Raw genomic sequence first — 144,179 nt, forward strand, 5'->3', positions numbered from 1 at the left:
CACCGGAGTTTGCAGCATCTGTTCAAATAGTAAGATCTTAACTTGCATCAACGGAGGTGGTTGGAGCTTCTTAAGGACTATGATATCACCATTTTGTACCATCCTAGGAATTCTAATGTGGTGGCCGATGCCTTGAGTCGTCGGGCAGAAAGTTTGGAGAGCTTAGCATATCTTCCAGCAGTAGAGAGGCCATTGGCTTTGGATGTTCAGTCCTTAGCCAACTAGTTTGTTAGGTTGGATGTTTCTGAGTTGAGTCGAGTATTGGCTTGTGTGGTCTCTCGGTCTACTCTTTATGATCGTATCAGGGAGCGTCACTATGATGACCCCCATCAGCTTGTCCTTAAGGACACGGTCCAGCACAGTGATGCTAAGGAGGTCACTATTGGGGATGACAGTACATCGAGGATGCAAGGCAGGTTATGTGTACCCAATGTAGATGGTTTGCGAGAGTTAATTCTTTAGGAGGCTCATAGCTCACGGTATTCCATTCATCAGGGTGCCGCGAAGATATATCAAGACATGAGGCAGCATTAATGCTAGAGGAGGATGAAGAAGGACATAGTGGAGTATGTAGCTCGGTGTCTAAATTGCCAGTAGGTGAAGTATGAGCATCAGCGGCCAGGTGAGATGCTTCAGAAGTTAGAGATTCCGGAGTGGAAATGGGAGCGGATCACTATGGATTTTATTGTTGGGCTTCCACAAACTCAACAGAAGTTGGATGCAGCTTAGGTGATTGTGGATAGGCTGACCAAGTCAGCTCATTTCATTCCTGTGATGACTACTTATTCTTCTGAGCAGTTGGCTCGAATTTATATCCGCCAGATTGTCAGGCTTCATGGTGTACCAGTATCTATCATTCTGACCGGGGTACACAGTTTACATCACGGTTCTGGAGGGCCGTACAACATGAGTCGGTTACTCGAGTGGAGCTGAGCACAACATTTCACCCTCATACGGACGGACAGTCCAAGCACACAATTCAGATATTAGAGAATATGCTCTGTGCATGTGTGATAGATTTTGGAGGTTTTTGGGATCAGTTCTTGCCACTTGCGGAGTTTGCCTATAACAACAGTTATCAGTCGAGCATCCAGATGGCACCGTATGAGGCTCTGTATGGTAGGCGGTGTCAGTCTCCAGTGGGTTGCTTCGAGCCGGGCGAGGTTAGATTATTGGGTATAAACTTGGTCCAGGATGCTCCGGAGAAGTTTAAGGTGATTCAGGATAGAGTGCATACACCCCTGTCCAGATAGAAGAGTTATGCAGATCGGAGGTTCGTGATGTTGCATTCATGATTTGATAGCGGGTCCTACTCCGGGTGACACCCATGAAGGGTGTTATGAGGTTCGGAAAGAAGGGCAAGCTGAGCCCGAGGTTTATCGGCCCATTTGAGGTGTTGCGACGCATTGGGAAGGTTGCTTATGATCTTGCCTTGCCTCCCAGTCTAGCAGGAGTTCATCCAGTATTCCATGTTTCTATGCTCCGAAAGTATCATGGCGATCCGTCTCACGTGTTGGATTTCAGCTCAGTCTAATTGGACATATATTTATCTTATGTTGAAGAGCCGGTGGCGATCTTGGATAGGCAGATTCGAAAGCTCAGGTCGAAGAATATTGCCTCTGTGAAGGTTCAGTGGAGGGGTCAGTTGGTCGAGAAAGCGATTTGGGAGACCGAGCAAGATATGCACAGTAGTTATCCTCACCTTTTCACCACTTCAGGTATATTTCTATACTTGTTCGAGGATGAATGTTTGTTTAAGAGAGGGATGAAGTAACGACCTGGCCGGTAGTTTCGAGAGTTATAGCCTCATTCCCTTTGTCTGCTCATTTTTGTGCTTCACTCTTGTTTTATGACTTATCGGGTTGGTTGGTTCGGGCCAAGGGAGATTTCAGAGTGAATTGAGACACTTAGTCTCATAATTGAAAGTTTAAGTTAGAAAAGTCGACAGGATGTCGACTTATGTGTAAACGAAAGTTGAGTTTTTGGGAAATTTGACCGAGAGTGGACTTTTTGATATCAGGGTCGGATTGGAATTTCGAAAGTTGGAGTGGGTTCGTGGTGTCATTTGTGACTTGTGTGCAAAATTTGAGGTCAATCGGACGTGGTTTGATAGGTTATGACGTCGTTTATATAATTTGGAAATTGCAAATTTCATTAGGCTTGAATCCATGTGTAATTCACTTTTTTGACGTTATTTGAGATGAAATTTTGGATTCAACTAAGTTCGCATGATGTTTTAAGACGTGTTGCTATACTTGGTTGAGGTCCCGGGGGCTTTGGGTTGATTTTGGGTGATTAACGGATGAAGTTTTGAAGTTGTAAGCTTGCTGAAGGCTTTTCACTGCTGGTGTAATCGCACCTGCGGAGTGGGAACTACAGGTGCGTGCCCGCAGAAGCAGGAGGTAAGCTGCAGAAGCGGCCAAGGAGTGATGCAGCAGAAGGTTGCAGGTGTGAGCATTTTCGCGCATATGCGTGACCGCAGATGCGACAGAAGAGCCACAGAAACGGATTTGGCCTTGAAGCTTGACTCCGCAGAAGCGGAGATATGTCTCGCAGAAGCGAGTCTGCTGGAGCATAAAAAGGGATGCAGTTGCGGAGTTAGATGCAGAAGCGGACTCTGGGGCGCACCTGCGAGACCGCAGAAGCGATTAAGTTACAGCAGGTGCGGAGGATATGGGCAGAATGTATAATGCGAGACTTCGAGATTTTTCACCATTTTCATCATTTTGAGCTCGGACTTTGGAGGGTTTTGAGAGGTTTTTGAAGAGATTACTGAGGTAAGCTCCTTGTGTTCATTTTTCTCCAATAATGATGTTTCCCCACCGATTTCCCACCTAGTTGGTGTGTTGTTTAGGTAAAATTTGGGGGTTTGAGGCTAGGGATTTGGAGAGTTAATTTTGGGGAATTGAATGGCCATTTGATGTCGGATTTTGATAAATTTTGTATGGTTAGACTCATGAGTGAATGCTCTTTCGGATTTTGTGACTTTTTTCGGATTTCGAGACATGGGCCGGCTTTTGGCCAATTTTGGATTTTGGCTTATAATTTTATATTTTACTTATGGAGTTGATTCCTTTAGTTTGTATTGATTGTATTGTACTGCTTGTGACTAGATTCGAGACATTTGGAGGTCGATTCATGAGGCAAAGGCATATTGGAGAAGAGTTTTGCTCGGATTGAGGTAAGTAACAGTTTTAAATCTGGTCCTGAGGGTATGAAAACCCAAATTTTGGTGTTATATGATTGTTTTGGAGGTGATGGGTGTGTGGGAGTGCACCATGGCAATTGTGACTTAGTCCATTCCGTGAAACTGAGAAGTTGAATAAACTTGTTATTAGCTATATTCTCTTTATGTGTTATTGAAATTTGATTGTGAATCATATTAGAGACCATAATTAGGCTATGTGTTGGTACTGTTGGGACCCACAAAGGTCGTGTTACATATTGAATTACCTGCTAAATGCTATTTGTACTCAGTCTCAGTTTTATTCGCATATCATATCTTAGTCTATATAATTCTTGTTGATACATCATATTATTGCTGTTTGGACTGATTTTCCTGATTTTTGAGAGCTTGAGAGACTGGAGAGATTGTTGACTGAGTGAGGCCGAGGGCCTGATTGTGAGGATATTTATAGGATCGGGTTGCACGCCGCAACATATTTTCATTGATTTATGCTTTTGGCTCGATATAGCACTTGGGCTGAAGGAGCCCCTCCGGAGTCTGTACACACCCCCCAGTGAACGCAGGTACCTACTGAGTGCGAGTGCCAAATACTGAGTGACTGTGAGGAATGAGTAATTGTGAGGTTGGAGTGAATGGGAGGACTGAGTATTTGTTGCCCCTGAGAGGTTGTATATAATTTCATTGTTGTTGCACATAGTTGCCATATATCACTGAATTTGTAAAACTTTTGAAGGATACTTTTATCTGGCTTTTACTTGAATTTGGCACGAATAAACGAATTTGACTTAATTTACCGGATTTGAAAGCATGTCTACTTTTCTTGTTGAGACTACTGAAAATGAATTATAACTGTGTAGCTCGTCACTATCTTTCAGTTCCTTATTTATTATTGTTATTTACTGAGTTGGTTGTACTCACGCTACACCCTGCACTTCGTGTGCAGATCCAGGAGTTTTTGGATGCGAAAAGTGTTGATATTTCGCGTAGCTGATCGTTGGAGATACCGAGGTAGCTGTCTGACATTCGCAGTCCTTGTTTCTCCTTCCTTATCCTTTCTTTTGTTGTATTTGGATCCAAACTGTTACAATCATTTCATTTCTAGACTGATTATGTATATATGCTCATGAGTCATGGCTTATTGACACCCCGATATTGGGAGCTATTTTCGCACTTGTGTTTTGGGTTTTACCCCCTGTTAAATATTTGGAGTATTTGGAAATGACGGCTAGCCTAGTACCATCGATAGGCGCCATCACGCCAGGTTAGGATTTGGGTCGTTACACTTTTACAATTGCACAAAATATTAGGCAAGTGTATTATGCTCCATATCCATAGCGTAGGGATAAGTCCGATTGGTTGCAGTGTTTTAAAAGGCGTGTACATAAGACGCGGTGTTTTACATATGCCTCAGTTGTAATCCCCGAGGCACGGGGCGTAAGCTCCATAAGTATTTAATTTTTAATATTTTATAAAATAATATAATTACAGTAAATATTTATAAACAGGTAAAATTATATATATATATATATATATATATATATATATATATATATATATATATATATATATATATATATATATATATATATATATATATATATATATGTGTGTGTGTGCTCCATGGAGGAACAAAAAGGATGACTAACCTGCAATTTGAACTTTGCACTTGCTGCTATAAAGGAGAATGGAGTTCTATTTGTATTTGTAAAAAAATAAATTGAACATTCGTTGCTTTGGGAGATATTAGCAGACTAGCGAACAAGATAAAGAATTGGGAAAGACCATGAATTAGGGCTTCAATCAATCAAAAAAGTCTTGACTTTTAAATTAAATACATTTCAGTTCCTTTTTAAAACTTTTGAGTAATTACCAAGCTAACTTTGAGAATTTGGGTATTATATGAAGGACATATTCAACAAATTTTGTTTTAATTTGAAAAAGTTTGGGCTTACGCCTTACTAAAAAAAATACACCTCAAACACTCCGGCGTACACCGCGAACGCTCGGGCATACGCCTCGAATTGCTGGGTGTACGCCTCGGGGAGTTTTTGCTGCGCCTTGCCTAGGGCTCGCCCCGAAAATGCCTTTTAAAACATTGTGGTTGTAATCAAAACTAAGCACGTTGGTAGGGTGGAAGTTGAGAATGTGTTAGACGTTGCTTACCAAAATGATACCTCAAGTATTAACCAAATGGTGGACGATCAGTTAGAAAATGACTTGGAGCATCCTCAATGCATATTAGAAAAAGTTGATTTGGAGGAAATAAAAACCAAAGAAAATGAGGACGAAGAATCACCTGATGAAAACGAAATAAGTGAAGAGGAAGAATTTTCGGGCGAGGAAGGATATTTCGACTACGACTAGCAGCGCTCTCAACTTATATAGATTTATATTCTCAATTCTAATATTTTTTTTAATTTACGCAGATGGCCGGTAGGGGCCGAGGTAGGTCCAGGAAGGATAAGAGGCCTATTGATCATGAGAATAGTGCTACACCTTCGCTTTCTTCCACTCCACACTTGTATCCCTCCGCTACTGATGGCCGGAAGCAATCTTCTAAGCACACATCTTTTCCACCACAGACTACCTACCATTCGCCCTCCCAGTAGTATTCTTACCATTCTCCACCACAAGGCTATACCCCGCTTCCTCCATATAATCCTGCATATAGTTACATGGCTACATCGAGTCAGCAGTCGCAGGGTCATGTAGTGATACGCCCGTCACCTACTCCATTTGCTTCACCACCAGCTGGATCACATCCATCTAGATTACAACCACCCGGATCGCAGCAGGGGTTTGGATCGCAACAAAGGTCTAGATCGCATCCATCTTCATCAATGACCTATCTCCCTCTCCACGGAGTTCGTCTCCTAGAATTTCTAGACTTCGCCTTCGGGATAGTAGCGTTGGGCAAGATGCCTCCCCTTCTACGCATGTTTCAAATACACCAGAGGATGTTGATCATCAAGCCTGAGGGCAGTGGGTTAGATTTATTTATTACTTTTTTGTTTTTGCTAAATTATTATAGCTAGTCTTATTTATTTAATATAATTTCTATCTTGTAGGTTCAAATCTCGTCATCAGATTACAAATATAATCACTGAAACTCTTGGCCGGTTGTATGATGCACGTTATGCGATTTGGAGTGATTTTCCACCGGAGCTCGTGGAGAAAATTTTCAACCAATTTAAGTTTTTAATACAAATCTTTTCTATTTAAGTATTATACTAATAATATTTTCATCTAACGTTACACACTTCATTTGTAGACTAAGTGTTCCCGGGAGGACAGGCATAACAATGCCATTCTTATAAATTTTGAGTTCAAATGCCGTAAGAGACTATTTAATTCCTTCTGTTTTGCTCGAAAAAAGAACAAGAAGCCTTCGTGGGTTCTACCGAATTTATGAGAGGATCTGCTGAGGCAGTGGGCCACAGAGGATTTCAAAAAGAGGAGTGAACAGGGAAGAAGGCCCGAACATCTGAGAAGGGTAGCTCCTTGCACTGTGTGGGTGCAAGGAGCATGGGGACCGTGAGGAGACCACTGGTAATTTCTTAAAGTATTTAAATCTATTTTTATCGAACTATTTTTATATATTTTAATTTATTTAACATGTTTTATTATATTTGTAGGAAAAAAAATATGGGAGGAAGATGACTCATGATGAGTTCTTCATGGAGACTCACATCCGGAAGAAGAAGGCACCGACAGATCTAAGTAGATGGGTCGAGAACCGGACGGAGACTACATATGTAAGCTTCATAATAATGTATAACTTAAAAATAATTTTTATAATATATATAATTAATAATTTTTTATCTTCTTAATAAAAGGTTGCTACAAGACTATTGCGGAGGAGTACTGTCAGAGATTGCACCCGAATGAGCCACCTTCCATTTCAGACGAATAAGTGCAAAAGATATGGTTGGATATTGTCGGTGGTCCTAAAGTGGGGGATAGTATACGGCCTTCCAGAGAGATCATTTTGGCGCTACAGGTGTGGATTGCAAGGTAGAGGGACTTCCGCCAAGGGCGAGGCACTTGATAGGTCGACTCTCTCGGCTATGAAGAAGAAAATCGCAAAGCTGTCAGTAGTGCTTGAAGAGGCAAAGGTTGGAGAAGAAATGAGAGATAAACAATTTGAAAGCCTTCAAGGTCAGCTAGAAAAGAGGGACAAACAATTTAATGTCCTTCAAGGTCAAGTGGCCAATCTTCTTGAGAGTGGTGCTTTCCCGATTCCCCGGTCTCGTGAGTCTTCCCCATATGCTAATCCTTCTCGTCGTGATCCTTCGAACCATGCCGACGATGAAGCTTCTAGTAGTGAAGATGGAGATGATGTAGTTTAAAACACTCGTTGAATGATGTTTGAAGTTTTAACTTGTGAAACGTTTAGTTGTTGGAATTTTTGAAACTCTATAAATATTGCTAATATAGTTTTGATAGTTATTATTGTTGTTATTGTTGTTGTTATTGGTTGAATGGTAGATATGTAATGCTGCCATTATAGCTTGTTATTGGTTGATGGCAGGTGGTGTAGCTGTAAAATAGATGTATTCTGCTAAATTTTTACCCAGAAAATCGACCGCATACCGATCGAAGTCGGTCGAAAATATATTAATTAAATTCCTAGAAATTTAAAATTACCGACCGATTTCGGTCGGTATTAGCAATAAATATTTTTCAAGTTTTGAAATTTTCAACCGAAATCAGTCAGAATTTTTGATTTTAAATTTCATATATACCGACCGATTTTGGTCGGAAAGGTAATTTTTTTAAAAAAATAAATAATTACAATATCGACCATTATCGATCACTACTTTAAAAATTAAATAAAAATTAGTTTCTAAAATACCGACCGAATTCAGTCGGTATTTTTAGTTTTTGTGTCAGATTATTTGGTCGAAGGTGCGTTGAAATTACCGACCGTCTTCGGTCGGAAGTTTCGACTGTCTACGGTCGCCAAACGTTAGCGACCATTATTTTTTGATGATTCAAAGTCGGTCAAAAATCAGTCATTTTTCCTTGTATTTTGACCGATTTCGGTCGGAATTCCTAGACGTTTTTGGCAGTTTTCTAGTAGTGTAACTTAAAATATATTTACCATGATTTTCATCTTAATCGGTAGAAGCTGATGTAGCATAATACCGACGGGTTTAATTGAGCCCATAACTTTTAACGCAAAATATAAATCTATGTGTAAAAATTTACTAAAATTGTAATAAGAAGTAGATATGAATCCATAATTTTAGAAATTTAATGAATTCACTACTAAGAATCTTAAAGGCTGAACCCGTTAAGCCTCCCTTTGGCCATAGATTTTGGCAAGTTTTTTTAAATTGTTTTTTGTCAAAACCTGTTTGTTTATAGATTTTATCCATATTTTGGCAGATTTTAAAAATAAAATTTTCAAATCTCAAAACTAGCTCTAGACATGTTTTTGGCTCAAAATATTACCATCGGATTTCTTTTAACAATTTCAAAGATTACTCCAAATTTTTGTATTTTATAAAAAATCCCACCACCTATTATGACCCACCTAATCCACCAGCTAGTTACTATTATTTTTTTGGACGGAAGGATCTTGTAATATTATTGTAATTTGACGAATTGTGGTAGCTAGTAATTGTGTTATTAGTAGCAAGGACGGCTCAAGCACGTGTGTGGCCTAAAGCCAAAATTTAATGTGAGACCTATAATTTTAAAAGTACAGTTGAACACTTGAACTAATGAAATTTTAGAGAAAAAAGGTCAGTAATAAATTGAATCATAGAAAGAAGGTAAATAAGAATATCAAGAGAAAGACAGATAATATATAGGGATTTCTGAAATATAAAGAGATTAGGGAAAAGAAAAAAATTGACTTGGACAATTAAGATAATTAAAACTTTTACATGTTATCTAATAAAAGAATAAAAAGTTAAATTGTCAAATCAGTTTAAATTGAAACGTTGAAAAAACTTCATCTACCCCTTTCGAAGTAAGTCAAATGGTTACTTTATTTATATATCTAAAAAGTCTCATTTCCTTTTATATGAAAAAATCTACTTTTAGTATTGAAAGTATCATATTTTTTTAAAATATCTATAAACCTATTAATTCTAAAAATGGGCCCCCCAAATTTGGGGGCCTAAGGCACAAGCCTTACTTGTGATAACAATAGAGCAGACCCTGATTAGCAGTTGATATTAAAATATCATGTTATGATTTTAGGATAGTATATTATGTAATTCATTATAAAAATAATAATTTTGTACCAAACTTATGTATGTTCAGGGCTATGGTTTGTGATAATGATAATGAATGTCATCGATGAAGGTTCTACATATATAGGATTAGTAAGTTTATTTGTTTGGTATTGTTGGGTATTTTTGATAGTTTTTAGAACTTATGAGTATAAGTAGTGGTGGCAAAATGGTTAAAAGAAAATAATTATCTACCCATATTATCCATTAAAAATGGGTTGGATAATGAATTTTTTAAAAACGGGTCAAATATGGATGAGAACCATATTATCCACTTAGAAAATGGCTAACAAATGGATAACCAAGAAGTTCCTCAAGTTTGAGAGACTAGGAATTCTGCAAAAATGATCATATCAAGAAGTCATGGATAATATGGACAACCATATTATCCGCCGACTAACCCATTTTTTTTATCCATATTAAATATGTGTTGGGTCGGATAATTTATCCGTCTTTGCACTACCCATTTTAACCCGCTCATATTCGATCTGACCCGACCATTTGCCACCCCTAGGTATAAGTCACGTTTTAAAGTGAAATATGTTTTGAGAAATGGTCCAAACAGATTTTCATCTTCAAACTAAATTTCACTCAAATCAGCTTTTTAAAAATAAATATGGGAATTAGTGGCCAAACACTAGCTAAGTTTAAATCCTAGATCCGTCCATGTTAACCGAAGGATTTAGAATTGAATGAAGAACCTTTCACTATGGAGTGCATTACTTCTTTTTGTGGGTTTATACCACTCTAATCTAAATTAATTAATTAATTGCGCCAGTGAAAATCAGGCATTGGATGATTAAATTGAAAAAATTAAATAAAAGAGGGAGAACCTCATGCATCTTTTGCAAGGGAGTGTTTTTAAACGGGAACAGAACCATGAATGGAAGGGCGTGTTTCTCGCGGAAAGGAAAAAGCCATTTGATTGGGCAATGCTTCTTTTTTACTTTCGACTCATATTTCTGGAATCTAAATGCTAGCCTCCATTAGACTAATTTTCAAACTCGGCAAGACTTTATAACGGCATTATTTGACATTTGGCAAATGTGGAAAATCGATTGAACTACTTCGGAAAAATCAGTATTCACAAATGTAACTCCTCTCTTTCTTCACGTTATTTCTCAATTCCTATTTATAACGGCTTAAATTTGAATACTTTGACTGCATATAGTCATGTATACTGCTTTCCCTATGAGTTGATCTTTTTTAGGGGGAGGGGTAGGGGAATACACACGGTAACATGTCCACATTGAAAAGAGAATTATGGAGAGATTAACGCAACTACATAAGGTAGAGGGTGAGGAAATTTTCAAACAGTGGGTCTCACTAAAGGACAATTGTTTGTTAATTTAAACTTCATAACTTTTATAATAACGAAATGAGGTAAAAATAGTACGCGCTAGTCAGTTTTTGCACTGGTAATTGAAAAATAGTCAGTGTTTGCAAAGTCATTGAAAAATAGTCACCATTTTACTGCAGCACGGAAAGTTCCAGCCTAATATACTAGAGATTGATGCACATATGTATGAACTTCCAGCATATTATGCTGGAACTCCAGCACACGGAAAGTTCCAGCATAATATACTGAAGATTGGAGCATTTGTGTATGAACTTCCAGCATATTATACTGGACCAGTATATTATGCTGGAACTCCAGTATATTATACTGGAAGTTCACATGTAAAAAATCGAACTCCAGTATATTATACTGGAATATTTTTCGGATTTTGAACAGTATTTTCGTTCAGGTTTATTTTTACATGAAAAATGGCTAAATTTTGATTACTTTTGAAACTGTGACTATTTTTCAATTACCACTTGTAAATCTGGTAATTTTGTAATTTCACCCCGAAATGGCTTGCAGAGTTTAGCCCAATTGATAACTAGTTGCTTGCAAAGTAGATAGACCCAACATCAACCGAACAATTGCATCAGTCCTCTCTCTTCTAATGACAACAGAAGGTAGCTTGAAAAGGCGCAATACATCAATAATACTTTGGCCAATCCTCAATTTTGCTATAAATTAGACAAAATGGACTTGAGCCCATTAGCAGGTGGTCCCATATTCTATTGCAGTTTAATAGCCGTTTGGACATAAGAAAAATTTTACTTTTTTTGAATTTTTTTTGTTTTTTTTTTTCGAAATCAGTGTTTGACCATAGATTTTCAAAGTTTCACTTGAACATGGATTTTGAAATTTTTTAAAAAACTCCAAAAAGCTATTTTTTAAAATTTTCACTCAGATTACTCACAAAACTTCAAAAACAACCCAAAATTATATTTATGTCCAAACACAACTCTAATTTTCAAATACCATTTTCACTTGGAATTTTTTTCCACTTTTTTCCGAAATTTTACAATTCTTATGTCCAAACGCCCACTAAGTGATGCCCCTCTAATTCGTAAAAATTTCACCGGGGCATCATATTTGGTCGCCCCATTTAATTTGTACCCTTTTTTCCAAAATGTGTAATTGGTACCTAAAGTATAGGTGATTTCAGAAAAACAAAAGTTGCTTCTTCTTACCTTTTTTCCTTCTCCTCCTCCTTATTCTTAGTTGTTATACAATAGTATTTTTGAATTTATAGCATTTGATGTATAATGCTTCAAGGAAGTGGGTCTTGAATTTCAAATATGAAAAATAAGTTTTAAACGAAATGGGTGCTGTTGGAAAAACTTGAAAATATTTAAATCACCATTAATTATTGTAAAATGAGTTTGTTAGATATGTTGTTATTTTGATAAATTAATGATTGTGATTTATTCTTTATAATATTTAACATTTTTGTTTCGAATTTAAGCTTATTTGGAGTGGATTTGAGTTTAAATCGTATATTGAATTATTGAAATTCAAATAACAAATTTTTACTTTCGGGCAAAAAAAAAATTCAACTGAACATCTGCACTTCATACGCACATAAGACGTGCGACTGAAGTCTATTCATGTATGTGACTTCCCAATTTCAAATAAAATTTATAACTTCATATGTGTACCGATATTACTACTTCATTCAAGTGCCCGAAGCGGTCCCAAAATCGGGTATTAGTGCACTTCCTTTTTCTAATTCTTGTTTTCAACAGTTAACTACTCAACAAAACCAACATAGAGGCGTGCTTTCTAACTTTTGCCAACTGAGGTAGTTAGCAAATTTTTTTGTAGTAGAAAGCAAGCTAAGGGCATTTTAAGATGATGTTGGTGAATCTTCACATGTATTATGGTTAAAATGTTTAAGTTAACTTGTTTGACTTTACTTCTATCAGAAAAAATAAGAGATCCAAATACTAAGAAGTATTTTTGATCAACAAAGACACAATATCTAATAATATAAGATAAGATAGAGGTTAGATGTGAAAGATCAATTCGAGACACGCTATCGAAAGGCGAAAAAACTTACTCGCATCGGGTGTTTACACCAAGTATAGCTGAATTAACTATAGAAAATAAACTCACGTCTTCTAGAAATTTTACTTTTTAATAAATAAATAAATTTAGAAAAAGACTAGTCGAATTATATGATAACTAATGTTATATACTTCCCGTCATTCTCTTTGGTTTATTTCCCCGCAATCATCCTCTTTGCATTCTTGCTGCATCTTGTATTATGTACTGAAGTGGCTCTAGAGATTCATAGTCCTCACCCTCCCCCTAACTTAATCTGAGTTCTAATCCTGTTTCTTTGTGAAATACATGGGCAAAATCTTGTCTTCTTCTACAATAATTATAGGAATAAATATTAGGGGTGTACATAGTACGGATTGATTCGGATTTTTCAATTATCAAACCAAACCAATTGTCTCGAATTTTTATATCTATAAACCAAACCAAACCAATAAAAGTCGGATTTTTCAATCTCGTTTTTTTCCGAATTTTTCATTTTTTTTGGGTTTTTTCCGATAAAATCTTCATGGCATAAAATATATAATGTGTGCTGTAATATTTCTTAGGTCCTAATAGGATAAAACTATATAAGATGTTTTTCAAAAAAATAATATAAAATAATGTGAGATGAGTCATGATTATACTAAAATACTCAACAAGTCGCATAAAATAAATATTGTTAATTAATAAGACATAATGAAAATAAACATAATCTAAAATTACTAACTCATGCTAAAATAAATACTAAGTATTAATTACATTACTAAATAATGATAAAAATAAGTTATGCACTTTCACTATCTAAACCAATGCAAAACTAAAAGAATAAATATACAATATTATTGTCATTCCTACTTTCTAGTATTGATTGATTTTTTTTAGCATTAGTATTGATTTATTTTGCTTTGGGCTTTATTTGAGTTACTAACTTTTATGGGTTATAAAACATATTTGACCATTCAAAAATTCTAAGTCCTAATTTGAAATAATACATTAAAAGAGTGAATTATAAAAATGTTTAAAAATTATTTATAAATTACATTACAATAATAATTTTTATGTATAAAATATTTTTAAAACTTGTGTACATGTAATGTCGGGTTAGTTTGGTTTCGGTTTGACTTTTTCTAGTTAAAACCAAACCAAACCAATTATGGTCGGATTTTTTCTTCTAACACCCAACCAAATCAAACCAAATCATGGTCGGATTTTTTTCTCGTTTGACTCGGATTATCGGTTTGGTGCGGTTTATTGATTTTCTTTCTACACCCTAATAAATACAAGATTAAAAAAATAATTAACTTTGTCACACCCCTTTTTACCCCCAAAAAAGACAAGTATCTGTTATGGATTGTGGGTTAAAGAATTTTTCCAATTAAAGTGACAATTTTGAAATAGGGATTATTTTATTTACAGAGTCGCCACTTGGAATTGAGTTTTTGGGTGTTCCAAGTCACCTTTTATTTGAATCCCTAGTCAAAGGAAGGTTTGACTCTATTATTATTGTTCTGCGAAAACAAAGTCTGGGTAAGAAATTTTGTTGACCGAGGAGAAGGTGTAAGGCATTCCCCGAGTCCCATGGTTCTAGCACAGTCGCTTTATTGGCTACATTTGGGTTGAATTAATTTTGGATAAACCGTGAATTATAAGATTCTCATGCTTTTACCTAACCGCTTTTATTTCTTGATCATTAATTTATTAAAGAATATTTTTGGATAATATTACCTTGTTATAACCATGCTACGCAAGCGAATGCATGATTGAAAATAAAATTTATTAATTTATCATAATCGCACTTTGCAAGCGAACCCGAAATCATAACAATCAATTATTTGTAGTGCTTTTACTTTTGAGAAAATTACTACATTTGTACTTGAGAAATTAATTTGAAAAATTTATTAAATGTCATTACCGCGCTACGCAAGCGAGTCGGTGGTTATGACAAAAATAATTAAACCTAAAAGAGAAGGCATGATATTTGTTTGCAAAGCTAATTATTGAATGTAAGAATCACGCTACGCAAGCGAATCCGTGATCGTGTTAAAATTATTAACACACGTGATGAAGAATTCACTGGCCTTCTATTTTAAAAGTGCTTTAAGTCATACAACTATTTAAAGAGAATATAGATCTTTGAAATTAATTGATAAAACCCTTTATGTTTGAAAATTGGGCTAGCTTTTTATCAACTTAAGAATGGAATGATTTGGAGATTTTGGCGGTTAAAATAGTATTTGGCCCACTATGATTTTAAAACACCATTTTTTTAATTCTAAGTGCAAGAAACCAACTGTCGCAAATCACTTTCTTTCTTCCCATTCTCTTTTTTATTTATTTATGAAAAATGTAGAATATATATATATATATATATATATATATATATATATATATATATATATATATATATATAATTTATTTTTTGTTATTTATTTTTTGAAAATAACTTAATGATCTCATACCTATTTGGCCTAATAGATTTATATTTGTTTAAATAAAATGTTATTCTTACATAGAAATAAAATTTAGCCAAAGTTCACCAAGAATCTTTACACCAATATAATCTCAAAGACAAACCCCTATCCCAAGTAGAAAAGAAATAATGTATTGATACCGTAATCTTATCAAACCTGCATACATATTCTACTTTATGAAGAGATTTAGATTTCGATATCCATGAGAAATAAGCTTAAACTAACATGAGAGTCAGGATAGTTACATGAATCTGACAAGGTATTTGAACCCAAATGATAGAAAATATTCTTGGTTAATTTCATATTATACTACCACTAACATGAGTAAAACAAAATTATACAGAATTTTGTAAAGAAGACTGATCTAGAAGAAAGTGAGAAAAAATCATTCACTAGTCGAACTTGGATGGTACTCTAACAACAACAGATATCTAAGCATCAAACAATAATTTTTAATTACAAACACAGAACAATCAAGAAAATAATCTTGTTCATCGCAATAAATATTCAACTAAAAAAGAAGATTCAAGTGTTACCTTTTTGCGAAGATTTCACAATAAAGAAAAAGCTGCAATCTATTTGCAGAGACTTAAGAAGAGCAAGGTGGCCTAGGCCGCGGATTCAAAGGCAAACAAAAGTGATGGACTTTATCCAAACTCACAGCTATCAAACACAGATCAAAACCAACAGCAACATCAGTGTAGCAACCCAGAAGACACCTTGAAACTCGACAGTTTTTTTAAATAAGAAAGAACTACACAGTAACTTCAAACTTTTTATATTTTTCTGGAAGATTTTTGCTCTTAGTTTCAGCCTTCTTTAGATTTTTCTGCCCACTTTCGTATGTGTTTGTGAGTGTATGTTAGTGAAGTCAAAATTTGTGGGTGGAGAAGAAAGAAGGTGAGATAGGCGGCTAGGTTGAAGAAGGTTGCTCCCCCTCTTTGTTTTGGTGTAGAAGAGAGATCCTCCGTTCTTGGAGGAAGTTTGGTGTGCTTTAATTTGGGGTATGGGGTTTGTGAGTGGGGGACAAAGTGTGGGGGACAAAGCATATGGGACAAGCATGGGGGACAAGTATGGGGGAACAAGCATGGGGGACAAAGAAAAGTTGAGTGGGGATACGCCTGGGAAGCGGAAAATATTCAAACACGGTCAAAAATTAGGTACCCACAGCATGCCCTCTTTGCTTGAAAATATTAAAAGTTTTCAGGCAAAGATAAAGTGAGCCGTGTGACTAAGTTTTGACCATATCGTTATTCAAAAGAGGAAGAAAATAAAAGAAAAAGGTGCAATCGAGTCCTGATTTTGGATAGCCTACATATCCCTGGTTATAAGGGAATCAGGTCGCGTGTAGTTCAAGGAAAGTGACGGAATGATGAGTTAGAGAGTCGAGTGAGATTCCGTCGAGGCTCCGGTCCGTGGTCTTGCTATTACATCAAAATTGAAAGAAACTAAAGAAGCCTATCAACTATGAGTTACAAGATTCCTATCTATAAGTCTTTTGAAGCTTGATCTTGAATCTTGACTGGTTGTTCATGCAAGCTCTGATCTGAACCTTGATGCTTGCTAGCTGTAAGTGCTAGTTCATTCTTCTACGGCTTCTTCTGAGCAAAACAGAAAATGTGAAGCTCGTGACTTCAGTCATGTCTTGAGTAGTCCATATCCTTTCCATCTGCTTCTGTATTTGGATTCACTTCTTTTCCTTTTCTTTTCTTTATTCTGGATTGAGACTTTTTCTTTTGTTCATCTCGAACACTGTGCCTCACGGTAAAACCTGCTAAGACATTACAACAAACAAACGAATAAAATTTTTCTGTCCCAATTTTCACTAGAAAAATTTCGTGAGTTATTGTAACAAAAATTCTAAACTACTTCTTTATTGAAAGAAATAAAAGAACAGGAATGGTGTACCCTAAAAAAGTTCATGATCCCAAAAGAATGTCTCAACTAAGTATTGGTGTTCCTTATGTCGGGAAAATGTAGTAAGGGAATGGGATACCCTATATTGGCAATGATATCAGGGAGTAGTGTACCATGCATTTAAACTCAAATCAACTAGGGAAAGAAGTATCCTATATTGGAGAACACAGCTAGGGATTGGTGTAACCTATACTGGTAAGGAGATCGGGGATTGGTGTACCCTATACTGAAAAGGAAACGTAACCAGGGGTTGGTGCCATGTATTACTGAAAAGGAAATGTAACCAGGGGTTGGTGCCCTGTATTACTGGAAAAAATAATGTTGAATCCCCTTGGTGAAAAAGTTCTACCTGGGTTAAACTATGAAAAACAAAACTGGACAAAGAGTACTTCCACCCGAAAATATGAGCTGGATCCCCCTAGGCGAAACGATTCTACCTGAGTTAAGCTACGTAAAACATTATGAGCGAATAGTACTTTTATCCGGAACTATGAGTTGGATCCCCCTAGGCGAAAAAGTTCTACCTGGGTTAAGCGACGAAAAGCAAGCCTGGGCAAAGAGTACTTCTACCTGGAAATATAAGCTGGATCCCCTTAGGCGAAAAGGTTCTACCTAGGTTAAGCTACGAAAAGCAACCTGAGCGAATAGTACTTCTACTCGGAACTATGAGCTGGATCCCCCTGGGCAAAAAGGTTCTACATAGGTTAAGCTATGAAAAGCAAGCTTAGGCGAAGAGTACTTCTACCCGAAAATATGAGTTGGATCCCCCTAAGCGAAAATGTTCTACCTGGGTTAAGCTACAAAAAAAAGCCTGAGCGAAGAGTACTTCTACCCGGAAATATGAGCTAGATCCCCCTAAGCGAAAATGTTCTACCTGGGTTAAGCTACAAAAAACAGCCTGAGCGAAGAGTACTTCTACCCGGAACTATGTGCTGGATCCCCCTAGGCGAAAAAGTTCTACCTGGGTTAAGCGACGAAAAGCAAGCATGGGCAAAGAGTACTTCTACCCGAAAATATAAGCTGGATCCCCTTAGGCGAAAAGGTTCTACCTAGGTTAAGCTACATAAAACATCCTGAGCGAAGAGTACTTCTACCCGGAACTGTGAGCTGGATCCCCCTAGGCAAAAAGGTTCTACCTGGGTTAAACTACGTAAAACATCCTGAGCGAAGAGTACTTCTACCCGGACCTATGAGCTGGATCCCCCTAGGCGAAAAAGTTCTACCTGGGTTAAGCTACGTAAAACAACTTGAGCGAAGAGTACTTCTACCCGGAACCATGAGCTGGATCCCCCTAGGCGAAAAAGGTTCTACCTGGGTTAAGCTATGAAAGACAACCTGGGCGAAGAGTACTTCTACCCAGAACTATGAGCTGGATCCCCCAATGCGAAAAGATCTACCTGGGTTAAGCTACGTAAAACAACCTGAGCGAAAAGTACTTCTACCCGGAACTATGAGCTGGATCCCCCTAGGCGGAAAGGTTCTACATGGGTTAAGCTACGAAAATGAGAAGTGAGGACAGTAGTGATGCATGCTGAAGATTTTGAGGAGCTTACATTTGGTGACATTCGTCCTTTGAGAACCGCCATTCTGCACTGCTTTGTTCCTGCTTCAAACAAAGAAAATTTGTGAGTTTTTAAAGTGGTGGTCGGTTTGTGGCCTTGATGCACTGAGGAGTTTGAGTTCACGGACACCCTGTTGTCGAAGAACTGATTCTATCAGAGTGGTACCGAGATGCTCGGATACTTTGTATCATTTTCTGGAGACTTTGTCTTTCTGACGTCTCCCCTAGCTGTTTTATACCCGGATGTCCACGGTACCGTTAACCCTTGTATCTAAGGCAAAGCAATTTTTCTTTAAAATCAAACTTAGTTGTCTTGCACTCAGAACCAATTTGTGTATGTAGCGCTTATCAACTTTTCCCATGAAGCAAGTCTTGCTTAGGCGACCTTTTCAGTTTCTTTGAGACACTTTGTCCGCCTTATCAAAAGAGATCACAGATGGATTCCTGCCTTCGTCAATGCTGTATATGCTCCAAATTGTGCTCGGTATTAAGGAAAAACTCTAGACAGTTTTGTAGCCATTTTTGCTTTGCTTTTGATGCAAGATTAGACCGAAAGGAAATCTAAGAAAAATTATGGAAAAGAATAGAAGAGAAATTGGAAATAAAAGGTGTCCCTTTCAGGGAGAGAAATAAGGAGACTTATCTGGGGATATGTGTCGACTTCAATGAATCATGACATGCATTTTGGACTGGACGCCTGATCTGTCTGAGCCGTCTAATTCTCAAAATACGTCGCAAATGTTCATCTTGAAACTGTCTTAGTTGTGCTCATTCCGGAGCATCGAAGACCCTCATTCGACTAGTAGCGCCCTTTGCGGGTTTTCGCTAACTGACCTCTCTTATTTCTCTAATCACTGTCGCCTTACAGTGCACATATGGGTTTTCACCGATAAGACTCTCTCATTTCTTACTAAGATACGACACCCGGAAGGTTGGCCAATGCCCCTGGCATGAGGACTTCAAGTATTCTCAAAGATCGATCAGAAGTTCTAAACAGGAAAAGGCAAAAGGAAACTTGAACTAAATTACAACTTTTGGAACTGTTTCTACAGGAAAAGAAACCGTAAGATAAGAACAAACTTCTGCCCCAGTTTTGGAGTATTGGGAATATGGATTTTTGTTGCAATGGGACCGAACCCAGGGTAAGGCTGCCCACGTATCCTTTCGAAATCAGGTCGGACGTAGTTCAATGACTCAAAAAAAATTATTGTTTGACTTCTTCTTCTTTTCTTTTCTTTTCCTTACACGGGTTCCAAAAATGGAAAACAAGGAAGAAAAATACAGATTAAAAGGGGTAACAAAAGGGTGACACTTGCTTGGAATAGCGAGCAATGGTAACCTTCGTCATCTCGATCTAAGAAAATCATGTGTGGAAGTTCCACAGTGGGTATATATCAGACATAATATCTTTTGACTGCATCTGCATTAATAGTCATGTCTGGTACACGTCCTTCTTCATCTACCAAGTGCAAGGCCCCTTTTGGTAACACTTTCTTGATGATGTAGGGTCCTTTCTAGTTTGGGGAGAACTTTCCTTTAGCTTCTACTTGGTGTGGAAGAACGCATTTCAGAACGAGTTGGCCTACCTCGAAATGCCTTGGATGCACTTTCTTGTTGTAAGCGCGTGCCATTCTTTGCTGGTATAACTGGCCAAAGCACACTGCTGCTAGCCGTTTTTCATCAATCAGCATTAGTTGTTCTAATCGGGTCTTTACCCATTCTGCATCTTCAATCTCCGACTCCATAATGATCCGAAGAGAGGGAATCTTGACTTCAGCTGGTATTACAGCTTCCGTCCCATATACCAACAAATAAGGAGTTGCACCAACAGATGTGCGAGCAGTCGTGCGGTATCCCAAAAGAGCAAAAGGTAACTTTTCATGCCATTGTCTCGAACCTTGGATCATTTTCCTAAGAATCTTCTTGATGTTCTTGTTCGCTGCTTCAACGGCTCCATTGGCTTTTGGCCGATAAGGGGTAGAATGGCGATGCATAATTTTAAATTGCTCGCATACCTCCTTCATCAAATGACTATTGAGATTGGCTGCATTGTCAGTGATAATGGTATTTGGGATACCAAAGCGGCAGATGATGTTGGAATGAACAAAGTCTACCACAGCTTTCTTGGTGACTGCCCTGAAAGTGACGGCCTCCACCCACTTGGTGAAGTAATCAATGGCAACCAAAATGAATCTATGCCCATTTGAAGCCTTTGGCTCAATTGGCCCAATAACATCCATTCCCCATGCAATGAAAGGCCAAGGAGAGGACATGGGATGCAACTCCGAAGGTGGCGAGTGAATCAGGTCACCATGAATCTGGCATTGGTGACACTTGCGAACAAAACTGAAGCAATCTCGCTCCATTGTAAGCCAATAATACCCTGCCCGCAGAATCTTCTTCGCCAAAACATATCCATTCATGTGAGGTCTGCATACCCCCGAATGCACTTCACTCATGATCCGCTCAGCTTCTGTGTCATCTACGCATCTCAACAAGTTCAAATCTGGGGTCCTTTTGTACAAAATTTCCCCATTTAGGAAGAAACCGCTAACGAGCCTCTTTATAGTTCTTTTTTGATCTCCCTTGGCGTGCTCTGGGTATTCTCTCGTTTTCAGGAATCGTTTTATGTCATGATACCATGGTTCACCATCTGGTTCTGTCTCAATTGTATTGCAGTAACCGTGTTGATTCCGAACTTGGATTTCTAGTGGATCGATATGGGTGTTTCCCGGATACGGGAGCATCGAGGCTAAAGTAGCCAAAGCATCGGCTAGCTCGTTGTGAAACCTGGAAATGTACCTGAACTCGATGGATTTGAATATTTTGCTCAAATCTTGTACACATTGTCTGTATGGAATAAGCTTGATGTCTCGAGTCTCCCATTCACCTTGGGCTTGCCGGATAAGCAAGTCAAAATCTCCCATAACCAATAGTTCATGCACATCCAGATCGAGGGCCATTTTTAAACCCATGATATAGGCTTCGTATTCTGCCGTATTATTGGTAAAGAAGAACCGAAGTCGGGCTGTTGCAGGGTAATACTGTCCAATAGGTAAGATGAGGATTGCCCCGATCCCAACTCCTTTGATATTGACAGCTCCATCAAAATACATTTTCCATAGAGGGTTGTCGTATGGAACTACTTCCTCTATTGAGTTGACCTCTTCGTCTGGGAAGTATGTGGTAAGTGGCTTGTACTCATCATTAACTGGATTCTCTGCCAAATGATCAGCCAGAGCCTGTGCTTTCATAGCGGTGCGAGTGACATAGACGATGTCGAACTCTGTGAGCAAGATTTGCCATTTTGCGAGCCTGCCGGTGGGCATTGGCTTTTGGAAGATATACTTCAGAGGATCCATTCTGGATATGAGGTAAGTAGTATAGGCCAAAAGATAATGTCTCAACTTCTGAGCGACCCAAGTCAAGGCACAACATGTCCTTTCTAAAAGGGTGTACTTAACCTCATAATTGGTGAACTTCTTGCTCAAATAATATATCGCTTGTTCTTTTTTGTCTGTCATATCATGTTGCCCCAGAACGCATCCAAAGGAATTATCCATCACCGATACATATAAAAACAAAGGCCTACCAGGTTCAGGTAGGACCAGTACAGGGGGTTTTGATAGATAATCTTTGATCCTGTCAAAAGCATTTTGGCAATCGTCTGTCCACTTGATTGCAACATCCTTTTTCAGCAACTTAAAGATGGGCTCGCACGTGGTTGTGAGCTGAGCAATGAACCTACTGATGTTGTTCAACCTTCCGAGCAAACTCATGACCTCCTTTTTGTTCTTCGGGGGTGGCAGATCTCGAATGGACTTTATCTTAGATGGATCCAATTCGATGCCTCTCCGACTGACTATAAAACCGAGGAGTTTCCCAAATGGAACTCCAAACGCACATTTGGCTGGATTGAGCTTAAGGTCATACCTTCGAAGCCGTTCGAAGAACCTTTTCAAATCATTCACGTGGTCAGCCTGTGTCTTTGATTTTATGATGACATCATCGACATATACTTCAATCTCTTTGTGCATCATGTCGTGAGAAATGGTGGTCATGGCCCTCATGTAAGTTGCCCCTGCATTCTTTAAACCGAATGGCATGACCCTGTAACAATAGGTACCCCACGGAGTGGTGAAAGTGGTCTTTTCTGCATCACCCTCATCCATTAGAATCTGGTGGTACCCAGCATAGCAATCCACGAACGACTGTATCTCATGCTTTGTGCAATTATCTACAAGAATATGGATGTTCGGCAAAGGAAAATTATCCTTCGGACTTGCTTTGTTCAGGTCTCTGTAGTCAACACAGACTCTAGTTTTTCCATCTTTCTTTGGCACGGGCACAACATTTGCCACCCAGGTGGTGTATCGTACGGCTCTGACAACATTGGCACTCAATTGCTTCATTATTTCCTCTTTGATTTTATCACTCATGTCCATTTTAAATTTTCGCTGCTTTTGTTGGACTGGTGGAAAATCAGGATACGTGGGAAGCTTATGAACCACTAAATCGACGCTTAAACCAAGCATATCATCATAAGACCAGGCAAACACATCTTTATACTCAAATAAAAGTTGAATCAAGGCATCTCTGGTTTTTTGTTCAGTGTGAATGCTTATCTTTGTTTCTCTGACTTCTTCATGACCTTCGATATTAATTGGCTCAGTTTCATTGAGGTTGGGCCTAGGCTTGTTTTCAAATTGTTCCAACTCTCTTTTTATTTCATCAAAAACCTTATCTTCATCATATTCGACCTCTTGATGCATTATTTCGAAATTAGACAGCTTTTTGAGATCTGGCGTGAATTCCGCATGCATGTCATGTTATTAAAGCCGGCATTAAAAAAACTGAAATGGAAATAAAATGGCAGGAATTAGGAAAAGGAAAAGATATAAAATATGAAACTGAACTGCATTTCATTGAATTTGAAAGGATAGGAGGGTTAACGTCAAAATAAAACAATCATACTAAGATATTTGGATTACAACCCTGAAAGTAACCCAAAGTACAAAAGAAATAAGCTGCAAAAGTCAACTACCAAGACTCCTTCCTTGTGGGGAGAGGAGTTGCTTCCCAGTTAATGAGCATGGTTTCTGGGCCAATTAGTTGCATATCGGCACGACTAGTGCCTTCACCAGCCTGGATTATATTCACTTCAGAAAACATCTGGCTGAGGCCATGGAAAATTTCATTAATGTTTGCATGCGCCGAGGAATTTTGACCATGTTTGAATCGTGGCTCGACAAAAGTGTAGAAAATGTGAGGGATAGGTTGCTGCAAGACCCAACCGTGCTTTTTGCGGTGCTTGGCTTTGTCTTCGTCTGCTTGTGTTGGCCTGAATCCTAAACCAAAAGTACCCATGTTACTGAACGGAGAAATGGGTTCTGAAATTCCTTACAATGATGCCCCTAAACCTTTTCCTGGCTCATAACCTTGTCTCATCATAAGTGCAGCCACCATTACAGATGTGGCGGAGAGATGCGAATGTAGAATGGGTTTTCCTTCCTCAACATGGTCCAAAGCAACCACTTCGAAAGCCTGATAGACAATAGACTCATATCCTTCCTTGGCCTCAATACATGGGATTAACGGGTCTTTATAAATGGATGACTCGTCTTCTCCGTGAACAATAATTTCTTGCATGTCGTGCTCGAATTTGAGCATCTGATACAAGGTAGATGGCACAGCTCGGGCCGTATGGATCCATGGCCTTCCAAGAAGAAAGTTATAAGAAGTTTCCATGTCCACTACTTGGAAGACAATTTCAAAATCAACAGGCCCAATCGTCATGGTGAGGTTGATCTCCCCAATGGTATCTCTCGCCGAGCCATCAAAAGCCCGGATGCGAACATTGCTTGGTCGGATCCTGTTTGTATTGATTTTTATACTTTGCAAGGTAGAGAGGGGGCATACATCTACACTCGAGCCTCCATCAACCATGACTCGCTTCACATAATTCCCCTCATATTTGACAATCAAGTGCAAAGCCCTATTGTGACCGGACCCCTCCTCAGGAAGTTCATTATCAGTAAAGGAAATTTTGTTCACCTTAAAAAATCTATTGGCCATCTTCTCTAACTGATTCACGGTGGTATTCTCTGAGACATGTGCCTCGTTCAGGATTTTGATTAGTATACGGGCATGCTCTCCTGAGTGTATGAGCAGAGATAACAGAGAGATTTGGGCAGGAGTCTTTCTCAGCTGGTCAATGATTGAGTAATCCTGAACTTTCATCTTTTTCAAAAACTCCTCCGCCTCTTCTTCAGTGATCGATTTCTTTATTGGCATTTGACCTTCTCTGATTTGCTTAGCCTCCCTCAACTCTTCTGGAGAGTAACACCTCCCTGATCGAGTCAAACCTCCAGTTTCCCCCACTTCTTCTATAATTTTCTTGCCTTTGTAGGTTACTACAGTTTTGTTGTAGTTCCAAGGGATGGTTTTCGTATTTGTTACACGGGGTTGTGTGGCAGGCTTGATTATGATCGGTTCTATTATACCCGTCGTATCGCCCTGATTCCGCTTTGTGATGGGGTGACCTCCAAGGATGTATAACTTTGGGTTTGGAACATTGGAGCAAACTTCCAATCTCGAGATTTTTGGAACAAATAAAGTTGCCCTCTCTGAGCTCTGGGCGCCTTTCACAATCAACGGTGCATCTAGGCTTGGACTTACTTCTAGTTTGGTTCCCTCTTGAATCGTTACCACTGTCATTTCTGCTCAACCAACCGGCTTGTATTCATGATCTCGGCCAATCATTCCCACAAAATGAACATCATTGTGTACTGGCAACGGGTTATTGGTCACATTAGGAGGGTCCTCGCTGTTCGTGACTACAATCAATTTTTCAATAATGAGTCTTTCTATGGCTCTTTTCAAGGTCCAACAGTCATCAGTGCAATGCCCCGGAGCACCTGAATGGTATTCACATCTAGCATTTGCTTGAAATCCGTGTGAATCAGGATGCATATGATGGGGAGCGATGGGTCCAATCACGCCCATTTGCTTCAACTTCTGGAGCAGACTAGAGTATGATTCAGCCAATGGAGTAAATTTTTCCACCGGCCTCTGCTCTCGACCATAATCCTGCCTAGGACGAGCATTGTAGGGTGCCCAAAAATTTTGCTGCTGAGATCAGGGGAATCTTGGAGCCGGTGCCTGTACCTGTTGATTAGGAGGACGAGCATATGATTGAGCATTAAACATTGTATATTGTGGCGTTCCCACGGAGTACTGAGGAATTGGCGGTTGATAGTAATGTTGAGGGTAGCTAGATTGCCCCTGCTGAACTTGCACATAAGGGTGCGATGCCCCTCTTTGAACTTCCCTGGATCCCGAAGTCATCATGGACCCTTCATCTCTCTTCTTTCTATTTGCCAAACTTCTCGACCCATTTTGGATATTTTGGGTGGTGGCTTTGAGAGCAGCTTGACTTACAATTCTGCCAGTCTTGAGGCCATTTTCGACCATTTTTCCTATTTTGATCGCTTCCGCAAAAGGTCTACCCATTGCGGACATCATGTTCTGAAAGTAATCAGGCTCTTGGGCCTCCAGAAAAACAGTGATCAACTCGTGGTTATCCATGGGTGGCTTAACTCTAGATGCTTGCTCCCTCCACTTGATTGCATACTCCCTAAAGCTTTCAGTCGGCTTTTTCTTCATATTGGACAGGGAATTGCGATCCGGCGCAATATCTATGTTGTATTGAAATTGTTTGACGAAGGCTTGGGCCATGTCATCCCAGACATGCCAGTGAGAGATATCTTGGTCAATGAACCATTAGGAGGCTCCCCCCACAAGACTTTCCCCAAAATAAGCCATCAGTAATTCTTCTTTTCCACCTGCACCCCTCAGCTGGTTGCAATACCTTTTCAAATGGGCGATAGGGTCGCCGTGTCCATCATACTTCTCGAATTTTGGGGTCTTGAACCCTGGTGGCAAATGGATGTGAGGGAACATGCATAGATCACTGAACGAAACACTTTTGTGACCCCTAGTCCCTGTATGTTATTTATGTTTTGTTCTAGACTTTTCATTTTCCTGGCCATCTCATCCGGCTCAACCGTCTTGGCAAGCTTTTCATTTTCCACTGGTGACTTGTACTGAGGAGTCTGATTATATGGAGTCGAGACCCCGAAAGACATATTTGGAGAGTAATATTGGCCATCATAAGCATGAGATGACGGCTCGTTGATTGGCCTCATCACAGGAGGTGGAGGCGGGATTGTGTATGCCGGTGCGCCAGACACGACTAGAGGAGTGTTCCTGACCGGTGCGACTGGAGGTCGCACATTAGAGGTACCAGGAGCAACGTGGAGGCGGTAGTTTGGAACATACCCTGGTGGTAGGATGTGGTCGCTCGTTGTATGGAGCGGTGGTTGAGTAGCCATAGGTACGGTGGAAGTTCCCTCTGAGGGACCACGGGGTGGAGGCAGACCAGACACCCAAGCTTGATATACATCAGACAATTGCTGTCTCAATTTTCTTATTTCCTCCGACTCTTGTTCAACTGATTGACCTTGGGGGTCGTCAGTGATCGGCTCGATCTCATCATCATTGGCCATTACTACTGCTCCCTTAGATCTAGTGAAGTAATGGTGTGTTGCCAGTTTCACCACAAACCAACCACCTTAAGCTTTTCTACGTAAGAGACAACAAACGTGTTAGGGTTAAGCATTTTATAAATATGAATCACACATAATGTGCCATGCTCCTATCATTGTCACTATTTCTAGCATGCTTTTGGAGGCTTCATGTTTCATTCCGGCTTATGAGGTTGCTTCTTATTGACGCACTTATTTTCTTCTCATTTTTATTTTTATTTTTATTTTTTTTACTCACGCCTCATTTTGATCCCTCATTTTAGAATCATTTAAAAATATTTTGATCGAACCTTTTGTGGGTTGCCTACGTATTATGTCGCCGCATAAATCAGATCATTACGTAGTTCAGGGGGAAATAATAATAATTTTGATTTTTTTTTTCAAATTGACTCTAAAGACATAAATATGACTGAAAATGCGACAAATATAAAATTAAAAATACGACAAATGCAAAATGAAACTAAAAACTAATTGACTGCACTAAAACTTTAATCTTCAATGGCATTCTTTCTTAAACTGATATCATCAATGGTCTGCATCCCTTGGCCTCCACTCTCCCCCCAACATCTCGTACAAATTCTGAAACACTCCCGGCAATTGTGGAACGAGGGCACGTGCCTGTTGACCAACTTTTTCATTGTTTAGATGACGATGATCGTCATGAATATATGCTGCTTTCTCTGCCAATTGAGGTACTTGCTCTCTAGCTTGCCCCATATTCACGTGACAATTCTCCAACCATATCTGGGTAGTGTTGAGGGCGTTACCCATCTCAGTCTCGCGTCCCTCGTATTCTTCAATACGGCGGTTTAGCACAGCTCTCTCAATCATCCACTGATGCCGCTCTACCTCAAAATCTGCATGTTGATGACCTCCCTTATGCCTTTTTATTTCTTCCAATTGTGCAAGAAACTGACCCTTTGAGCGTATCCAATTGGCCCTTTCTCTTTCAAACTGCTCTCTCTACTGATCAAAGTCCAATTGTTGCTGGTGCGCATCCTCTTCAATGATACTCAAGTCTTCTTGCAGCTTATGCATTTCAACATTGTTATTTGCCTCAACTCTTCTAACTAAACCAATAGCGCTTGCCAATTCTTCTTCTAAGTGGGCCGCCTCATTTTTAGCATGCTTTAGATCTTTATCCATGCCCCGTAAGGCCGATTGATAATCTTTCTCAATATTTAAACGAATCTGAGCGACCCCGGCTTGCAGTTGGGTTTGTCGTTTAGATATGGTCATCCGGGAATGCTCCAATTCCTCTTTTAACCTTTCTATAGCTCTTTGATCATTTCTCCTCCTGTTGGATCCTTCAGTCCTATCTCTAAGCGATGAAGGGTCATGAAACCAGGTAATATATTCGGGGCTCACATCTTCATGATCTCGGTCTTCTACCATATCATTCAACTCTGAGACTTTACTTGCATACCAAATATTTATAATTTCTTCTTCGTCATGAGGTTGATCTTTACCAAAATCATAACAGAACTTGCTCATATCTCGTGTTGGTGGCACCTCATGTAGTCGTGCAAATTGGCGCATTACCCGAAGTGGAGCATAAGACTGAACACCATCCAATCCTATGAGTACCAAAAAAGAATGGTATGCAGACTCACAAATGACCTCTTTAGAGGAGAACCAATCGTAGTTCCAAGTGATCCATTTGGCAGACAGAGTAAGAAGTAGTTCTTTCCAGGCGCCAATCCCCTATGGTAAGTCATATTCGTCAATTCTTTTCTGATGATCATAAGTATGATTGGACCATAGCTCACTAAAATTAGTGATCGTAGGATTACGATAGAAATGCTCCAAAAACCATATCTGTAACAAAATGTTGCAGCCATCAAAGTTTCACGCGCCCATTTTACATCTAGTTAAAGCACGAAAAATGCAAGAAAGAATCATAGGGACCAAAGTATAATCACCCCCTTCTGAGGTCAGAGCCTCAATTACACCTGCCAAGCGGATGTCAATGCGTCCCTCTCTTTCCGGGAAAACTACACGCCCCAAAAAATTGACCATAAATGCAAACCTTCTATGTACCTTCCATGTTTCCTTATCTTCCTTTGATTTCAATTTTCCCATATTCCTTTCGAAATTGCATTCTAGGCCATACAACTGAAACAAAAAGCCCAACTTAACCCATTTGCCTCCTAGACCTTCATATTGTCCGTAGTTTATGTTCAAAAGCTTCAGAAACCTACCCTCGTTCACATTTTTTGGTACTATGGGCCTTTGGCGGTGAAGATTACGGCCCCACCCCTGGAAATGGGCGATTTCCTCCAAGGTCGGAGTCATTTCACAGTCGGTAAAACGGAACACATTGTTTTCAGGATCCCAGTGCGGAATCAAAGCTTCAATCACATCCCTCCTGGGCTTTATCGTAATCATGTGAACCAAATGTCCCAAGTATTTCTTTATCTGGTTTCGTTCATATTTCTTAAAGTCTCTCCACCAATCCCACAACAACTGTGGTATCTGATCGACAATGAGAAAATCTGGTATCCCTTCTGATCTGGGCCTCTTTTCAGACTTACCTCTTTCCCCACTCATGGTATACCTGTCTACCCAGATACGGGGTTAGGCTTTGATCAAACATATTATTGACACACAAAAATTCTGATTTGTCGGGTTTTGACTCTATAAAAGAATATAAATAAATAAATAAATAAAAGCTAAACTGTGGGACTATATATAAAAAAATATTTTTGGATTTAGTATTTTTTTTTAATTTTCTAAGGAAAGAATTGTAAATAGGGAATTAAGGAAAAGAAAAATATTTTTGAATTTTTTTTTTTAAAAAAAATTAGGGCCGGAACCGATGAGATTTGCCTACGTATCTCACATCCGGTGAGAATCAGATCCGCGTAGTTCGGTAAAAACCGACTATGTTCTTTTTTTTGATTTTTTTGAAAAATTAATCTTTAAAAAACCGTATGCACTAGACCACATTATTTTTTCTATGTTTGTTCAACTGATTTATGCTAAAGTCGGTCGACATGCCAGCCTCCCAAATAATGCAACAAGTAGCACATAACATGACATAATGGTCTCAACAAGGTACCTGTCCTAAAACAGAACTCGACCCTTGTGTCGAACGCTGCTAAGTCAAATGCACATAATGCAAATAAAGCGTAGCCTACTAGGGATATTCGTTGCTTGTGGCTTGTTCTTCTAAGTTTCTAAATCCTAAAGGAGATAGTATCTAGACCTGGCTTACCCGGGCGGACAACCCGAGCCGAGGAGCGTCAAGCGTCACCAGTAGTAGAACAGCACTGGCTAGCTAATGGCTCTTCCGCCTAAGCATGTGTGACTAAATCCTTCACCAGAAGCTGGTAGGCTAACTGGCTTTATCTCAAGACAGAAATTTTATGATGCTGGTAGGCAAACACAACATAACTAACTATATGAAGACTCAGAGGGGTGCGAGAGGATACAATTTATATGTACAGTTCAACAATATCAAAATGAAAAAAAGCGGACAAGTAACACATTAGGCCCAAATAAATCACAATATATACAAAAATTAATAAAGTCAAACAAAGTCAATATACATGCTCGAATTCTTGAGAATCCCCAGCAGAGTCGCCAGAGCTGTCACACCCCTTTTTACCCCAAAAACGACATGTATCTGTTATGGATTGTGGGTTAAAGAGTTTTTCCAATTAAAGTGACAATTTTGAAATAGGGATTATTTTATTTACAGAGTCGCCACTTGGAATTGAGTTTTTGGGTGTTCCAAGTCACCTTTTATTTGAATCCCTAGTCAAAGGAAGGTTTGACTCTATTATTATTGTTCTGTGAAAACAAAGTCTGGGTAAGAAATTCTGTTGACCGAGAAGAAGGTGTAAGGCATTCTCCGAGTCCCATGGTTCTAGCACGGTCGCTTTATTGACTACATTTGGCTTGAATTAATTTTGGATAAACCGTGAATTATAAGATTCTCATGCTTTTACCTAATCGCTTTTATTTCTTGATCATTAGATTTATTAAAGAATATTTTTGGATAATATTACATTGTTATAACCATGCTACGCAAGTGAATGCATGATTGAAAACAAAATTTATTAATTTATCATAATCGTACTTTGCAAGCGAACCCGAAATCATGACAATCAATTATTTGTAGTGCTTTTACTTTTGAGAAAATTACAACATTTGTACTTGAGAAATTAATTTGAAAAATTTATTAAATGTCATTACCGCGCTACGCAAGCGAGTCGATGGTTATGAAAAAAATAATTAAACCTAAAAGAGAAGGCATGATATTTGTTTGCAAAGCTAATTATTGAATGTAAGAATCACGCTACGCAAGCGAATCCGTGATCGTGTTAAAATTATTAAGGCAAGTGATGAAGAATTCACTGGCCTTCTATTTTAAAAGTACTTTAAGTCATATAACTATTTAAAGAGAATATAGATCTTTGAAATTAATTGATAAAACCCTTTATGTTTGAAAATTGGACTAGCTTTTTATCGACTTAAGAATGGAATGATTTGGAGATTTTGGCGGTTAAAATAGCATTTGGCCCACTATGATTTTAAAACACCATTTTTTTCAATTCTAACGGCAAGAAACCAACTGCCGCAAATCACTTTCTTTCTTCCCATTCTCTTTTTTATTTATTTATGAAAAATATAGAATATATATATATATATATATATATATATATATATATATAAATTATTTTTTGTTATTTATTTTTTGAAAATAACTTAATGATCTCATACCTATTTGGTCTAATAGATTTATATTTGTTTAAATAAAATGTTATTCTTACATAGAACTAAAATTTAGCCAAAGTTCACCAAGAATCTTTACATCAATATAATCTCAAAGACAAACCCCTATCCCAAGTAGAAAAGAAATAATGTATTGATACCGTAATCTTATCAAACCTGCATACATATTCTACTTTATGAAGAGATTTAGATTTCGATATCCATGAGAAATAAGCTTAAACTAACATGAGAGTCAGGATAGTTACATGAATCTGACAAGGTATTTGAATCCAAATGATAGAAAATATTCTTGGTTAATTTCATATTATACTACCACTAACATGAGTAAAACAAAATTATACAGAATTTTGTAAAGAAGACTGATCTAGAAGAAAGTGAGAAAAAATCATTCACTAGTCGAACTTGGATGGTACTCTAACAACAACAGATATCTAAGCATCAAACAATAATTTTTAATTACAAACACAGAACAATCAAGAAAATAATCTTGTTCATCGCAATAAATATTCAACTAAAAAAGAAGATTCAAGTGTTACCTTTTTGCGAAGATTTCACAATAAAGTAAAAGTTGCAATCTATTTGCAGAGACTTAAGAAGAGCAAGGTGGCCTAGGCCGCGGATTCGAAGGCAAACAAAAGTGATGGACTTTATCCAAACTCACAGCTATCAAACACAGATCAAAACCAACAGCAACATCAGTGTAGCAACCCAGAAGACACCTTGAAACTCGACAGTTTTTTTAAATAAGAAAGAACTACACAGTAACTTCAAACTTTTTATATTTTTCTGGAAGATTTTTGCTCTTAGTTTCAGCCTACTTTAGATTTTTCTGCCCCCTTTCGTGTGTGTTTGTGAGTGTATGTGAGTGAGGTCAAAATTTGTGGGTGGAGGAGAAAGAAGGTGAGATAGGCGGCTAGGTTGAAGAAGGTTGCTCTCCCTCTTTGTTTTGGTGTAGAAGAGAGATCCTCCGTTCTTGGAGGAAGTTTGGTGTGCTTTAATTTGGGGTATGGGGTTTGTGAGTGGGGGACAAAGTGTGGGGGACAAAGCATGGGGGACAAAGCATGTGAGACAAGTATGGGAGATAAGCATGGGGGACAAAGAAAAGTTAAGTGGGGACACGCCTGGAAAACGGGAAATATTCGAGCACGATCAAAAATTAGGTGCTCACGAAAGATCTTAATCCTTAGAAATAGAGATCTTATTAATATTGACTAACCATTATTACACATAAAACACCATTTGACCGGCCATTGTAAGGTCAGGGGTATATTCGTTTAATTTAATTTACTTTAGCTAATTGCTTAAGTTCGGTGGGAAGAGAAACAAAAAAGAGATGATCAATTTAAGTGTTTATGCAAATAATTTTTATAATTTACTATTCTAGAATTTCAAAAGCATTGTCCAGTTAAAGAATAAAGAAACACCATCGGAATAACTAGCTAGATTATTAGGTATATTTAGTTATTAATTTAGATTATGTGCAAAACAAATGAAAGTTAACTATGATTAGACACTAATAATTGTAGTTAGATTAAGTAACAAGTATCATTTAGTTATTGGATTGGTGTAAACACCCTGTGAGGGTAAGTTTTTCCCCTGCTATTTTCAGAGTAGATTTTCGTTATTATGCAAGTGCATTTAGTAAACTGCCCTACTCCCAAGATATAATACACCACTCAAAAATCTTCTAATGCGTATTCAAATAGAAGTTCCAGAAAGGTCTTAAACCTCTCAGCTGTTTTAATAGGAACTAGATTGAAGTAAAGAAACTCGTAAAAGTGAAAAGATGAAGAGCCAAAAGATGAAGTTTTGGAAACTCAACATATATGGAACTCAAATTATGATTTCTTGGGCTGTTGGGTAGGTATTTATAGATAGTGAACTATTCTCTCCGTTTCAATTTATGTGAACCTATTTGATTAGGCACGGAGTTTAAGAAAAAATGAAGACTTTTGAGATTTGTGGTCCTAAACAAGTCAAAAAGGGTCCAGAGTATTTGTGTGGTTATAAAAGCTTCTCATTAAGGGTAAAATTACATATTTAAGCTAAATTATTTCCAAATTTAGAAAGTGATCATTCTTTTTTAAACGAACAAAAAAAAATAGGTTCACGTAAACTGGAATAGATGGATTATAACTAATGTACCTTCTCGTGAATTGATATGGCATTCTACAAAAATTGGATACATCTCTTCAGATGTATACAAAAATTGTACACATCTTCTGGAAAATGTTGTGCCTTTTCAACAATAGGTACATACAATATTAAGCATATTAAAATTTGATACTCACAATGAAACTAATAACTTTCATATACTTATGATTATTTCCATTTGGGATAAATATATACACTTGAACTGGAAGTAGCCATCGGCAGGTCATGAATGCTGAATAATTGTTGGTCTTACCACTTGTAACAATAGACAAACTTTAATTAATGTTGAGGTTTTTTGCTTATAAAGTCCGTCAAATTGCTAAATCTTTCCTTATTTCTCTGTAACACTTATCTTTTATCTTTTTAATACACTATTCTACTTGCTACGAGTTTGTATTGAAAGTTTGCATTGCAACAACATACAAGCATAAATTTTAATTGGGATTAGGGGTGACAAATGGGCAACTTGTTAGTTTAAATTTAAACAAGGGCTTAAAATTGCTAACGTTGTTATACGACTCGTACTGCTCATGAAGTGTATTATTCGTATAAAATAAAATAAGACCGAATAACCTAATAAACACGTCTACTTGTCCCAGACATCCCATCCCCTCTACTAGAGGTGTCTAGTTTCTACTAGGCTATTTGGCTAAAAAGCCCGGCAAAATAGGCAACATAAGCAAGTAGAGTTTACAAATAAGTTTCACTAAGTTAAGTGAAATTAAAAAAGGGTAGTCATCCTCAACGGAAACAACCTAGTATGATTATAACATCCCTATCCTTTGTCACCCTTTAACTATAAGAGCAAAACTTAAAGCAACACACAACAATAGAACAAAAGTGAAAAAGAGACAGTTCAGACAAACAGAGAAATAATACGAGAAGAATAATAGAATCCCATGCTGTATTTTGTAGTGGCAAATAAAATTACATGAAACGATGCACTAAATAATCACAAAATCATTACATTACATAAAAAGGCACAAAATACCATAATCAGCTTACAAATCATACACTTGTTTGCCAGTGAACTTGACCTCAATTGGACTCTTGTTCTTACCAATGGATCTGAAGTTTTGTCCAACTCCTTGACGGCCAGCGTTCACCTTTTCTGGATACACACCATCCTTAGGATGCAAGTATTGAACCTCACCATTAGGAAACACCCTGTAAAACCTGTAGTTAATCTTGTACTTAGACCTCAGCCTAGTACCAAGTGCTAAACACTGCTCTTTCCTCGCCAATTTCAGCAAATTAGCACCTTCCCTCATAATAGCAGCACCACCAGTTGGCATTTCAAAGATCTGCTCTTTAGGTGATTCCCAAGTGATTACGTAGAATTCCTCAACTTGGGCCTTGCGAAGAAGCCCACCGGTGCTGCCACCGAAGATCGGGGAAGGTGTATTTGGGTCCAATTGTGGTGGGGTGAAGCCCACTGGAGCCTCTGCTTCTTTTGTGGCGGCGGCGGCGGCTTCTTCGGCCATGGCTCTAATGGGACGGGGAGCGGAAACAGTGGATTTGAGTTGCTTAGGAGAGAAGGAAGCAAGGGATTGTTTCCATGGGGAAGAGGATTTTGGGGCAGAGAGAGCTGGAGTGAAGAGAGAAGCTTGAGTTGCCATGGCCATTGAAGAATTATTGGCTTAGGAAAGTTAGGGAAATGGAGATGTATTTGTGCAGAATGAGAATGAGAGAAGAGAGTTCATTTTTTGTTATTCGGATATATGTGGTGGAGATAAGGATATTGGATAGGGTTATTCAGATACAGACCAATTAGAAGGTGTGATTTTGATACGCATTCTAACCAAGTCAGTAAAGTCCTCAGCCTTTAGTTTTCTTTTGACATGTGTCGTTTGGATCTTGGTTAATGCTCGGGTGTAATATCTCAGGTAAACTATAGATTTTGTTAAGTGGAGTATAAAAATGGAAAAGTGACCCTTATAACTATCCAGGTTGAAATTCTTTATTACAGTTACTATCCATACACTCAATTTACATTCTGGATCGGAAATATTTAAACATGCTATAAATGTTACTCCATTTAAACTAGTAGCACTACTTTATAATATACCAGCAGGGGCGAAGCCAACTATGGTTAGGGTGGTCAATTGACCGCCCTTTATCGAAAAATTACACTGTATATATAAGAAAAATATTACGTTTTAGATGTACATAACATATATTGAACACCCTTTATCGAATTTTTATTTATTTACTTCAAGTTTGAATATCCTTGAGGAAAATCCTGGCTTCGCCCACTGTATATCAGAAGTTGTGTAATCTATGTTAATAGTAATTCTTAAAAAGAACATACAATGTAGAAGTTCCTAATAATTTTATCTTATCGGCTTTTCTTATTTCATCTTAAGTACAATGATAAGATATAATTCTTTTTTTTGGTAAATAAGTTTTCTATTTATCTGAATACTATGTACAAGTATGTCATCCTTCTAAAGTTGGACATGCAGTCCCAACTTTAGCGTGCATCTCTAGTCTCTTCTACTAACTCTGACCTTCAGAAATCTTTACTACTGAGTATCATTTATCTTATTGCACCTGGTTAGACCTTCTCCTTATTGCTTCATGGATAGAAGTTTAGGCTTGCCATCTGCTTTGCTAGTCTTGGTACTTTGCTTCCTCTGCAATGTATATCTTGTATAATCATCTTTACAATCACATCCTCTGATTTACGTTTGTTCTGGAATAGTTTTAGGTTCCTTTCCTGCCAGATATAGTAAATGCTCCCAGCTAAAGTCATTCTATATATTTTAACTTTCCCACATTTCCCTCGTGCATTCTTTATTGCCCATGTTATCTCCTCAGACCATCCCATTGCAGCTCTGCTGACACCTTGCCAGGTGAGTAGTTTTTGCCAGATTCCAACTGCTATGTTGCATTCGAAAAATAAGTGTTGCGTGGTTTCCTGTTCTTGCTCGCATTAAATACATATCGGGCTACTCTGCATCCCCCATTTGATGAGCCTATCTCTGGTATATAGCCTATTCTGTACAACCATATATAAAATGAAGGACCACCTTGGACTGCTTTGATTATTACATATCAGCCTCCTCCAATGAACTCTGGAATAATCACCTCGTATGTTGTTATACATTTGCCTTATGGAGAACTTGTCCCTGCTCATAGTCTCATCTACTGTTAGCCCAATCTCTTCAATATTTTCCTGCATTGAAGATCTTTTGCATAACCCAGGATGCCTGCTTTGGTTTTACTTCATTCATCATATTCCCCTTTATATAATATGTGTGGACCCATTTGATCCACAGTCTATCTTTTTTGCCCAAGACTTCAGTGGTGCTTTAGTATAGCTGCTTTGTTTCATAAGCCAATGTTTGTTATGTTCAATCCACCAACAACCTTAGGCAAGCATAACTTTTTTTAGGCAATGAGAGCTTTTTTGGAACATTCTGCAGCTCCTGTCCAGAGGTAGCTTCTGCAAATTGCTTCAATCACCTGAATGATCTTTTTAGGCAATATGAATATTTGAGACCAGAAATTTTGTATAGCTGTAAGTACACTCTTAATCATATGCAACCTACTTGCATAAGACATTAGTTTTACTTTCCAGGTAGTGATTCTTCCTGTCATCTTGTCTAATAGTGGTTGACATTACCCAACTGATAGCCTCTTAGAGCTCAGAGGTACACCTAAGTATCTAAAGGGCAATGTGCTAGTTTGGAAGCCCAAAGTTTGCAAGATTCCCTGCTGTATGTTAGGAGCAACTCCTCCAAAATAGATAAAACTTTTCTCCTGGTTAGCTACTAACTAGAAGCCCTAGAAAAACTGTCAAAACAAACATACAGTAGCTTTGCAGATATCACATCTCCCCTGCAGAATAGGAGCAGGTCATCTACAAATCCCAACTGCACTAGGTTTAGCTTTGCACACTCTTCAGAGTCTTCAGCAGCCTGGTAAGGTATTCCATTTCTATTACAAAAAGATATGGAGATAGGGGGTCCCCTTGCCTCATCCCTCTCTTTGCAGCAAATGGAGTAGTTTCCTTACCATTAACTACAATAGAGTAGGATACTGTTTGTACACATGTCATAATCCATTTCACAAATGTCTCAAGGAAATTCAACCCAATAAGCACCTGCTCCAGGAACACCCACTCTAGTGAGTCATAGGCTTTTTGCATGTCAATTTTGATCATGCATCTAGGTGATGTTCCTTTTCTCCCATACCACTTTATTAGCTCATGGCTAAGTATAATATTATCATTGATTACCCTGCCAGGTACAAAAGCAGCATGTCCTTTATCAATCATGTCATCCATAACCCCTTGTAGTCTGTTGGTTAGCATTTTTTATATGATTTTGTATATTGTAGTGCAGCGGGAAATTGGTCTGAATTCCTTCACATAAGATGGGTTCTTTACTTTTGGAACTATTGTAATAGCAGTACAGTTTATTGGCATGTACATGTCTTGAGTTTCAAAGAACTTCAGCACTGTATTGGTCACCTCCTCTCCAACTGTTGTCCAGGCTTTTTTTGAAGAAGCATGAGTTGAAACCATCTATCCCTGGTGCTTTAGCTTCATCTATCCCCTGTAGTGCCTTATATACTTCTTCTTTGTCAAAAGGTCTAATGAGTGCTTGTTGCTGCCTTTTATTAAGTATATAACATGTGTTCATTATATTAGGCTGTATTACTGGCAGTGTTGTATTTACATTTCCTAGTAACTACTTGTAGAATTTGAGAATTTCCTCATCTATGCCCTTCTCTGTTTGCAAAATTCTGTCTTCAGTAGACACTAAAGCCTTGATATGATTTTGTGATCTCCTATTCTTCATGCTTGCAAAGAAGTATGCTGAATTGGAGTCTCTTAACTTTAGCCATTACACCCTGAATTTCTGTTTGTATATGCTTTCTTCTATCAAATACCATTTCTCAAGTTGTATTCTCAGCTCCTTTTCTGCTTAAATAAGTCTTGTGAGTGGTTTGGAGTTCTCACGTCTTCCTGTACATTTTTAAGCTTGTCTCTGATGTCTTTGATTCTTTTTGTGACCCCATTAAACTCTTTGACATTCAGTTCTTTGATGGCATTCTTAACATGCTTTAGCTTCTCCCAGATGTCCTTCATATAGTGTGCATTATTAGTTTGTCTCCAGCTGTTTTCTACTACCTTGGTGAAATTAAGGTGTTCTGCTATACAGTTCATGAATCTAAATGCTTTCCTGCATCTATTTTTTGGCCTACCCAATTTAATGTAGAGTGGAGAGTGGTATGAGAAGATAGGATCCATAACTTGCACTGATAGAGGTGGCATTGTAGTTATCCAGTTTGAGTTGACTATGGATCTATCAATCTTACTATATGTGTGATTATTGCTCCATGTGTATGATCTTCCAATTGTTTGTAGTTTTGTCATCTCAGCTTCTACCATAAACTTTCTGAAATCTCTTGTTTCTGCATCCTACACTTTTTTACCATGTACTCTGTCTTCTACATTCAATATGGCATTGGAGTCCCTAATTATTAACCATGGTCCTTGCTTCCATGACTCTATTTGCTCCAGTTGTTGCCACAAGACCAGCCTGTCCTTTATACTATGTAAGTCATACACTGCAGTGAATTGATATTCAATGTTCACAGCTATCCCTTTCACTTGAACATGTATGAATTGAGGATGCATATTCAGTTCAGTTATTACTGTAAGGTTAGGGTTCCATAGCATCCATATTCTCCCTCTTTGTGTACGAGATTCATTAGTGATCCAGTCCCATCCAGGTGCAATTTTATTAAATAAACTTGCAACTTTACTCTCTTGAGTTCTATGCTCTATTATTGCTATAATACTAATGTTATTCTCTCAAATAAACTCATTTGTCTCCTTTTGTTTATACAACTTATTCACCCCTTGAACATTCCAAGTAACTATCTTCATCTTGGTAGAAAAGGAAAATGAGTCATGTCCTCCACCCCTATGCTACTTCCTCTTCCTCTTTATACTGTGCATGTTGTGGTTCCATTCTCTGTTGATTTGCTTCTTCACTAAGTGAATTGAAACCATTAATGCTAACCAGCTGTTCTGTACTCTCTAGTTCGCCTGTTTTAAATGTCTTCACAGCTGATCTGCCACGCACTTCTGTCCAACCTTCCTCACCTTCTTTGGCTTTCCCCTTATTGTCTGGTACTTCCTTGTCATTTTTAGTTTGCACCTGTGTTACAGTTTTGCTTTGCCCTGCTTTCACACATACCTGCTTCGTAAGCTTCTTCATAGTTTGTGGCTGTTGTTCCCGATTCCTTGTGGTTTGGACTTTTTGTTGGCAGCAATGCCCTACTTGCAAGCATGTAGGACAATACAATGGTCTCCAATCGTATGTTATCTCCTGTTCAAATATCTCTCCATTAGGATCTTCAACAGTCACCTTTGTTGGCAATGGTTGAGTGACATCCATCTCAATAAGCATCCTTGTATATGAGACCTTTTCGACCTTTGTTGTACAATCATCATCATATAAAGGGTTCCTTAGTCTACTCCCTATTCTGCTTAATGAGTTCATACTCCAACAATTGAGTGGTAAATTTGGAAGTTTAATCCATAAGGGTATGATTTTTAGTACCTCCTCATCAAAATTGAAATTCGGAGTCTAAGCTTTGGTTATTATAGGTTTGTTATTGATTGTGTATGGCCCTAAGAACAGGACCTCATTCTGGTCTTCCTTTCATGTGAACTTGACAATGAAGTAGCCTTCATTGTGCACGTAAACTTTAGGTTTGGCTGTGAAGTTTCACTGTGATGCAATGAATTGTTCGACAACCCAATTGTAGGTGTTTTTCCAATTACATACATTATTACAGCATTACGCCATTTCTCTGTCTCCTTATCCACCTCTTCCTTTTTCAATTGCACAATTTTGACACCATTGCGAATTTGAGGAGCAATAAAAGTGAGATTCATACCTTTAGCAGCCATTCTATTCCCTTCAAACAGGTTTGCCCAGTTCTTATTCTCCTTCCCAATGTTTGCCTTCTCTATTTGTTGTTTCGCCATGATAGGCTCCTTTTCATTAGTTTTTGCTTCAATCACTTCACTTCCTTGAATCATATCATTTGCCCTGCCCTGCTGTGTTCCAGTATTTGGAGAAGTTAAATTCTCCAATCGAACAGTAGTTTGCAGGTTTTTCCCCTCCAACCTAGGTATAGTCCTTGCCATCTATTGCAGCACTTCCAGCGTTACGTTTACATTCTTTTTCTGTAGTACCGTCCGATTTGTTGGCGTATTGATTTCTCCGATAGTCTTCTCCGGTCCTGGTGTTTTGCTCAGAATTTCCGTAATTGATCGCACTTTTCCAGATCCCAACCCTAGATTCCCGTCCTCAGTAATTCATTCCGTCAATTCCGTTATTGCCTCCTTGATCGCTGTCCTCCAATTTCCCCTTCTAGGCATTTCGGCGATGGCGTATGTTAGCACTCACCACTAACATGCACATGGAGGAGAGAGAAGAGAGAGAATTAAGACTATTTATCCACCTAAAGATCTGCGTAAAAAAAATTGATAGGATATAATTCTTAAAAATACTCTCTTTAATTTACATACAATTAAAAGAATCAAACATATTAACTGGAATTAGTAATTTGCCCTCATCCAATCCTTGGATTAAAATGTTATGTTTGTTTATAATAGTTCCAATGTAAGCATCACCGGATTCTCAAGATAAATATTTGCATACCTAATGATGAGATTTATCTTCAAATATCTTTTTCTTCCTCTTTCCCATGGTTGAAACTTCATTATAACTCATTTTAATTCTCTAATCAACTCCAGTTAATTAGCTACTACTTATATATTCTTTTCCTTTATTTACAACCGCAAACCATCTGAGGAATGGCTTGTGGTTCACTTTTAAACCAACAACATGGATGTCAATCTTTTAATTTGCAACGAACAATGACATACAGCTCACATAACGAAACAATCAACTGGATGTCGAAGTAGAGGAATTGTTCTTTTTCGATTTCATAAATTTTCATATTTTTACAACAAAACAATGAAGACATGGAATTCATTAAAAGGAAAAGATGATAGAAGCTAGTACTCTTTCAAAGCTCACTGGACGAACCACAACAATTCATCCAATTGCTTTGATTGGAGCACTAAACCTCGATACATGGATAATTGAAAACAAATTTACAAAGGATAGGAGGATAGGTTGTAGGCAATAAATGCCATAAGTTTAGCACTATATCACTGAATCAAAGACGACTATAAACCAATTTAAACATAGGAGGGATATTAAGCCAATCCTTTGAATGATCATTCATTCTTGAAGAGTTTCTTCCAAACAGGATGCTTCTTCCATACATCTTCCACCATAGAATCAATAGGGACTCCTTTGGTTTCTGGCAAAAGGAATATGACGAACAATCCCATCACAACAATCCAGGCTGAGAAGAAGAAGAAAATGTAAGCCTGCATTTTGCAGAGCATGGTCAAGAATGCCTGAGCAATTAAGGAGGTGAAGAGCATGTTTGTGCTAACTGCAAAAGCGAAACCAGCTGTTCTTGTTTCCATTGGGAATGTCTCACTTGGAATCAACCAGCCCAAAGGACCCCATGACCAGGCAAATGACATGACATATGTGCACACAAGAACCACCACTATTGCTGCCAATGTCCTGTCCAATGTTCCTGTCTCCTTCAAATTGACTGATAAAATACCTCCAATTGCCAACTGCAAATTTAACCAAAATACTTCAATAGAAATCATCCGAAACTCCGCCTCTGTTAACTTACATTATCGGTTTCAAACGCGAATAAACTGGGAGGATTGTGATAAGTTGACTAAGGGCATTCCGGTGCACGAAGTATCTCGCGTTCACATAAAATCTATGGATCAGGGCCACACACCAAGGGGTGTGATATAGACAGCCTACCCTGATGCAACTATCAGTGACTGATTCCACGACTAGAACCCCTGACCGATAGGTTACAGAAGACAACTTAACAGTTGCTCCCCTTATGTTGTAAGTTGTGATGCGCTGTAAAATTAAGTCAATTTATGATGGATCCTGCAATACGGAATATATTGCTGGGATGTTCTCACTTAAGGCACGCATTATATCGATACCAATTAATTGAGATTATGTTTTAGTTATGTTAGTATGTCTATTTTAGTTCTATATTTTCTAAGAGCCTTTTGGTCATGTTCATACCTGAGAAATTAACATTTGGCAACAAGCTTGAAGGAGCAATTTTCTCCTTCCAAGCTTGTCAACAGCATAGATGGAAACAAAGGTAGCGCCAACATTAACAAGCCCAGTTATGACAGCGGACAAAAGTGCACCGTCGGATTTGAAACCCATGGTCTGGAACAGAACAGGAGCATAGAACATAATGGCATTAATTCCAGTGAATTGCTGGAATATCTGCAAAAATATGGCAATCACAAGTGGTGGAACACTTGCAGCTTTTACGAGGTTCCTGAATGGATGTTTCACTTGCTTGGCTTGTTCACAAGCAGCCACTATTTCTTTGTACTCAACTTCAACATCTTCAACTCCCCTGATTTTCTTTAGAGCTGCTTTTCCTTGATCCTCTTTGCCACGTTCGATCAGACTTGCTGGGGTATCAGTTATGACAAAGCAACCAATGAGAAGAAGCAACGCTGGAACAGCAGCAAGACCTAGTGACACCCTCCAACCATTTGGATGCATAGTTGATGTTGCATAATTAACCAGATTCGCGATGAATATTCCTATTGTTACGAACAGTTGGAAGAGAATATTCACAGCTCCTCTAAGTTGGATTGGTGCTACTTCTGTTAAAAATAAAGGAACAGTCTGCGACAACCAAAATAATAACCATTAGTTTTTTGTCCTTTTACAATTTCAATAGAAGAAAGTTATTTGTAATTGTGGTACCTCATTTCCGAAGCCAACACCAACGCCAAACAAAATACGACCAACAATGAGCATCCATCTGTGTTCAGAGGCAGCACTAATGACGGCGCCGGCAATGAAAAAAACAGAGGCCATGAAAATGGTGGGTCTACGACCTAACAATTGACAGGCTTTTGAAGCGAAAAAGCTAGAAACCAAAGCTGATAGGTACAAGGATGAGGTGAATAGCTGGAGAAGTTGATCGTCATATTTACAGTAATTGTTCTCCTTTGCATGTAGCTTTCTTTCATATACATTTGGGAAGAATTTTATCAAGAAATCATCCATACCAGATACTCCTCCTGATTTAATCACCAAACAAAAAAAAGATTATGACAAATCAAATCTGAAATATTTTGATAAAATGATGTTATTATTTTATCAACAGAAAGCCGTAAAAGGTAATTGAATAAGAAAAGAAAAGTATACAAACCTGAAATACCAATATCGTAACCGAACATAAGCCCTCCAAAGGCAGCAAAGATCCAACATGATACCACATAGACTGTGATCTTGGAGTTGTTTACCTGAGCTGTCGACATTTTTTATTTTATTTTATTTTTTTAATACCCTCCGATAAAACTGGTTTATATACGTAGATTGAGTCTTTGCTCTATTTTTGTTCTTTTTTATACGGATATGTATTTTTTTTAAATAGATACCAGCATAGACTACATATGGGAGAGGAGAGACAAAGAGCTTAGGAGCAAAGGATAGGTCTTTGCCTCGGACTCTCCAGTTAAGTTTATTTGCTGGAATTATGTCATTCTCCTCCAAATTCATGCCTTTTTATAGTGTGCGATTTCATTTTTTTACAGTTACTTTATTTCGCATAATTTGTGGACACAATTTTAATCTCTTTTCTATTAATGTTCCAAAAAAATAGGATCGATCTCCCATTAATTTCCGTTCAAAACTATAAGAGACTTTTTCTTTTGGTCGTATCTTTTATTAATTGAGGTTTTTCTGATTTTGAGGAAATTTGTGAAAACCAACATAATTCACGGGAAATTATGAATATTTCGAGTTTGACTTGATCCATATGGTCAAGCTAATTAAAGACCATTCATTAATTAGGGAAGGATATGCATGCATTTACACTCAAAAGTTTGAGCATCGCATATCTATTCTAGGAAAAAGAATGACTAACCAAATCTTATCCATTGTTTAGAAACTTTATATGGCAGGATTCTTGTGAAAAAATTGGATGACATTAATAATTGGACAAATATCAAGAAAAAGACAAAGGAAAGAATTGCCATTTGCTTATTATAAAGTGATTTTTGGTTTTTTTATTTTTTATTTCTGGAAAATGTTTTTTTTCTTGCAGTTAAAAGTTAAAACATAGATTTCTTTGATATCTCTTTAATAGGATATCTAGCTCCCGAATCTTCAACTGATGATATCCTGAAAGTAAGTCAATCTTGGAAAATACTCTGGCACCCTGTAACTGATCAAATAATTCATCAATACGAGGAAATGGATACCTGTTCTTTACTGTGACTTTATTCAATTGGCGGTAATCAATACACATCCGCATAGAACCATCCTTCTTTTTCACAAATAAGACAGGAGCACCCAAAGGTGATACACTGGGCCGAATGAAGCCCTTATCAAGAAACTCCTGTAACTGCTCCTTGAACTCCTTCAACTCAGGATGAGCCATACAATATGGAGGAATAGAGATGGGCTGAGTGCCCGACAACAAATCAATGCCAAAATTAATATCTCTGTCGGGCGACATGCCCGAAAGATCAGTTGGGAACACATCTGGAAAGTCCCTCACTACTGGAACTGACTCAACTGTAGGGGTATCAATACTGACATCTCTCACATAAGCTAGATACGCATCACACCCCTTCTCAACCATTGGTTGATCTTTAAGAAATGAAATAACTCTGCTGAGAGTATACTCTAAGGTACCTCTCCACTCTAATCGTAGAAATCCTGGCATAGCTAGCGTCACGGTCTTAGCGTGACAATCAAGAATAGCATAATGGGGCGACAACTAGTCCATGCTCTAAATAATATCAAAGTCTACCATGCTGAGCAATAATAAATCGGCTCTGGTCTCAAAACCACTAAGAGCAATCAAACACGACCGATACACGCGGTCCACAACAAGAGAATCCCCCACAGGAGTAGACACATAAATAGGGGAACTCAAAGAATTTCGAGATACGCCCAAATACGGGGCAAAATAAGATGACACATAAGAATATGTAGAGCCTGGGTCAAATAATAGCGACGCATCTCTATGACAAAGCGGGACAATATCTGTAATGACAGAATCAGAAGCAACTGCCTCTGTATGAGTAGAAAATGCATAATATCTGGCATGGCCTCCCCCTCTGGGGTGACCTCTACCTCCCCGACCTCCACCTCGAGCTGGCTGAGCAGGTGGGGTGGTAGCTGGTGCTGTAATCATAGCTTGAGGACCCGGTGAAGCACACTGTGGCTGAGAAGTGTGTGGAGGTGCACACCTCCTAATCCTGGGGATATCCCTCACCGCATGGCGAGTGTCGCCACACTCAAAACAAGCTCTGGGAGGACGTGGCTGTTGTGGCTGGCTCAGGCCAGATCTGCTGGACTAGCCGCTAGGAACACCCCATGTAGGAGGCACACTAGATATTAGTGGTGCATAATAAATCTCCTGGGGTCTAGAAGGAGCTGGAACATCGCTTGCGATTGGAAGAGCTGAATGAATGGGGTTGATCGGGTCCAAATCTGCACTACTTTTGAGTAGCGAGGATGGTCGGGAATGAATCCACAGGGAGTTAATTGATTTGGAATTAGGTTTATATATAAGTCTAGATGCGTGTTTTGTTCCTAATTACGCTTCCACACATTTTGGTTTTTGATTCTACCTCTAATTTTATTCTATTGTATGCAATGATTAAATCTAAGTACAATATTTTTTATGTTGGTTTTCAAGTGTTTAAAAGGACTAGGGCAGTGACTTCCGCCTAGGTGGATATCTAACGGGTAACAAGAATCTAGGGCAAGCTTGATTAATTTGGGGTCATAATATAGCTATCACACCCAAGTACTCACTCTATACCTCTCTATAGTTTGAGTGAATTTGCCCAATTTGGCTTTCTCAAGTCCAAATGGGTATTCATGCAAGTCACGTGATATTAGCTCAAGTCGGGTATTACTATCTCTAGGTTTAACCCTTTAATTGGGGCTATCAATTTCTTGAGTTCACCCCAATTCCTTGTTATCCTAGTTTTCCGGACAAAAATACCCCTGCGGAGGTTACGCGGTTGCATAATTCTAACCGCGGCCGCACTCTTGCTTTAGCGGCCGCGTAATTCTGATCGCGGTCCGCGTTCTTCACTTCTAGATTTGGGTTGAGCATAGTTTTACAGACCGCGTAATTTCCATCGCAGTCGCGTAGGAGACTTCCGCGGTCATATAATCTTGACGCGGACCACGCTTCTTATTTTTGCTTAAAATGTAAGCTCTCTGAACCTCAGCAACCGCAGTCCGCGTAATTCCAATCGCGGCCGCGTAGGTACTTTAGCGGCCGCACCTTTCTAACGCGGTCCGCGTTCATGTTTTAGACCAAAAATAAATCTCTCTGAATCTTCCTTTCGCGGACCTCGAAATAGTGCTCACGGCCGCGTTGTAGCTTTCGGGTCGCTTTTCGCGTTTCACATCTTTTGGCCCAGTCTTGGTTTTTGTTCAAGTTTTGACTCATTTATGAGTTGATTATGACTCCTTTGGCTTATTTTGAACAATCCCTGCAAGCAAGCATATTACATTAGTTTCCGGGAATACCTTCACGCATTTTGGCCCTAAACACAAGTAAAAGAGAGCAAATAATAGGTTAAAATTCTTACTTATCAACTCCCCCAAACTTAAGCTTTTGCTTGTCCTCGAGCAAATAAGGTAATTCCCACCTCCACATGAAAAAGAAAAGGATATTTCAGCTGGCCTAAGGTGACTCCATTAAGCATCAATTGGGACTAACAATTACCCTCAACACAAATGAATTATCAATAACATTATGTTATGACCTTTTGAGTAATATAGTTCTAATATGACACTAAAGCATCAAGAGTTGACTCAATTCATCCAGGACGCTCGCTCTATCATGTAGGTCATTGTGGATCCCAAACTCATCCTCCTCTACTTTCCATGAGCAAATCTTACTTTTTAGAATGTACCACTCAAAACAAGGATTGTGAAGAAGTGCGCTCATCACTCTCAAAAGAATGCCACAAGTCCCGCTCTAAGTACCATAAGCTTGCCCCTTATGTAAATCACCACTAATGTAAGCTAACTCAACTTGAAATCATATAGGGCTTTAATGGGATGTAATGAAGGCTTTTGGATCAAGGTAGGACTTATCGAACTATGATGGTTTCATCTCTCCTTAAGTACTCCATTTTCTCATTTCGGCACATACTTTCTTGACTCTTTGAGTCATTTTCTTCTTCCTTAGGGGAACTAGAGAGACACACTGTCACTCTTTCTTACTCATGACAATTATTTTTCTCCTTTTCTCATCATTCCATGCTTTCATCATTGCGTTCTTTGAATCCCTTCAACTTTCATTTTCTTTTTGACGTATTTCTTTTTGGCTCTTCTTTCTTTGCCTTTCCTTTTCATCAATTCTTTTTATTCTTTGAACCTTTTATCACTTTCAAATTCCTCGTCTCTCCCCTAAACTTATGCTTTTTCCAATTGTTTATCATGAATGCTAAGGAAATATTGGGTGCCAAGAGAGGTTCATTATAGAATGGATAAAGGCTTGTAATGTGGCTATTGAATGTAAAAGGCTTAGGCTCAAAGGGGTTGACTAGGGATATCATATCTGTAGGCTATGGAAGCTTTCAAAGTTCAAATTGGACCAAGGAGAGCCTACAATCATTTCTCAAGTTGATCTACACTTAGAATTTTGCCTAGACAAATATTCAGGGCAAGTACTAGACTTATTGGCACGGGACTTGGATTTGCAATACAATATCTCACCTCTCAAGCTGCTGGATTGTTAAAGAGAATAGAGTCGAGGGCCCACAACAACCCTAGCTAAGATTGAAAATCATAAATGGCTCAAGGAAATCACGCGATGATTGTTTTAGTCAACTCAAGAGTCTAAATGTTACAACTAGAGCTAATCTTTGCTAATCAACTTGTCTCTAACTATGAGGTCGAAGGTAAATGTGTTAGTACCAAGTGAAGCCTTCTTGAGACACTTTTATTCATTATTACTACTATACACACCAAAATAGAAAGAAAACGGACTCGATCTTTTAAGAAGGTTGTCACGCCATCCATCATCGGGAAGAGCCACCCGGTTCACACAACATCCACCTTTGGAAAGAAACATGACATTAAGAAAACCAAAGGCTTATTGTTCACACAAAATGTAAAAAGAAGCTAAAAACTTAAAAAGAAGCTACTAGAGGAAATAAGAAGCTAAGCTATTAAGGGAAAATAACGAAAGAAGTTATGAAGTAAACTACGGAAAGTAAACTGAATATGTACAAGATGGAGTAAACGAATATATACATCGAAAGGTAAAATTATATACATACTAAAAAGTAAAAATAACAGTAAATAAAGATAAAGAAAAATAGTATCATAGTTATTATATACCAAATGTCATCACAGATCAAATCAAAATGGACCACCCCCCAACTAAAAAAATAGTATTGTCCTCAATGCTCATAACAAATAAGGACAGGAAAAAAAGGGTAGAGAGTAGAGAAAACTCTCTATGTGGTCTCTGTCTGCATCGGGTCATCATCACCCTCCGTATCCTCTAACTGGATCTCTACATCCTCTGACTGGGGGACTACGGGGTTTCTGAGCATCTGAATCATCTCCTCAGTAGTGTTTAAAGTAACAGTAGGCTCCTCAGACTGGCCGGCTACTACCTCTGATGCATCGGGCAATGGTGCAGGGGCTGCTGGGGATGTGTCCTCCATGAGAAGGTCCAGTGGAATATCACCGGCAGAAGCAATCTTCTGAACTTCTTTGCTCAACTTCTCCACTGAATCCTTAGATGCTTGAGTTTTTTGCATCTTCTTCACCTGTTTCCCCAAATCCTTGATAATCCTCCCATGTGTATCAAGAGTCTCCCGAATCTTCTTCTGGCCATCCAGAATCTTGTTCTGGTTATCCAGAATCTTCTTTAAAGACACCTCCAATGATGGAGGTACCTGAAGCTCTGATGGGGCTGAAGACTGTACTGCCACTGCAATGGAAATGGCAGTCAGCTTTGTGGTAGCTGCATGTATCCAGTTGTTGAGACTGGATAGTGTCTGTGAAACTCGCATTAAAACAGATAACAATTAAATTTATTTGTGATTTTAAGGAAACGTGGATTAATTCGATACAAATAATAAATTGCGTTAGATTAAACGGATAAAGAAAGTAATAAATTATCTAACCACTTGAGGAGGGTGATTCCGGACTTAACAACTGCCTTAATGAAATATCCGTCCTCGATCCCGGACTCACAATGACCAAGCACTAATGAACAAGAATAAGAACTTTGAATAACAGAGAAAATAATAGTATATTGCATTGATATGCGTGTTACAATATTATTAATGAATAATCAGACCCCCCCCCCTCCCTTTATATAGTAGGGGAGTCCTACCCTAGGTACAATTCCATAAAAGGTAAAAATTTTCAGTTTAACTAATCACCGGATTTTCGCCGGTACGTGCCGAGATCCACGCCGTGATACCCGGCTGGTCACGGATATCACGACCTTCTGTTAATCGTGCTCGGTTGCCCGATAATGCTCTCTGAAGTCTTTTGGGATTTGGATTGATCCCGGGGTCATGGCCCCGACATTCCCGAGGGCGGGCGTTGTGCCCCCGGACCCTAGCTCGATGAGACCCTTGCCTCGATTCCGGTTCCTTATCATCACGTCTCTCGCTCAATTTACCTTATTGAAAACCGGGGCAACCCATGGGCCCGGTTTTACCCGTATACAAATAGTCCCCTTTCTCGGAGAGTAAGTTTACGGAAACGTCGAGGAACGATACGAGCTCTTCTATTCCTTCTTCAACACGCTGTGACAGAAACAACAAAGAAACAGAAACGTCCTGTCAGTCGCATCATAATGACTTCGAACGCGTGTCATCCATCGGCAGACCGTCCCTGAATACGAAACGGCGCAAAGCGTATATAAATACTCCCTCCTTCATTCATTTTTTACTCTTGACCAAGCTTTTACCTTCGATTCTTCAAGATACCACCACCTTTCTTCATACTCCAATATTCTTACCTTTGTTTTTCAAGATTTTTGAACAAATTACAATCTTTTCTTTATCCTCTACCCAAGCCAGCGTGGTTGATTTTCTTAGTAAGTTTTTACCTTTCATCTCCTAATCGTCCTTCACACTTTCAAACCTTTTTTCCAGATAACAATGGCGAAGACTTCCAAGACTATTCCTCAAAAAGGTGCTTCTTCTTCCTCACATCCGACCACCGAGGTCGAGGAGACCGCCCCTGATGTGGTTGTCCTCGAGAGGTTCGCTCCCGGCGCGGCTACCGATGAACAGACAGTTGTGCCCCCTTGAAAATGTTCATCCCCGGGGGGGTTTCGGTCGTGGATGACTTTAAAGTCGAAAAGCCGCCATAGGTGCAAGGCCGAGGCAAGGCGGTATCCATGTACATCTGCTCTATCACCGAGGTCGTCATTCCCGTGGTTCGAAAGGAATGTGGCTGGGTGGATAAGGACATAGTAGTTCCCAAGCCTGATGATGACATTACTACACATGTGAAGGGATATTTAAGTGTCTATACTTATCCCTTCACGCTGGGCTCGGTGGACCCGATTATCCTCGACTTCTACAGAAGGTATGATGTATGCCTCGGTCAGATTCACCCATCGCTATGGAGGATCGTAATCCTCCTCCGATACTTTGTGAACAAGATCGACTACTGCTTGTTCACCATCGATCATTTACTCCGCTTGTACAATCCCCGAATCTTGGGGGGGAGGGGGGGAGGACTGATAAATCTCGTATGCCGGGTCAACAAAGCCCATTTTCAAGCATTGTCGAGGACCAGGATCGGGGTTGGTAGGGACACTTTGTCTGGGTGAGGACCGCCGACCTGATCCCTACTGAAGTTAGACCATTCCCCGAGAAGTGGAATGTATCATGTAAGTTTACTTTTCTTATAGATGTCCATTTTACATTTTACCTCCCTTTTCCTCATCGGTATTTGTTGTGGTGCAGCCTTCGCTCGAGTCCCAAATGCCATTTCTCAGCTCAAGCAGTGGATCGAAGGCATTTGTTTGCAGATGCCTTATGCCGAGCGCTCGTGGTGCGAGCTCTCGAAGTGCCGCTGGGAGGCCCGTTCCCATGGTAAGATTTCTTTTCCCAAATAAGTAGCACTGGGCTCCCTTTTTCAGCACTATGTCCTCATTCCTTCTCTTCTCTTTTTGCAGGCTTGCCTAAGACCATTGAGCTTAGGCTTTTAGTGGGGGCGAAGACCTGCCTGTCGATCCTTCTGCTTTGGGACAGCCCGGGGCCATAGTAGGAGAGAAGAAAAGAAGGATGGATCCGAGTTCTCCGATCTAGGAGAAAAAGAAACCAAAGATAAGGTTAGCCTATAAGCCAAAGGACAGTTCCAGCTCCCAAGTTCCTGACTCAAACTTCCTTTACCGGCTCAAGGACGAGCCCAAGGAGGACGATCGTTTTGTGGCCTGTGAGTCATCCATCCCCGAAGGATGAGTGGCAATCGAGGGAGAAACAATGGAGGATAATCCCCCTCTTGTTCAGGAGGCTAGTGCAGAAGTGAGGACTAGTTCAGATACCGGCTCCGCCCCGCCCAGTGTTATAGAAATTTTGGGGTCGCCTTCATTTGCAGAGTTCATGTTCGATAAAGCCCGAGTGACGAAGCATCGATCCAACGAAGGGGCTCATGGTGCGGACGATCCCCTCTGTTGCTTTTTTGATGGTGTGAAATCAACCGCTCTAGAATACTTCTCCGGGTTGGGTGATTTAGGGGTGCCGAGGAAAAGCTCATCCTCGGAGGACGGTGAGCTGAACTCGATCCCAAAGTTGAGCAACTGGTTCCCCACCCCGAGCATGGATCCCGGTCGGAAGTGATCAGTTATCATCACCATCCCGAAGGATGCCTGGGTTCTTTCCGCCCCTGTCGGAGTAGCTAGCTACATCCTTTGCCTGGTAATCGAAGAAGATCATGCGAAAATTAACGAGATGGATGCACCATGCTTGTTCAACGAAGCAAAACAGGTGCTAAACCGGGTAAGGTGTCATAACACTCTTTTGTCTTCAAATTTAGTTTTTGATATCTCTCATGCCCTTTCCTTTTCATATCTTTGCAGACCTCGATACTTCATCATAAAGCCTTTCTCCGGTACCGAACTGAGGTTAACCAGCTCGAGGCTGAGGTCAAGGAGCTTGCTAAGAAGAGGGACATGTATAAGCTTCTCAGCGAGCAATGCGAAGAAGCGGTCAAGAATCTCTGGGCTGAGTTGGATGCATCTCAGAAGGAACATACCGACCTGGTGGAACAGGAAAAGATCTTTGAAGTTAGCGATGATGAGTTAGACATGGTGACTAACGATCAAAACCTGCAGGTTCAGCAGAAGGTTGACCAGATCGACTAACTTCGAGCCGAGGTGGATGAGGTCAAGGCCATGGCCGAAGAGTGGAAGGGAAAAATAGAACGATTGGCTTCGGAGAAGGAGGCTGCCCGAAAGTAGCTGGTCTCGGTGGAGGTCCAACTTCGAGTGGCGAGGGAGAAAGCTGAGGCCCGAGCCCAAAAAATTAAAGACCTTCAGTCTTAACTAGACTCGACCATCGTTGAATGGGATACCCTTGGAAAGGAGCTTAAAATAGCCAAGTCAGTGATGGAAATAACCGGGGCCGATGCTGAAGAGATGGTGGCTCAATACAGAGCTGATGCTGAGGCAACCCAGGACCGCCTGAAAGTCACTATTGAGTGCGTGAAGTGGCAGTCCCGAAGAGAGGCTCTCGAGGAGGTCCATGCTCGAGGTTTTGACTTGTCGGATGAGATCAAAGATGCTAAAAAACTTGAGGCCGAGGCTAAGAAGCTGGCTGACCCCAAGGACGAGGAAGGCTCTAGGGCTCCGGCGAACTCGAGGGCGGAGAAGACCCCGATGGCCCCGGTGACGAGGCTGGCTCCGGTGGAGATCAAGCTTAGGTGCCTTAGAGATTTTTCTTTTGTGTTTTTTTATTTCTGTTTATTTTCTTGATGCCGTTTAGCCTTTGTAAAGATCTTTATTGGAATATATATAAGGCATTTTTCCCTTTGGCAATTTTCGAGTTTGTTTCTTTTGGTTTATTCTTTATGATTTCAAAGATTTCAAATGCCTTAGCACGAAATAAAACGTAGAAATAAGGTCTTGTTCGAAAGTTCGAGCGAGGCTTGTTTTCGATGTAATTTTGTTTGAAACTTGTGGGGGCTTGGTATGACCGGAAGCTTTCCCCAAAGTACTTGCTTAAATATTTTTAGATTATAGTTTTGTCGAGGGTATCCTTGGAACAGTTTTGGAAATTTTAAAGGCCTTATGTTTTGATTACGGGCTTCGGACGTCTCCAAGCCGTTTCTAGGATGGCCATAGCTTTTTAAATTCGGGTACTGCCTAATAGGCTTGTACCCCCGGGCTTTGATACCTGAGCCGTCTGGGCTTGCGTAGGGTGACAGTTCCCGAGTGGGGGTGATCCCTTGGAACTAGAGAGGCGGCCCTTGGGCACAATATCTATCCTTATGGAGCAAAATCTAATAGTCTTAAGGGACAAAATATGTATCTGCAAGGTAGAAATTTTCTTTTATTTCTGTGCGCAACATACAAGATTGCAAATATGTACACGCGTCGTGTTATGGCTTAAGTGGTCTATGTGGGTACAATTCATTTGACCATTTGGACCTTACAATAAATCCTATCCACCGAGCCCAGACTGTTCAAGCACAAAGTTTCCTTCCTTGCTAAAACCATTATCCGAGGGTGATAGCCCCCAGTATTCGAGGTCGATCGTTGAGAGGGCTCGGATACTATTGATGCGACCCTCGACTCCGGTTCATAACCGATCTTCAATTCTAAGTTAGCACGATCTACTGTTGCCTCGTAAAAACCTTGTCGGAAAACCCATTTGGGACAAAACCGGTTCAAGGAAAAAAGAATGCAACGCGTGCTTTCGGGCCTAATAGCTGCATCATTCTTTAGCCGTTGCCTGCAAGTGTTAGTTCAGTTCATAATATATGTAAAGAAAAGAATGGATAGGGTCATACCTTAGCAGTAGTATCGTTTCAAGTGGGTTACGTTCTAGTTGTTCGGTAGTCGCTCACCGTTCCCTGCTTCGAGTTTGTATGATCCTTTGTCGGTAATCTCGATAATTCGATATGGACCTTCCCAATTCGGTCCCAGCTTCCCTTCGTTCGGGTTCCGGGTGTTCAGTGTCACCTTTCTTAACACCAAGTCCCCAATATTGAAGTGTCGGAGGTTGGCTCTCCGGTTGTAATACCTTTCGATCCGTTATTTTTGGGCGGCTAACCGGACGATGGCAGGCTAGCTCCTCTTGTCCAATAGTTCCAGGCTCATGCTCATGGCCTCATCGTTTGACTCTTCGGTCGCATATCGGAACCTAAAACTCGATTCTCCTTCTTTGACCGGTATTAGCGCTTTGGCACCGTACACCAGCGAGAACGGGGTGGCCCCGGTACCAGATTTTGAGGTCGTACAATATGCCCACAGGACTTCGGGCAAAATTTTCTTCCATTTTCCTTTGGCGTCGGTCAATATCTTCTTAAGATTTTGAAGTATGGTTTTGTTCGTAGACTCCGTCTGCCCGTTCTCACTAGGGTGATAGGATGTTGATAGGATCCTTTTGATCTTATGGTCCTCAAAACATTTTCTCACCTTACTGCCGATGAACTGCTTCCCATTTTTGCAAACGATCTCAGCCGACATTCCGAACTGGCATATTATGTGGTCCCAAATAAAATCAATAACTTCTTTCTCCCTGATTTTATCAAATGCCTGGGCTTCCACCCATTTAGAAAAATAGTCAGTCATAAATAATATAAATTGAGCCTTATTGGGTGCCCACGGCAGGGGACCGACGATGTTCATTCCCCATTTCATGAATGGCCAGGGTGACAAGACTGAAGGTAGTATCTCCCCGGGCTGATGAATCAACGGTGCGTGTCTCTGACACCATTTTCACACGAACTCCTTCGCATCTTTCTCCATGTCGATCCAGTATTAGCCAGCTCTGATTATCTTACGAACCAACGATTCGGCACCCGAATGGTTCCCGCAGGTGCCTTCGTGAACTTCCCTCAAGACATATTCGGTATCTCCCGGTTCCAGACATATGATGAGTGGGCCATCGAACATTCTCCTGAATAGGGTGTTGTCTTCGGACATACTGAACCTGGTCGCCTTTGTTCGCAGAGCTCTCGATTCTTTTGGATCCGAGGGTAGCTTCCCGGTCTTCAGGTAATCTATATACTTGTTTCTCCAGTCTCAGGTTAAGCTCGTCGAGTTTATCTCTGCGTGGCCTTCATCCACTACCGATTTCATGAGTTGTACGACCAATCCCGAGCTGAACTCATCATCATCAACCGACGATCCCAAGTTAGCAAGAGCATCGGCTTTGCTGTTTTGATCCTGAAGTACATGTTGCAGGGTCCACTCCTTGAACCAATGTGGCGTTACCTGTAGTTTGTCCAGGTACCTTCGCATTCGTTCCTCTTTGACTTCGAACGTCCCATTGACTTGGTTCACCACAAGGAGGGAATCGCATTTAGCTTCGATCACCTCGCCCCCCAGGCTTTTAGCCAATTCGAGACCTGAAATCATAGTCTCATACTCGGCCTCGTTGTTAGTCAATTTTACAGTTCTAATAGATTACCTAACTATATTACCCGTTGGTGGCTTCAACACGATGCCAAGTCTGAACCCCTTTGCGTTCGAGGCACCATCCGTAAAGAGGGTCCAGATCCCCGAGGAAGTCCCCGAGTTTAATAACAATTCCCTTTTGATGGCGTTTCGGGGTCGATATTTGATATCGTATCTGCTGATTTCCACGGCCCATTTGGCCAATCATCGAGAGAGCTCGGGTTTATGCATTATGTTTCTCAACGGGTAAGTAGTCACGAAACATATGGGATGGCATTGAAAATATAGTTTTAACTTCCTAAAGGCGCTTAGCAAAGCGAACGCATATTTTTTCAGGTGAGGATACCTAGTTTCGGCCTCGCCTAGAGTCCTGCTAACATAATATATAGGGGATTACATACCTTCCTCTTTCCGGACCAGGACTCCACTTACCGCTATCTCGGATACCGCTAAGTACAGGTACAACTGCTCGTCTGCGTTCGGAGTATGAAGTAAAGTCGGGCTCGAAAGGTACCGCTTGAGTTCTTCCAAGGCTTGTTAGCACTCCGGGGTCCATGAGAAGTTCTTCTTCTTCTTCTATAACGAGAAGAAACGATGGCTCTTGTCAGGGGACCTTGAAATGAATCGACCCAAGGCGGCTATGCGCCCAGTTAACCTTTGAACGTCCTTGACATTGTCCATCACAATAATGTCTTTTATGGCCTTGATCTTATCTGGATTGATCTAGATTCTACGGTTGGATACCATGAATCCGAGGAATTACCCGGACCCGACTCTGAATGCACATTTCTCCGGGTTCATTCATATTGTATTTCTTCAATATGTTGAATGTTTCCTGCAAATGTTTCAAATGGTTCTCTGCTCGCAGGGACTTAACTAACATGTCGTCAATATAAACCTCCACTGATTTTCCTATTTTCTCTTCGAACATCTGATTTACTGGCGTTGGTAAGTGGCACCGACGTTTTTTAGTCCAAATGGAATTACGTTATAACAGTAGGTGCGTTTCAAAGGTCATTGTAGTATAGTGGTGAAAGATGTTTTCTCCTGGTCGCCCAGGTCCATCCGAATTTAGTTGTACCCGGAATAGGCATCAAGAAAGCTGAGGATCTCGTGGACGGCCGTTGCATCGAGCATGCGATCGATGTTGGGCAAGGGAAAAGAGTCCTTGGGGCATGCCTTGTTCAAGTCTTTATAGTCTACATACATTCTTAATTTATTCCCCTTTTTAGGTACTACTACTACGTTTGCTAACCAATCCGGGTACTTAACTTCCCGAATGGATCTTATTTTAAGGATTTTAGACACCTCGTATTTTATGAATGCATACTTGACTTCGGACTGTGGCCTCATTTTCTGTTTGACCGGATTAAACTTCGGATCCAGGCTCAACTTGTGAGTAGTTATTTCTGGCGGGATCCCTGTCGAGTCCAGGTGGGACCAAGCAAAACAATCTATGTCAGCTATAAGGAATTCAATGAGTTTTTTTCCTGAGCTCGGGACTTAACCCCGTGCCCAGGTATACCTTCAGACCGGGCAGGTGCTCGATCAATATGACTTGCTCCAGCTCCTCGACCGTTGATTTGGTGGCATCGGTATCGTTGGGGGCTATGAAATACCTGGGAACTCTATAGTCGTCATCCTCGCCCATCCCCTGCTTTTTCGTCTCGGTCAGGGCCGGTATCGGTGATTGCTTTTTGGTTTCTTCCTTGGTGATCAAACTTGAGTTCTTTGATGTCGAGAGTGGGGATATCGGGACCACCTCGTCGACCGCAAACATCTCCTTTATGGCTGGTTATTCTTCGTAAATTGTTTTAATCCCTCCTGGTGTTGGGAATTTCAACACCTGGTGTAGTGTCGAGAGCACCGCCCTCATGTTGTGAATCCATGGCCTTCCAAATAGAGCATTGTATCTCATATCTCCTTCGATCACATAGAACTTTATTTCCTGAACGGTTCCGGCAGTGTTCACCGGTAGGATTATCTCCCCTTTTCACATGCCATGTTGAATCCGTTTAGAACTCGAACTGCAGGCACAATTTGGTCTCGTAGACCCAGTTGTTCTACGACCCTCGATCTGATGATATTGGCCGAGCTACCTGGATCAATTAACACACACTTAACTCGAGATTTATTTATGAGTGCAGATATTACCAGTGCATCATTGTGCGGTTGCACGATGCCTTCAGCATCCTCGTCGTTGAAAGATACGGTTCCTTATAGCACGTAATCTCGAGTCCATTTTTCCCTTGTGATGGACACTTTGGTGCACTTTAACATCGACCCCTGAAGGAAGCCGACCCCACTGATGATCATATTAATGACGTGATGAGGTTCCTCCTGCTCGATCTGCTTATTAGAGTCCCTAATCCTGAAATAATTTTTGGCTCGATCGCTCAGGAATTCTCGGAGGTGTCCGTTGTTGAATAACTGGGCTACTTCCTCTCTCAGTTGTCGGCAGTCTTCAATTCTGTGGCCATGAGTGCCGTGATATTTACACATTAGGTTGGGTCCCTTTGGGCAGGATCGGACTGTAAAGGTCGAGGCCACTTGGTGTCTTTGATGCGTCCGATGGCAGATACAATGGCAACTACATCGACATTGAAGTTGTACTCCAATAACCTCGGCGCTTCCTTAGGCCCGATGGGCCTGTCAAAGCCGTTTTACTCATGAGTCTCCTGTTATGTTTGATAGTAGCAAACTTGTTACTGTATGTGAAAGAAATAAAAGTAGACAAAACAAAAGAAAGAAAAATTAAAAAGAGATGAACTTATGATATAAGCGCTTACATCGGCATTCTTATGATGTATGCGCTTACATCGGCATTCCTATGATGTAAGCGCTTACGTCGGCAGGGCATTCAAATGCCTATAAAAGAGGTATGTATTTTCATTTGCATATCATCACTTAACTTCTTCTTTCTCTCTTCAATTAATAAAGAGCTATTCTTTGTATGGCCGTGGAGTAGGCAAAAATTACCGAACCACGTAAATCTTCTCTTGTCTTGTCTTGTGCAATTTATTGCTTTTCTCTTTCAAATATTTTTTCCCTTCTATTAGCCTGACACGTTTCCCAACAATGTTGACCTTGGTCGCTTCCCCTTTCACTTCTCACAAGGTTTCGTCCAGGCTCATTACCTCTTCGATCTCCATTGTATGGTTGATACCGGTCTCTATTTGATCTTGGTTCACGATCAATGTCTCTTCTGGATCTGTCACTAGCTCTGATGGGATAAACGGACCCGGAAGGGGCCCCAAGCTGATCATCTTCGATTCTAATTTTGATTGGTACCGGTTATGGACGTCGGCCCAAGTTACCGCCGGATATTATATTAGATTTTAATTCAACTGCTGTGAATCCAATGAGCTTCGAGCATTGAGTCTTTAGGTGAAGGCTTGAACGGCCCAATCGTCCCCGACCGAAGGTAGGTCCATTCGTTCAATTTGAAACCGGGACACGAATTCCCTGAGCATCTCATTGTCTTTTTTCTTCACTTTGAAAAGGTCTAACTTCCTGGTCTCGACCTTGATGGCCCCGACGTGTGCTTTCACAAAGGCATTTGCAAGCATAGCAAATGAGTCAATAGAATTAAGGAGTAAGTTATGATACCATATCATAGCTCCTTTTGACAAGGTCTATCCAATCTTTTTCAGCAGGACGGACTCGATCTCGTCATTTTCCAAGTCGTTCCCCTTAATGGTACACGTGTAGGAGGTCACATGTTCATTTGGGTCAGTTGTTTCATTGCACTTGGGAATTTCGGGCATGTAGAACTTCTTTGGGATTGGCTTTGGAGCTGCGCTCGGAGGGAAAGGTTTTTGAACAAACTTCTTGGAACCAGGCCCTTCAATATCGGTGGTGCTCCTGGGATTTGGTCGACCCTGGAATTGTAGGTTTATACTTTTTTGTCAGTGGCTTCGATTTTCTTTTCTCCCGATTCCACCCGTTTCGTTAGTTCCTCAAGCATTTTTATAATCTCGGGGTTGATCCCGGGTTCAGCTTCACTCAGCCTTTCTACAATTGGTTCATTTCTGCGAGCGTTTTCCTGGGTTATCGTTGCTTGTTGAGCCGGCAACATTCCGAAGATTACTCGCAAGTTGATCCCATCACCATCACCAACGTGCGTATTTTGGGCTACCGATCGGACTCCCCCACGGTGGGCGCCAAATTGTTTACCCTAAAAAATGGATAACAATTAAATTTGTTTGTGGTTTTAAGGATACATGGATTAATTCGATACAAACAATAAATTACGTTAGATTAAACGGATAAAAAAAGTAATAAATTATCAAACCACTTGAGGATGGTGATTCCGGACTTAACAACAGCCTTAATAAAATATCCTCCCTCGATCCCGGACTCACAATGACCAAGCACTGATGAACAAGAATAAGAACTTTGAATAACAGAAAAAATAACTTGATATGCATGTTACAATGTTGTTAATGAATAATCAGACCCCCCCCCTCTTTATATAGTAGGGGAGTCCTACCCTAGGTAAAATTCCATAAAAGGTAAAAATCTTCCGTTTAATTAATCACCGGATTTCTGCCGGTACGTGCCGAGATCCACACCGTGATACCCTGCTGGTCACGGATATCACGGCCTTCTGTTAATCGTGCTCGGTTGCTCGATAATGCTCTCTGAAGTCTTTTGGGATTTGGACCGATCCCGGGGTTATGGCCTTGACATTCCCGAGGGCGGGCGTTGTGCCCCCGGACCCTAACTCGATGAGACCCTTGCCTCGATTCCGATTCCTTATCATCACGTCTCTCGCTCGATTTACCATATTGAAAATTGGGGCGTCCCATGGGTCCGGTTTCACCCGTATACAAAATATTATCTAACCTTTTAATAGAGTTAAAAAATGATTTTTAAGTTTATATTTAAACTCAAAAAGTTTTCTCTTTCCCTCTTTATTTTTAGCAATTTCCAAAACTCTCCTTAATTTGTCCTTCTATAGTCAGTCAACAATGGATACATAAAATAAGATAAGGCTTATCTGATTTTGCTATAGGGAAAAGAGCTGTTGACCACTTGACCATTATTTCGTACTTACAAAAATGATAAGTTACATAAAAAGTCGAAAAATCAATTACATTAATCACATAATTAATGTTATTTTGCTTTATAAAACCTCTAAGAAACTTTAATAGATTAGCATAACATCTAAGCTATTAGCATATGCAAAAGATTTTCGTAGCTGTGAATCCCCTTTGAGTCTTTTTTTTATAAAATTGTGCTGGTTGATATTAGACAAATTCTAATAAACTCTAAAGTGTGTACGTTCGAAATGTTTTTTAATTACTGAGCATTGGAAGCTGGAGCCTGGGTTGGACATGGATACTTACCGTTAGGATGGACAGCAATTCAGGTAATAAATTAAGACCCAGGAAAGGTACAATTTGGAAGTACAGGCTAAAGTTTCATTGGCGGACAGTAGTAATAATTTCACTTCTGAAATACTCCGCAAGGTCTGTTATAAATAAATCTAGAAGGACAATAATTTTGAAAGAGGTGGCAAAAGGATTTATCCGTATCTGATATTTACGCCAATTCATGGAGTTTATGAGTGCTATGAAATACCCCTGCTTGTCCATGTGTTTACAATTTGTCTCACTTAAAACTCTCTAAGATATTTTTAGGATAAATTACTCCAAGCATTCATGTAATATGATTTTATTTTCAGGATAAATTACTCTAAACACTCATGAAAATATGATTCAACTGCACACACTTTTTTCGTGTTTCAAAATCGTACACTTACACCTGCTATATTATGAAATTCCTACATGCATGAATATAACGATTTTATCCTTAATTTTTAGTGATAATTTCAGAGACATCCATCATATTTTATTCGATCACATAGCCTTCCCACGTAATTTACAATATTACGCTTGCTTCTCTAATATTAATTTTTTATAACAATTCATTTTACCTATTTTTCACTAATGTAAATAAGATGCAGTTTAACAAATCTGCCCTTTTCTAATATTAAATTCTTTCAATTCATTATTTCTATCAAAATAACATATTAACAAATTCTTTAAATATAAAATAAAAAGCCGTTGTTTATTTTAGACAAAGCTGCCCTTTTCCTTTGAAATTTATTTTACCCAGATAAATAACCTAAATAAGAGCCCGTTTGGATAAGCTGTTTATAGATAACTGATAAGTTTGAAGTGCTGAAAAGTATTTTTAAGTGCTAAAACTGATTTTTTAAATAAGCATTTACGTGTTTGGATAGATGTGCTAAAACTAATAAAAAGTAATTGATGTATTTGGTAGAAAAGTGCTGATAAGCTGTTATTTTGTTAAAATGATAAAAATATCCTTAAAAACTTTACAAAAAATTATAAATTAAAAAGTTTCTTTGTAAAGAAAATGATGAACAACGAATATGGAATGAAGGAAAAGTTAGAATATTTATTTTGGGAAAAATATTTTGTGAATTAAAAAATATTATTAAGGATAAACTAGTAAAAGGTTTGGTCAAACTAAAAATACTTATAAGCTGAGAAGTCATAAGCTGGGGGTGACCAACTTATGACTTATGACTAATTTTAACTTATAAAAAATTGGCTTATAAGTACTTTGAATATTTACCAAACGCTTATATAAGTCAAAATATGCTTATAAACTAATTTGACCAATTTATAAGATTAGCCAAACACGACCAAGTTGTTTCCATCAATAGTACAAAATACTTTGCGTAGCGAATTCTCATATAACAAATCAATTATTTGGAGTATACTATAAAAGTTTAGTAACTCATCATGTTCTTTTCGTTTCCCTAGGTCATATTCTATATATTCGATGATAGGACCGTTGTTAAAACTCCATAATTCTAATCAAATATTTAAGTAGAGCCATTATCTGCAAGATACTCTGTAATTTGTCATAACACCTATGCAAGCTTTCCTAGGAACAGGACATGATATCTACCACATTGTAAACACTGCTAAAGGACATCATTACCTCAATAAAATTTACTCACGCTTGATAATTATATTAAACCATGTTACGATTAATGATTTGAGACTACATGCAGCTAACAATGCTTAAGCAATAGAAGTTATGCAAACATATGTCATGCATCTATTACATAGACATAAATATCTACTACGGATAGATATTTTTTCCAATTATCCCTTCCCAGGCGAGACAAATTACACCAGAAACCAGCTTATAATAACACAAAGCCCTTTTAAAAGGAAGTTCTGTGAAGAGAGCCAAGATCTGCATGTTCTGTTTGATTTTGTTGGGAAGTGCAGGATCACATGGTCTGCAAATTAGTCTCATGTGACCACATGATGCCTGGGACTTCTCCCAAGTCATTATGATCTCTGCTAGAGTTATATATATAGTCAAACTGCTAATCAAAGCGTATTTTTCTGTGACTAATTGTCACTACTAACTATTTTTTAAAATAATGGTGCAGTAGGAGTCAAGTAGGAGTCAGTTTAAGCACATTCTCGACTATATTATCGAATACCAAAAAATAATGTATACTTTTGTCACCAATGCTTAAACATATAGGGACAAAAATACTTAACATTTTTTTGTCTGAAATCTGAATCCTAGTATTTCATAATTTTCACCTACTTCATTAACTTCTAAGACGCCACACCACTAACAAATGAGAAATCTTTATTACTCCAGTTGAAAATGGGGACATAAGCCTATTAGGCACAACCAACAATTAACTTGGAAGAGAGCTGATATCGTCTAATTGTCTTTGTATGCAGTTCGTTAATTGAATCCTATAAAGACAATGAGATTCCACGTTCAGAACAGCTCTGTTTTAGCTCCAAAAGTTGTCCATGTGCTGTTCCCATATATTTAAAAGACATCAATAGCTCATTTGTTTCTGCTTCACCAGACCACTTAGTTTAAATATTCTCACCGTCCAAATATTTACCACTACTACATATACCAAAGAACCCTTAAAAAGAGTTCAATAGTTCAATCTACACTCCCAGTTTCCTCCCCTTTAGCCAACTCTATTTTCTATATTTTCTTCTTTACTGATAGAACTGATATGGTGTCCTTAGAAACTACCACTAGATCTATTGAGCCGAAACCGAGTCCCCGTATTTCGTTCTCTGCAGACTTTCTTGATGAGAAAAACTTCATATCTATAAGTCCAAATTCTCAAGCAGAGAAAACATGCGAAAAGGAGATTAATGCAGCTGAATTTGAGTTCCTATCCAGCAATTTTACAAGCGGAAACATGACTACAGCGGATGAGCTAATATTTGATGGTAAGCTACTTCCCTATTGGCAAATGCACCATGCTGAAAAACTCAACAAGATTAGTCTCAAAACAGAAGAAATAATGACTGAAACTGAGGTGAAAAGTAAAGAAGAGATGAATAGGCCAGCAATTTGGTTTATTGATGAGGATCCATCTCCTAGGCCACCAACATGTAACGTTTTGTGGAAAGAGTTATTGAGATTGAAAAAGCAAAAGCAGAGACCTTCCTCTTTATCACCGTCTTCTTCTTCTTCATCTTCTTCGAACTCGAATTCTGAAATTTCTACAACAGATGAAAGCAAAGAGAAGCATGTGAACAAGATTAAGAAAAGGTTGGAGAGATCTAGATCAGCAACTACAAGTGTAAGACCTTTGATTAATGTGCCAATTTGCACACAGGCTAAAAACAATGCACTACCACCTCTTTTTTCCCTTAAGAAAGGAAGAGTAGAGAGGTGAAAGCAGAAATTAAAAGCGACCATCTTTGTTAGTCATTATGTAAAGATGTTCTATAGTGTTTCCTTAATTATTTTTTATTTCAATTTGAATTTTTTTCATTTGGATCTAGATTAATGTTTATTCCAAGGATATGCTTTCATTCCGTGTAATGTATCAGAGACTAATTCTAGTCTCAAGAACCATGTAATCTGACATTTTTTAGCTTTAATATTTCAGAGCAAAAAAGTGAACCATATGTCTTGTTGACTTTCTCAGATGTGTTTGGCAAACGTTCCTCATCAACAAAAAAAAAAAAAAACACTTGAGTTAACAGTAAATGCAATTTTCTTCTGCAATATTTTTCATAGTTGAAGACGATCTTATATAATTCATTTTTAGGTAAAATGAGTCCAAGATTGACTTTTTCATCATAAGAAAAGAACACAACGTAAAGACAGTTCGGACATAAACTAACAGCAAAATATTTAATTTTGCTGAGTAGATAATTGTATAGGTAACCATTTGAATACTGAAGTGTCGGTAAGTGCTCTCTAGAGGCCCAATCGTCAAATAAAATTTCAAGATCGTTAATTGGAAAAGGAGGTTGTAAAATATAATCGCTCACTGAAATATTCTATACTTCTCAGTGCTTAAAGATACAAGGACGACCTCCTTATTTCTGGGGTTGTGACATCCCCAGTTGCCTCGTGCTAGCCAAGAACATCGAATCCTGTTACGTTATTTGGAATGGAATCTTAGCCCGCCTCACTTGCTTTCTTTCTTTACTGCATAAATAAGGGCATAAGCAAAGTCAAGGGGTTGAGTAAGCAAGCTACCGTCATTCAACAGATTTGTGCTTCAATATATTTATCTTTTTCCTTATTATTTTTGAATATTTCTCTTATTTTCATGTTAAAAACTGTTTTTTACTATCTAAAGAATAATGAAACGTTGCAATAGTTAAATTTTCAATTCCAATCCAAAGAAGAATAAGACGTGCAACCATTAATAAAAATAATGATCGAATGTTATAACTTTTCCTAAGTTAATAAAACGGTTGGAAAAATCGAAATAATTTTGATAATTAAAGCACCAATAAATTTAATACCAAACGATTCCTCTTCACATTCCACCTTGCACCCCTTTTTTGTCTTCAAAAATTAAGTACAAAGAACATACATACACCAGGGCCCCAGAATTTGAACTTCAAATTTGATATGCAAGAGAAGTGTGTGTATGATTTGTGGCTTCAAATTCGATATTCAAAAGAAATCAGTGTATGATTTGTGACTTAGAGTGTAATCTTTCAAGAAAAGGAGGGAGTCTAAGATGGTAAATTAAAAGCGCGAGGAAAATACCAATGGCGGAGTGAGGAGAAACTCAAAAATATTTCATGAAAGGCACAACTACCAAGTAGAACATGAAACCGAACTTCAAATTCGTTATGCAAGAGAAGTAAGTGTATGATTTGTGGCTTCAAATTCGATATTCAAAAGATCAAATCAGTATATGATTTGTGACTTAGAGTGTAATCTTTCAAGAAAAGGAGGGAGTCTAAGATTGTAAATTAAAAGCGCGAGGAAAATACCAATGGCGGAGTGAGGAGAAACTCAAAAATATTTCGTAAAAGGCACAACTACCAAGAAGAACATGAAGCTTAACTTCAAATTTGATATGCAAGAGAAGTAAGTGTATGATTTGTGGCTTCAAATTCGATATGCAAAAGAAATCAGTGTATGATTTGTGACTTAGAGTGTAATCTTTCAAGAAAATGTGGGTAAAAGTGCAAGGAAAATACCAATGGCGGAGTAAGGAGAAATTCAAAAATATTTTTTGAAAGGCACAACTATCAAGAAGAACATAAAGCCTATATAGTCCATGAACATGGACAAATATATATTGGGTATTCAAACAGAAAATTGGAGCTAGAAGGTTTAAAAAAATTAAACTTGAATAATTTTATTTATCTATTACAGATGCTTGAGTTTTCCTTTAAACTTCATTATTGAAGTATTGGTAGTTCTTGATATTTTTTATAGCACATTTTTTTAATGCATTGCAATTCAAAAATATTGTTGTCTCTCTTTGGATTTATGTAGACGATGGTGGACATTTTGAAATGGCTAGAAGAGTTGACAAGTGAAAGAAGTCAACTTTGGTTTATCAAGATTCATTCTCTTGCTAACTCCCTCAGCGTGGAGCTTCTACTACTCAACCAATTTCCTCCTTTCATTTCCCAAAATAGCTTCTATGTTATTCTTTTCAGCTTGGGCCTGCTCAAGAATCAGTCTAATGTTATGATGAAGCTCAGACATTGGGAGATCATTTTCCCATGCTAGTTCATCAGACTTAAATTTTTTCATATTAGGTAAGATTCTAACCTGTGGACCTCTTATATCAAGGATCTTTTCATGTTCATTTTTGCCAAAGAACTCTTTTTTCCTTGTGGTTTCATTATCCATGCTGGGTGCCTACGGAGGTCAAATGTTGAAATTTGGGGGTTTAAGAGGAAGAATGTAAGTGTTTTTCGAAGTTGGCACTACTAAAAATCTGCTAAAAATCGACCAAATATTTCTGACCAACGTTGGTCGGTCAAAAAAAGCGACCAAAAACCGTCCGGGTTGGACGGAAACTGGAAAAAAAAAATTTATATTTTTTTAAAACTAAATACCGACCAACGTTGGTCGGTAAATTGGTCAACGAATTGACCCAGCTGGTCAGACAAGAAAATTTTGGATTACCGACCAACGTTTGTCGGTAATCTGGATCCAATTTTTTAAATTTTAATAATTATTTTATTATTTAAAATATTTTATAATATTTAAGAATTTATATTTAAAATTACCGACCAACGTTGGTCGGTTAATGTAGGGGAAGCATTTACTGACCAACTTTGGTCGGTAATTATTATTTTCTGCAAAATAACCGACCAAAGTTGGTCGGTTATTACGTCAACATTGGTCAAACTGTCGAATTACTTTTATATTTACTATCTAAATAATATAAATGTAATTCGTTAACACTTTTGTAATACAAATAATGAATACACTAACATATACTATATATAACATGCTATTTGTAAATTAATTCATCGACTTATAACTTACTTAGACGCATCGATGAATATTAAAAATAAAACGTTTGACCTATATCGACTAATAGTAAAAACAAAACGTCTCGACCTATATCGATTAATCTAGCTATGCCATGCATTATTAGTGATGAATGAATGAAAAATAAAAGAATTAATACTAAACATCTTTGACATATATATATATATATATATATATATATATATATATATATATATATATATATATATATATATATATATATATATAAAAGTAAACGAGTTAAATTAATAGGTTAAACATGGTCAAACTTTAACAAGCTATATACATACACACTAACATATACTATAACAAGCTATATATATAGTTAAAGTATTACAGTGAAGTGTGTTTTTGTGTGTATATATATATATATATATATATATATATATATATATATATATATATATATATATATAAGAACACGAAGCGCTAGGACCACAGGGTCGGGTTCTTTTAGGGATAGACTTGGGAAGATACTAATTAGTATATATACTTTATCATCAAATATATCTATTTATAAATTGATTCATCGACTTATAACTTACTTAGATGTATCGATGAATATTAATCGATGATTCATCAAAACGTCTCGACCTATATATCGATTAATCTATGTCATGCATTATTAGTGATGAACGAATGAAAAAAGAAGTTATTAGCATCAATTACAATATAGTGTATGTGTGTGTGTGAGAAATTACTCGCATACTTAATTATAACTTAGAAAATTTACTTAGATAGATACTATTATAATTTATTAAAATTAAATAGTTAACATAATTATTTATAAAGATTTTGTTTATAGTTTATAATTATTTATAATAATTGTATAGTTAAATAAAATAAATGCTTGTAGTTTATAATATTTTTTTTATAGTTTATAATATTTTAAGAAAAAAACACAAAAAAAAGAATTAATTTTTTTTTAAAAAAAAAACCAAAGTTGGTCGATTTTTTGGTCAAACGGTCAACACTTAATGTATCGACCAAAATTACAGACCAACTTTGGTCGGTAATTCTGAAATTAGAGAATTGAAAAACGGGAGAAACCCCCATTTCTCTCTTATTTTCCCCTCTCTTCTCTATTTCCCTCACTCAAAATCTTCCCCTTTCCTTCTCTATTTCCCTCATATAAATTCCATTCCCTACCCTGCGTCGTCACCACCCAGCCCTCGCCGTTGCCGCGCCGTCGCCGTCGCCGCACCGTCACTATCGCCGATGCCACTGCCACTACCGCCTCTCTCCTTCTACATCTCCTAAAAAATCTAGGTTTGAATTACAACCCATTTATTTATTATTTCTAGGTTTTGTTAATTAGTTATGAATTAGTTTCAATTGATTAGTGTTTCAATTATTTGAACATTGCATTTTATTGAGGATTAGGGTTTAGGTCTTGTTTTAATTAGTTTTATTAACTAATTAATTTTGTTAATTAGTTATGAATTAGTTTTAATTGATGAGTGTTTCAATTTTGAGTTTGTATTGTCTTGAATAGTTTAGTTAGAATTGAATTATTAACTTTGTATTGTCATGAATAGTTTAGTTAGAATCTAGGGTTTACGATTTGTTCTTGTGAATCGAACTTTTAGGGTATGGGTTGAATTTCTTTAGTTTAGTTAGTTTATGTTTAAACTCGTAAGGATATGAATTGAAATTTTAGTTTTTAGGATTTTTTCTTGTGAATTGAACTTTTAGGATATGAATTGAACTTTTAAGATATGAATTGGACCTTTTGGATATGAATTGAACTTTTAGGATATAAATTGGTGTAATTAGGAAAAAATAATTATCTTGAATTAACTAAAAAGATATAATTAATTTATAATTGTAGAATAAATTAATTTATTCTTGTGAATCGAACTTTTAGGGTATGAGTTGAATTTCTTTAGTTTAGTTAGTTTATGTTTAAACTCGTAGGATATGAATTGAAATTTTAGTTTTTAGGATTTGTTCTTGTGAATTGAACTTTTAGGATATGAATTGAACTTTTAAGATATGAATTGGACCTTTTGGATATGAATTGAACTTTTAGGATATAAATTGGTGTAATTAGGAAAAAATAATTATCTTGAATTAACTAAAAAAGATATAATTAATTTATAATTATAGAATAAATTAATTTATTCTTGCGAAGAATTCTCGGACGAGGAACAATACGTCGATGAGGATTAAAAAGTTGGTTTTTTAAAGCACTCTCGTTTTATAGCTAGTTTCTTATATGTTTCAATCTAAATGTGTATTATATTATGCAGATGGCAGGCAAGGGTCAAGGTAACAATGACCCTACTAGTTCTCGGGGTCGAGAAAAGGGTAGGAAGGGAAAGAGGAGGGTAGAAAATAATACTCCCTCTTGTCCACCCTTTTCAGAGATGCCTATGTCTTATCCTCCACCACACGGCTATACTGAGCTGCCACAGCATCACGAGCCGTACACCTTCATTCAGACACCAAGTCTTCCATCACAGGGTCATAGGACTATACTTCCGACATACAGTCCAGCTGCCTCACAGCCATCTGCATCACATCCACATGGATCATATCCCTACATATCACAGCCACATAGATCGCATCCATCCATGTCACAGCCACTCGGGTCACAGCCATCGGTATCACATCCACTTGGGTCGTATCCAACTATGTCGCAGTCACAGGGATCGCAACCATCTTCATCATCGACTCCATCTATTGCAGGCCTTCGCCTGCGAGGCAGTAGCTCTGATCCGCCTACACCGTCTTCACATGCCTCTGATACACATGCTTCGGATGGTGATGATGAGGTAGTGCATTATGATCGATATGGCAGGATCATCATAGTCCCTGAGGGTGATGGGTAAGTGTTATTCATTATTTTTGCGTCTATTAATTTGTAACATTTTTATTAAGATATTAATATATCTTTATTGTTAAATTACAGGTTCAGGCCGGATAGTAAGACTACGAGGATAATCACCAATGCCATCAGAAAGCTTTATGATGGCCCTTATGCGACTTGGACTGATTGCCCATTCTCACTGAAGGAGCAAATTTTCAATCAATTTAAGATATAAATGTTCTTTTAAACAGTTTAATAATTTATATTTATGATGTTTCCATCTAATATTTAACTTTTGAAATACAGAGCAAGTATGTATGGGAAGACCGCTATAGCGCAGAAGTGGCTACAAATTTTTATCATAAAGCTCGTAAGAGATTGGCGGATGCTTTCTCGGATGCTAGAAAGAAGAACAAGAGGCCTGGCTGGTTATTTGAGAATTTGTGGAATGATTTGCAAAGGCAATGGCTTACCGCAGAGTTCTTAGAGAGGGGCGAAAAAGGAAAGAAAGCTCGCGCATCCGAGAAGGGAGGCTCCTTGCACACTGGAGGTGCGATCAGCCTAGGGACAATAAAAAGAAGATTGGTACGTAATTGCTTAAATTATTTTACTTTTCTAAGTATATCTATTATGTTTATTAACTAAATTAATTTGTTTTCAGGAAAAGAAGTATGTACGTCCAATGAGTCATGATGAGCTATTCAAGGAGACACATATTATGAAGAAGAAGAAAAAGGGGAATCAAGATAGGTGGGTCGAGGACCGGGCCTCGACTGAATATGTAAGCTTTCAATTTTCTTTAAGTATTATAATTTACTTTTATAAAAATTTTGAAATACTGATTTAATTTAAAATAATATAGGGTCGCTACCAAAGTAACGTTGAGGAATTCATCTGTAGTCATCCAGCTGGGGAATCGGGTGAGCCAACCCAACCTTCGGACGAGGATGCTGAAAGAATATGGTTGGAGTCTGTTGGCGGTCTAAAATGGGGGAAGGTATACGGGCTTCCTACTAAAATCTTCCATCGCTATAAGTGTGGAATGCGAGGAATAGGGACTTCCTCGCAAGGCGAGCAACTTAATAGGGAGAGCCTCTCCGCTATGCAGGAGACAGTGACAAAGCTCACATCAGAGCTGGAAGCGGCCAAGGAAAGAGAAATGCTTAGAGATACTCAATTCCTTGGCATGCAAGCTAAGATCAGAACTCTCCTATCTAGTGGAGCTTTTCCGTTGTCCCGATCTCGTGAGTCATCTCCAAAGGGTCGACCTCCACGTGATCGTTCCTCCCGTCCTGCTCGTGATCGTTCCTCCCATCCTCCCCGTGATCGTGCTTCCCGTCCTCCACAAGACCGTTCTCTATATCGTCTTGTAAATGAAAGTTCATCAGACGGTGATGATGATGTTGTAGAAAATACCCCTTGACTTTTATATACTTTGAACTAGACAAATAGAACCAGTTTTGAACTAGTTGTAATTAGTTTTAACTTGGTTTTGAATTTTTATGTTCAATTGAACTTTAATTTGTTAGTTTTAAAGTATTTATTGAATGTTTTGGTTGTTGTTGTTGTTGTTGTTGTTATTGTTGTTGTTGTTGTTGTTGTTATTGTTGTTGTTGTGTTGTTGTTATTGCTGTTGTTGTTGTTGTTGTGTTGTTGTTATTAGGTGTATTGGTATGCTGGCAGGTGGTGTAGCTGCCAAAACAGGCATTTTATGCCAAAATTAAACCCAGAAAAACCGACCAAAGTTGGTCGATTTTTAATAAAAAAATAAATTATTCCAAAATACCGACCAAAGTTGGTCGGTTAATGAACATTGAATTCCCAGAATTCAACATTACCGACTAACTTTGGTCGGTATTTTACCTGCACTGTTGAGATTACCGACCATAGTTAGTCGGTAATGTTTAATTTTAATTATTTTAAAAAAATATATATTTTCAATTACAGACCAGAGTTGGTCGGTTTTTTTTTTTAATTTTAATAATTAATAAAAAAAATATAATTTAGTTAAACCAACCAACTTTGGTCGGTAAAATTAAATTAATAAAATATGTTCCGACCAAAGTTGGTCGGTAAGTAATTAAACTTGTCAGATGATCGTTTTAAGCTACCGATCAAAGTTGATCGGTAATTTCCAACCAACTTTGGTCGGTAAGCCATTCCGACCATCAAAACATCGTCCACACCGTAATGGTCGTATTTTGGTCAGTAATTGGCCATAACTGACCAACTTTGATCGATTTTTTTGGTCGATTTTTAGCGAATTTCTAGTAGTGTGGTATGCTTTGAAAAAAGTTGTTCTCTCTAAAATCATAAACCTTACCTAGTGCTTACTTACTTTGTACCTTTTCATTAAATTTGTTGCTCTTGATGTACTCTCGCGTCATAAAAATGTAGTTGCCTCGTGCTATTGTATTGCACTATTGGCACTCTCTAAAGCCAAGAAATGCATTTATCATTCTTCTCATTATTTTTGAATATTTCTCTTATTTTCATGTTAAAAACTATTTTTTTACTATCTAAAGAATAATGAAAAGTTGAAATAGTTAAGTTTTCACTTCCAATCCAAAGAAGAATAAACCGTTGCAACCATTAATAAAAATAATGATTGTTAATAAAATGGTTGCAAGAATCGGAATAATTTTGATAACTAAAGTACCAATAAATTTAACACCAAACTCTTCCTCTTCACATTTCACCTTGCACCCTATTTTCTCTTCAAAAATCATGTACAAAGAACATACATACATTCGGGCCCAAAATAGAAGAATTTATTTGAACTTCAAATTTGATATGCAAGAGAAATAAGTGTATGATTTGTGACTTCAAATTCGTTATACAAAAAAATGCAGTGTGTGATTTGTGACTTAGAGTGTAAACTTCCAAGAAAAGGTGGAAGCCTAAGATGTTCAAATAAAAAAGGTAAAACGGCCTCGTGACCACTTAAACTTGCACCACTTTGTCATCCCGGTATATAAACTTATAATTTTTCCCATTTTAACACTTCTACTTTATAAAAATACAAGTAATAAACACTTCCTACTGAGTGTATTAATCAATCGATGTGACATGTCGAACACATCATATTATTTGTCTATTATTATTTAACACGTGTTATTTATGGGTCCCAATCTAATTTCACCAACTTATTAAAATATCTAAAAAAAATCCTTTCTTTTCTTCTTCATAAGGGCGACAACCACCACCACAAGTTTAATCCACCATAAACACCACCGTTCTTCCAACCCTCTTTAGCTAGACTACATTCCTCTTGATAGCATTAAGTGCTAGGAAGTACGATTATTTTTTAATGCACATAAAAAGCCCACATCCCTCTGGGCCCTACTCTTCACCATTTTCTTGGATATGATTTTGGGACAAACATACCAGCAGTAACTATTCAACGCTATCTCACAAGATCACCATGGCACTAAAGATGCCAAAGAGTACCCTCCACCCCCATATTCTCCTGTCTCCAAACACCACTGCCGAAATTAGTAAAATATTTAAAACTCGCCGGAATTCCATTGTCTACGAACATTTGTTTGAAAGTAAAAAAAGATCAAATTTTAAGCAAAATAACAACCCATTAAAGTTTTGAGTCTATCAATAGACTGAATGTCACCAGTATCAATACAGAAGAACGAGCTGAAAAGGTCTTATTTTTTTTATTTTTTTTTCTTTCTCTTCCTTACTTCACATAAATAGGAATCCATCTTTTTATCTTCATTAATGGAGGAGAAAAGGGGGAGGATGTAAGGAAAGAAGAACAGGAAAGTGAGAATCGAAATTAAAGAAGGCGAACAAGAGAAATGGGGGAATTGGGGGGAAGGTGAGACGGAAATAATGGGGGACAAAGTTGGAAGGGGGGAGGGGGTTGGAGGACGTGATAGGATTTTTTCAAAAAAGAATTCTTCTATTTTGTATTTTTTCTGATTTAACTATTTTTTAAATGAAAATCAACATATGGACGCGCCATATAAGCGTGACTTAGACGAATTTTGTCCACGTCAGCTATGCTTCAGCCACATAAGCATAGTCAACGGTCAAATGTATTTATTAATACTATTCTGTCAAATAGAAGTTTTAAAATGGAAAAATAGTAAGTTTATATACCGAAATGATAAACTAGTGCAAGTTTAAGTGGCCACAAGACCATTTTGCCAATTAAAAATGCAAGGAAAATACCAATGGCAGATTGAGGAGAAACTCAAAAATATTTCTTGAAAGGCACCAAAGAGAACATGAAGCCTACATTACCCATGAACATGGACAAATATGTTGTGTATTCAAAGAGGAAAATTGGAGCCAGAAGGTTTAGAAAAATTAAACTTGAATGATTTTATTTATGTATTACGGATGCTTGAGTTTTTCTTTAAACTTTATTATTGAAGTATTGGTAGTTCTTGATATTTTTGATAGCACATTTTGGTTAGTGCAATGATAATTCAAATATATTATTGTCTCCTCTTTGAATTTATGTAGACGATGTTGGCCATTTTTAAATGGCAAGAAGAGTTGACAAGTGAAAGAAGTCAACTTTGGTTTATCAAGATTCCTTCTCTTGCTAACTTCCTCAGTGTGGAGTTTATGCAACTTAACCAATTTCTCCCTTTCATTTCCTAAAATAGCTTCTATGTTATGCTTTTCAGGTGGACCCGCTCAAGAATCAGCCTAATGTTGTGATTAATTTCAGACATTGGGAGATTATTTTCCCATGCTTGTTCATTAGACTTAAATTTTCCAGATTAGGTAAGATTCTAACTTGTAAACCTCTCATATCAAGGATCTTTTCATGCTCATTTTTGCCAAAGAACTTTTTTCCCCTTGTTGGTTTTATTCTCCATGTTGGGTACCTATGGAGATCAAAGGTTGAAGCTTGGAGGTTTAAGAGGAAGAATGTAAGTGTTTTTCAAAGTTGGTGTCTGCTTTGAAAAAATTTGTTATCTTTAAAAGCATAAACTTTACCTACTATGAACCATTTTATTAAGTTTATTGCTCTTGATGTACTCGCTTCGTCATTAAAATGCAGTTGCCTCGTGATGTCCTATTACACTATTGGCACTCTCTAAAGCCAAGAAATACTTTTATCTTTTTCCTCATTATTTTTTAATATTTCTCTTATTTTTCATGTTTAAACTATTTTTTATTATCTAAAAAATAATGAAACGATGCAATAGTTAAGTTTTCACTTCCAATCCAAAAAAGAATAAAACGTTGCAACCACTAATGAAAATTATGATCTAAAGTTGTAACCTTTCCTAAGTTAATAAAACGGTTGCAAAAATCAAAATAATTTTGACAATTAAAGTACCAATAAATTTATCACCAGAATTTCCTCTTCATATTACACGTAACAGTCCATTTTCTCTTCAAAAATCAGTACAGAGAACATACATACACCTAGGCAACAGAATAGAAGAATTTATTTGAACTTCAAATTTGATATGGAAGAGAAATAAGTGTATGATTTGTGACTTCAAATTCGATATGCAATAGAAATCAGTGTATGATTTGTGACTTAGAGTGTAATCTTTCAAGTAAAGGTGGGAGCCTAAAATGCTGAAATTGAAAGCGCGAGAAAAATACACAGAGTGAGGAGAAATCAAAAATATTTCTTGAAAGGTACAACTACCAAGGAGAACATGAAACCTACATTGCCCATGAACATGGACAAATATGTTGGGTATTTAAAGAGGAAAATTGGAGACAGAAGGTTTAAAAAAATTAAACTTGAATGATTTTATTTATCTATTACACATGTTTGAGTGTTCCTTTAAACTTTATTATTAAAGTATTGGTAGTTCGTGATATTTTTGATCTACATTTTGTTAGTACAATGACAATTCAAATATATTGTTGTCTTCTTGTTGAATTTATGTAGACGATGGTGGACATTTTAAAATGGCAAGAATGGCTGACAAGTGAAAGAAGTCAACTTTGGTTTATCAAGATTCCTCCTCTTGCTAACTCCCTCAGCGTGGAGCTTCTGCAACTCAACCAATTTCTCTCTTTCATTTTCTAAAATAACTTCTATGTTATGCTTTTCAGCTTGGACCTGCTCAAGAATCAACCTAATGTTATGATGAAGTTCTGGCATTGAGAGATCATTTTCCCATGCTTGTTCATCAGACTTAAAAATTTTCGGATTAGGTAAGATTCTTACCTGTGGACTACTCATATCAAGGATCTTTTTATGCTCATTTTTGCCAAAGAACTCTTTTTTCCCCTTGTTGGTTTCATTTTCCATGTTGGGTACCTATGGAGGTCAAAGGTTGAAGCTTGGAGGTTTAAGAGGAAGAATGTAGGTGTTTTTTGAAGTTGGTGTCTGCTTTGAAAAAAATTGTTCCCATTAAAAGCATAAACCTTACCTAATGTTTACCTACTTTGAACCTTTTCATTAAATTTGTTGCTCTTGAACTACTCTTTTCGTCATAAAAATGCAGTTGCCTCATGCTGTCCTATTGTATTATTGACACTCTAAAACCAAGAAATGCATTTATCTTTTTTCTCATTAATTTTGAATATTTCTCTTATTTTCATGTTAAAAATTAATTTTCACTATCTAAAGAATAATGAAACGTTGCAATAGTTAAGTTTTCAACGTTGCAACTATTAATGAAAATAATGATAGAAAGTTGTAACCTTTCCTAAGTTAATAAAACGGTTGCAAGAATCGAAATAATATTGATAATTAATGTACCAATAAATTTAATACCAAACTTATCTTCTTCACATTCTACCTTGCACCCCATATTCTCTTTAAAAATCCAGTATAAATAATATACATACCCCCGCGCTGAACTTCAAATTTGATATACAAGAGAAATCAGTGTATGATTTGCGACTTCAAATTCAATATACAAAAGAAATCATTGAATGATTTGTGACTTAGAGTGTAATCTTCCAAGAAAAGGTGGAAGCCGATGAGCACAAAACACAACACGAAATTGATGCTCGCTAGATAAAGATGTATAGTTTAATTATTATCTCCACAGGGATTGAATTTAAACAATGTTCAAGTAATTTCAAGTTTAATGTTATTCGGGATGATTAACACTTTGGTTTGGAATGATTAATAACTAAAATTAGTTATGAAAACTAAAGCATTTAATAATTAATCATAGAAAAATAAGAGTTGAGTAACATCGAAATAATCATTGGGAGAAATAATGGTCGTGACATGATAGGTGCAAGATGGCTATTTGGGATCTAACTCTAGTTAAATTTACTTTAATGTTCTAATGATTCTCATGAATTCACTCGATAATTAGTTCAATCGTATAGCCAAGACTCCTCTTTCGATTAAATCGTAACTCTACGAGGTGAACTAATATAAAGTACTGTAAAAATATGCAAGAACGCGTTAATGGATTAGTCTTTAGGAAAACGTCTCTCGATATTCTCCCAACTTGATTTAATCAACAATTCAACAAACTCTTTCGATTACTTAAAAGATCACTGAATTAAACCAAATAAAATAATGCAAAGATAATCACTAAAAATATTCCTCTTTCGATTAAATAAACTGGTGAATAAAGTTGCAATCAATTCAAAGCTCCATAAATAAATTTATGCAAAGAACTAAAGTTAAATTCCACAAATATCAATCAAAATATCATATCCATCAAATCGTAAAGTAAACTACTCCATAATCATGGAGAAAGTCATCACAAATAAAGTTGAAGAATAAGAAAATATGAATTCAATCCAAACTCGGGTGTTGAGTTGAGGAAAGAATGATGAATCCTTGTGCTTTGAGTCTCCAATGCTCTTCCAATCTTCCGTAGGTCAAAAAGTCCTCTCAAAAACATATTTTTAGTGTATTTATACCAAGTCGGAATGTGCCTGAACCAAACTACCCTATTTGAGCCGAAGTGTATTTTGCTCAATTGTAAACTCTCTTGTCTGACAAACTTTTGTATTAATGTGTCGTGCCCTGCCATGCGCCCTGCGTCGCATTAGTGTATTTTTCTGTCAGACCCTAAAACTCCAAGTCTCTAAACTTCTCAAACTTCTTACAAACTTTTATACTAATGTGACGCTTAATGCCACGTCTTATGCGATGCACTAGTACATTTTGCTCTAGCCCTTGCGCTTTCTTCCAACTTCCGTATGCAACGTCGCTCCACGAGCCCCGGGTGCAATTCCAGTTTAATTTCTTGGACTTTTACTCACACTTCAAAACTCCAAATTATTCGATTTAGCTCTAATTTATCTTTTTAACTCGGAATCATTTCCTACAAGGAATAAAACACGTAATAAGTGCAAATCATCATCATTTAAGCTCACAAGTAAAGTGCAGTAATTAGAGTGTAAAAAAGGCTAAAACACGTGTTTATAGCCTACCATCAAGAGCCTAAGATGTTCAAATTAAAAGTGCGAGCAAAATACTAATGGCGGAGTATGGAGAAACTCAATAATATTTTTTGAAAGGCACAACTACCAAGGAGAACATGAAACCTACATTGGCCATGAACATAGGCAAATATGTTGGGTATTCATAGAGAAAAATTGGAGCTAGAAGGTTTTAAAAAACTAAACTTGAATGATTTTATTTATCTATTACATATGCTTGAGTTTTTCTTAAAACTTTATTATTGAAGTATTGGTAGTTCTTGATATTTTTGATAGCATATTTTGTTAGGGCAATGACAATTCAAAAATATTATTGTCTCCTCTTTGAATTTATGTAAACGATGGTGGTCATTTTAAAATGGCAAGAAGAGTTGACAAGTGAAAGAAGTCAACTTTGGTTTATCAAGATTCTTTCTCTTGCTAGCTTCCTCAGCTTCTGCAACTCAACCAATTTCTTCCTTTCATTTTCTAAAATAGCTTCTATGTTATGCTTTTCAGCTTGGGCCCGCTCAAGAATCAGCCTAATGTTGTGATTAAGCTCAAACATTTGGAGATCATTTTCCCTTAAAAATTTTCAGATTAGGTAAGATTCTAACATGTGGACCTCTCATATCACGGATCTTTTCATGCTCATTTTTGCCGAAGAACTCTTTTTCCCCCTTGTTGGTTTCATTCTACATGTCGGGTGCCAATGGAGGTCAGCTCGGGGGTTTAAGAGGAAGAATGTAAGTATTTTTCGAAGTTGGTCTGCTTTAAATATTATTCTCTTTAAAATCATAAACCTTACCTACTGCTTACCTACTATGAACCTTTTCATTAAATTTGTTGCTTTTGATGTACTCTCTTAGTCATATAAATGCAGTTGCCTCGTGCTGCCCTATTACACTATTCGTACTCTCTAAAGCAAAGAAATGCATTTATCTTTTCCTTCATTATTTTGAATATTTCTCTTATTCTTATGTTAAAAACTGTTTTTACTATCTAAAGAATAATGAAACGTTGCAATAGTTAAGTTTTTACTTTCAATCCAAAGAAGAGTAAAACGTTGCAACCATTAATAAAAATAATGATCGAAATTTGTAACCTTTCCTAAGTTAGTAAACGGTTGCAAGTATCAAAATAATTTTGATAATTAACGTACCAATAAATTTAATACGAAACTCTTTCTCTTCACATTCCACCTTGCACCCTATTTTCTCTTCAAAAATCCAGTACAAAGGACATATATACACGAAATTCAAAAATAACCAAGTAATAATTAAAAAATAGTCATAGTTTCAAAAATAATCAAAATTTAGCCACTTTTCATGTAAAGATAAATCTGAACGAAAACACTATTCAAAATCCGGAAAATATTCCAGCATAATGTACTGGAGTTCGAATTTTTTACATGTGAACTTCCAGCATAATATATTGGAGTTCTAGCATAATATTCTGGAGTTTCAGCATAATATAATGGAGTTTCAGCATAATATACTAGTCCAACATAATATGCTGGAAGTTCATACACAAGTGCACCAATCTCCAGTATATTATGTTGGAACTTTCCGTGTTGCAGTAAAATAATGGCTATTTTTCAATGACTTTGCAAATGCTGGCTATTTTTCAATTATCAGTCCGAAAATTGACTAGCCCGTGTTATTTTCACCCGGGCCCCAGAATAGAAGAATTTATTTGAACTTCAAATTTGATATCCAAGAGAAATCTGTGTATGATTTCTGACTTCAACTTCTATATGCAAAAGAAATCAGTGCATGATTTGTGACTTAGAGTGTAATTTTCCGAGAAATGATGCCAGAGATGTTCAAATTTAAAGGGCGTGAAAAATACTAATGGCGGAGTGAGGCGAAACTCAAAAATATTTCTTGAAAGGCACAACTACCAACGAGAACAATAAGCCTACATTGCCCATGAACATGGAAAAATACGTTGGGTATTCAAAGAGAAAAATTGGAGCTAGAAGGTTTAAAAAAATAAACTTGAATGATTTTATTTATCTATTACATATGTTTGAGTTTTCCTTTAAACTTTATTATTGAAGTATTGGTAGTTCTTGATCTTTTTGATAGCATATCTTGTTAGTGCAATGACAATTCAAAAGTCTTGTTGTCTCCTCTTTGAATTTATGTAGACGATGATGGACTATTTAAAATGGCAAGAAGAGTTGACAAGTAAAAGAAGTCAACTTTGGATTTTATAATTAAAATTAAGAATAAAAATAGAGGGATCTGGTTGATTTCATAAAGAAAGAAAGAAAGAGAGAAAAAGAAATGAAAGAAATTTAAAAAAAATAACAAAATAAGGAAAGAAAAGTTATTAAAAAAAATGAAGATGCTACGTAATACTTTTATTTGGAGGAAATGGTTTATTCTGCCATTGACGGCTTTTCCTGATCTGTTTTAGTCCAAATTTTCTTACCTTTTTTTGGTCTTCTTTTAGTTTTAATTTTTATTTATTTATGAAGTATATGAATTTATTTGACGATAAGAGTTAGATATGGTGCCATACTGCCATTCTCTGGCCAACATTCGTGGTCTAATATTTTATGTTCATCGCTTAGTACTATTAAGATATTGAATACCTATGAATTTTGAAAATCATGTCAACTATAGCTCAGGAATTGGAGGATGTTTGAGAGTAAACTTTATTACGAGTGTGGCATCTCAAATTATTGAGATAATTAGAAAGAGAGAAGTTTTAGAAATTTGGGTATTTCATCCCATCCATAGCATATGCATTTAACTGAATTTTTCTCGTTTATTCCATTTCTTTTTTTGTTTCCTTTTTTAAAATTATTTTAAGTGGAGATATTCTTTTTGTCAAAGAATTTTATAGAATGTTAAAATATTATGAAAAGATGATAAAATCAAAAAAGGATGTTTGATGAGTAAATATTTGATTTTCTTATGAAATATTGATAATAATATTCATCTTTAATTTTTTTATAACTATGCGAAGCCCAGAATGTTACACTAGTCTAAAATAATTATAAGGCATATAAAAAAATACAATAAAAAAATATGAGACACTTTTTTGAGACGGTTGGAGTATACTACTATAAAGTTTTCACGTAACACCGAAATGTGAACGTCTAAGTGGGTGTTTGCATATATCTTTCTGCATTTCATGGTGATTCTATTTTTCTTATGATTATTGTAGTATACTAATATTATCTCATTTTTTCCTTTTGTCTTTTTATTTTCTTAAGGCGAGGGTCTTTCGAAAATAGCTTCTCTACTCCTTTGGGGTAAGGGTAAGGTCTGCGTACACACTACCCTCCTCATACCCCATTAGTGGGATTTTACTGGGTTGTTGTTGTTATTGTTGTTGTTGTTGTTGTAAGTGGGTGTTTGGACATAAGAATTGTAAAATTCGGAAAAAAATAAAAAAATTTTCAAATGAAAATGGTATTTGAAAATTAGAATTGTGTTTGGACATGAATACAATTTTTGGTTGTTTTTGAATTTTTGTGAGTGATTTAAAGTGAAAATTTTGAAAAACAACCTTTTAGAGCCCGTTTGAACATAAGATATTTTTTACTTTTTTTTTTTTTGAAAATTTTTCACTTTTTTGAGAAATCAATATTTGGCCATGAATTTTCAATTTTCACTTGAAAATAAATTTTAGAATTTTTCGAAAATTTAAAAAATTCCAAAAGATTATTTTTCAAAATATTCACTCAGATCTGTCACAAAAATTTAAAAACAACTCAAAATTATATTAATGTCCAAACACATCTCTAATTTTCGAAATACCATTTTCACTTAAAATTTCACTTTTTTTTTTGGAATTTTATAATTCTTATGTCCAAACGCCCACTTAAAGTTTTTTAAATTTTTGAAATATTTGAAATTTATTTTTAAGTGAAAATTAAAAATTTTATGGCCAAATACTAATTTAAAAAAAATTGAAAATGTTTCGGAAAAGTTTTTATGGCCAAACGGGCATTAAGAAACTTCGTCTCGTACCAATTTCAAATTATTTTAATCTTAAATAGCAGGACTCAACGTTTATAAAGAAAAGGAAGAAAATTTGCATTTTGCGTCCATCAGTCAAAATTCATTATAGAAAATCGTAAAATTATGGATTTCGACGGCAATGAGGTGGTAATCGATCTTTCTCCGGTCATCCGCGTCTACAAAGACGGCCACGTGGAACGTCTCTTTGGTTCACCATATGTTCCGCCGTCACCGGAAGACTCCGTTACCGGTGTTTCCTCCAAAGACCTCACCATTTCATCAGACCTCAAAGCCAGAATCTATCACCCAAAGCTCTCAATTACCACTTCTAATAATCAGAAGCTCCCAATCTTAGTGTATTATCACGGCGGCGGCTTTTGTGTGGGGTCCACTTTCTCTTTCCTCTCCCAACGTTACCTTAACCTCTTAGTTTCTGAAGCTAACATTGTTACCGTTTCTGTACAGTACAGTCTTGCTCCTGAGCATCCTTTGTCTGTAATTTACGATGATTCTTGGACAGCTCTTCAATGGGTCACTGCCCATGTTCTTGAAAACCCAGGAATTAAAAAAGAACCATGGTTAATTGACCATGGAGATTTCAAGAAAATCTTCGTCGGCGGCGACAGTGCCGGCGGCAACATAGCTCATAACGTGGTTCTTAGAGCTGGTGTTGAGGGGTTAAATGGTGGTGTTAAGATCTTGGGTGGGATTCTTTCTTTTCCTTATTTTCTGTCGTCGACCGAAAACAGGGGAGATAGTTTGTTAAGTAAGATTTGGGTGTTTGTAAATCCATCAGCTGAGAATGGTATTGATGATCCAAAGATCAATCCTTTTGTTGAAAAAGCTCCGAGCTTGACAGAGCTAGGATGTTCGAGGCTGTTGGTTTGTGTAGCAGAGAAAGATGAGCTGAGAAATTTGGGAATTCGCTATGCTGAAGTTGTGAAAAAATGTGGGTGGAAAGGAGAAGTAGAGGTGGTTGAAGTTGAAGGAGAAGGTCATTGCTTTCAGATTTTGAATCCTGACGGTGAGAAAGCCAAACATCTCATCAAGCGTATTGCTGAATTTATCAAACAGTGACTGCTGTGAAAATATATTCCAAAATGACTTCTTTCACATAATTATCTCAAATGTAATTTCACATTACTGCTCAAACAACCAGTGATGTAAGGAGTTTCTCATATTTTGTTTTATTATTCAGAACATGGCAAAGATCACTCATTGAACTTGAAGATGCAGGTCATTCCTTCCGGACAGGAGTGTTCATACAAATCCGAAATATCGAACCAAACCAAAAACCAAATCAAACCGACCAAAAAATTCGATACTTTTTAGGTTTGGTTTGGTTTTGGTTTTGAATTTTAAAAGCCGATCAAATTTAGTTTGATTTTGGTTTTAATAAAAGTTAACCGAAAAAACCGAATCAAACCGACTATTAGCTATTTAAATTTATTATTACACCTATATATATATGAGTATATTTTTATATAAAGTTTCTAAAATTTTATGGTACATATTAGTCGTTTGTATTTTTAGTCTAGTTCTTTACTATTATAATAATCTAATTCTTTGCTTTTACATTCTAGTTTGATTGGTATTTTTCTTTTACTAAGTACAATAATTTATTTCATATTAAAAATAATCGATTTTTAATTGAGTAATTAAAATATTCATCATTATTTGATTCAATTATCATTAATATATCTTGGTAAATGATAGATTTCTCAAAGAGCAATAAGTTTGATGGTGTTACATTGGAAATGTAGTCGTCGGAGTATGCGTTTGGTAGCGTATATCTCATATTTAAGAAAAAAACTCGATAAATAACCGAAAAAATCGGAAAACCGACAAAACCCGAATCGATAAAAATCCGACTTAATTGGTTTGGTTTGGTTCCAATATTTGAAGAACCGACTTATTTGATTAGGTTTCTTTTTAAGAAAAAAATCGATCCAAATCGAATCATGAACACCCTGCTTCCAGATATACAACCCTGAATCTGAGAAAGCTAAAGATATGATGATGCATTAAGCTTCATTCATTCACAACAATAAATTTTCTACTTAGCTTTCTATATATTGTACTAGTACACTAGTTTGTGTGTGTTTTAAATCCTCTTATTTTATTTTTTTTAGGGTTAAATCCATTTTATTTGAATTCCATTTATGAAGCAATTACTTTGTACGATACAATATCTATATATTTTAAATGGATAATACAACTTCTTATATTAACACTAGGGGTGGAGGTATTGTGCTCGATGCGGGTTCGGTCGAACCCGGTAGCTTTTGTTCAAATCATATATTTGTCTTAAAAAATACATTGAATATGTACAACTTATTAATTTAGAACTCATTAACTTAAAAAGATTACAATTCCGAACCCACAAGGTTCAAATCCTGCCTCCACCTCTAATTAGCAATTTAGCACCCACGGGTATGACCTAATGGTCAATGAAGAGAGTTGATCTCAGGTGTAGAAGCAAAAATACGTAGGTGATTTCTTTAATCTGTTCAAGCTATAGTGGACAAAGTTATCTGATACTTGTGCTGATAAGAGATAGAAGATGCACTGTAAAATTAATTAAGGTATGCACAAGTTAGCTCGTAGACCATGGATATAAAAAAAATCTTATATTAGCTAAACATTTAGTTTTCTCACTAAACGATTAAGACCATTCAACTTATTGCTCCATGTACTCTAATTTTACTTGAAAATTGTTATAAAGTTTGTAAGTAGTGACAAGCAAAGTCTGTCTAACTAAGTTTTGACATTTGATTTTGTTAAGGCGTTTTCGTTTTCGCCAACTAGAATGACGTACCAAACAACAACAACATGTCTGGTATCTTAAATAAAATTCTATTTTTAGATATAATTGATACAACAATGAACAAGTAAATCTTAAATTGTTAATTGATGAAAAAAATAATACAAATTGGAGTGAGCCAATGCTGCTTTTGCGTCATTTTGCTTCTCACCCATGGCCGTCTTGTTAAAGCCAAATTTCAAAGAGAGGCCTTAAACTACTAGAAATCAGGTGATTTCCGTCCAAGGTTTTCTGACCGAAATAAGAGTATTTGGTCGCAAAAGTCAACAAAAATTTCTGACAGCAAAAAAATAAAAATTCCGACCGATTTCGGTCGGAAATTGGCCAAATATTTGGTCATACTTGTATATAATGTACAAAAATAATTATTTATTAAACAAATTTCAAATTTTTGACCGAATTCGATCGGAAAGTTTGAAATAATTATTTTTCGCCCAAGACAAAAATTATATATATTTAATTAACCAACCGGAATAAGTTATAATTAAATATTTTCGACCGATTTCGGTTGGAAAAACGATTTTAAAATAATTAAAATATAAATTTATTAATATTTGTGTGTGTGTGTGTAAATAATAAATAGCTTTTAAATAAATAATATTTAATACTTATTTGATATATATATATATACACACACACACACACACACACACACACACACACATACATATATATAGGACATAGTGTCCATATAAAAGTAATTTATATATATATAATGTTATATCGAATATAGCTTATATACTATACACACACTTAGTATATATATAATATACTATACTATATATACATCTCTCTCTCTCTCTCTCTCTCTATATATATATATATATATATATATATATATATATATAGACATCTTAATATAGCTAATGTTATATCGAATATAGCTTATATACTATACACTTAGTATATATATATATTATACTATACTATATATACATCTATATATATATATATATATATAGACATCTTAATATAACTAATGTTATATCGAATATAGCTCATATACTATACACTTAGTATATATATATTGTCACGACCCGAAATTTCTTACCGACGGGACCGTGATGGCGCCTAACATTTTACTTGCTAGGCAAGCCAACGTTAGAAAATCGTTAAACCAATTCCTTTATATCCATTCAATAAATAATAATAATTAACTAAGATGAAATATAAGAGGTGCGAAATTTTATAAAACTGTATTAATTACTACCACCCAGATCTGAAGTCACAATTCACGGGCATTCTAAAATTTACTACAAGTAATAGTCTAGAAGAAATACAACTGTCTGAATGAAAAAAAATAACAGTGACATAAGAAGTAGACGGGGGACTTCAAGGTCTGTGAACGCCGACAGATCTACCTTGAGTCTCCGGATAGCGGACCAATAGCAAAATCTCGATCAACATGAGTCGGTATCAAAGTCTGCACAGAAAGTGCAGAGTGCAGCATCAGTACAACCGACCCCATGTATTGGTAAGTGTCGAACCTAACTTCGGTGAAGTAGTGACGAGGCTAGGACAAGATACCCACATATAACCTGAACAGTATAATCATGCTAGTGGCAACAACAATAAATAAAGAAATAACACAGAAATAATGGGAAGGGAATATACAGTGGGGGGAATACAACATAAAGAGTGAGAATAATGAAAAGACAGAATTAAACCGGAAATCCATAAACGAATTGAGCAATTAAAACAGGAAGGAAAACTGTACGGCATCACCCTTCGTGCTTTTACTCTCAACCTCACCAAATAATAAATAAGACTGCACGGCATCACCCTTCGTGCTTTTACTCTCTTCCTCACAATATAAATAATTCATGCACGGTATCACCCTTCGTGCTTTACACTCTTCCTCACAATATAATTAAATCATGCACGGCATCACCCTTCATGCTTTACACTCTTCCTCACAATATAAATAAATCATGCACGACATCACCCTTCGTGCTTTACACTCTTCCTCACAATTCAAAGAATCGATAACAACGGATAGAGAGAAGTTTTACAAAGAAATCAATATTTCATCAATGATTACTTTCACAATTTAATATCTCAACCTCGAATTAATATTCACAATTTTATCAACCTTGGTGGAACCGGATACAAGTCTTCCAACATTTCAACAACAACAATAAGCATGGATAACAAGATTTAAGACTACAAATTTGCAAGAATGAAATTTTACTCGCATGCAATGACTTGACCACAACGCATAGATACTCGTCACCTCAACTATACATCGTATTCAACAACAAAACATATAGCAAACACTCACACAATACCTATTCCCTCAAGTCAAAGTTAGACACAACACTTACCTTGCTCCGAAGGCCACTTAATTCTCAATTACAGCTTTTCCTTTGGAATTCACCTCCAAACCACTCGTATCTATTTAAAAATGACTACATAATATAAAATATTGCTAAAAGAGTCATTTATATTTCATAAATTAAATTTCCCAAATTTTTTCTCCAAAAAGTCAAAAAACGACCTCGGGCCCGCTTGGTCAAAAATCGAGGTTCAGACCAAAATCCTTTTACCCATTCATCCCCGAGCCCATATATATAATTGGTTTCGGAATCCGACCTCAAATTGAAGTCTAAATCCCCATATTTCTGAAATCCCTAGTTTCTACCCTAACCCCTAATTCTACCATGAAAACTCTAGATTTTTAGTTGAAAATTCAATAAATATAATGGGTAATTAAAATAAAATAGTTTAGAATTACTTACCAACAATTTGGGGAAGAAATGGCTCTTGAAAAATCGCCTCTCACCGTTTGGTTTTTGAGAAAATGAATTTTTATCTAAAATCCCGTTTTTGGATTCTGTTAAGTGCTGGGCGACAGTGTTCATCGCATTCGCGAGAGCACTGTCGCATTTGCGAAGGGTACTGGCTGCCAAGCATACGCGTTCGCGAGACCCAGCTCGCGTTCGCGATGGTTATCCCCCCCGGCCTTCGCGTTCGCGAGGCATTGCTCGCGTTCGCGATGAAGGAACAACTGGCTCCCCCTCCCCAATGCCTAACACTACATGTTTGTGATGGGCTTGTCGTGTTCACGAAGGGTAACGCCCCCATCGCTTCGCATTCGCGACCAAACCTTCGCGTTCGCGAAGAAGAAATCTTCAGCTGCCCAGTTTACTCTTCGCGTTCGCGAGAGTGCCTTCACGAACGCGAAGAAGGACATGCCAGAACACCTGCTGCAGCAAAATTCCAGATTTCCCAAGTCTAAAACATCCCTTGGCCTATCCGAAACTCACCCGAGCCCTCGGATGTAACGACCCGACTTGTCGTTTTAAGAATTAATGCCCCGTTCAATGACTTAAGGTCTCAGGCAACTTCATTATATATATTATGACCCGCGGGTGTGGTCGAGTTTGATTTTCGGAAGATTTAGAATTTAATTGAAAGAGAAATTCTCATTTTGAAGCTTAAATGGAAAGAATTGACCAAAGAGTTAACTTGAGTAAACGACCTCGGAATAGAATTTTGATGATGTCAATAGCTTAGTATGGTGATTTCAGACTTAGGCACGCGTTCGGATTTGTATTTGGAAGTCCGTAGGACACTTCGACGCATTTTGGCGAAAGTTGGAAAATAGATGATTTTCGGAAAGTTCGATCGAAGGTTGAATTTTTGATAACGAGGTCGGAATCCGATTCTGGAAATTTGAATAGGTCCATTATTTCACTTATGACTTGCATGAAAATTTAAGGTCAATCGGACTTGATTCGATAGGTTTCGGCATCGAATGTTGAAGTTGAAAATTTCATAATAGACTAAAGTTTCAAGTGAGTTCGTACAAGACCTAACTTCAAACGATCATACCTCTCTTGATATGAAGAGTTATATGATGTGTTACCTATAAAATGAAAGGTCTATGTGTCTAGTTTCCAACACTTCAAACCGTTCGTCATTTGGACATTACTTCAAGAAGTTATGACCAAATTACCAAATGCTGGAAAAATGCAATTCTGCGACCAATTATGCGATCGCAAATCTGCTTCTGTGACTGCAAACTGGTCGCAGAATGGACCTGAAGAGCCCAGTTCTGGGCACCGATTTTGCGATCAATTTTGCGGCCCGCATACCCATTCTGCGGTCCATTATGCGACCGCATACCTGCTTTCGGAGGGTTAATTTTTCTATTTTCATAACCCGACCCCATTTTGATAAATAGGCTTTAGGGCTTATTTTGGGGTATTTTTCTGAGTCTTAGAGAGAGGTAAGAGCATTTTAGAGAGAGAAGGAGGGAACATAACATTCTAATCATCCAATCTTCAAGAATCAATGAAGCTAATCACAAGATCTTCATCAAAGAGGTAAGATTCGACCCCTAGTCTTCAATTTCGAGTTTGGGGTAAAAGATTGGTGATTGGAAGTGTGATTCTTAGGTATAAGAGTATTATGTATATATGCTTGTACCAATAAGGTTTGTTGGAATATTGTTGAGATCAAATAAGTAAAGATTGGGTTATGGAATGAAGAAAATCTTGTAGAAGAACCTTGTAACTAAATTTGCACACCTAGTGTTTGATAAAATGCTCAAATGAGCTGAAACTATGAAAATCTTCCTAATTATGGTTCACTTTTGTTATGTTTATAAATAGATTGAAGTTGCTAGGATTTTTGGAACCTCGTAGTAATGTAAAGAGGGCTCAAGAAAGATTGGAGCCGTCTGGAGGTCAATTCACGTGAGAAAGCTATTTTAGAATATCGACCTAACTTCAAAAAGGTAAGTGTCTTGCTTAACCTCGAGTAGGGGAATTTTTCCTTAGGCATTGAGTCTTCTGTGCAATTTATGTAATTGAAAACCATGTACGCGAGGTGACGAGTACGTACTTGGCTTATATGTGCAAATTTTATTGAGTTAAAGTCTTGAACATATTGTGTAGTAAATTGGATAATTGTTGGCATATATTTAATCATCTATTTGTCGTGCCTAAATCCTTGTTGTTGTGATGACCCAAAATATCGTCTTTAAATTTAATAAGTAATTCTGTATTCTAAGACTCGAAAAGTACCATTTATCATTCCTCAACTTGCGTGCGCAATCAGTAAAATTTTCCGGAAAGTTTTCATGTAAAAAATGGATTAAAATGTGAAATAGAGCTTTAAAACTCAACTGCGTTGACTTTGGTCAACATTTTTAGCAAACGGACCCGGATCAGTATTTTAATAGTTTTGGTAGCTCCGTATCGTGATTTGGGACTTGGGCGTATGCCCGAAATTTAATTTGGAGGTCCCTAACTCAAGTTATGACCATTTAACGGAACTAGCAATTTAAAGGCTAAAGATTTCAAGTTTAACCACGGGGTTGACTTTTTGATATCAGAGCCGGAATCCGATTCTGGAAATTTGAACAGCTCCGTTATGTCACTTATGACTTGTGTGCCAAATTTGAAGTCATTCTGGATTCATTTAATATGTTTTGACACGAGATTTGCAAATTGAAAGTTTAAAACTCAAAGTTTGAATTGGGGTGTGAATTATAATTTCAGCGTTGTTTGACGTGATACGAGACCCCGAGTAAGTCCGTATTATGTTATTGGACTTGTTGATATATTCGTACGGAGTTCCGGGTACCCCGAGAGTGATGCGGATTGAAATCGGATCAAGAATTGGACTTACACAAAATCTAAAATTTTGGATTCTGGTGTAATCACACCTGCGGATTTTTGACCGCAAGTGTGAGCTCGCAGAAGCGATCTATCGCAGATGCGGGACTGGGCTGGTCTAGGGTCTTTGCAGGTGCGGCCATTTTGCGCAGAAGCGGATGTCGCAGGTGCGACAGGAGTGTCCGTAGATGCGGAACTTCACCTGGCAGCCTGGCATCGCAAATGCGAGCTTTGTCTCGCAAATGCAAGTCCGCAAATGCAGAACTTTTGTCCGCAGATGCGAAAATGACTGGGCAGAACCCATAAATTCAGAAGTCGCCATTTTTACTCATTTTTGAGTTTTAAGTCTCGGATTTGGGCGATTTCAAGGGGGATTTTTACGACTTTGAATTGGGTAAGTATTCTCTAACCAAAAGTGATTATATTTCACAAATCCATGTCTATATTCATTATTTATTTCGGATTTAGATGGAAGAAATTGAAATTTTTGTAAAACTTTTCAAAAACGAAAAATTAAGATTTGAAGGTCCATTTGATATCGGAATTGGACAAATTTTGTATGGTTGAACTCGTATTGGAACGGGTGTTCGGATTTCGTTAGTTTTTCTGGGATTTAAAATGTGGGTCCCACTGTCAAATATTTTAATGAATTTTAAATTTTTATCCGGAAAATATATAAATTCATATGAAATTAATTCCTATGATTAGTATTGAATATATTGAATTGTTTGTGAATAGATTTGAAGCTTTCGAAGGCAAATTTAAAAGGAAAAGTTGTGGTTGAATAATTAATTAAAAATTGCAAAGCGAGATAAGTGTTGAGGCTAACCTTGACTTGAGGGAATAGAACCCTTAAATTATTTGTTATGTGAATTGCATGTGAATGACGTGTAGGCGAGGTGATGAGTGTCTATACGTCATCGAATTAATTGTTGCCTGCTTACTTGAAAAATCATAAATTATTTTTAATCATAAATTAATTATTATAATAATTGTTTCTCTCTTATTCTTTGTCAAATATTAATTCTTGAATTCCTGCATTAATTGTTACATGCTATTTGAATTATGTGTTTTAATTATTAATTGACATTTAGCATATTAAATATTAAACTACCTATTTTCTTCATGATTTCTATAATAATTTGCTATTTGTCATTATTTGTTTCATAATTAAATCATAATTGTTGTATGCTTTTTGTGATATAATTTTATATTAATTGTTGTATTTATTGGGAAAATTTCTTCTATAAGAATTGATTGAAATGGATATATTGGAGGATCGGGTTGCACGCCACAACAGACTTATTAAAAGTCAATATTGGAGGATCAAGTTGCACGCCGCAACAGACTTATTAAAAAGTTAATATTGGAGGATCGGGTTGCACGCCACAATAGGCTTATTAAAAGTCAATATTGGAGGATGCCGCAACAGACTTATTAAAAAGTTAATATTGGAGGGTCGGGTTGCACGCCGCAACAGACTTATTAAAAGTCAATATTGGAGGATCGGGTTGCGCGCCGCGACTTATTAAAAAGTTAATATTGGAGGATCGGGTTGCACGCCGTAATAGACTTATTAAAAAGTTAATATTAGGGGATCAGATTGTACGCTGCAACAGACTTATTTAAAAGTCTATATATATATATATATATATATATATATATATATATATATATATATATATGATTGAAATAAATATATGGCATACTTGATTAAAAGGAAAATATTGGAAGAGCGGGTTGCACGCTGCAACAGAATTGAATGTGAATATATTGTGAGAGCGGGTTACACGCTGCAACAGAATTGATTGAAATAATAATGGATTATGAGTGCTGAGTTGGCTTCAATTATTATAAATGAGTTACCTGAATTATTTCTATTATTTATTGTTGTTATTAATATTGCGTACAGGTTAATGTAAGTGAACCGCCTTAGCCTCATCACTACTTCGTCAAGGTTAGGCTTAGTACTTACCAGTACATGGGGTCGGTTGTACTGATACTACACTCTGCCCTTCTTGTGCAGATGTTTGGAGTTGGTCCCAGCGGCGTACCATAGACTTGCTCGGATTTCAGCTACCAGAGGAGATTTGAGGTATAACTGCATGGCGTCCGTAGTTCTGAAGTCCCCGTCTACTTTACTTTAGCTGTGTGTTTGTTTCTAGACAGCTTTATTTTATTCAGACCTTTATTTGTATTTATTCTAGAAGCTCGTGCACTTGTGACACCAATTCTGGGATGGTATTTAGACACCGTTGCATTTATGGATTGTTTCACTATATTTCAAATTTTGCTTCCGCTTTTGTTTCCTTGATTATTAATAATTTAAAAATGGTTTAAAATTGTTAATATTATTCTAACGTTGGCTTTCCTAGCAAGTAAAATGGTAGGCGCCATCACGGTCCGAAGGAGGGAATTTCGGGTCGTGACAGTTAGTATCAGAGCACTAGATTACATAGGTCTCACAAGTCACGAGCAAGCTTAGTAGAGTCTGAAGGATCGGTACAGAGACGTCTGTACTTATCTCTCAGAGGCTATGACGTTTAGGAACAATATAACTCCTTTCTTATTCTGTCGTGCAATTTTATTCTATCATCGATGATTGAACCATTTTACTCTTATTCTCTCGCAGATGGTGAGAACACGTAATACCTCTACCGATAGACAGGGACCAGAACCCCCGGTGGCAACTATGGCCAGGGGTAGAGGTCGAGGTCGAGGTCGTGCTAGAGGCCGAGGTAGAGCTCAGTCCAGAGCTTGAGCAGTTGTACCTGTTGTAGAACCTTAGGTAGACCTTCAAGAGGAGGTTTTTGTTCGGAATGTACCAGTGGGACCAGTTCAGGTCCCGGAAGGATTTATAGCCACTCCAGTACTTCAGGACGCTCTAGTCTATTTGGTAAGTCTTATGGATGGCATGGCCCAAAATAGTACATTTCCAGTAGAACCAACCGTCTCACAGGCTGGGGGAGGAGCACAAACTCCCACTACTCCCGCTCTGGAGCAGATGGCTCCCTAAAATCAGGCTCGAGCAGCCCCGCCAGTTGGGGTAGTTCATCCAGTTGTTGCGGCACAGACCAGTGATAGGCCCGCCATGTATTTTGAGGCCTTATTAAGACTAGATAAGTTCACTAAGCTCTTTCCAGTTCACTTCAGTGGTACACCTTCTGAGGACCCATAGGATTATCTTGAACGCTGCCACGAGGTGCTGCAGAACATGGGTATAATTGAGACCAATGGGGTTGATTTTGTTGTATTTCAGATGACGGGTTCCGCCAAGAGGTGGTGGAGAGATTACACATTGACCCGACCAGCCGGATCGCCTGCACTTACATGGGAACAGTTTTCTCAGCTATTTCTGGAAATGTTCCTCCCTATCACACTAAGAGAGGAATTCCACAAGCAATTTGAGCGTCTACAGTAGGGCAGTATGACTGTTACTCGGTATGAGTCCCGTTTTGTGGATTTGGCCCGTCATGCTCTCATTTTACTACCTACTGAGGGAGAGAGAGTGAGGAGGTTTATTGAGGGACTCACTCACCCTATTAGGCTTCAGATGGCCAAGGAGACCGGAAGTAAAATTTCTTTTCAGGCGGCTGCTAATGTCGCGAGGAGAATCGAGATGGTTCTTGCACAAGAGAGAGGACAGAGGTTTGATAAGAGGCCTCGTCAGTTCGGTGGTTTCAGTGGTGCCTCGTCTGGAGGCAGAGGTAATTTTGGTAGGGGTCATCCTCCCAGACCGTTTCATTCAGCACTTCATGTATCTCCCAGTGCTTCAGGGAGTCACGGTCCTATTATGCCTTACTCTGGGCAACTATGATTCAGTGTACATTCAGCTCCTATCGATGCACCACCACTTTAGAGTTACTACAGCGGTTATCCGACACATTTGGGTCAGCTTCAGCTTCAGCAACCACAACATCAGGATGGGTGTTATGAGTGTGGAAACGTTAGTCACATCAGGAGTTATTGCCCTAGATTGGCGAGTAACTGATCTCGTGCCATCATACCGGCACCGGTTGCTTCACCGCCTGCTCAGCCAGCTAGAGGTAGGGGTCAGACAGCTAGAGGTGGAGGTCAGGCTATTAGAAGTGGAGGTCAGACCGTTAGAGGTGGAGGCCAGCCAGTTAGAGGCTGTCCCAGAGACACAGTTCAGAGTGGTGGGGCCCAGCCCCAATTTTATGCTTTTCCAGCTAGGCCTGAGGCCGAGTCATCTGATGTTGTGATCACAGGTATTATTCCAGTTTTCCATAGAGATGCTTCAGTTCTATTTGATCTAGGATCTACTTATTCCTATGTGTCCTCCTATTTTGCTTCGTATTTGGTTGTACCTTGTGCTTCTCTGAGTCCTTCCGTGTGTATATCTACACACGTGGGAGACTCTGTTATGGTAGATCATGTCTATCGTTCGTGTGTGGTTACTATTGGTAATCTTAAGACTAGTGTGGATCTTCTACTTCTTAATATGGTAGATTTTGATGTCATCTTGGGTATGGATTGGCTGTCCCCTTATCATGCTATATTGGATTGTCATGCCAAGACAGTGACACTAGCTATGCCGAGGTTACCTCGGTTAGAGTGGAAAGGAACTCCTGGTCATTTTGCCAGCAGAGTTATTTCTTATATGAAAGCTCGGCGTATGATAGAGAAAGGGTATCTACCCTATTTGGCTTATATTCGCTATCCCAGTGCGGATGTCCCTTCTATGGACTCAGTACCAGTTGTTCGTGAATTTTCAGAAGTATTTCCTGCAGATCTATCGGGGATGCCACTCGACAGAGATATTAATTTCTGTATTGATTTGGCTCCGGGCACTCAGCCCATTTCTATTCCACCATACCGTATGGGCCCACCAGAGTTGAAAGAATTGAAAGAGCAGTTACAAGACTTGCTTGATCAGGGATTCATTAGACCCAGTGTCTCGCCCTGGAGTGCACCAGTATTATTTGTAAAGAAGAAAGATGGCTCTATGCGGATGTGTATAGACTATCGGCAGTTGAACAAGGCCACTATCAAAAACAAACATCCGCTGCCAAGAATTGATGACTTATTTGATCAGCTTCAGGGTGCTAAGGTATTTTCGAAGATCGATTTGAGGTCTGGTTACCATTAGTTGAAGATTAGAGCCTCTGATGTCCCTAAAACAGCTTTTCTAACTCGGTATGGGCATTACGAATTCCTAGTGATGTCATTTGGGTTGACAAATTCCGCAGCAGCATTTATGGATTTGATGAATCGGGTGTTCAAGCCTTATTTGGATTCTTTTGTAGTTGTATTCATTGATGATATCTTGATTTACTCCAGCAGTCGAGAGGAACATGAGCAGCATCTTCGAAGTGTGCTTCACACCTTGAAGAATAATCAGTTATATGCCAAGTTTTCAAAATGTAAGTTTTGGTTAGACTGAGTTGCCTTTTTGGGGAATGTTGTATTAGCAGAAGGCATAAAGGTGGATCCTAAGAAGATTGAGGCTGCTCAGAATTGGCCTAGACCTACTTCAGTTACAGAGATTCGGAGTTTCCTGGGTTTAGCAGGCTATTATCGTCGGTTCGTGGAAGGGTTTTCATCTATAGCAAGCCCATTGACCTGATAGACCCAGAAAGGTATCCCATTCAGATGGTCAGACGAGTGTGGGTTGAGCTTTCAGAAGCTCAAGATCGCTTTGACTACGGCGCCAATGTTGGTATTACCCACAGGTTTAGGATCGTATATGGTATATTATGACGCATATCACATTGTGCTTGGTGCAGTATTAATGCAAGATGGTAAGGTAATTGCATATGTGTTGCGGCAGATAAAGGTTCGCGAGAAGAATTATCCTGTTCATGACTTAGAATTGGCAGCCATTGTTCTTGCGCTGAAGATTTGGAGGCATTACCTCTACGGTGTCTCGTGTGAGGTATTTACTGATCATCGTAGCTTTCAGTATCTGTTCAAACAAAAAGATCTTAATTTGAGGCAGAGAAGATGGTTGGAGTTGTTGAAAGACTATGATATCACCATTTCGTATCACCCCGGAAAGGCCAATGTGGTGGCCGATGCTTTGAGTAGAAAGGCTGTGAGTATGGGTAGTTTTGTGTATATTCTGGTTGGTAAGAGGCCATTAGCTGCAGATGTTCAGACTTTGGCTAATCAGTTCGTGAGGTTAGATATTTCAGAACTCAGTCGGGTTCTAGCTTGCACGGTCGCTCGGTCTTCTTTATATGAGCGCATTAGAAAGAGGCAGTATAATGATCCTCATTTACTTGTCCTTAAGGACACGGTGTGGCACGGTGATTTCAAACAGGTTATTGTGGGGGAAGATGGGGTTCTGCGAATGCAGGGTCGTATTTGTGTGCCTAATGTGGATGGGCTTCGTGAATTGATTCTTGAAGAAGCACACAGTTCCAGGTATTCTATTCATCCAGGTACTGCCAAAATGTATCAAGATTTGTGGCAACATTATTGGTGGAAGGGAATGAAAAAGGATATAGTTGCACATGTAGCTCAGTGTCTGAATTGTCAGCAAGTTAAATACGAGCATCAGAGACCTGGTGGTTTGCTTCAGAAGTTAGAAATTCCTGACTGGAAATGGGAGTGTATCATTATGGATTTTGTTGTTGGGCTCCCATGGACTCAGAGAAAATTTGACGCAGTTTGGGTCGTTGTGGACAGATTGACCAAGTCAGCACATTTCATTCCAGTGGCAATTACCTATTCTTCAGAGAGGTTAGCTAAAATTTACATTCGTGAGATTGTCCGCCTTCACGGTGTGCCTGTGTCTATTATTTCAGATCGAGGTACGCAGTTTACCTCACATTTTTGGAGGACTGTACAACGTGAGTTAGGAACGCGAGTGGAGTTGAGTACAGCATTTCATCCACAGACAGACGGACAGTTAGAGCGCACTATTCAGATATTGGAAGAGATGCCCCGCGCTTGTGTTATAGACTTTGGAGGTTCTTGGAATCATTTCTTGCCACTTTTGGAGTTTGCTTATAATAATAGCTACCAGTCAAGCATTCAGATGGCTCCAAATAAGGCATTATATGGAAGGCAATGCTGATCGCCAGTTGGTTGGTTTGAACCGGGAGAGGCTCAGTTGTGGGGTACCGATTTGGTACAGGAGGCCTTGGATAAGGTCAAGATTATTCAGGATCGACTTCCCACAGCTCAGTCTAGACAAAAGAGTTATGCCGACCGAAAAGTTCATGATATTGCATTCATGGTTGGAGAAAGAATATTGCTCCGGGTTTCACCTATGAAAGGTGTAATAAGGTTCGGAAATAAGGGCAAGTTGAGCCCTAGGTATATCGGACCCTTTGAAATTCTTGAAAGGGTGGGTGAAGTAGCCTACAGGCTTGCATTACCACCTAGTTTATCAGCGGTTCATCCGGTGTTCCATGTGTCTATGCTCCGAAAATATCATGGTGATCCGTCCCATGTGTTAGATTTCAGCTCAGCCCAATTGGGCAAAGATTTGACTTATGAGGAGGAGCCGGTGGCTATTCTAGCCTGGCAGGTCCAACAGTTGAGGTCAAAGAGTTATCCTTCAGTTCGGGTGTAATAGAGAGGTCAACCGGTAGAGGCATCTACCTGGGAGTCTGAGTCGGACATGCGGAGTAAATATTCACACCTTTTCTCCAGCTCAGGTATTTTTTTTTTCTAACTCCGTTCGAGGACGAACATTTGTTTTAAAGGTGGAGAATGTGATGACCCAAAATGTCATCTTTAAATTTAATAAGTAATTCTATATTATAAGACCTCGAAAAATACCATTTACTATTTCTCGACTTGCGTGCACAATCCGTAAAATTTTTCAGAAAGTTTTCATGTGAAAAATGGATTGAAATGTTAAATAGAACTTTAAAACTCAACTGAGTTGACTTTGGTCAATATTTTTAGCAAACGGACCCGGATCAGTATTTTGACAGTTTTGGTAGCTCCGTATCGTGATTTGGGACTTGGGCGTATGCCAGAAATTTAATTTGGAGGTCCCTAGCTCAAGTTATGATCATTTAGCGGAACTAGCAATTTAAAGGCTAAAGATTCCAAGTTTGACCACGGGGCTGACTTTTTGATATCAGAGCCGGAATCCGATTCTGGAAATTTGAAAAGCTCTGTTTATGTCATGTATGACTTGTGTGCTAAATTTGAAGTCATTCCGGATTCATTTAATATGTTTTGGCATGAGATTTGCAAATTGAAAGTTTAAAACTCAAAGTTTGAATCGGGCTGTGAATGTAATTTCAGCATTGTTTGACGTGATGCGAGACCCCGAATAAGTCCATATTATGTTATTGGACTTGTTGGTATATTTGTACGGGATCCCGGGTACCCCGAGAGTGATACGGATTGAAATCAGATCAAGAATTGGACTTAAGAAAAATCTAAAATTTTGGGTTCTTGTGTAATCGCACCTGCGGATTTTTGACCGTAGGTGCGAGCTCGTAGAAGCGAGCCTTCCGTCGCAGATGCGGGACTGGGCTAGCTTGGGGTCTTCGCAGGTGCGGCCTTTTTGCGCAGAAGCGGATGTCGCAGTTGCGACAGGAGTGTCCGCAGATGCAGAACTTCATCTGGCAGCCTGGCATCGCAAATGCGGAACTTTTGTCCGCAGATGCAAAAATGACTAGGCAGAACCCATAAATTCGGAAGTCACCATTTTTACTTATTTTTGAGTTTTAAGTCTTTGATTTGGGCGATTTCAAGGGGGATTTTCATGACTTTGAATTGGGTAAGTGTTCTTTAACCAAAAGTGATTATATTTCACAAATCCATGTCTATATTCATCTTTTTTTTTCGGATTTAGATAGAAGAAATTGGAATTTTTGTAAAACTTTCCAAAAACGAAACATTAATATTTGAAGGTCCATTTGATATCGAAATTGGACAAATTTTGTATGGTTGAACTCGTATCGGAACGGGTGTTCGAATTTCGCGAGTTTTTCTGAGATTTGAGACGTGGGTCCGACTGTCGAATATTTTAATGAATTTCGGATTTTTATCCGGAAAATATGTAAATTCATATGGAATTAATTCCTATGATTAGTATTGAATATGTTGAATTATTTGTGAATAGATTTGAAGCTTTCAGAGGCAAATTTAAAAGGAAAATCTGTGGTTGAATAATTGATTGGAAATTGCAAAGCGAGATAAGTATCGGGGCTAACCTTGACTTGAGGGAATAGAACCCTTAAATTATTTATTATGTGAATTGCATGTGAACGACGTGTAGGCGAGGTGACGAGTGTCTATACGTCATCGAATTAATTGTTGTCTGCTTACTTGAAAAATCAGAAATTATTTTTAATCGTAAATTAATTATTATAATAATTATTTCTCTCTTATTCTTTGTCAAATATTAATTCTTGAATTTCTGCATTAATTGTTACATGCTATTTGAATTATGTGTTTTAATTGTTATTTGATATTTAGCATATTAAATATTAAACTGTCTATTTTCTCCCTCATTTCTATAATAATTTGCTATTTGTCATTGTTTGATTCATAATTAAATCATAATTGTTGTATGTTTGTTGTCATATAATTCTATATTAATTGTTGTATTTATTGGGGAAATTTCTTCTATAAGAATTGATTGAAATGGATATATTGGAGGATCAGGTTGCACGCCGCAATAGACTTATTAAAAGTCAATATTGGAGGATCGGGTTGCACGCCGCAACACGCCACAACAGACTTATTAAAAGTCAATATTGGAGGATCGGGTTGCACGCCGCAACAGACTTATTAAAAAGTTAATATTGGAGGATCGGGTTGCACGCCGCAACAGACTTATTAAAAGTCAATATTGGAGGATCGGGTTGCATGCCGCAACAGACTTATTAAAAAGATAATATTGGAGGATCGGATTGCACACCGCAACAGACTTATTAAAAGTCAATATTGGAGGATCGGATTGCATGCCGCAATAGACTTATTGAGAGCGGGTTGCACGCTGCAAGAGAATTGGTTGAAATAATAATGGATTATGACTGCTGAGTTGGTTTCAATTATTATAAATAAGTTACCTAAATTATTTCTATTATTTGTTATTTTTATTAATATTGCGTACATGTTAATGTGAGTGAACCGCCTTAGCCTCGTCACTACTTCGTCGAGGTTAGGCTCAGTACTTACCAGTACATGGGGTCGATTGTACTGATACTACACTCTGCACTTCTTGTGCAGATTTTGGAGTTGGTCCCAGCGGCGTACCATAGACTTGCTCGGATTTCAGCTACCAGAGGAGACTTGAGGTATAACTGCATGGCGTCCGCAGTTATGAAGTCCCCGTCTATTTTACTTTAGCTGTGTGTTTGTTTCCAGACAACTTTATTTTATTCAGACCTTTATTTGTATTTATTCTAGAAGCTCGTGCACTTGTGACACCAATTCTGGGATGGTATTTAGACACCGTTGCATTTATTGAATATTTCACTATATTTCAAACTTTGCTTCCATTTTTGTTTCCTTGATTATTAATAATCTAAAAATGGTTTAAAATTTGTTAATATTATTCTAACGTTGGCTTGCCTAGCAAGTGAAATGTTAGGCGCCATCACGGTCTGAAGGAGGAAATTTCGGGTTGTGACAGTTGTTGACTCTGTTGTTATATGACAAGTTGATGTGATTGTTATTTGATTATTTTTGAAATTCCATGAATTTGCTGGTTTGATAATTATTGGAATTTAATTTCATTTTGGATTTTTCCCTCTGCAAATAATTAATTAAATGAGTTTAAGAAGAGGTGTTTATATAATTATCGAAAATTTGGAGTTAATAAAGACTTTGCTTTATGTTGAATAATTTCTATCTTTGTTGATTGTTTTTGGGTGTTGTATACATTGTGTGGAGCATTCGACTATTTGTTGTGAAATTAATTGATTTGGTTGTATCTTTGGAATTTTGGTTGTAGTCATTGGACAAATTGTGATATGAATTGATTTTGTTATGTTGCCGTGATAATTTTCCATGTATATTGTTGTGTTGTATTAATTATTATTTTGAAAATATAAGGGTGGCATTTCACAGTTGGTATTATGTGGGTATAAGGGTGGCATTTCATTGTGGTTGTGTTTGTTAGAATATTGTCTGGGCGGAGTGATAAGGGTGGCAATAGGAGCGATAAGGGTGGCTATTGATATTATCTGGGCGGAGCGATAAGGGTGACTATTGTCAGGGACGATATGTGATGATGTGGGTTTGTGGGGTTGATGATTTTCATGTGATGTTGTGATATTCTAGTGTTTATTTTTATACCTTGTGCAATTTTTCTTGTTGTTGGTAAATTGATGACAATCTGATTTATGTTGAAATTGAGAGCCTGTGGCTATTGCCAGGCGGATTATAAAATAAAAAGTGGGCACGAGGTGCCGTGAGTAAATAATGAGGATATTGACACGTGAATTGTCCATGCAGTTGTAATATAAATTGTGGGCACGGGGTACTGTGATTAAATGATAATGATATTTGGCACGTGAATTGTCCGTGCAGTTGTGATATGAAATGAGGGCACGAGGTGCCTGGGGAAATATAATGATTTAATTATGGGCACGAGGTGCCGTAAAAATATAAAAAATGGGTTGAGACCCGTGTTTACGAAAAATATAAAAATGGGTTGAGACCCGTATTTTTATGATTATGAAACGAGGTGTCACATGGTGAATTTTTTTCAAAATATTTATTTCAAAGAATTTTTATGTAGAAGGTATTATATGAAAAAATTATATTTGAAAGGTAATAATTTGAGAAAATTATATTTGAAAGAGAGTTATTTGAAAGAATTATATGTGAAAGACATTTATTTGAAGGATTTGATTTATTGTGTGTAATTATATTTATTAATTGTTAAGCTATATTAATGGTATTCTTGTTGTCTGTTGTGCATATTACTGGTTGTTTTATGTTGACATTATTGTTAACTGCTTCCTATTATTTTGTATATTATATTGCACATGCTATTAGACTAGTGAGTGTCTTGACTGTATCTCGTCTCTACTCCCCTGAGGTTAGTCTTGATATTTACTGGGTACCGACCGTGGTGTACTCATACTATACTTCTACACATTTTTGTGCAGAGCCAGGTATTAGATTTATCAGGTTTGAGAAGATTTAAAGCGGGATCGTAAGGATTCAAGGTAGAGCTGCTTAGTCGTCGCAGTTCCTTGGAGTCTTTTCATTTCATTGTACTATTAATTTTTAATCAAACAGTATTGTATATTCGGTCCTCGTGATCATTCCATGTATTCAGTTAGAGTTCGTGACTTAGTACTACCAGTCTTGGGAGGTTGTACATTCATACTTGTTCCGCTATTAGTTTTGGTTACTTATTTAATTAAAAAAATGGCTTAAAAAAATATAATTGAAATCAGCTTACCTAGTCTTAGAGACTATGTGCCATCACGACGCCTGTGGTAGGATTTTTGGGTCGTGAGAAGTTGGTATCAGAGCTCTAGGTTCATAGGTTCTACGAGTCACGAACGAGTCTAGTATAGTCTTGCGGATCGGTACGGAGATGTCTGTACTTATCTTCGAGAGGTCACAGAACTGTTAGGAAATTTCTATTTCTTTCATTCCTGTCGTGCAGAATTTGTTGAATTTGGAATTTGAACCTTTGTATCTCCATTCTCTCATAGATGGTGAGGACACATGCTACTGGGTTAGCTGAGCAGGCATCCGCACATAATGGTAGGGCTGCAAGAGGCCGGGGTCGAGGTAGAGGTCGAGGAAGGGCACGTGCTGTGACTAGAGCACCTGTCAGAACAACAGTTGAGGAGCCACTAGTAGCCCAATTGGGGGACAGGTACCAAAAGCACTTGTTGTTACCCCAGGACTTCAAGAGACTTTAGCACAGTTCTTTAGTATGTTTGATACATTAACTCAGGCAAGATTGATCTCTGTTGCACCAAACATTCCGCAGATTATGGGAGTAGCTCAGACTCCTACCACAAATCCAGAGCAGCAGGTTCACGTTGGACAGGTTCCGGGTGTAGTATGGGTATAACCCGTTATTCCGGTTCGACCTGAGGTCAGGCCCGAGGCATCAGAAGAATAACAAAAGAGACTTGAAAAGTTTAAGAAATAGGATCCACCAACTTTCAGTGGCATAACTACAGAGGATGCCCAAGGATTTCTGGAAAATTGTCACTGTATTCTCCGCACCATAGGTATTGTGGAAGTTAGCGGAGTTTCCTTTACTACATTTTAACTACCACGCGTAGCGTATCGGTGGTGGCAAATCTATGAAGAAGGTAGACCAGTTGATGCCACACCACTAACTTGGGCTCAATTTTCGAAAATGTTCTTGAAAGAGTTTGATTCCCAGACTCTCAGAGATTTGTGGTGCATAGAGTTTGAACAGTTGCATCAGGGCACTATGACAGTGTCAGAATATGCTATCAGGTTCAGTGAGTTAGCCCGTCATGCACCTATCTTAGTTCCTACAATAAGAGAACGGGTCCGCAGATTCATTGAGGGGCTCGATTATGATATTAAAATATGCATGGCTTGAGAGTTGCAAACTGATGCTCCATTTCAATAAGTAGTGGAGATTGCAAGGAAGATTGAGGGTGTTTTAGGCGAGGAAAGGGACTCTAAGGAGGCCAATAGGTCTCGAAGGTCTGGAGGATTCAATGGGTTTTACTCTTCAGCTAGAACCCATTATAGTGGAGGCTCGAGCAGTCGATCAACTCAGTCCACACATTAGATTACTCGGAGTGCTCCAGTTTATAGTGCACCACCGACACGAGATTCTTACAGTGGTTATTCCAGTTATCCGGCACAGACTCAGTACGAGCAGTCACGACCTCAGAGGGGTTGTTATGAGTGTGATGATACTAGGCATATCATGAGAGATTATCCCGGACTTGGGAGGGGTGGATTTCATCTGAACATTCCAGCCATAAGCTTTATTCCAGTTGATACTCCACGTGCACAATCAGCTAGAGGTGGAGGACAGGCGGGTAGTGGGCGCTTAAGAGGTGGAGGCCCAACCCGTTGATTTAATCACTATGATTTGGTTGAGGACAAAACATCAGATGGTGTTGTTATAGGTACGATCCTGATTTTATTATAAAAGGATATTTTCCTTAATTTGATTCGGTTCTGAATATTGAGGTGAGTCCTCCTATTATGCTCCACTTATGGGTGAGCTTCGTAAATTTGTGACCCACTTATATGTTTATTCCTGTTGGGAGATTTAAAGATGTGAACCAGTGTCTGTCATTTTATTTTTGGTACACCATTGAGGGCTATAAGCCCAAAAGTAATTTTTATTATTCATTATAGTGGGTTTAATGTGTTTCAGAATAATTGATTCCAATTTTTATGAATTATATGCCCTACCGGTATGAGGGTTCATTATATGTTGTGAAAATTATTTATGAAATATATTTAAAAGAATAAAGAAAGGAAATTGAAAATTTTAGTTGGCACAATGTGCAACATACTTGTGATTCGAGGTTGAGGATGAGATCATCGTATTTTTACATGATGTGAAATATTTAAATCGGGTAACAAGCCGCGATGGAAGTTATGTAAGGACGAGGTCCTTGTGGTGAAATATTTATGAGTTTTAAATTTTTCCTTTGTGAAATTTAATTGTACAATAGTATTAATAGGGAGTCATGCCTATTAGGCTTATTTGATAATTCTTGTATATTTTTCTGTGCATATTCAACCATTTTCGTGCTATAAATATTGAGTTTTAACCTATGAGATGAGTGCCCAAGTGGCGTTAAATGTGACTCATTAATCCGAGTAAGCAATCATGAGCTCTTCATGCCTCACATTCTGTTGTCAGTGTTGTGAAAATTCGAAATGAGGTGGTGATTAATATGAGATTAATTGATAATGCTGGAATTAATTATGAACAACTTTTAAGACCAAAGATGTGGTGATGAGCATACATATGATGTGCTTCATGTCCTGATATCATTATGATAATGCAGTGCTTGTAATGCTGGGATTGGTGTTATTGATATACACCTTGTGATATTTTGTTGGGTTGTGGATGTGTTCTTAGGAGTTGTTTTGGTGTCACTCTGGCAGGTGGATAGGCCCAATTACAGGAGGGACTCTGCCAAAATTTCTGAAAAGTTTGGGAGTTAGTAAAATTTGGAGGATTGAGATTTGCAAAAGAAGAGTTAAATATGTTATGTGTTTGAGGGCGAATGATTCTAAGCGGGGAAGAATGTAGCAACCCGGAAAAAAAATTTAAAGTACTTCAACACTATCAAGAAAGTTGATGTGTGCATAGGCACGAGTTACTATAGCCAGTTGGGACTAATACCGTGTGTCGAAGTAAAAATCAGGCCTTTTGGAAATGATTGGAGAGTGAGGAAATTTGCTTTAAAGCTTATAAGAATGGAGAAAAGAAGTAATCTCAATTGAGATGGTGTCGTCGGACCCGTGTTATATTTCGAGAACGTAGAATCACCCACAAGAATGTGTGTAAGAATACACTCAGTAATTTAAAGTCCTGAGAAAGATTCTTGGCATGTTCGAGGACGAACGTATGTTTAAGAGGTGGAGAATGTAACGACCCGACTTGTCGTTTTAGGATTTAACGCCCCGTTCAATGACTTAAGATCTCGGAAAACTTCATGATATGTATTATGACCCGCGGGTGTGGTCGAGTTTGATTTTCGGAAGATTTAGAATTTAATTGAAAGAGAAATTCTCATTTTGAAGCTTAAATGGAAAGAGTTGACCAAAGAGTTGACTTTTGAGCAAACGATCTCGGAATAGAATTTTGATGATGTCAATAGCTTTGTATGTTGATTTTGGACTTAGGCGCGTGTTTAGATTTATATTTGGAAGTCCGTAGGACAATTCGACGCATTTTGGCAAAAGTTGGAAAATAGACGATTTTCGGAAAGTTCGATCGAAGGTTGAATTTTTGATAACGAGGTCGAAATCTAATTCTGGAAATTTTAATATGTCTATTATGTCACTTATGACTTGCGTGTAAAATTTGAGGTCAATCGGACTTGATTCGATAGGTTTCGGCATCGAATGTTGAAGTTGGAAATTTCATAATAGACTAAAGTTTCAAGTGAGTTCGCACAAGACCTAACTTCAAACGAGCACACCTCTCTTTATATGAAGAGTTATATAGTGTGTTACCTATAAAAAGAAAGGTCTATGTGTCTAGTTTCCAACGCTTCAAACCGTTTGTCATTTGGACATTCCTATAAGAAGTTATGACCAAATTACCAAAGGCTGAAAAAATGCAATTCTGCGACCAATTATGCGATCGCAAAACAGTTATGCGATCGCAAAACTACTTCTGTGACCGCAAACTGGTCGTAGAATGGACCAGAAGAGCCCAGTTCTGGGCACCGATTTTGCTATCAATTTTTCGGCCCGCATACTCATTCTGCGGTCCATTATGCGACCGCAGACCTGCTTTCGGAGGGTTAATTTATCTATTTTCATAACCCGACCCCATTTTGATAAATATGTTTTGCGGCTTATTTTGGGGTATTTTTCTGAGGGTTTTAGAGAGAGGTAAGAGTATTTTAGAGAGAGAAGGAGGGAACCTAACATTCTAATCATCCAATCTTCAAGAATCAAAGAAGCTAATCACAAGATCTTCATCAAAGAGGTAAGATTCAACCCCTAGTCTTCAATTTCGAGTTTGGGGTAAAAGATTAGTGATTGGGAGTATGATTCTTAGGTGTAAGAGTATTATGTATATATGCTTGTGCCAATAAGGTTTGTTGGAAGATTGTTGAGATCAAATAAATAAAGATTGGGTTGTGGAATGAAGGAAATCTTGTAGAAGAACCTTGTAATCAAATTTGCACACCTAGTGTTTGATAAAATGCTCAAATATGTTGAAACTATAAAAATCTTCCTAATTATGGTTTAATTTTGTTATGTTTATAAATAGTTTGAAGTTGCTAGGATTTTCGGAACATTATAGTAATGTAAAGAGGGCTCAAGAAAGATTGGAGCCGTCCGGAAGTCAATTCACGTGAGAAAGCTATTTTGGAATATCGACCTAACTTCAAAAAGGTAAGTGTCTTGCTTAACCTCGAGTGGGGGAATTTCCCCTTAGGCATTGAGTCTTATGTGCAATTTGTGTAATTGAAAACCATGTACGTGAGGTGACGAGTACGTACTTGGTTTATATGTGCAAATTTTATTGAGTTAAAGTCTTGAGCATATTGTGTAGTAAATTGGATAATTGTTGGCATATATTTAATCATCTATTTATCGTGCCTAAATCCTTGTTGTTGACTCTGTTGTTATATGACAATTTGATGTGATTTTTATTTGATTATTTATGAAATTTCGTGAATTTGCTGGTTTGATAATTATTGGAATTTAATTTTATTTTGGATTTTCCCCTCTGCAAATAATTAATTAAATGAGTTTAAGAAGAAGTGTTTATATAATTATCAAAAATTTGGAGTTAATAAAGACTTTGCTTTATGTTGAGTAATTTCTATCTCTGTTGATTATTTTTGGGTGTTGTACACATTGTGTAGAGCCTTCGACTATTTGTTGTAAAATTAATTGACTTGGTTGTATCTTTGGAATTTTGGTTGTAGCCATTGGGCAAATTGTGATATGAATTAATTTTGTTATGTTGCCTTGATTATTTCCCGTGTAAATTGTTGTGTTGTGTTAATTATTATTTTGAAGATATATGGGTGGCATTTCACCGTTGATATTATGTGAGTATAAGGGTGGCATTTCATTATGGTTGTGTTTGTTGGAATATTGTCTGGGCGGAACAATAAGGGTGGCAATAAGAGTGATAAGGGTGGCTATTGATATTGTTTGGGCGGAGCGATAATAGTGGCTATAGGACTGATAAGGGTGGCAATAGGAGCGATAAGGGTGGCTATTGTCAGGGACGATATGTGATGATGTGGGGTTGTGAGGTTGATGATTTTCATGTGATGTTGTGATATTCTTGTTGGTAAATTGATGACAATCTGATTTATGTTGAAATTGAGAGCCTGTGGCTATTGCCAGGCAGATTATAAAATAAAATGTGGGCACGAGGAGTAAATAATGAGGATATTGGCACGTGAATTGTCCGTGCAGTTGTGATATGAATTGTGGGAAGGGGGTGCTGTGATTAAATGATAATGATCTTTAGCACATGAATTGTCCGTGCAGTTGTGATATGAAACGTGAAAATATGAAAAATGGGTTGAGACCCGTGTTTACGAAAAATATAAAAATGAGCTGAGACCTTTATTTTTATGATTATGAAACGAGGTGTCATATGGTGACTTTTTAATTGAAAGGATTATATTCAAAATATTTATTTGAAAGAATTTTTATGTAGAAGGTATTATATGAAAGAATTATATTTGAAAGGTAATAATTTGAGAAAATTATATTTGAAAGAGAGTTATTTGAAAGAATTATATGTGAAAGACATTTATTTGAAGGATTTGATTTATTGAGTGTAATTGTATTTATTAATTGTTAAGCTATATTAATGGTATTCTTATTGTATGTTGTGCATATTACTGGTTGTTTTATGTTGCCCTTATTGTTATCTGCTTCCTATTATTTTGTATATTATATTGCACAGGCTATTAGACTAGTGAGTGTCTTGACTGTACCTCGTCTCTACTCCACTGAGGTTAGTCTTGATACTTACTGGGTACTGACCGTAGTGTACTCATACTACACTTCTGTACATTTTTGTGCAGAGCCAGATATTAGAGTTATTGGGCTTGAGAAGAGTTAAAGCGGGATCGTAAAGATTCAAGGTAGAATTTCTTGGTCGTCACAGTTCCTTGAGTCTTTTCATTTCATTGTACTGTTAATTTTTAATCAAACAATATTGTATATTCGATCCTCGGGATCATTCCATGTATTCAGTTAGAGTTCGTGATTTAGTACTACCAGTCTTGGGAGGTTGTACATTCATATTTGTTCCGCTGTTAGTTTTGGTTACTTATTTAATTAAAAACAAAATGGCTTAAAAAAAAAATAATTGAAATCGGCTTACCTAGTCTTAGAGAGTAGGTGCTATCACGACGCCTGTGGTGGGATTTTTGGGTCGTGACTTCGGGGCTCCAAACCAAACATGCACACAACTCTATAAACATCATACGCACTTGCTCGCGCGATGAAATCGCCAAAATAACACCTAGAACTACGAATTTAGCACCAAATCAAATGAAATTCTCAAGAACACTTTAAAATTTCTATTTTCTCAACTGGACGTCCGAATCACGTCAAATCAACTCCGTTTCTCACCAAATCTCACAGACAAGTCTTGAATATCATAATAAACCTGTACCGTGCTCCGGAACCAAAATACGGACCCGATACTAACAATGCCAAATATCAATCAATTCTTAAGAATAAATAATTTCTAAACTTTTAATTTTCATAAAAAATTCATAACTCAAGCTAGGGACCTCCGAATTCGATTCCGGGAATACGGCCAGGTCCCATAATTTGATACGGACCTACCAGGACCGTCAACGCACGTATCCGGGCCCGTTTAATAAAAATATTGACCGAAGTCAACAAAAATCAACTTTTAAGGAAAATATTCTTATTTTCTTTAGTTTTCAACATAAAGCTTTACGGAAACCTGCCCGGACTGCGCACGCAAATCGAGGAGGGTAAAAATGAGATTTTTAAGGCTTTAAAGTGCAGATTTGAGTTCTAAAACATAAGATGACATGTTGGGTCATCACATTCTCCACCTCTAAAATAACTGTTCGTCCTCGAACGGACATAGAAAAGTACCTGGGCAGGTGAAAAGGTGGGGATATCTACTCCGCATATCGAACTCGGACTCCCAAGTAGCTGCCTTAATAGGCTGACCTCTCCACTGCACTTGAACTGAAGGGTAACTCTTTGATCTCAACTGGCGAACTTGCCGGGCTAGAATTGCCACCGGCTCCTCCTCGTAAGTCAAATCCTTGTCCAACTGGACAGAGCTGAAATCTAACACGTGGGACGGGTCACCATGATATTTCTGGAGCATAGACACATGGAATACCGGATGAACTGAGGATAACCCTGGAGGCAACGCAAGTCTATAAGCTACCTCCCCCACTCTCTCGAGGATCTCAAATGGCCCGATATACCTAGGGCTCAACTTGCCCTTCTTCCCAAATCTCATAACACCCTTCATGGGCGATACCCGAAGCAATATTATTTCTCCAACCATGAATGCAATATCACGAACTTTACTGTCGGCATAACTCTTTTGCCTAGACTGAGCTGTGCGAAGTCGATCTTGAATAATCTTGACCTTATCCAAGGCATCTTGTACCAAATCGGTACCCAATAACCGAGCCTCTCCCGGTTCAAACCAGCCAACTGGCGAACGGCATCGCCTTCCGTATAATGCCTCATATGGAGCCATCTAAATGCTCGACTGGTAGCTGTTATTGTAAGCAAACTCCGCTAACGGCAAGAACTGATCCCAAGAACCTCCAAAGTCAATAACACGGGCGTAGAGCATATACTCCAAAATCTGAATAGTACGCTCGGACTGCCCGTCCGTCTGAGGATGAAATGTTATGCTCAACTCAACCCGTGTACCCAACTCACGCTGTACTGCCCTCCAAAAGTGTGAGGTAAACTGCGTACCTCGATCTGAAATAATAGACACGGGCACCCCGTGAAGTCAGACAATCTCAAGAATGTAAATTTCAGTTAACCTTTCTGAAGAATAGGTAGCTGCCACTAGAATGAAATGTGATGACTTGGTCAACCTGTCCACAATGACCCCAAACTACATCAAATTTTCTCTGAGTCCGTGTGAGTCCAACAACAAAATCCATAGTGATACACTCCCATTTCCATTCAGGAATTTCTAACTTCTGAAGCAACCTACCAGGTCTCTGATGCTCGTACTTAGCTTGCTGATAATTCAGACACCGATCTACATATGCAACTATATCCTTTTTCATTCTCTTCCACCAATAATGTTGCCGCAAATCTTGATACATTTTGGCGGTACCTAGATGAATAGAATACCTGGAACTGTGTGCCTCTTCAAGAATTAATTTACGAAACCCATCCACATTAGGCACACAAATAGACCCTGCATTCGCAGAACTCTATCTTCCCCTACAACAACCTTTTGGCATCACCGCGTCGCACCGTGTCCTTAAGGACAAGTAAATGAGGATCATCATACTGCCTCTCTCTGATGCGCTCATATAAAGAAGATCAAGCGACTATGCAAGCTAGAACTCGACTGGGTTCTGAAACATCTAACCTCACTAATTGGTTAGCCAAAATCTGAACATATGTAGCTAATGGCCTCTCACCAACCGGAATATACGCAAGACTGCCCATACTCATAGCCTTTCTACTTAAAGAATCGGCCACCACATTGGCCTTTACGGGGTGATACAAAATGGTGATATCATAGTCTTTCAACAACTCCAACCATCTTCTCTGCCTCAAATTAAGATCTTTTTGTTTGAATAGGTACTGAAGGCAACGATGATCAGTAAATACCTCACACGAGACACCGTAGAGGTAATGCCTCCAAATTTTCAGCACATGAACAATGGCTGCTAGTTCTAAGTCATGAACAAGATAATTCTTCTTGTGAACTTTCAATTGCCGCGACGCATATGCAATTACCTTACCGTCTTGCATTAATACTACACCAAGCCCAATGTGAGAGGCATCACAATATACCGTATACGATCCTGAACCTGTGGATAATACCAATCCTAGCGTTGTAGTCAAAGCGGTCTTGAGCTTCTGAAAGCTCAACTTACACTCGTCTGACCATCTAAATTGGGCACCCTTCTGGGTCAATACGGTCTTAATAGTTGTTCATAATCAATTACAGAATAATCAATTAAATTCATGTTAACAAAAATCTCATTTCAAACCTTTATAATACTAATAACGAGATGCGAGGCATGAATACCTCATAATTATTTACCCGAATTAACGAGTCACATTTAACGCCACCTGGGCGGGCACCTACCTTGTAGGTTACAACTCAATATTACAACACGAATTTGGCAAGTATGCATAGAGAATTTCATACTAAAATGTTTTCAAATAAGCCTAGCAGGCATGACTCCCTATTAGTACTATAGTACAAATTTAATTTTCACAAGGGAGAATTTAAACACAAGAATTTTTATCACAAGGATCTCGTCCTTATATAACTTCCACCACAGCTCATAGCCCCGTTTAAACATATTAATTTATTTTAAAATACGAGGACCTCAGCCTCAGTTCTGAATCACAAGTAATATGCACATCTTGCCAATCGAAACTTTCCATTTTCTCCTTTTAAATAACTTTCGTTAAACAAAATCACAACACATAATGAACCCCACACCGGTAAGGCATACAATTCACAATTTGTAATTAATTATTCGAAAATACATCAAAACATACCGAAATAAGTACCAAAAAGGCACCTTTAGCCTCACAGATCTTATTAGAGCCCATCATGGAATGATCGGTGTAGTTATCTCCATAAAACCTCCCAGCAGAAGTAGACACATAAGTAGATTATAGAATTATGAAGCCCACTCATAAGTGGAGCACAATAGGAGGACTCGTTTCGATACTCAAAACCGAATCAAGTTAAAGAAATTATTCCTTTATATTAAATCGAGCTCATGCCTGTAACGACACCATCTGATGTAACGACCTTTACCATACCATAAAACAAATATAACAACGGCTGGGTCTCCACCTCTAAGAAGCCTTCTACCTACATGTCCTCCACCCCTAACTGATCGTATGGGTGGTGTGGTAACTGCAATGGGGCACGCAACCTGAGTACTTTAATGAAATATATCTCTCCTAAGTTTGGAACAATTTTTTCATGATGTGCCTGGTATCACCGTATTCATAATAACCCTTTTGCTGGTTTGGTTGCTCATATTGAGTCTGTGCCAGATAACTAGAGTAACCATTTGTAGGAACTCATGTCGGTGGTGCATTAAAAGAACTTACTGGAGCACCTCGATTAATCCGATGTGCGAACTGGGCTGGCCGACTACCCGAGCCCCCGCCATAATAATTTATACTCGCCTGGCCGACTACCCGAGCCCCCGCCATAATAATTTATACTCGCAGAGTAGAATCCACTGAATCCCCCAGAACCTCGAGACGTCTTGGTCTCCTTAGTTTCCTTTTTCCTCACCCCGAACACATTCTAATATCTTGGAAATTTCTACCACTAGAGAAAATGAAGTATCAACCTGTAGCTCCCGAGCCATACAAAATTTTATGATCATAATTAAGTCCTTTAATGAGTCTATGGACTCACTCTCTGGCTGTAGGAAGCAAAGTAGGAATATGACGGGCTAACTTATTGAACCCGATGGCATATTATGACACCGTCATGGTGACCTGATGCAATCGTTCAAACCCTATGCGCCATGCATTACGGAGAGTCCGGGAAACAAACTCTTTCAAAAGCATTTCTGAGAATCGAGCCAAGTGGGCGGTGTTATATTGACTGGTCTGCCCTCTTCATAGGCTTGCCACGGACACCTATGGAGAATTATCTCTCCTAAGGCCAATTTCTTCTTTTGTTATGCTGACTCAACACTATTGAGCTGACCCATTTCTTAACATACTCTTCGATTCTTCTAAGAGGTAACCCTTACCCCTATTTATACACAACGATCACAAAAGTAGAGCTCCATACAGACAAATCTTGGCACAAACCACATAGTCCAGAATCTCGTCAACCACTGTACTTCCTCCGAAGCATCCCAAAATCTGTAACCATGATGTCCACGCTGAGTAGATCTTCTGTAAATTTAAAGTTGTTTCTCTGATACCAACTGTCACGACCCGAAATTTCCCACCGACAGGACCGTGATGGCACCTAACATTTCACTTGCTAGGCAAGCCAACGTTAGAAAATCGTTAAACCAATTCCTTTATATCCATTCAGTAAATAACAATAATTAATTAAGATGAAATATAAGAGGTGCAAAATTTTATTAAAATGTATTAATTACTACCACCTGTATCTAGAGTCACAATTCACGAGCATTCTAGAATTTACTACAAGTAATGGTCTGGAAGAAATACAACTGTCTGAATGAAAGAAAACAACAATGACATAAGAAGTAGATGGGGACTTCAAGGTCTGTGAACGCCGACAAATCTACCTTGAGTCTCCGGACAGCGGACCATTAGCAAAATCTTGATCAACCTGAGTCGGTATCAAAGTCTGTACAAAAAGTGCAGAGTGCAGCATCAGTACAACCGACCCCATATACTGGTAAGTGTCGAGCCTAACCTCGGCGAAGTAGTGACGAGACTAGGACAAGACACCCACATATAACCTGAACAGTATAATCATGCTAGTGGCAACAATAGTAAATAAAGAAATAACACAGAAATAATGGGAAGGGAACATACAGTGGGGGAAATACAACATAAAGAGTGAGAATAATGAAAAACGGAATTAAACCGGAAATCCTTAAACGAATTGAACAATTAAAACAACAAGGAAAACTGCACGGCATCACCCTTCGTGCTTTTACTCTCAACCTCACCAAATAATAAATAAGACTGCACAGCATCACCCTTCGTGCTTTACACTCTTCCTCACCATATAAATAAATCACGCGCGGCATCACCCTTCGTGCTTTACACTCTTCCTCACAATATAAATAAATCATGCACGACATCACCCTTCGTGTTTTACACTCTTCCTCACAATATAAATAAATCATGCATGGCATTACCCTTCGTGCTTTACACTCTTTCTCACAATATAAATAAATCATGCACGACATCACCCTTCGTGCTTTACACTCTTCCTCACAATTCAAAGAATCAATAACAACGGATAGAGAGAAGTTTCACAAAGAAATCAATATTTCATCAATTATTACTTTCACAATTTAACATCTCAACCTCGATTCAATATTCACAATTTTATCAACCTTGGTGGAACCGGATACAAGTCTCCCAATATTTTAACAACAACAATAAGCATGGATAACAAGATTTAAGACTACAAATTTGCAAGAATGGAATTTCACTCGCATGCTATGACTCGACCACAATGCATAGATACTCGTCACCTCAACTATACATCGTATTCAACAACAAAACACGTAGCAAATACTCACACAATACCTATTTCCTCAAGCCAAAGTTAGACACAACACTTACCTTGCTCCGAAGGCCACTTAATTCTCAATTACAACTTTTCCTTTGGAATTCACCTCCAAACCACTCGTATCTATTCAAAAATGACTAAATAATATCAAATATTGCTAAAAGAATCATTTATATTTCATAAATTAAATTTCCCAAATTTTTCCTCCAAAAAGTCGAAAAATCGACCCCGAGTCCGCTTGGTCAAAACCCGAGGTTCGGACCAAAATTCTTTTACCCATTCATCCCCGAGCCCTAATATATAATTGGTTTCGGAATCCGACCTCAAATTAAGGTCTAAATTTCCAAATTCCCGAAATCCCTAGTTCCTACCCTAACCCCTAATTCTACCATGAAAACTCTAGATTTTTGGTTGAAAATTCAAGAAACGTAATGGATAATTGAAAGAAAATGGTTTAGAATCACTTACCAACAATTTGGGGAAGAAATGGCTCTTGAAAAATCACCTCTCACCGTTTAGTTTTTGAAAAAATGAATTTTTGGCTAAAATCCCGTTTTTGGATTCTGTTAAGTGCTGGGCAACATTGTTCATCGCGTTCGCGAGAGCACTGTCGCATTCGCGAAGGGTACTGTCTGCCAAGCCTACGCGTTCGCGAGATCTAGCTCGCGTTCACGATGGTTACTCCCTCCTGGCCTTCGCGTTCGCGAGGCATTGCTCGCGTTTGCGATGAAGGAATGGCTGACTCCCCCTCCCCAATGCCTAACACTACGCGTTCGCGATGGGCTTGTCGCGTTCGCGAAGGGTAACACCCCCATCGCTTCGCGTTCGCGACCAAGACTTCGCGTTCGCGAGAGTACCTTTGCGAATGCGAAGAAGGACATGCTAGAACACCTGCTGCAGCAAAATACCAAATTTCCAAAGTCCAAAACATCCCGTGGCCTATCTGAAACTCACCCGAGCCCTCGGGGCTCCAAACCAAACATGCACACAAGTCTAAAAATATCATACGCACTTGCTCGCGCGATCAAATCGCCAAAATAACACCTAGAACTACGAATTTAGCACCAAATCAAATGAAATTCTCAAGAACACTTTAAAATTTCTATTTCTCAACTAGACGTCTGAATCACGTCAAATCAACTCCGTTTCTCACCAAATTTCACAGACAAGTCTTAAATAGCATAATGAACCTATACCGTACTCCGGAACTAAAATACGGACCCGATACTAATAATGCCAAATATCAATCAATTCTTAAAAATAAATAATTTCTAAACTTTTAATTTTCATCAAAAATTCATAACTCAAGCTAGGGACCTCCGAATTCTATTCCGGGCATACGTCCAGGTCCCATAATTTGATACGGACCTACCGGGACCGTCAACGCATAGATCCGGGCCCGTTTAACTAAAATATTGACCAAAGTCAACTAAAATCAACTTTTAAGACAAAAATTCTTATTTTCATTAGTTTTCAACATAAACGCTTTCCGAAAACCTGCCCGGACTGCGCACGCAAATCGAAGAGGGTAAAAAATAAGATTTTTAAGGCTTAAGAGAGTAGATTCGAGTTCTAAAACATAAGATGACCTTTTGGGTCATCACACACACACACACACACACACACACACACACATATATATATATATATATATATATATATATATATATATATATATATATATATATATAGAGAGAGAGAGAGAGAGAGAGAGAGAGAGCTAATATTATATCGAATATAGCTTATATACTATACACACACTTAGTATATATATAATACTATACTATATATACATATATATGTGAGCACCTAATATTTGCCCTAATATAAAATTACTCCTAAAAAATCCAAAAAATAGCTTTAAATTATTTTTTTATATTTTTACTTAGTTTGCTTTGTACGTATTCATGTTTGATGCATTTTTAAGTTGCATTTTAAATCTTAAAGATAATACAAAAATATTTTTAATTTTTATATTTTTTAGATTTTAATTGCATAATCAATTGCATTTGTAAAACACTAAAATACCAAAAAATACATTAGTAACTCTACATGCATTGGTTAGCTAATTAAATTAGTTAATTGTAGAAAAATAGGCCATTAGGTTAATTTTACAAATTAGTTGGAATTAGGAGTGTTAAATAAATTGATTAGTCTTGCAAAATACAAAGAAAGAAAAGAGAAGGCTATGGGGTCTCATTACATCTTTGGGCCAGGTGCTTCTAGTGACCCATTTTCCTTCCATTCGCTCCAGCCCACTACCCGCCGGCCCAATATCCCCCTTCATCTCTAAAATACACCCTAGTTCCCCTCTCTATCACCACCTGAAGAAGAGATCAGATTCCCCCCTTACACATAAAAAACCCTAGCCGCCGACTTCTTCTTATCTATTCCCTCCGAGCAGCTGTCCCCTCTCTCACCTCAGTCTCAGCAAAGGGACCGAAAGCACACACACATACACACACAAAAGCTTCGAACAAGAGGAGTGAAAGGGATATGGATAGCCGCTTCAATTTTTGCTGGTTTTGCACTATATATTTTGAAAGTTTTAAGGCTTAATCGGGCTGGAATCATATAATTTCTGCTGTTGTTTTACTCGAATCCGCTGCTGAACTCCTACCCTACTGCTTCCTTCAGCTTTTATTTAGCTGTGTTAGCTTTGTTTCCTACCGATCCAGTTAGCTTTGTTTCCTACCGATCCAGGTACTAATTTCATTCTCAGATTATGTATTGCCATGTAGATGTTTTAGTATTATAAAATTTGCCTCAGTTTGTTCATCTATATGTTCACTGAATATTCCTTCACTGTTTAACTTTAAATTCGAATTGGACCAAGTACATTGAGAAATAAGGATATGAGATGAATTCATAAATAACTGTATGTGTTGTTTGGACATTGTTCGAATTCCTTGGATTTTGAATTTTGGAATTCTGTTTGTTGTTTTGTTTTTGTGCAGAATTAGTATGAAATGAACCTGTAATGACTATACTTTGGGTTATAGTGATTAGCAAAATTAGTATGTGAGTGATTGTTATTTGTATATATTTCCTAAGAGTCAACTAGCTCATTTATCTAGCATATAACAGAAACATGAAATTAGTTTTAGATTGGGGAATCTTATAGTTCATAATGCCAATTGCTGAATCTCCATGATTTTGAGTTGAACAGAGTTCTTAGACCATGAATTGTGTTTGTCTTGGTGACCATGGCTAGCACTCAGTACTGGTGGGCTTGTTCCAAAAACCCAAACTCTTTGAAACCTGTAAAGTTTCTTTGAAATCACTGTAGGCGCATATGAGCTTATATAAAAAATGACTGCCAAAGCAATTCTAGTAATTCTAATGCTTTTCTCCAAAATAACTTTGTTAATAATTTAAAAGAATGAACTACTCTCCACATATGAAGATCCATGAATTCTAGACTTCACACTTAATTCTGATCATAGAAAGAAATAATAATGAATCTCGTAGCTTGCTTTAGGCGCGATTAATAAATCATCGTGATTATGGGTACGGTTCCCATGGCATAGTCATGACACATAATTCCAAATTCGAGTGTGCGTTTCACGTGACTCGACCACAACTTCAAATAATAATAAAGATAAACATATTGTAAGTCGCGGGTACATTTCACATGACGCGATTCACAATGTGTACAAAAATAATAGGTGCGCGACATCACAACTTATTTAAATAAATTTCATAAATATTAAAAGCGATAATGCACAAAAGGTTCTAAAACATGTAATTCAGATAATTAGGCCAATTATTAATAGTTGAGCGACCGTGCTAAAACCACGAAACTCGGGATTGCCTAATACCTTCTCCCGGGTTAACAGAATTTCTTACCCGGTCTTTTGTGTTCGCGGATCATAAATAGAATCAATTTCCTCGATTTGGGATTTTAAAATAAATCGGTGACTTGGGACACCATAAATATTTCAAGTGGCGACTCTGATTAAATAAATAATCCCATTTCGATTAATGTTACTTTAATTAGAAAAACTCTTCTATTTCCTATCCTCTCGGAAAAAAAGAGGTGTGACAATATACTATACTATATATATATATATATATATATATATATATATATATATATATATATATATATAGACATCTTAATATAGCTAATGTTATATCGAATATAGCTTATATACTATACACTTAGTATATATATATATATATATATATATAATGTTATATCGAATATAACTTGTATACACCTAAAATTAGATCCCCTTGACCTGAGCACCGTTCCCTCTGTTTTCTTTCTTCTAAGCTCTCATCTTCTAGCATTGCCGTTCCCCCTTAACCAGCTAATGGCATTAAATCTTTGCAAAACCAAAATTATAATAAAAAACCATAAGCACCCAATAACCCCAAAGGAGAGCAAATGGAAGAAAAGCAGAAAGCAAAAGAAATTACCTTGGAAGGTCACAATCGTTGGGTTGCCATTTCCAGTAAAGATAGTCAAGATTCTTCCTCCCATACTTTTGACAAGCCATTCCATCATCCATAAACGATCAATTTGTCCCATTATAAAGAGGGCGAGATTGATTATCAAATACCCATTTGCCAAAAAAAGCTGAAACCGTTTGGATTCGAAATTCGTAAAAAAACTGTGGATTCGAAATAAAAGCTGTGAAATTCGTAAACGGCCTCTAACTGAAACCTCGTAAAAAAAAAGCCGTGGATTCGAAATTCCAAAAATCAGATCTGAAACCGTTTGGATTCGAAATTGTTTCTGCTGTGGATTCGAAATAATTTCTGCTGCATTCGAAATAATTCTGCTGTATCGCTTGGATTCTCATTGTTTGATTAGGTAAGTTTTAAACCCCTTGTATTATGCTTTCATTTGAATAATTGAAACGTTGATTAAGTTTGATTAAACCCCTTGGATTCTCATTGTTTGATTAATCGAAATTGTTGGTACCTGTTTACCCGAAAAATGGATAGAGTTGAATTTGTATGCAGTTCCGAAGATATGTGGCGCAACTTAATACAAAATGCAAGGATAAATAAAATGTGAATGTAGATTGGAGAGAATGTAATCTAGACAAGGCAATCAAGAACAGTGAACCTTAGAATTCAACAAATAGAATCAATTTAAGAAACTGGAATAGCCATTCTTTACTGTAGAGGAATATAATACTTTCATTACAATGTAAGTCTCAGAAAAATCCGTCCTACAGAAATGATAACCAAGCCCTTTTATAGTGGAGGGATTCGGCACCGAGCATAATAAAATAAAACATTAAGTGAGAGACCCATGATAAGTCAGTTTTTCCATAGTTTCTGCTAAGATTCTCTCTAGTGGGATTGCAACGGCTTTTGTCTGCGAGCTCGATCTCGTTTAGAAAACTTGATTTTGGAAGTGATCTTGGTTCGAGCCCGATCATGGTTCGAGCCCTCGAATTGATTCCAGATCAATGTTGGCCGGTCTTCGGATTATCAACACGATAGGTCTACCCTGCGTCATGGTTCGATTTTTGTTCGAGTTCGATTAGGATATCGATCTCGACACGGACCGGCCTTCCCGGGTTCGAGGTAAGTTCATCCTCTCTTCGGGATCTTACTTCGATATATCACCCTTCGAACCATACCGGACATGCCAAGGCTGAAATCTATTTCGACCGTATACAGATAGTCCCCTTGTTTCTCAGAAAAAATGCAGCGAGAAACGACATGATTTTCAACAGCTCGATCGGATTATATCTTGTCATTTCCATCGGGTTCGACTATGACGCATCTGGAAGCTGTCCCATCAGTTTAGTCTTTCAAGGCATTTAATGCATGCCAGGCGGTGGTCGGCCACTGCTGATACTGAACCGCCATCGTTTGAACCTATAAATAACTCTTATCTTTATCCTTTATCATTTTTACATCTTCTATCTTCCAAAATTTCCCAAGCTCTTCTTCGTACTCTCCAACTTACCAGTAAAGTTGTGATTTCTTTCCGAAAAAGCCCTTCTTCAATTATACCAAACCTCTGTTACTTCCTTCTATTCCTTACTTTTGTATTCAAAAATGGCGAAAACATCGCAAACCATTCCTCTGAAAGAGAAGGCTTCATCTTCACAGTGTGTCGCCGATGAGGCACCGGCAGAACCACGGCCTGAGGAGTGTGTTCCCGGGGCGTGCGTCCTTACTTCAGATTTTAAGGTTGATAAATATTCATCGGTCCCTGGCCGGTGTGAGCCGGTATCGAGGTACATGTGTTTGATAACCGAGAAACACCTCGATCTGTTAAAGAAGGATTGCAATTGGGGTGAAAAAGAAGTAATAATACCTACCCCTGACGAAGATATCACTTCTTACGCGAAAGGGTTTTTGAACGTATATACTTACCCTTTCACTTTGGGTCCCCTTGATTCCGTCATTATCGACTTCTGTTGACAATATCAGGTAACCCTAGGCCGGGTCCATCCTTCCTTGTGGCGGATCGTTATCCTGATCCAATATTTTATGAGCAAAATCGAGGGAATGCCGTTCACCCTCGATCATCTTATCCGGTTGTACCGTCCCCGACTTTTTCGAGGAGGGTTAATAAAACTCCAGCGTCGGGCTACCAAGGCTCTGTTCTCGAGTATTGACGAGGACAGGGACCGGGGTTGGATGGGCAGGTTCGTTCGAGTAAGGACTCTAGACCTGATCCCGACTGAGAAGATGCCCTTTCCCGGGGAGTGGAACATGAAATGTAAATATAATCTTGTTGTTGCTTCTATTTTGTTCTTCCATTTATTCTCTTATCGACACTCCTCCTCTTGTGATGTAGCGGTTCCCTGGATGCCCGGAGCGGTTCCCGATCTCAAGAACTGGGTAAGGGCTCTTGTTTCGACCTCCACATACGTCGAGCGCTTGTGGCGTGATTTGTCAAAGGGTCAGTGGGAGGCCAAAAATCACGGTAAGCTCTTTTCTCGGACTCTGATGATCCGAACGAGGGGTTTTTTCAAAATATATTTTTATAAAGTTTTCCATATGCAGGTTTGGGTAAAGACGCGGTCTTGAGGCCTCTGTCCAATGAGGAGGATGTTTGACCTCTGTCCCAAAGCCGGTGAAGGAAAATAAAAGGAAAAGAGCCTCGGCTCCAGAATATCCAAAGCCGAAGAAGAGGACGGCTCGTAAGCCGAACAAGAATGTCATTCCTTTGACCGTGGAATCCATTTTGCATTTAAGGGATGAAGATGAAGAAGAAGAAGAAGAAGAGGACAATGAGTCCGTGCTGGCGGTCCGAACGAAGAGAGCCGCCGATGCCTCATCGCCGGCTGGATCGATGATGTTCTATGAGGCTCCGCCTCGAACTAAAGATATACCGGAGAAAGATCCAGGTAGAGTCCCCGAACTATCGGATGTCGGAGACGCCCCTCATCGGAGTCAACCAGTAGGGGTTACAATCGAAGACCCCCTCGAACCCCTCCGAGCGGAGGGGAACGCTTCAAGCGAGTCATTTGGGGCAGCAACGATCGAGGATTCGCCTACCTTTCCCGCTTTTTCCACAGGGGTGATTCGGGAAGCTTAAGCTCTAGGAGCCCTCGATCTAGACAGGCCCCACGATGGAGAAGATCCGTTTCGTGACCTGTTTACCGGTATCGAGGATGTTGCCGGTGCCTGTGAAGAATCAGATCTTTTTCAGGGATTGCGGCAGGCTTTGAATCAGGTGAGCCTTTAAATTATTTTTTTTTGTCGGTACTGTCTTTATGTTCGTTTTTCGTTAACTTCACTTCTTGTTTCTTTTTAGGCTGCGGCAGTCCATCGAGAACAATGTTCTCGTTCCCAGAATGAGTTGCATCGATACGCGACCGACCTACACCGCACTACTGACGAGAGGAACTCCCTTAGGGCAGAGAGAGAAGGATATAAAAGACCTCCGAGCTGAGCTGGCCAAGGCTTATCGAGATCAGAATGATTTGTCTGAGTAGGTAATGATGCTTTTGAAAGCCTATGGGCTTGATATCGGAACGATAGCTACATTTCGGTCTCACAACTGCAGGAAAAAATCGAGATGATCGGGAAGCTTCGTGAGGAGGTCGACGTGATAAGGATGCAGTCCTTGCGGTGGAAAGAAGGTATGGACCGCTTTGCTGCAGAAAAAGAGACCGCTCGAGCCCAGTTATCTTCGTCCGAAACCCAGCTTCAGAAAATGAAGGAAAAAGGCCCGGCTTAGGCCAGAAGAATTGAGGAGCTTGAGGCTCGGTTGGCCTATGTACTTGCCAAGGCCGAATCCGATGCTGAAAAGGCAAAGGCCGACGTGGATGCGCTCGTGGCCGTCTATCGGGCCGACGATGAAGCTGCCCAAGTCCAGGCAAGAGAGGCGGCTGAATCAGCCGATAGTCGAGCGCATTGGGTCGCCGAACTTGCTAAGTGCCGATCCAGAAGGGAAACTCTTGAGGAGATTCATGCTCGCGGCTTCGATCTCGCGGAAGAGATAAAAAGGGCAAAAGAACTCAAAGCTGATGCTGAAGCTCTGGTTTCTGACGGTGATGACGACGACGATGGGAGCAAGAGCGGATCCAAAAACGGGGGGAACCTGATAAAGAAGAGACCACTCCCGGTCGAGAAATTTAGTTCGTAATTTTTACGCTGTAATCACCCATGCAGATAAATTTGTGTATAAACATATCTCCCCTTTCGCTGATTTGCTTATGTTTTTGTTTCCCGCCTTGCGAGGACTTTATTTGTCTTATGAATGTTTCCACAATGTTTTAAACAGCTTAATCAAATTTGGACCTCGTAGCCTCTGCAACCGAGCGAGCATTTACTCAAACTTGGGGCAATGTAGCCCTTTAGGTTCATTAGTTGTCAATGATTCGATTTTGAAGAAATATGGCCCGTGGGCGTAATGAGCGAGTTTTTGCTCGGACTTGAAATTGTAGCCCGTAGGCTTAGTGGTCGAGTGAGTGTTTGCCCGAACTCGAAATAGAAAATAGTCAGTAGGCTTGGTCGAGTGAATGGTTCGAAACTCGAAGTAATGTAGCCCGTAGGCTTAATGGTTGAGTGAGTGTTTTGCTCGAACACGAAATAAAAATAGCCTGTAGGCTTGATCGAGTGAATGATTCGAACTCGAAGTAATGTAGCCCGTAGGCTTAATGGTCGAGTGAGTGTTTTGCTCGAACTCGAAATAAAAATAGCCCGTAGGCTTGGTCGAGTGAATGGTTCGAACTCGAAGTAATGTAGCCCGTAGGCTTTAATGGTCGAGTGAGTGTTTTGCTCAAACTCGAAATAAAAATAGCCCGTAGGCTTGATCGAGTAAATGATTCGAACTCGAAGTAATATAGCCCGTGGGCTTAATGATCGAGTGAGAGTTTCGAACTCGAAGTAATGCAGCCCGTAGGCTTAATGGTCGAGTGAATGTTTTGCTCGAACTCGAAATAAAAATAGCCCGTAGGCTTAATCGAGTGAATGATTCGAACTCGAAGTAATGTAGCCCGTGGGCTTAATGATCGAGTAAGTGTTTCGAACTCGAAATAATGTAGCCCGTAGGCTTAATGGTCGAGTGAGTGTTTTGGTCGAACTCAAAAAAAATAGCCCGTAGGCTTGATCGAGTGAATGATTCGTACTCGAAGTAATGTAGCCTGTAGGCTTGGTCGATTTGTATCTCAATTCTGATTGCACAATAAATCTCGAAATAGAGGAATTTTCATTGGATATAAGATGCCGATAAAAAAGAGAACTTTCTTTGCACGTTATTACATGCCTGGGTTCGGGCCAATCTATATGAGCATGGTTCGCTTTGACCATTTGGCGCTTTACAGTTTTTCCTATTGGGACCCTGTTGCTGTGAAATAACTTTCTTGCGGGACCTCGGATATTGTTATAAATGCTGCACGACCAATGGTTGCCTCATTAAAAACCTTGTCGAAAAACCCATTTGGGATAAAACCGGTCTAAGGGAAAAAGAGTGCAACGCGTGCTTTCTGGCGAGAGATCCGTCCCTTGTTCGGACTTCTGTAGGGGTCAGTTTCGATATATAAACGAATAAGGAAAGGTTGTACCTTAACAGTAGTACCGCTTTAGATGTGATACATTCCAACTGCTTGATAGTTGTTTGCCGTTTATAACGCCGTTCCTGTATGACTCCTTTCCGATGTCTTCGAGTACCTGATATGGTCCTTCCCAATTTGGTCCTAGCTTCCCTTTATTCGGATTTTGGGTATTGATGGTAATTTTTCTCAACACTAAGTCCCCAGGCTTGAAATGGCGGAGTTTGGTTCTTCGATTATAATATCTTTTGATTCGCTGCTTTTGGGCGGCCATTCGGACGAGAGCAGCTTCTCTCTTTTCATCTGATAGTTCGAGGCTTGTATTCATAGCCTCGTTATTTGATTCTTCCATCGCGAATCGAAATCTGGCACTGGGTTCACCAACCTCGATTGGTATCAATGTTTCGGATCCATATACTAAGGAGAACGGGGTCGCCCCCGTACTGGATTTTGACGTTGTCCGATATGCCCAAAGGACTTCAGGCCGGATTTCTCTCCATCTCCCTTTAGCGTCGTTCAACCTCTTCTTTAAATTTTGAATGACGGTTTTGTTTGTTGATTCGGCCTGCCCATTCCCACTGGGGTGGTATGGCATCACAATATCCTTCTTATCTTGTGGTCTTCGAGGAATCTTGTTACTTTGCTGCCAACGAATTGTTTTCCATTGTCACATACTATTTCGGCGGGTATCCCGAACCGGCATATGATATGATCCCAAATAAAGTCTATAACTTCTTTCTCTCTTATTTTCTCGAACGCCTGCGCTTCAACCCATTTAGAAAAATAGTCAGTCATAAACAAAATGAATTTGGCTTTACCTGGGGTCGATGGCAGAGGGCCGACGATATCTATTCCCCATTTCATGAATGGCCACGGGGATAGGACCGAGTGGAGTTGCTCATCGGGCTGGTGGATCATCGGTGCGAACCTTTGACATTTGTCACATTTACGAACAAATTCCTTCGTATCTTTGCCCATATCGATCCAATAATACCCTGCTATGATTATTTTTTGGACTAATGTGTCGGCTCCAGAGTGGTTCCCGCAAGTACCCTCATGCACTTCCCGTAGGACGTAATCGACATCCCCCGGACCCAAGCATACTGCCAACGGTCAATCGAACGTTCTTCGGTACAACGTTCCGTCCGAAGCCAGAGTGAATCGAGCAGCTTTGGTCCGTAGGGTTATGGAATCTTTAGGGTCCAATGGGAGTTTTTCGCTTTTCAAATATTCAATATACTTGTTTCTCCAATCCTAGGTTAAGCTTGTAGAATTTATTTCGGCGTGACCTTCTTCGATTACCGATCTTGAAAGTTGAACAACATACCCCGAGCCCGTATCATCTACCTCGACCGACGACCCCGAATTCGCCAGCGCGTCGGCCTCATTATTCTGTTCCCGTGGTACATGCCGTAAAGTCCATTGTTTGAAATGGCGCAAAGTGATAAGCTGTTTATCTAAATACCTCTGCATTCTACCTTCTCGAACTTCGAAGGTTTTGTTTACTTGACTCACCACCAGCAAGGAGTCGCAGTTGGCTTCAATGACTTCTGCTCCCAAGTTTCTAACTAACTCGAGACCTGCAATCATGGCTTAATACTCGGCCTCGTTGTTAGTAAACCTGATAGTTTTAATAGATTGCCTAATAATTCCACCCGTGGGTGGTTTCAAAACTATGCCCAGTCCGGACCCTTTTACGTTCGAAGTCCCGTCCGTAAAAAGGATCTATACCCTCGATGATGTACCTGATTTCAACAGTTCTTTTTCGACTTCGGGTACGAGGGCTGGTGTGAAATCGTCCACGAAGTCCGCTAAAACTTGAGACTTGATGGTCATGCGGGGTTGATATTCGATATCGTACCCACTGAGTTCGACGACCCATTTGGCCAGTCGGCCTGATAACTCGGGTTTGTGCAAAATACTACGAAGCGGGTATGTGGACAATACACATATAGGATGACATTGAAAGTATGGCCTTAACTTCCTCGAGGTGCTTATCAGTGCCAGCGCCAACATTTCTAGGAGCGGATATCTAGTTTCCGCCTCTCCTAAGGTTCGACTCGTATAATAAACGGGGAATTGCGTACCTTGCTCTTCTCGAACTAGGACACCGCTTACGGCGACTTCCGATATTGCCAAGTACAAACAAAGTTTCTCGTCTGTTTTTGGAGTGTGAAGCAGTGGTGCGCTTGATAGATATCGCTTTAGTTCTTCTAATGCTTGTTGGCACTCCGGGGTCCAAGAAAAATCGTTCTTCTTTTTGAGTAGAGAGAAAAATTTATGACTTCGATCAGATGATCTTGACATGAACCGGCTTAAGGCGGCGATCCGACCCGTTAGCCTTTGTACAGCCTTCACGCTGTCTACAACGACGATGTCTTCGATGGCCTTGATTTTATCGGGGTTAATCTCTATTCCCCGATGTGATACCATGAAGCCGAGGAACTTGCCCGAACCGATCCCGAAAGCACATATCTCGTGGTTGAGCTTCATTTTGTATTTCCTCAAAATCTTGAACGTTTCCTGCAAATGAATTAACTGGTCCTCTGCGCGCAGGGACTTGACTAACATGTCATGAATATAAACTTCAATTGATTTTCCTATTTGTTCTTCGAACATTTTATTCACTAGGCGTTGGTAAGTAGCCCCTGCATTTTTTAGCCCGAAAGGCATCACATTATAACAATACGTTCCATATTTGGTGACAAATGAGGTTTTTTCCTGGTCCTCCGGGTTCATCTGTATTTGATTATACCCGGAATAGGCATCGAGAAAAGTGAGGATCTCGTAGCCGGCCGTGGCATCGATCATGCGATCGATATTGGGCAACGGAAAGGAATCTTTGGGGCATGCTTTGTTCAAATCCTTATAGTCCACGCACATTCTAAGTTTGTTCCGTTTTTTAGGGACTACAACTACGCTGGCTAACCATTCGGGATATTTCACCTATCGAATGGACCCTACTTTGAGAGTTTGGTTACCTCGTCCTTTATGAATGCATTCTTTCTATCGGACTGGGGTCTTCTCTTTTGCTTCACTGGTCTGAACCTGTGGTCCAAACTTAGCTGATGCGTCGTTATGTCCGGCGGGATCCCTGTTATATCTAAATAGGACCAGGCAAAATAATCGATGTTATTGATAAGAAATTGAACGAGTTTCTTCCTGAGTTCAGGGCTCAACCCCGTTCCCAAGTATACCTTTCGCTCGGGCCGGCGCTCGATTAATATGACTTGCTCTAGCTCCTCGATCATCGATTTTGTGGCGTCGGAGTCATTGGGAATCACGAAATATCGAGGGACTCTTTGGTCTCCATCCTCTTCGATTTTCTGGTTTTCTGGCTGGGTTGAAGCCGATGTCTGCGATTGCTATTTGGTGTCCCGTTCTCCTTCTGGGCCCGATCCTTTTATCGGCGAAAGTGAGGACACTGGTTTAGCTTCGTCGACGACGAACATTTCTTTCGCGGCTGGTTGTTCTCCGTACACCGTTTTGACACCTCCCGATATCGGGAATTTTAGAACCTGGTGTAGGGTCGAAGGCACAGCTCTCATGTCGTGGATCCATGGCCTTCCGAAAAGGGCGTTATATCTCATATCGCCTTCGATCACGTGAAACTTTATTTCCTGGATGGTTCCCGCCACGTTTATTGGTATGACTATCTCACCTTTGGTGGTTTCGCATGCCATATTGAACCCGTTTAGGACCAGAGTTGCGGGTACGATATGATCCTGGAGGCCGAGCTGCTCCACTACCTTCAATCGGATGATGTTGGCTGAGCTACCTGGATCGATTAACACACGCTTAATTTTAGTTTTATTTACGAGTACGGATATTACCAGCGCATCGTTGTTGGGTTTGGATGACCCCCTCTGCATCTTCATCACCAAAGGACAGAGTCCCCATGGGTGCGTAATCTTGAGTCCAAGATCGCTTTTCCCTCACCATCGATGTTTTAGTGCGTTTAAGCATTGGTCCCCGAGGGGTATCGATGCCGCCGATGATCATGTGGATGACGTGCTACGGTTCTTCTTGCTCGTTTTGCTTGCTGAAATTCCTACTTCTAAAATGGCTCTTTGCCCTATCACTCAGAAACTCCCGAAGGTGCCCTTTGTTAAATAGGCGAGCTACTTCCTCTCTTAGTTGCTTGCAATCTTCCGTTCTGTGGCCACGGGTACCATGGTATTCACACGTTTGATTGGGATTTCTTCGGGCAGGATCAGTCTGCATTGGTCGAGGCCATTTAGTGTCTTCGATGCGTCCGATGGCCGACACGAGAGCGGATGCACCAACGCTGAAGTTATATTCTGATAATCGAGGTGCTTCTATAGGCTCGGCATATTTATCGAAGCCGCTCTTACTCATAAGCCCCCGAGAATTTTGTCCTCGATCAATTCTTTGATTGTTTCGAACTGCGTTGCGTGCTGAACCGTTGTTCACCCGATCTGTGACGTATGGTCGATATCAGTCTCTGTTCGACCTTTGTTCTTTGTCGATCTGCTTTTGATTAATAACTGTCTTGTTCTGATGAACGGGTCCGTACGGGGCCCCCGACTGATCATCCTCGACCCTAATTTTCGATTGATATCGGTTGTGCACAGCTGCCCAAGTTACCGCTGGATACTCGATCAAATTTTGTTTCAGCCGATGTGATGCTGTCGAACTTAGCTCGTTCAACCCTTGGGTGAAAGCTTGTACGGCCCAGTCGTCTGTGACCGGGGGTTATTCCATGTGTTCTATTTGAAATCGGGATACGAATTCCCTCAGCATTTCTCCCTGCTTTGCTTTACTTTGAAGAGGTCTGATTTTCTCGTTGCAACCTTTATGGCACCAGCATGTGCTTTTATGAATGAATCTGCTAACATGGCAAAGGAATCGATGGAATTCGGCGGTAAATTGTGGTACCAAATCATAGCTCCTTTCGAGAGGGTTTCCCCGAACTTTTTCAACAACACAGATTCGATCTCATCGTCTTCCAAATCATTGCCTTTTATGGAACATGTGCAAGAGGTGACATGTTTGTTAGGATCGGTCGTACCGTTATATTTGGGATTTCGGGCATACGAAATTTTTTGGGGATTAGCTTCGGTGCCGCACTCGACGAAAAAGGCTTTTGTATGAATTTTTTTGAATCAAGCCCTTTTATCATTGATGGAGACCCCGGGATTTGGTCGACCCTGGCATTGTACGTTTCCACCCTCTTGTCGTTGGCTTCGACTCGTTTTGTGAGTTCCTCGAGCAATTTAGTAATTTCGGGAGTAGTCCCCGATTCTTGCTCGTTAGATTTCACTATGGCAGGCTCTGTTCTGGGGGTGACTTCTCGAAGTGGATTGGAAACCGGCCTGCTTTGTGCGCGAGTTTGGCTCTGTAGCTGAGCTATCGCTACTTGTTGGGCTTGTAACATCTCGAAGATCATGCGTAAGCTGGCCCCGATTTCCCCTGGGTTTTGGATGTCTTGGGCTATGGATCGAGTACCGCCGTGAATGCTTCTTTCCGGTTCGGAACGCTGGTTCGCTTCCAAAGCTATTTGTGAATTGACATCTAGTGGTATTTCGGCTCGAATCTCGGGTACTTCGATTCGAGCCTCGGGTGGTGCCAAGTTGTTGGTTTCATCTTGAAGGCCGGCTTCGGAATCGATCGGTGAAGCCATTCGATCGGTGGCTATTCGTAGCTGACCCTGAATTGAAGATGTTTTCGGAAATAAGTGCGAGGCACAATGGCGTGTTCTTTTTTAGATTTGTATCAAATGACCACTGTTATCCTCGGCCTCATGGTGGGCGCCAAACTGTTTACCCAAAAAATGGATAGAGTTGAATTTGTACGCAGTTCCGAAGATATGTGGCGCAACTTAATACAAAATACAAGGATAAATAAAATGTGAATGTAGATTGGAGAGAATGTAATCTAGACAAGGCAATCAAGAACAGTGAACCTTAGGATTCAACAAATAGAATCAATCTAAGAAACTGGAATAGCCATTCTTTACTGTAGAGGAATATAATACTTTCATTACAATGTAAGTCTCAGAAAAATCCGTCCTACAGAAATGATAACCAAGCTCATTTATAGTGGAGGGATTCGGTACCGAGCATAATAAAATAAAATATTCAATGGGAGACCCATGATAAGTCAGCTTATCCATAGTTTCTGCCAAGATTCCCTCTAGTGGGATTGCAACAGCTTTTGTCTGCAAGCTCGATCTCGTTTAGAAAACTTGATTTTGGTTCGAGCTTGATTTCGGCTCAAACTAGTGATCTTGGTTCGAGCCCGATCATGGTTCGAGCCCTCGAATTGATTCCAGATCAATGTTGGTCGGTCTTCGGATTATCAGCACGATAGGTCTACCCTGCGTCATGGTTCGATTTTTGTTCGAGTTCGATTAGGATATCGATCTCGACACGGACCGGTCTTCCCGGGTTCGAGGTTAGTTCATCCTCTTTTCGGGATCTTACTTCGATACATCACCTTTCGAACCATACCGGACATGCCAAGGCTAAAATCTATTTCGACCGTATATAGTACCAATGCTATTCTGTTGCATCTTTCTTCTTCAGGCAAGCTTGTTGGTAATTGACTGATCTCTTATTCTTAGTCCATGAAAATTAAAATATAAACTTAATTCTGGCTGTCAAGGTGTTTGAGCATAGAGAACATGATATAGATGTTGATTTGATCCATTAATTTGTTTGTTTGATTGGAAGTCTGGAACTGCTTTAAGCTTGTTTTTATTTACTGCCTAAACAAAATAAACTGTGCAAAATTGTTTCTCCTTGTCCAAGGAAACATGCTTTCATATGTTTCAAGGTCAGCTGGCCAATCTTCTTTGCTAGTGGTGCTTTCTCCATTCCCCGGTCTCGTGAGCCTTCCCATGTGCCGACGATGAAGGTTCTAGGAGTGGAGATGGAGATGATGCTAGATAAAAAACTCATTGAATGGTATGTATTGCTAAACAAAGTATTGAACTTGTCAATATTTAGTTGAAACTAGTTGTTGTGGTGGTTGTTATTAGTTGTTATTGTTGTTAGATAATGGTTGTTAGTGTTAGTTAATAGTTGTTAGTTAATTATTGTTATTGTTGTTGTTAGTATATTCATTATTGTTGATTAATTATGGTTGAATGACATCAATATAATGCCTGCCATTATAGGATGGATATTGGTTGTAATTGGCAAGTGGTGTAGCTCAAAAATAGGCATTTCCTGCCCAGGTTTTACCCAGATTTCCGACCGAATTCGGTCGGAAATTAATTTTTTTGCCCAAATATTCATAATTTCCGACCGAATTCGGTCGGAAATTATGAATTTATATTTTAAAAAAAAATAAATTAACAATTTACAACTAGTTATTTAATTAAATAAAATTATTATTTTTTTCAAATTTCCGACCGAAATCGGTCGGAAATTAAAATTTTAAAATAAACAATTTAATAGTTTTCAATCGATTTCGGTCGGAAATTGAAGTTTGACAATCAGTCAACGCTTTGAAATTTCCGACCGACTTCAGTCGGAAATTTCTATCGATTTCGGTCGGTATACGTTTGCGACCATCGTTTTCGGTCGGAATTTGGTCGAAAATTATCAATTTGCGGACGGAATTACACTATTTTTTAGTAGTAAGTAAGAATATCAACGATAAATTTTCAATGAAAAAGTATAAAATAAAAGTAGAATAATAAAATCGGCTCAAGAATTTGATAAGTTGATATACAACAATAACATACCCATTGAAAACCCACAAAGTGGGGTCTGAGGAGGTAGAGTGTACGCAGACCTTACCTCTACCTTGTAAGGTAGAGAGGTGGTTTCCCAAAAGACCCTCGGCTCAAGAGAAAACATGGCCAAAAAAAAGGTCAGATAAGGACAATCAATTCAATGCAGTATGACAATGAAAGTAACAAAGGCGAATAAGTCGTGATAAAGCAGTCTAAAAAGGAGCAATAGCTATCACAGATAAATAAGATAATCGAATTACAAGAAACAATAGATAGTAGCAGAAATCAAAGGGTAAGAAACTATTGTGAGCACGTGATTTTTGCTTGACAGAAAATACTCTTACAAATTCAAAATAGGTTTTTCTAATTATTTTAATTTTTTATATAATTTTTAGGAATTTCTTGTTAATTGTTGCTTGCATTTAATTGCATATTTAACATTTTAAAATCATGAGAAAAATACCAAAAATGTCAAAATTTTCATGCATAGCATTTTAGGTCTTAATTGCATTTAGGATTTAATTACATAAGTTAATTGCGCTATTAAACAAAAAATAAAAAATATTAGTCATTTTTACATTTTTAGCTTTTAGTTGCAAATTAATAATTTCCTTTCATTAGTCTTAAGTTAATTAATTATTTTTATGTAGACAATTAATTTAATTTTACAAATTAGATTTGACGTAGGACTTAGTTTAGGATTTTAATTAATTTTATTAAGCTAAAAATCAAGAAAAAAAGAAGAAAGAAAGCTTGCTTAATTCCGGATTCGATCACAACCATTTTCAGTGGCCCAATTGCTCCAAATATTACCCCAAAAATCCGTCCAGCCCAACACCTTTTTCCCCTACCCAGCTTCTGATCCGCCCTGAACCCATGACCCGCCCCATCTCCCTCTCTAAATCCTAGCCACCCACTAACTTTAATCCAACATCTCACCTTTTTTCCTCACACCAAATATAAACCAAATATAACACAAACCCTAATCCTAAAAGAAACTAACCCAGCCGCATCTCCTCAACCCCCCACCTCTGTCCGCCGCTACAACACGCCCAAACTCACTGGAATCAGGCGAGTTAACTCGCAAACTCGTGCACATGGTCCTTCCTTTCTCCCTTTGCCACGTATCCTAACGACCTATGACAAACAGAATTATTCTTTCCGAATTTCACGCACTCCTTATTTTTCTGTCAGATTTATGCTCTTTTGGCGAAAATAGAAAAAATGTGGGGCGTAGGATCGAGTCACACTCGATCTACTCCTTACATCTGTCTTATCTCGCCAAACCAAGAATTTATTTTGGATTTTTGGGGGTGATTTTCGGATTCCTTGGCATCCAAGGAGAAAAGGTTCGAGTGAAGCTATAAATAGGAGGATTTTCATAGGAGAGAGCCGTGGAAAAAAAAAATTCCAAGACTCTTTCTCTTCATTTTCATTCTGATTTCTTTCTCTTCAAGTTCAAAGCTAGAAAACAAAAAAAAAATAAAAAAAATTAGGCTGTGTTTCTTTTCATTTCCTACTATTTTTTTTTTTTTGGCTGGGATTCATGGCTTGAGTTTGAAGCTGCTGTGGTTTTGGTCTTCTACTTTGTGTTCTTGCTGCTGTTTCTTCTCAGAATTTCAGAGATTTATTTTCTCTTTTACTTATCTTTGCTGCTTTAAGGTACACACAAAAGCTTGCCAATACATGGATCTATGAAAATTGATTTACCTATTTATGCCAAAACATGTTGAATTGATTCTAGTGAGTTTGAAAATATGTTATTCTTGTGTATTTGAAGACTGTTCTTTTCTGGGTTTCAATTAGTATGTTTATAAATTGATTAGAAATTATGTGAATCTGGTTTAGTTTGGAGGATGGTGTGGAATCCGTTAATCAAGATGTTAGGTGACAGAATTAGCACATTTCCATACATTTAGTCATTTTTTTTCCTCTCGAAATTTTCAGTCACTGATTCATGTGTAACTTCAAAATATAGATATAGGCTATTGGTAGACTTGAGTGATTTGGAATTCTGTTTATTGCTTTGTGAGTCTATGACGTTGATTCAAACTTTTTCTAAATACATCTGTGTTGAAGGATCTTGAGTAGCAGATTTAACCATCAATGAAGCTATTTTTGTTGGCTTCCTCTTTCGTCGTCATAGAAGCTGCTGGGTGGAAATCGTTTTGTAACAATAGGAGGATTAACTAGCTATAATGTTATAGCTTTATTTCTGATTTCATGAGTTTTCTTGTATCAATTTGTAACTGGGTGAAACCTTTTCACTTGGGTAGTACATCTTGAGTCATAAGTGCCTTATTCATGTTGATTAGTTCAATGTAATATTACTGCTTCGGACGTGAAATCAATTGCAATGACTTAGTCCAGTAATACGGTTCTTATTCGCTATGTTAAAACTTTGTTACTAACAGTCGCTATCTGATTGCTAAATTTTCAAACTTTTCTTGGCATGCCCTTGTTTTGTCCATGTTCCATTCCTTTTCTCTGGTTCACTGAGCAATTCTCGATATAGTTTGTCCCTTTTTGCGCTTATATGGTCATTTATTAAGATTTTGATATTTTGTTAGAAGATTCTGTTAATTTCATTCTTAAGTTTGAACATGGAAATGGTTCAGAGTTGGCGTGAATTTGATAAGTTGTGTTGCTTATTGGATTTGATTTGCTTTTATTAATCAATAGGCTATTTCGTTAATATTTACGCTAGTTGGGCCATTTGTCAGTGTTAGAGAAATCAGAAAATTGGACTAGGTTTAAAATAGTATGGTTTGCTAGTTTGAGCAAATTTGATAAATAAATTGGTGAGGCAAATAAATCATCTGCCAGGACATTTTCGTGATGATGTGTTACTAGCCCTTTTCTTTTTAATAAACAGAGCTATTATACTTTTCCAATTCATCCATTCGATGCTTCTCCACAATAATTCCATAAACTCTTGGCCTTACGATAATCTCAAATAAGCTTTAGGAAAATAATTCATGAATATCGTAACTTGCTTTAGGCGTGATTAATAAATAAATCATAGTGACTATGGGTACGGTTCCCGTGGCATAGTTGCAATACGTAATCCCCAATTCGGGTGCGCATTTCATGTGACCCGATCATAACTTCAAACAATAACTAAAATAAATATGTTGTAGATCGTGGGTACGGCTCCCATGACGCGATTCACAATGTGTACAAAAACAAATGAGTGCGCGACATCACGACTTGTTCAAATAATTCCATAAGTAATTAAAAGCGGCTAAAAGGTTAAAAATGCACGAATTGGTTTAAAATACGTAATAAATCAGACAACTAGGCCAATTAATAATAGTTGAGCAACCGTGCTAAAATTACGGAATCCGAGAATGCATAATACCTTCTCCCGGGTTAACAAAATTCATTACTCGGTCTTTTGGTTTTCGCAGACTTTTAACGGAATCAAACTTCCTCGATTTGAGATTTTAAAACAAACCGGTGACTTGGGACACTATAAATTATTCTAAGTGGCGACTCTGAATCTAATAAATAATCCTATTTCGAACAATGTCACTTTAATTGGAAAAACTCTCATATCCCCTCGGGAAAAAAGAGGTGTGACAACTATAGAACAAGATACGTTGATATAATGATATCGAAAAGTGTTGCATTGCTTCAATATAATGATTGCTTGTTGTAATGCTTGATATTTTGAAGAAGACAACTTATAAGCCGCGGTAAGTTGTGGATTGAGAGACTTTTTTCAATATTGAGAATAAGAATAGCAAAAAGGAGAATGAAAAGGTAAATATATAAATAATAATGTGGGCCCGTATTAGTTGTTAGGATATAAATGAGCAAAAGAACAGGGGTATTATCACTTTTAGCCCGCGTAAAAACTATTTACATTTAGTAGCCGAAAAAGTGTATAAAATTTGTATATAATTTTTGAATATAACATACATAATGTATATATATATACAAAAAATATATAAATTTTATACATTTTTCGGCTATTATTTTTATAGCGGCTATACAGTATCATTTTTCCAATAAACAAATAGCTACCCTACCCCATGTAATGAAACAATTCATTAAAAATTATTCCATTCTCTAATAATTACAACGATCCTCACATTAAAGTTATTGTACTTCCGCTCGAATTTTTTTTTAAAATTTAAATGTACACATATTTTTTTTAATAATACATATACAATACATCTTTAAGGAAAAAACGGAGCCCCCAAAAAGTTGGGACCCCAAGCGATTGTTTTACTGGCCTTATAGTCGAGCCACCCATGTTCTCACCTTCATCTTTAAACCTCGATTACCCCTTGGGGTGCGGTTTATCCTTGGATTCTGTGTAAATACGAAATATTTTGTGCAAAAAACTGTTTTTTATTTTTTTAAACTTTTGAGTGAAGAAAAATAAGAACTCCGCTAGATTTTTGGAACCTCCCTTGATTAAGTTGGTCCATTTCTATGATGCGCACTGGAGTTTCGAAAATGGCCAAATCCTTAGAAACCATCTTAAACTTGGTATGACTTTAGTTACATACTCTAACTTAACTGATGACCAGGTAGATACCTCTACTTGAATTTTTTGAAATTTTAACAATTCACAATAATTCATGTTCTGCTCTTATATATTTTAAAATATATTCATATTTTAATTAATTAAAATAATAAAAAAAAGATAATACAATATTAATAAATCCATAACTAGTTGTATGTACAAAGATTCAAACTCTCAGATACATATTTGATGACAAAATAGCAGAATACAAAAAGTCCCCAACTTTCATCTTTTACCTATCTCCTATTCCAAGTTCACAACAGTTTTTGACATTCCAGATTCGCATTGAAATTTGTAAAAGTTATGTCTCCAATAACTACTTGTTTACATGTATATCTAAGAAGTTTGCACCAACGTGGACTTTTTTGCTCCAATTTTGTGAAAGGAGTCTACACGTGTGTTAAACCCAAAATACAAAGAAGTAAGAGTGAAAAGAGACAATTGATACTTGAAAAGCCCAATGTACAAAACGGTTGCTAGAACTTAGGGAGAAATTCAAAAATAGTTAGATTTACATGTGGTAATTGAAAAATAGTCATAATTTCAAAAGTAATTAAAATTTAATCATTTTTTATGTAAAGATAAATCTGAACGAAAAAACTGTTCAAAATCCGAAAAATATTGCAGCATAATATATTTGAGTTCCAGTATAATATACTGGATATATTATACTGGAGTTCTAGTATAATATACCGGTCCAGCATAATATGATGGAGGTTCATACACAGGTGCTCCAATCTCCAGTATATTATGCTGGAACTTTTCGCGTGTTGGAGTTCCAACATACTATGCTGGAAGTTCATACACATGTGCACCAATGTCTAGTATATTATGCTAGACCGGTCCATGCTACAACAAAATAGTGATTATTTTTCAATAATTTTGTAAATAGTGGCTATTTTTAAATTACCAGTGCGAAAACTGGCTAGCCGTGCTATTTTTACTAGAACTTGCCCATAGTTAATGGTTGATGTTTCATTTGGATTCATATAATTGGGTTTGGACATAAGTGTCTCAACTAAGCTTGAAGAATAGATAAGAAAATTACTGAACTGAACTTTAATAAAAAATTGGATTGAAGAAAGAAGAATTAATCGTTTAGGTTTAGGAAAAAAAAAATGAAAATGAAGAATCAAAGACGTGCAAAAATGAAACCTTTTTGATAGCTTATATTGTAAAAAATCTTAATTTAATAAGCTCTCACATCGTACAAATTCACTAGTCACAATCATAATACTATATTTTCATTCTGTGTTACTTTCACTAATTAGTACGGTGTCCCATCATTCATTAACCAAATATAATTGAAAATGTCTACTTGCATTCCAAAATTCCAATTAGCAAAGCATAAAAAGATCTCTCCACATTAATCTTTCATTACTAGCAATTAGCATGACATGACATGCTTAAGTATATTATACATGGTTCTTATAAAAATAATAATAAGGCGTAATACATACTGAGACACTTAAAGTTGGAATCATTTTTCATTTAGACACTTAAACTAGGTCTCTTTCCATCTGAACATATTTCGTAGGCATATAATATACCAATTAGACACGTTTTATGCAGGAGGCATATAGCGTGAGTTACATCCTATTTAAGCGCGTGAGAAGGAATTTTTCAGCTGATATATGTTTAGTAACGGTAACATCGGTGAAGTAACGGTAATTCTTTATCTCTCTCTATTTAAACCCTAATTCCTTTCCTTATTGTAAAAAAATCAATTTTGTTGCTCCAACACTTCCCCTTCTCGTTTTTTCTTCTCTTTTTTTCTTTTCTTCTCTTCTTTCTCTCGTTTTGTTGTCACCCAGTTTATTTAAGTGAAGGTTGAAACTTATTTAATATCCATTAATGTCGAACTTATCGGAATCGACGAACTTATCAATGTCACCTTGCGCTGCTGGTTGAATTTGTAAGTTTGGTGTTTCTCCAAAATTGAATATTTCATTGACCCAACTAAACCCAGGTCGTAGGTTTTTTGCTTGCAAAATCGGAAAGGTAAATTTTTTATTCTTAATTGTATCCTATTTTATTAATTATTTTGTTTGATGATAATTGATCAAATGTGTTTGTTGTTTTTGTAGAAAAAGGGTGAATGTGATTATTTCTGTTAGTATGATGATGAGATGCCTACTCAAGCAAGGAAAATAATTTGGGGTTTATTAAAGAGAGTCAAAGCTTTTGAAGAGGAGAAGGTTCAAGCAAAAAAAAAACTGATCCTTTTGACCGTTGTTGTTGTATTGTTGCTCGTTTTATAGAAACTGTAGGGCTGATGTCCGGCCGTGATCTTTAGGTGTTGTTGCTGATGTCTTTAGATGTTGGTGCATTCTTGTGTTTTGATGTGGTTTGCAAATTAGTTTGGTTGTTTTAGGTATTGTTGCTGCTACACTTTTGTAATCTTAGTACTGCTATGTTGTAAATCTTTCACAAATTTAAATTATTGAAAATCATATATGACTTGGATAAATTCACCATTTTTTTTCTTTTGACAAAAAAATCCTTCGACAACTGTATATCCAAGGTCTTCAGCATAAGCGAACAACTCAACAAGACTAAAATGGTCTTTATTGATAGCAACAGAAAAGGCATCTAATTCACCTTTGTATATTGGGACCGGTTCTTCGATAAATTTATCCCCATGGTGAAAACGAGTTAAAATATAGTTATCCATAATATTTTCTTAGATAAAACGCCAAAGGACCAACACAAATGAAACCCCCCAAAATATCCTAGCTTTATCAAAAACTTAAAAAAGAAGCCCTAACTGCAACAATAGAAAATAAATAAAGGAGAGATTGGACTTTTAAGCGTTGAAAATACTGTAAGAGATCAGTAGAGAATAGTAGATACCAACACCATTGACGGAAAGTAGAAGAAGCTTGTTAAGTAACGATGGCTTCTTTGATTCCATCGATGGAAAAGGAACAGAGATAATTTTGTTTAGGTCTTTTATTTATTTGTGTATTTGATGGGAAATAAGACTACATAGGTGGAGTGGACAATTAAATGATGTGGCACGATTTTAATGATTATTTGTTCCACGTAGATGGAGATTGCAGACACGCGCTTGGTGAATTCATAATCCTGCATAAAACGTGTCTAATTGGTATATTATATTCCTACGAAATGTGTTCAGATAGAAAGAGGCCTAATTTAAGTGTCTAAATAAAAAATGGTGCCAACTTTAGGTGTCTCCGTCCGTATATATTACGCCTAATAATAAAGCCAGGGGAGATTCCATATGTAGTTGTTATATTACAATGTGAATGGAGATTCCATCCAAGTGCCTAGTACATAATATATCTGTAAAGCTAAACCTAAGACCTCTAATGACAACTTGGTACTAATATTCCAAAGTGTTTTTGCTGTCTTTTCATGCGCTTGATGTCATGAAAATTAAGTTGATTTCATATCAAAGTTCTTTATTTAATTTTCCGAAACTTTTCCTAAACCAAAATAATGTAATGCAACATTACTAATTATGGTATGAGTAGCAACTAGCAAGATGGCATCGATCATGAATTAAATTTAAATGTGTGTGTAAGCTATGAACCTGGTTCTCCTTTTAAAAGTTAAAAGGAACAGAGCAGCATATCTCCATGTCAAACATCAAATATTAATTTTTAATTTCAACTAGGACTAGGGGAAATGACAAATTCTCACTATATTATTCTCCAATATTGGTTGCTTTAATTCAACCCAGAAAAGAAAAGACAGATGAAATGGATCCTGATGTAGAACTGCATGTGACTCAACTAATTTAATCAATTAAGTAGCAAGTCAAATACCAAGAAAAGCAAAAGAAAGATTATACAAAATTAAATGGGTCCTCTGCATGGGCAAATGCAAATTCATCTCGTATCCACTATCCTAAAATCCAAATATATATATGTATGACGTTCACAATACTTTTTTAATTATACAAATTTATACACATCAGAAAGGATTAGTGAATGCAGAACACTTCACGCCTACTGGCTGCTTTGCACTTCTGTTGTATTCCATTAGTTTAATTCGTCGCTTTAACCCTTGCTAACGAAGAAGAATGCATTTTGTTGTACTTGCAATATATGGCATTGAAAAGCATGCTTATTTAGGGTCACCAAAGGTTATTAAGCTTATTTATTTAGTTTCTTTGAGTACCGTACGTTAATTTGGACCACCTGTGTCATAAGCTGCAATTCATATATATATATATATATATATATATATATATATATATATATATACACGGTTCACTTGCATTATACACCTCACTACTTTTTTTTGGTAAGTAACTTTCACTTTCAAATTAACAAAGGCTCCATTTGATTCTTTCACTTTTCAATATTTTATATGGAAGCGATGGGGGAAGCAAGCCTATGGGATTCGATCCAAGTGCTCTTATGCTGCCCGACTTCAAGTAGCACTAGGTCAAAGGCTTGGTGACATTTTGTTATTTTGATGTAAGCGGAGGTGGACCAAGAATTTTAATCAGACCGGGACACT

At 38.1% G+C, this 144,179-nt stretch overlaps 6 protein-coding genes and 2 long non-coding RNA genes across 8 annotated transcripts; 3 read left to right on the forward strand and 5 right to left on the reverse strand.

Moving 5' to 3' along the window:
• Nucleotides 1-35,147: 35,147 nt before the first annotated feature.
• On the reverse strand, nt 35,148-36,054 carry LOC104112873 (photosystem I reaction center subunit II, chloroplastic). Its single transcript, XM_009622913.4, has one exon. The coding sequence runs from the start codon at nt 35,883-35,885 to the stop codon at nt 35,262-35,264; it is 624 nt and encodes a 207-aa protein (XP_009621208.1). The 5' UTR covers nt 35,886-36,054; the 3' UTR covers nt 35,148-35,261.
• Nucleotides 36,055-38,149: 2,095 nt separating this feature from the next.
• LOC138894509 (secreted RxLR effector protein 78-like) lies at nt 38,150-38,578 on the reverse strand. The gene has a single exon (XM_070179211.1). It carries the CDS (start codon nt 38,576-38,578, stop codon nt 38,150-38,152), a length of 429 nt encoding a protein of 142 aa, XP_070035312.1.
• A 600-nt stretch (nt 38,579-39,178) lies between these two features.
• On the reverse strand, nt 39,179-39,661 carry LOC138894510 (uncharacterized). Its single transcript, XM_070179212.1, has one exon. The coding sequence runs from the start codon at nt 39,659-39,661 to the stop codon at nt 39,179-39,181; it is 483 nt and encodes a 160-aa protein (XP_070035313.1).
• A 2,553-nt stretch (nt 39,662-42,214) lies between these two features.
• LOC104112874 (sugar transport protein 8-like) lies at nt 42,215-44,914 on the reverse strand. The gene is made up of 4 exons (XM_009622914.4): nt 44,593-44,914; nt 44,142-44,461; nt 43,434-44,060; nt 42,215-42,952 (listed from the first exon to the last, which is right to left on the reverse strand). Exons 1-4 carry the CDS (start codon nt 44,699-44,701, stop codon nt 42,536-42,538), a joined length of 1,473 nt encoding a protein of 490 aa, XP_009621209.1. The 5' UTR covers nt 44,702-44,914; the 3' UTR covers nt 42,215-42,535.
• Nucleotides 44,915-65,071: 20,157 nt separating this feature from the next.
• LOC104112875 (uncharacterized) lies at nt 65,072-65,746 on the forward strand. Its single transcript, XM_009622915.3, has one exon. The coding sequence runs from the start codon at nt 65,072-65,074 to the stop codon at nt 65,744-65,746; it is 675 nt and encodes a 224-aa protein (XP_009621210.1).
• An 11,200-nt stretch (nt 65,747-76,946) lies between these two features.
• LOC138894986 (uncharacterized) lies at nt 76,947-78,115 on the reverse strand. Its single transcript, XR_011409173.1, has 2 exons — nt 77,817-78,115; nt 76,947-77,708 (listed from the first exon to the last, which is right to left on the reverse strand). It is a non-coding gene; the product is annotated as an uncharacterized lncRNA (long non-coding RNA).
• A 5,908-nt stretch (nt 78,116-84,023) lies between these two features.
• Nucleotides 84,024-85,196, forward strand: LOC104089987 (2-hydroxyisoflavanone dehydratase-like). The gene has a single exon (XM_009595013.3). The coding sequence runs from the start codon at nt 84,091-84,093 to the stop codon at nt 85,042-85,044; it is 954 nt and encodes a 317-aa protein (XP_009593308.1). The 5' UTR covers nt 84,024-84,090; the 3' UTR covers nt 85,045-85,196.
• Nucleotides 85,197-134,382: 49,186 nt separating this feature from the next.
• On the forward strand, nt 134,383-137,524 carry LOC104100692 (uncharacterized). The gene is made up of 2 exons (XR_011408774.1): nt 134,383-136,813; nt 137,231-137,524. It is a non-coding gene; the product is annotated as an uncharacterized lncRNA (long non-coding RNA).
• The last annotated feature ends 6,655 nt before the right edge of the window (nt 137,525-144,179 follow it).

Source organism: Nicotiana tomentosiformis, chromosome 6 (assembly GCF_000390325.3).
Source record: "Nicotiana tomentosiformis chromosome 6, ASM39032v3, whole genome shotgun sequence".
Taxonomy (NCBI): domain Eukaryota; kingdom Viridiplantae; phylum Streptophyta; class Magnoliopsida; order Solanales; family Solanaceae; genus Nicotiana; species Nicotiana tomentosiformis.

Bases quoted from the DNA above. Each gene is read 5' to 3' on its own strand.
- LOC104112875 (XM_009622915.3), top strand. From the start codon at position 65,072: ATGGTGTCCTTAGAAACTACCACTAGATCTATTGAGCCGAAACCGAGT.
- LOC104112874 (XM_009622914.4), bottom strand. From the start codon at position 44,701: ATGTCGACAGCTCAGGTAAACAACTCCAAGATCACAGTCTATGTGGTA. The intron at 44,061-44,141 runs GTACCACAATTA...TGGTTGTCGCAG, and splicing joins GTGTTGGCTTCGGAAATGAG to ACTGTTCCTTTATTTTTAAC. The intron at 42,953-43,433 runs GTATGAACATGA...TTAAATTTGCAG, and splicing joins GCCAAATGTTAATTTCTCAG to TTGGCAATTGGAGGTATTTT.
- LOC138894509 (XM_070179211.1), bottom strand. From the start codon at position 38,578: ATGCTAACCAACAGACTACAAGGGGTTATGGATGACATGATTGATAAA.
- LOC104112873 (XM_009622913.4), bottom strand. From the start codon at position 35,885: ATGGCCATGGCAACTCAAGCTTCTCTCTTCACTCCAGCTCTCTCTGCC.
- LOC104089987 (XM_009595013.3), top strand. From the start codon at position 84,091: ATGGATTTCGACGGCAATGAGGTGGTAATCGATCTTTCTCCGGTCATC.
- LOC138894510 (XM_070179212.1), bottom strand. From the start codon at position 39,661: ATGGTAGAAGCTGAGATGACAAAACTACAAACAATTGGAAGATCATAC.